At 40.0% G+C, this 116,373-nt stretch overlaps 1 protein-coding gene across 12 annotated transcripts; it reads left to right on the forward strand.

The window, feature by feature from the left end:
• Window positions 1–10,732: 10,732 nt before the first annotated feature.
• tns1a (tensin 1a) lies at window positions 10,733–107,592 on the forward strand. 12 transcript variants are annotated; one of them, XM_057818041.1, is made up of 36 exons: window positions 10,733–10,875; window positions 11,373–11,531; window positions 40,944–41,058; window positions 42,989–43,026; window positions 60,044–60,082; window positions 61,289–61,330; window positions 67,168–67,217; window positions 67,471–67,642; window positions 67,726–67,776; window positions 67,844–67,966; window positions 68,046–68,110; window positions 68,385–68,468; window positions 72,285–72,397; window positions 72,490–72,550; window positions 72,635–72,710; window positions 72,821–72,950; window positions 74,858–74,923; window positions 75,029–75,154; window positions 84,415–86,085; window positions 86,681–86,761; window positions 86,910–87,073; window positions 87,226–87,271; window positions 93,678–93,740; window positions 93,891–93,917; window positions 94,066–94,147; window positions 95,800–96,335; window positions 96,404–96,490; window positions 96,558–96,686; window positions 98,908–99,003; window positions 99,073–99,150; window positions 99,237–99,308; window positions 99,399–99,425; window positions 99,508–99,676; window positions 104,906–104,974; window positions 105,160–105,189; window positions 105,257–107,592. In XM_057818041.1, the coding sequence occupies exons 2-36, from the start codon at window positions 11,436–11,438 to the stop codon at window positions 105,384–105,386; spliced, it is 5,004 nt and encodes a 1,667-aa protein (XP_057674024.1). In that variant the 5' UTR covers window positions 10,733–10,875; window positions 11,373–11,435; the 3' UTR covers window positions 105,387–107,592. The 12 variants fall into 12 exon arrangements, with proteins under 12 accessions (XP_057674024.1, XP_057674023.1, XP_057674025.1 ...); XM_057818040.1 differs by having other exon boundaries at window positions 10,768–10,875; window positions 11,365–11,531; XM_057818042.1 differs by having other exon boundaries at window positions 10,834–10,959; window positions 11,365–11,531.
• Window positions 107,593–116,373: the final 8,781 nt, after the last annotated feature.

Below are 116,373 nucleotides of genomic sequence, written 5' to 3' on the forward strand. Positions count from 1 at the left end.
GAGAGGGCTCACCAGTGTCGTGCTGCAAACAGGCTACGTCCGTCACCACCGGTGAGTCAGAACCAGTCTTCTCATCTCTTCCCTGCTTCCTCACAGCCTACTATTGAGGAGGAGCCCATGCAGTTGGGAAGGGCCTGTTTGACTCCAGCGGAACGTGAACACTGAGACTACAGGGGCTCTGCATGTACTGTGCTAGCTCGGCGCACTCGGTTGACGCATGTCCAAGCCTGTCTTCCAGGTCTCCCTCGTCTCGAACCCCAAAAGACAAGGCTCACTCGGTCGGGGGTTCCGTGTGAGCCGCTTGTCTAACTCCCACTCCAGTAGAGCCAGGTTTCTCGTCACCCTCTCCTAGCAGGAGCGGACACTCTCCATTCCAGCGCTGATCGATTCTGGTGCCGATAGGACTTTTATTGAACGTTCTTATGCCCTAGAGGTTGGACTCCCTATCATGCCCCTGGAGGAGTCACTCTCAGCGTTCGCTTTGGATGGTCGTCCCATTACTCATCGGTGTGAGACTCTCACGCTCACTGTCTCAGGTAATCACGTGGAGAGAATCTGCCCCTATGTTATTGCCTCACCTGATGCGCCTTTCAATCTGATTCCTGGCTTTCATCCAGACCTTGGTTGGAACTCCATACACTGCATGTCTGTTGGAGTTCTGGCCGCAATCTGAGTTGGAGTATTTCTTGCCATGCCCGGTGCCTTCGGTCCGCTCAGACACCTTCCTTGGCCGAAAGGCCCAGCCCTGCTCCACCTGACCTCACCAAGGTTCCTTCTGAATACCATGACCTAGGTGAGGCCTTCAGTAAGGAGCGCGCTACTGACCCTACGACTGTGCCATCAAGCTCCGTCCTGGTGCTGAACTTCCCTCCAGTCGCCTCTACAACCTTTCTCCACCTGAGAAAGCAGCTATAAGCAGTTACATTAATGGGTGCCTGGCTGAAGGTCTCATACGCCCGTCAACATCTCCGGTGGCGGCCGGTTTCTTTTTCGTCAAGAAAAAGGGTGGGGATCTGAGGCCATGCATCGATTACAGACATCTCAACAACATCACTGTCAAGAACAAGTATCCACTTCCCCTCACGAGCTCAAATTTCGAACCCCTCGTCGGTGCTACCGTCTTTACCAAGTTGGACCTTCTGAATGCATACCACCTTGTCCTCATCCGGAAAGGTGATGAATGGAAGACGGCCTTCAAGATCCCCTGTGGGCACTATGAATACCTGGTTTTGCCCTTTGGCCTCACCAATGCCCCTGCTGTCTTCCAGGCACTTATGAATGACGTATTTGTGGTCCTTTACCTGGATGACATCCTGGTGTTTTCCCGGAGTCTTGAGGAGCATGTGCAACACGTCCGCTTGGTCATCCAGCGCCTTTTAGAGAACAGGCTTTTTATCAAGGCTGAAAAATGCGTTTTTCACGCTCCCTCCGTGGAATTCCTTGGACACATTGTGGAGGGTGGCTGCATCCGTCCTGACCCCCGCAAGATACAAGCAATCCTGAACTGGCCCTGACCAACAATCCGCAAGAAGCTCCAGGGGTTCCTAGGCTTTGCTAACTTTTATCGCCGTTTCATTCGGAACAACAGCCGCTTAGCCACCCCCCTCACTGGTCTCACCTCCACTCTATGCCCCTATATCTGGTCACCAGCAGCCGACGCCGCCTTTTCTGTTCTCGAGGAACGTTTCACTGCCGCCCCCGTCCTTGTCCATTCTGACCCTTCCAGGGCGTTCATAGTGGAGGTGGATGCTTCAGATGTGGGTATAGGGGCCGTCTTGTCCCAGCGTTCTGTGGAGGACCAGAAGCTGCACCCCTGTCCCTTCTCCCGCCGTTTGCAGCCGGCGGAGGTGAATTATGATATCGGGAATGGGGAGCTGTTTGCTGTAGTAGCTGCCTCCGAAGAGTGGTGCCACTGGCTAGAGGGCAGCGAGGAGCCCGTTGCTGTCTGGTCGGATCATAAGAACCTGACTTTCATCCGGGCTGTCAAATGCCTTAGCTTCCGCCAGGCATGGTGGCCACAATTCCTGGACCGCTTCAATTACACCCTTACTTACCGACCTGGTTCCAGCAACACCAAGGCTGATGCGTTGTCACGTCTCCATGCTCCCGAGGAGTCCTCTGCCGAACCTGTGTCCATCGTTCCTGCTTCTCGGATTGTAGGAGTAGTGACCCTGGACATTGAAGCCTAGGTTGAGCGGGCCCAACAGACTGAGCCTGGGCCCGGCAACGGTCCCCCCAACCGTCTCTTTGTACCTGACTCGATGCGTTCCCAGGTGCTTCTGTGGGCCCATACCAGCCAGTTTGCTTGCAATCCTGGGTACCAACGTACCATATCCTTCCTTAGCCGGCGGTTTTGGTGGCCGACCATGAGGGCGGACGTCCGGGAGTTCGTGGCTGCCTGTGACACTTGCTCCAGGACCAAGGCGTCTCACCGGGCACCAGCTGGGCTTCTATGTCCTCTTCCATTGCCCAATTGCCCTTGGTCTCATATTGCCGTTGACTTTGTGTCTGGTTTTCCATCTTCCCAGGGGAATACCGTTGTTCTCACGGTGGTGGACCGGTTTTCCAAGGCGGTGCATCTGGTGGCGTTGCCTACACTCCCTACCTCTTCTGAGACGACCAAACTCCTAACCCAGCATGTTTTCCGGCTCCATGGGTTTCCCTGTGACATCGTTTCGGACCGGGGGCCCCAATTCACATCTCAGGTCTGGCGTGCCTTCTGTAAAGGTATTGGCGCCACTGTTAGCCTTTCCTCTGGTTGTCAACCTCAGACCAACGGACAGGCTAAACGGACTAACCAGAGCCTAGAGTCCGCCCTCCGTTGCGTGTCTGCTCTCTACCCGACCTCCTGGATTAGGGATCTGCCTTGGGTGAAATATTCACTAAATGCCCTGTCCTGCTCCGCCACCGGCAGGTCCCCGTTCGAGGCCTCCCTGGGATACCAACCTCCCTTGTTTTCCCTCCAGGAGACCGAAGACTCGGTCCCCTCTGTCCAGGCCCATCAGCGCCATTGCTAACGGGTGTGGAAGGAGGTTCGCTTTGCCTAATTGCGTACCAACGTGCGCTCCTGCTGTGGGGCCAACCGTCGCCGTACTCCTGCCCCGGTATATCGGGCTGGGCAACGGGTCTACCTCTCCTCTGCCGACCTGCCGCTCCAAGTCTCATCCAAGAAGCTGGCTCCGCGGTATGTTGGCCCTTTCTCGATTGACAGCGTTCTGAGTCCCGCAGCTGTTCGTCTCAAGCTTCCTGCCTCCATGAAGCATGTGCATCTAGTTTTTCATGTCTCAAAGCCTGTCTCTGCGAGCCCTCTGATGCCCTCTGCCCCAGCTCTGCAGCCGCCACAGTTGGTTGAGGGACATCCCCAATGGAAGGTCCGGCGTCTGCTAAAGGTCCGGTGCCGCGGTCGGGTTTTCAATACCTGGCAGACTGGTAAGGTTACGGCCCGGAGGAACGTTGCTGGATCTCAAAGCGGCTCATCATGTGTCCCTCTCTCCTTCTGGATTTCTACAAGGCCAATCTTGATGCCCCTGGACGGCCGCCTGGGGCCGCCCCTCGGGGAAGGGGTACTGTTACAGCTCACTCACCTTCACCTCCTCACTGACTCTGCTGTGCACACCCGTCATCAATTTCCACACCTGCCTCCACTTCACAATCAACAGCCTGCCACTACAAAAGACCGTCTGCACGTCATTCAAAGCCAGAGCTTCACCTAACCTCACATTGTAAAGTACAGGCCACTCAATCGACCAAACTTTGACTCATTAATATCCTTTTTCTTCACAGCAACTCCAAGCCTTTCCAGCACTGCCAGAAAATCTACGGAGCCACAGCTTCTCACCGGTTTTTCCTCTTTTTTGTGTTCAATAAACACGCCCTCAGGCTGCTTCTGTTAACTGACTTCTCACTGCTGAGCTTTTGGGTCACATCCTCCAGCCAACGTAACAGCTTTTGTCTTTTCATGAAGTTGACTTGTCACCGTAACGTTGCTCAATTGCGGAGGCACCTTCAGGTAGCTCGCTGGTCTGCTGGGTGGTGAGTAAGACTAGGGTCTGTGGTGAAATTATGGCATCACAGGAAAAAGTGAAACGGGCAGAAGGCACACTAGAAAATTTTTTTCATTATTATTTAAAGACTTATTATGAACGGTTTTGTTCTTTTGTTTTATTGTTTTGTATATATATTTTTTTAATACTGCTATCAAATATTATTTGAATATTTTTTTTGACGCCTTTTTGGACACTGGTGCGCCCTTAGGCGGTTGCCTAAATCGCCTTATGGGAGCTGAAGGAGTTGACCGCTGAGCTAAAAGCCTGTACTGACAGCAAAGCTGACAGCATGATCTTTTGAAGACACTGGGAGTGAGATACTGTATTCCCAATTTGTTAGGTAACCGATTGCATTCTGTTAAATTTGTACAGATAAACTCAAGTTTTTGTTGTTGTCTTTTTTTTTTTAAGCCTTGTCTTTGGAGCCACGGATAGGACTTATTTTTCCAGTGTAGTTATGGTAAAAAAAATCTAGTAACCAGGGTTGCCTGATCAGAAAGACAAGTCTCCAGCACTAGCATATTGTAAAACCTGCCCAATTTAATCACTAAACAGCCCAAATTATCATTGACATTAAAAATAGAGCTGTATGAGGGGACGTTCCTATATATATTTTTGTATTATAACAAAATTTTTTAAAACGTCAACAGTGGGGGACACATTGAGTTCATCTCAAGTCTCTAATTTAAACGTTTCTTAAAACATTGAAGGCGACCCAGAGAGTGTTCTCACTTTGCCCTTCCATACCAAATTCTGAAGTGTATCCTGCGAAAAGTAAGCCCACATTTGATCAACATGCCTAATTCTCTCCCGCCCAGAGTCTTTGTGATGGCCCAGGTGGATGGGATCTCGTCCAATCTGGCAACACTGCTAGAAACAGATGAATCTAAAAATAATAATGCTGAGCAAATAATCACCAACATTTTTCTGAAACATTTGAACCAGAGAAGGATGAGTTAGCTTGGCAGAGACATTTGTTGTTACCTATTGCTTTCTGTATTTTTGTCAGCCTTCAGTTTTTTGCATTCTTTCTACTTATGGATGGGCAGTGTGACAGGCCAGTCAATCGAAGTCAGCAGTGATTATGCAAGTTGCTTTTGCTTAATGAGAATGATCAGCGCATTGCCAAGTGAGAGGTGCGTGCCATGGTAATTGTCTCTGAGGATATCCAGCAGTTGTATTTAGGGCCATATACTGGTATTCCGTTGGTTTGTATAAATTTAAGGACAATCATTCAGGTTACTTATTTATTCATATCCTTCATCATCCTTTGATTTTATGATCATTGTAACACACCACAAGGGCAAAAGTCCTTGTCCGAGCATTCTATTTACTGATTTTTCGAGCGAATGACTTATTTTACAACCCATACTATGACATTAAAGTAACATCCTGTGAAACACCACAGTAATTATAATGAATCAACTTGGAGAGTCCCTCAGAATTTTGGCACATGTAACTTTATTGGTGGATATTTTTACCTGAAACTTGTCAGACAGCCAGTGATGGGGTTCCCCAAATAGCAGATCAGACAAAAGGGTCGAAGAGGCATATTGGAAAAACAATGAAATCACACTTTTTTCTTTAATTTAAAGGCATCTGCCGGTAAGAGATTCTGACGGTATGATAACCATAAGCAAAAATATCACGGTTTCACGTTATCACGGTATTGCAATTGCAGCTCTAAAATGTGTTACTTTGAGATAACTGGGTTAAAAAAAACTTTTTTCTATTGAACATGATTTTTATTTTTCAAAAGATATTAGGAAATTGGATTGTATATAGTATAATGTTAAAATAAATAAATAAAATAAATTAAATATATATATATATTCTAACTAAAATTAAAATACCGTAAATGCAGTCCTTTTGGCGAGCGTAACCCCACAGCCACAGCTTAACATTATCATCAGAACAAAAATAATTTGGAATGGAATTATTTTCCATAAAAAGCACATGTGTATGACTTGTATCATATTTCCATTATACAAACACTTCTCAACACAGACAGTTGCCAGAGGGCAAAACACACGTTTTACCAACGCTAGACAGACTAAACACGCTGGAGCTAACTCTCGTAGCTGGTTGTGAACGTTCATGATAGTGTTTACCAACCTTTCATTTTGTATAAATGTGAAATCATATTGGAGGTATTGCTTCCTCAGCAACCACCCTCCGCAAACATGTTTTACATGTCGGTTGGCCCTCCTCCTCTAAGCTGTGGCCATCTGTAACTTTCTCTGTAGCCGAAATATTCCCATACCAGTGATTTTGTTTTTTTCGATGGGGGGAAAAGTTCAGGAGTTTCACCTCCTTCTGCCATCGTGTAGCACAACTGACTCACTGACACTGATCAACAACCAGTGGGGGACGGTTGAGCCTTGCAGCTACAAGCGAGGGATATCTGCCGGCATTTATGGTAGATATAAAATAGCTAACACCTTTGGGACAGTATGACGGAATTTTTTTACTGTTTTGAAACCGTGACGTTTTCATACCACGGTATACCTTGAAACCGGTTATCGGCACATGCCTAAAGGCAACATTGTTCGGGCTCCCTAATTGCAGAATGGATGTCAGACGATGGTCTGGCAACAGGTGTGAGTCATTGCAATCTTCTTAAGCCTACCTTTTGTTGCCATTCGTCGCCGGACTCACAGTTTCGGCTACCCTGTCAGTTGTATCCAGGATTCTTCTAGTATTTCGCTACTCTTGACACACCCGGCTAATCTGACCTTCTTGAGCTATCCCAGGATGCCTGAATCCTTGTCTGTACCATCGCCTGGTTGGTAGTCGTCACCCTGCCCTTGCCAGGGAAGACCCACCCTGCCTGCACGCCCGCTGCCGTTCCCACGCACGTTTCAATAAACCTTGTACATCAGGGTTCTTCATTTGATGCCACCTATCCTGTCGTGTTTTCCATGTCTTTGTCCCCTAACACACCTGAATCACGATTATGGGGCGGTTTACATGGTGACACTCCGAGAACACGACAAATTTCATGTTTGCATATACATTGTTCAGTCTTGGTTCTGTCTCCATTCAAACGATGTCGCAATTCCGTGTGAAAACGATGTAGTATTCATGCCAGGCCTTAGAGGGCAGTGCAGTTTTACAAGGCAACAGCCAATGATGCATTTCCTTGACAACAACCTCCTCAGCCCAGAAGACAACATACCGGCCCACTAGAAGGAATGGCATCCACGTGTTTTTTTTTCTTTTGCTGCAAAAGGCACAAAAACGCAAATATAAAATATGTTTGAATTAAATGATAAAAACAGTAAAAATAAAGCTGACATTCCACCATGTTTGATGTTTGGGATGTTTATCAGCAATGATTCCACATGCCCAAAGTGACGTGTGCGACTGTTGACGTCATCGGAGCGAGAGCATTCCATTCATATGGTTGCAGAACAATCCCCGCAATCGAATTGTTCCGCTTTGGAGGCCAGAATAAAAAGTTTGTGTCTTCGCCTTCAGTTTTTGCCATCACCGTGTAAAAGTGAGACCACTCCGCATTACAATCGTTGCGTCTTGGTGTCGCATATACGTCGCCCATACGTCATCAGCAAGATCTCCAGAAGCCTGATAATGACCCTGATTATTTGATTCAGGTGTGTTGGAGGAGGGAGACACGGAAAACACAACAGTAAAAGTGGCCTGAGGTCCGGATTTGGTGAACCATGTTGTATTCCCCTTATTGCCAGCTCTCGCTTGTCTGCTTTGGGATCCGTTCCCCAGCAGCTTCCTAACAAACATATCCCAAAAAGACATCAACTTCTCTGTGATCCATTTTAACAAAAATGTTGGTGCTTTGTACTCAGATTGAGGTGGCTATTTCAACTACACTACACATTTTCGACAGACTGCCACTGGGAAATCTTGTCAAAAATAAAAGAAAATTGCGTTCTGCAACACCAAATATGTCGAAGTAAAATATCTTCTTAAACTTTTCATTATTGTTAGTGAAAAGGCTCATCTCCAAACAGTTAAAACAATGAACACCCAAGCCCAGCACAACAATACAATACTATTTACACTTACAGATAGGCTTGCACAGAAATATCTTTACTAAGATGATTTGGGGAAAATATAGGTGCTTAAGATGTACAGTGGGGCAAGTATTTAGTCAACCACTAATTGTACAAGTTCTCCCACTTGAAAATATTAGAGACGCCTGTAATTGCCAACATGGGTAAACCTCAACCATGAGAGAAAGAATGTGGGAAAAAAAAAAAAAAAAAATCACATTGTTTGATTTTTAAAGAATTTATTTGCGGTGGAAAATATGTATTGGAAAATGAACTTTTGGTATTGACCAAATACTTATCTCAATACTTTGTTATGTACCCCTTTGTTGGCAATAACGGAGGCCAAACGTTTTCTGTAACTCTTCACAAGCTTTTCACACATTGTTGCTGGTATTTTGGCCCATTCTTCCATGCAGATCTCCTCTAGAGCAGTGATGTTTGGGGCTGTCATTGGGCAACACGGACTTTTAACTCCGTCCACAGATTTTCTATGGGGTTGCGATCTGGAGACTGGCTAGGCCACTCCAGGACCTTGAAATGCTTCTTACGAAGCCACTCCGTTGTTGCCCTGGCTGTGTGTTTGGGATCATTGTCATGCTGAAAGACCCAGCCACGTCTCATCTTCAATGCCCTTGCTGATGGAAGGAGATTTTCACTTAAAATCTCTCGATACATGGTCCCATTTATTCTTTCCTTTACATAGATTAGTCGTCCTGGTCCCTTTGCAGAAAAACAGCCCCAAAGCATGATGTTTCCACCCCCGTGCTTCACAGAGGGTATGGTGTTCTTTGGACGCAATTCAGTATTCTTTCTCCTCCAAACACGAGAACCTGTGTTTCTACCAAAAAGTTCTATTTTGGTTTCATCTGACCATAACGCATTCTCCCAGTCCTCTTCTGGATCATCGAAATGCTCTCTAGCGGACCGCAGACAGGCCTGGACGTGTACTTCCTTCAGCAGGGGGACGCGTCAGGCAGTGCAGAATTTGAGTCCCTGGCGGCGCATTGTGTTACTGATAGAAGCCTTTGTTACTGTGGTCCCAGCTCTCTGTAGGTCATTCACTAGGTCCCCTCGTTTGGTTCTGGGATTTTTGCTCACCGTTCTTGTTATCATTTTCACGCCACGGTGTGAGATCTTGCATGGAGCCCCAGATCGTGGGAGATTATCAGTGGTCTTGTATGTCTTCCATTTTCTAATAATTGCTCCCACAGTTGATTTCTTTACACCAAGCTTTACCTATTGCAGATTCAGTCTTCCCAGCCTGGTGCAGGTCTACAATTTTGTCTCTGGTGTCGTTCAACAGCTCTTTGGTCTTGGCCATAGTGGAGTTTGGAGTGTGACTGACTGAGATTGTGGACAGGTGTATTTTATACCGATAATGAGTTAAAACAGGTGCCATTAATACAGGTAAGGAGTGGAGCCTCGTTAGACCTCGTTAGAAGAAGCTCGACCTCTTTGACAGACGGAAATCTTGCTTGTTTGTAGGTGACCACATACTTATTTTCCACTCTAATTTGGAAATAAATTCTTTAAAAATCAAACAATGTGATTTTCTGTTTTTTTCCACATTCTGTCTCTCATGGATGAGGTTTACCCATGTTGACAATTACAGGCCTATCTAATCTTTTCAAGTAGGAGAACTTGCACAATTGGAGGTTGACTAAATACTTATTTGCCCACTGTACTTTTATTTGTATTGTCCATCTCTTGGAATAGTTTTGAATCGCAATATGCACGTTAGCTCAAGATGTCTTCCTAATGCCAGTGCAAAACATACGTAGTTTTATTTCCACATGTTTCCATATGGGCTACCATTTTGCCCCTAGTACCTAAGCCTCCTACACATTTCACACCTCCCTGCAGGCTAGTTGTGGTCCTCCATGCACTTTTGTATCTGCCTTGCTCACTGCTTTGATGTGTTGTGATTGCGTTGGTGTAGTGGTGACGCCGGCGGTGGTGCACTGGGTCGGGCTGGGAAAGGGGGAAGAGAAAAGCGTTCTGCAGTGAAAATGTGCTCCTACTGAAGCGTAGAGAGACTGCAGCGCCAGTCAAGAGCCTGTGCACCACCTGCAGTCCTATGCTCGTGTGTGTTAGTGTGCTACTGAATGTGTGTCTGTGAGTGTGTAAATGACAGAAGGGTGGATAATCAACCAAGACACAATGATTCAATAGCTCTCTCCTCGCTCCTTTCCATTCAGCCCAATTCTGCTCACACACCACTATCATCTCGCTGCGCTCGGAGTCTGTTTATGTGTGCACATTGCGCATACTGGCGTATGTGCGTTTTCATCGGTACTCTCCGCTCTCCAAGCACTCTCTTCCCGCCTGTATCTTGTTTTTGTCATTCCTCTTCCCTCTGGATGTCTCCCATACATCTTGACTCATCCCATCACTCTTTCTTTTCATTCCATCACTTCTTCACGTATAACCCGTTAATGTGCGTCATCGCTTCAGCTACACTCAAATACAAAGTATGTACTTTAAACACTTGCTTTGTTATTCCTGTGTTCTCATTTTCCAGCAATCTGTTTCCCTTTTCTACCAATGCTTCGTTTCCCAATGCACCCCCATTTTCCATACACACTTTTTTGCTCCAATCCACCCCCTCCCCTTGCTAGCTGAGTAAGTGCTGCAGCATCACTGCATGTGTGTGTCTGTGTGTGTGTTAGAGAGAGAGAGAGAGAGAGGGAGGAAAAGAGAGGGAGCAGCAACGTGTAACTGTGAGAGCGAAACGCACCGGGAATCCTGAGCCTAGAGGGGAGCCGTGCGATGAGAGGGAGGCTCTTCAGCCTGTGGATGTATGTGCCAGGACAGCATTTTTTTTACGTTATTTTTTTTTTCTTTTGCCCAAGGCGTGTGCGGTGTGTGTGAGGGAGAAGACAGTGAGTGTGGGGCATGCTTATATAGGTGTATAACAGTCCAGTCGATTAGTGGCGGACTATTTGCATTATGCAGCCGCCGATGCTTATGACATTTAGACTGATCTAGACTGGCTTGGGAGACAGAGAGGACCGTTGATGGATGGATAGACAGGAAGACAGTTTTTATGGCTTTAGGTTGTGCTTAATCAACAAACCAAGGGATCATGCCCATTTTGGGGATATTAGTGTCTCTACACAGACCCCGTGTTGTCTCCCATGCAGAATGGAATTTGCAGTCATACAACCATAGTCCAAATTTGCTGAAATGGAAAACCATTCAATAATTTCAGATATTAGGCCTGGCCTGGGAAATTATTGCTTGTGTGGGGTATTTTATTTATTTTGACTTTGTTCTTTTTCGCGGAGGGTTACAGGATCCTTCCTTGGAGTCGAGCCGGAAATAAGGGGCTCGCAGACAAGAAGGGACAAACGTAGGCATGGCTCGCCTCAACTGGTGCCTAGCTGCCGTCATCAGCTGGGGCAAGTTCCTCTTCGCATGCTTCTTTCCGCTGCGGGGGTTCAAGCAAGACAAGGTAAGACTCCTTCAAGGCTGAGGAGGGATTTAAGGGATTGGATGATTAGAAGACCCTTTCCTTTGCAAATCTTGATCATTGGCTTCCTCTCATCATCATTCCCCATTCATGTCCTCCCAAAAGCCAATAAACTGATTGCGCAGAAAACATGGAGATACGGCATTATCTTAATGAAACTAATGATTAAGTGCATATGGAAAAGCTTGACCAAAACATGTGAATGGTTTGAAAGCGTTTAGGGGGTGCAGGGTGGTCATGCAGGAACCTCAGTTTATGATGGCCCCTCTGAGTGCTGATTCAAGGTCAGTGTTACATTTGAACATAGTCTCCAGGCAGCTGCTCCACATAAAGATAGACTCAAATTTTGGATTCCCCACCTGGGTTCGCTATAGTCATTGTCGTCAAATGGACAATCTGGGTGAACAGGGTCACCTTTCAATCACAGATTGCAGTCCCATATCATCTGCATTGCCCGTCATGCTGATGGTAGAAGACATTTATCTGTTTGCCATGTTTTGCCATGGCACACATGCTTGAGCAATAAAGGCCAGAAGGAGTTGATGGAATGGTTTTGGCTCTCTGCACACTCTATTGGTAATCAAGAGATACACAACCTTTTTGGCTGTTTGTACGACATAGTGTAATGATGTGTCTTAGTCAGGTGGCCAAATACCCTTTTTGCCTTTCACGCACTCAAAGTCGCAGACTTATGTGAGAACTGCAAACACTTTGAGCTAATCCTCTAAAGGACTGCATCACAAAGAGAAATGTTTGTTTTCCTATGTGAGACTAAATGATTCTCATTGCCCCTCTTATTTCAGTCGTATGGCAAATTTTGCATATGGATTGTTATTAGTCAATCCAAACCTTTCCAACTTTAGTTAATAAGATGCTAAATATGAATATAGGGGGATGCTTTGTAGAGTGCAGTGCTGCAGCCGCCCATCACAACCAGCCCCAACACCCTCCTACTAGCACCAAAATCCAACCTCCCAATCCCCCACCCGTCCCCCCACACTCAATTGCCGCAGCTCCTTATCTCTACACCCGCGCTCAATCCCAGCGCGCTTGTGTGTGTGTATTTGAGTGTCTGTATAAACGTTTTGCATGAGGACGTCGCTGGCTTGTTGAGCAGCTCTTGTACAAGCTTGTTCGTTAAAATTGGTGGGAAGTTTTGCGATTTCATCAAACCTAAACATTGCTACACTTTTCAGATAATTTATGCGTTTGGGAGTGCAATAAAAATTGGGTGCAATGATGTAACACTCCTAGCCCCCTCCCTCTAGTCTAGTTTGATGGCTCCAGCTGCAGTGCCAGAGCTCATCATGTGACTGACTGGGAGGTGAAAGTGGAGAGGTAAGGCTCCGTGTCTTCCCCTCTGAGGACTACTGTGAGCTGTTCAGTTTCCATGGCAACCAAGCTCACACGGTCCCAGGCCTGGGTTATGGCAGGAGATGGCGTAACAGGGAGACGAGAGGGAGAGGTGGAGGACCGATGATGTGCAGAGATTTTTTTCGTTGCTATGGTGACGCCGTGGTAGCACATACATCTGGAGTGCTTTCTGTTCATTTTCCAATCATCTTTATCTTGTTTTCCTTCTCTAACATTCAGGTACTTGCTTTTCATTTGAAATTATAACCTTTTCTTTTATTGAGTTTTTTATGTTATCATTTACAGGTAGGTGAAGTATTCCTACAGTTTTAAAGCAACCAACATTAATTTGAAATGTAGACATTCAGTTTAAAAAAAAAAAAACTTTAGTAAAAATATGACATTGATCACAACTCAGGAATTGCAAAAATTTCATGTTGAATGTCACTTATCAGGGGATCTTCTAAGGTTGCGTGTTGGCCGGATACTATTCGAGTGCTTTACCAAGGACTTGTTGCAAGGCAATCGCAAATCCTTCTGAATGCAATAATATTTTTAGTTATATTATTTATTATTAAAATTTACCAAGGTGCTAAGAAACTTTCCTTCAAAAATTCTTGAGTTGCTTTCGCAGTTTGAGGCTGTTTGGGGCCAGTTTTGAAGCATCTAGCGTTACGTGTCATCTATTTGCAAAAAAAAAAAAAAGTTTTGTAAATTTTTGTAAATTATTGTATGTAATCAAGGGCGTAGGTTTACATAGGGACGGTAGGGATGTAACACTACCAACTTTTTAGGATGCTCAAGTTGTCCCCACCAACTTTTATGCAACATTATTTGCTTAATGACTTCAATTATATAGGTAATTTAGATTGCCTTCCCATGATGTAAGAATAGAATTAACGGAACAGTTATTAAGTGAATTAGAGTACTTTCAATATGTTCAGACTTATATTGACCCCTTTTCACTTGCTGAATGTCTTAGTCCATTCATCCCCCCTCAAACGCGTTTGATTGGCTGGTGACTTAACCCCTTCCCGACACACACACATTCACAGCCAGTGTTCTGTCAAAATTTTCACCCTGATAATATGTTGCTCCCAAAGCTTTTGTGGTGGTGAATAAGCACTCTCAATTTTATCCAAAGGTGCTAAACAAACAAATTAGATCATAAACATACACGTGCAACATGAATATGGCATAAATAAATGCTTAAAGACACTGCGAAGACGTTATCAGATAAGTTGTGTGCAGCCACATGGCAAGATGTGTCTGATGACAACTTTACTACATGTCCATCCATGATCAAACGTAATTAATATATTCCTTTCTTTAGCTAAAGTTTGTTGTGTTTACTTTGGAACAGCTGCATTCGGGCCATTCTTAACATTACGCGCATGCGCAGAACTGTTTGTTTTTAGCACATCTGGATAGTAAAGAGATGAATAAAAAGTTTGTGTTTCTTGTGTATGTTAATATAATTTGTGTTCAAATTAGGGCTGTCAAACGATTAAAATTTTTAATCGAGTTAATCACAGCTTAAAAATTGATTAATCGTACTTAATCGCAATTCAAACCATCTATAAAATATGACATATTTTTCTGTAAATTATTGTTGGAATGGAAAGATAAGACACAAGACGGATATATACATTCAACACATAAGTACTGTATTTGTTTACTATAACAATAAATCAACAAGATGGCATTAACATTAACATTCTGTCAAAGCGATCCATGGATAGAAAGACTTGTAGTTCTTAAAGGATAAATGTTAGTACAAGTTATAGAAATTTTGTATTGAAACCCCTCTTAATGTTTTCGTTTTAATAAAATTTGTAAAATTTTCAATCAAAAAAATAAACAAATAGCTCGCCATTGTTGATGTCAATAATTACACAATGCTCATTGTCCTTAAACCCATAAATTCAGTCGCACCAAAGCGCCAGCAGAGGGAGACAAAAAACACAAGTAACAAATGGACATGTCACTTTGCTGTCATTTTAATCTGTTTGAGCGGGGCATGTGCGTTAATTGTGTCAAATATTTTAACGTGATTAATTTAAAAAATTAATTACCGCCCGTTAACGTGATAATTTTGACAGCCCTAGTTCAAATACGGCAATTTAGATGTGCTAATGAAATTCAGACACTTATTCTGGAAGTTTTCAAAATGTTTCTTTAGTAGTTTTTGAAAACAAAGGTTTGAATCCAACGGTGTACCACCGAAACCAACACATATGCACTGCAAAACCCCACCACCTTAAAACTGTGAGAAAAAAAACCTCCCTTGTTTTCAGTGTAAATCTACTAGAAATAAGTGAAATTATCTGCCAGTGCTCCAAGTAAATTTTACTCACTTAGATTTCTTGCAACAAGAAAAATACAAACATTTTCATATTAAAAAAAACTTGTTTGTCAGAAATATTCTTAATTCAAGAATATTGTTGAAAACATTACTTGAAAGCATTTTTTTCTTGATCTAGATGAAAAATGACCGAGTTTTAGATGTATGGCCTTGATAAGAACAAATACTTTAGTAATTTTTACTCAAAATAAGTGGAAGAATCTGACACATTAATCTGTTAACTAGCCTCTAACACTCAAAACAAGATGGAGAAAATTATTCGACTAGATTTAAGAAAAAATATCAGATAAAGACATTATAAATTTGCAGTTTGAGAGTTCTTATAAGTCAATATGGATTTATTTTGCATTAATCATTTAGCCTATGAATTAATTAGGTTCATATTAGTGAGAAACGTAGCCCTGACCCCCCGTTCACCCAATCTGTTTGGTCTTATTAATGTCCCGTCCCCAGAAAAAAGTGTACATGCAGGTTATACTGTTATATCGTCTCTACCAATATTGAGACCAAACTTACACCCTTATAATATATACAGCTGTATGCAGGAGACTACCATTCTGCACGGACCCTCTGAGAGTTTGCTTGAGGCCACTAGAGGCTGCTAGCAAGCCAGAATGGAACGTTTATCCAAAAGAAAGTAATACTGTAGCTGTCAAGTATCACAAGTATGCTCCAATTCATTTCACAGCATAGTCATTAGCTTTCAAAAAGTTTCCTGTTAGTTGCTATCATGTTTGCTGTGTAAAGAATACAGTTCATATATAGGCACACACACATGCAGATGCACACGCACGCAGATACACACTCAGATTGTGTGTCAGGTTCACCTCTGGACCGAGGTAACTGTTATAGTGCAAATGATGAAGTGCAGCCGCGATCAATAGAGGGTGTTTTCTCAAAATGAATCGGCTCTCAGCCTTTTATGGATCTAACTGTTCTGTGATGATATGTGCCTATTGACACAATGTTGATTCATTACTTGCCTTTTTATTGACATTCAGAAAGCCGACCCCTCACACTAATGATATTTTTTAACTTCTACATAGTGCATGTACAAGTGTGAGTACATGCACTCAAGTTGTAGCTCATTTCAGATGTTGCAACTGAAAATGATCACCCTCCAAATGACAAAACATCGAAATATTTGTTCACAAGATTTGACCTGCAAAGATTGTATGCATTTATTTTCAGTTCAGTTGCAGAAAACTGTCATCTCTGTCACCTATATTTTCAGCTGTCTACACTGCTAGGGCGGGGAGGAGGGGGTAATGTGAACTTTTAAATGAAACATCTGTCTGCCACAGTAACTTGTGCCATTTTGGATTGTGAAGGAAACAAGGTACGGTGATTAAGGGAGTTGAGGAGGAGGGGAGTGGACCTTGAGACAGTCAAATAAGAACACATCTCCTGTCCCACTTTCCCCCCTTTTCCCTTCGCGGACTAAAATCGGACCAGTTGACAAAGCGGATGGCAGAAGCGGCGGAGGCAAGGAGAGTAAGAGAGCAAAGCATGGGAAGGATGGGGCTCCTGCGGTGTTAGACCGACTGATCATTCCAGTCTGCATTATTGGTGCTTCTCACATCTGCCATGGATCTGAATTGCCATCGGACCATAAAAAACACTGCTGGGAATATCTGGGAAGATTCTGGATTTGTTGTGTGAGCTGGAAAGCGCTCATTTTTTTGGGTCAAGATGCCCTCTGTTTCTTTGTCTCTGCCCTCTGCTCTGGCTGGACGGGCTAAGACATGGGTCTGTCTCTCCTGCATGCTTTGGGTAAGACATTTTGTTCAGTCTCAGGGTCTTTTATTGCTTAATGGATTGCTGATGGAAAGACTAATAATCTTTTCAATTTGTCATGGTGTGGGAGTAAGAGGATTTGCATTTGTTTTTTAAGGCACCCTGGATACTTAAATATTTATTCAGTATTTTATTTGATTTTTTGTCTGCCCTGATTGTCAATTCCAAAACTTGCATCTTCTGGCCAACGCTAATCCAGTTGCTGCTTGGTGGTGACTCTCACCGGTGTGTCCAGGCAGCCACTGCTCTGAAAGCTATTTCTGTTCTCTCCTGTATAATTTAATCTGCTTCGCTTTTCCTCCTATGTGGGACTGGCTGAGTATGATGGGAAGCAGGACATGCACCACAATGACTCTTCATGTTTGACAAGAACATAAAGATCTGCCCACAGTGATGTACCCATTTATACTTGGTAATTCTGAAACTGGTTCTGTTCAGCCCACATTACCCACCCTTTCAAACATCTTAATTTTGGCTTTCCATTATTTTTAATTGTGAGAATTTGAATACATATGTTGCTTTTTATCTTTAGGTGTGCACGCACGTTACATGACGAGGTGTCCAGCGAGACTTCTGCCCTACTTATGAGTCTTGCAGTAGATGAGAGAGCTATTTAGATGCGAGTGAAAAATCTCCCGTGCAGTGTGAATGTTAAGAGACTTTATTAAGGCAAAATCTAACATTAGTTGCCATTATACTCACAAGAAATAAAGATGAAAATTGAAGAAAAGACCTCAAGAGTTGAGAGGAGTAAAACACAGGAGTGACGTGCAAGAGGCTGGTTCTAAGAAAGCTCCCCAAATATATGCTATTAATGATTTATCAGGCCCATGCACAGGGAGTGAATATTAGATGTGACACGCTGACGGAAGCAGTGTTCCTACAGTAGCATGTGTGTGCTCATTGCTAGCTGGTGAAGTATATATATATATATATTTTTTTTAAATATCATCTAAAACCTTCCCATCATTGCTCCATCCTAATACACAGCTGGAGGCTCACCTGTATGCCAGATCTCTCATGTCTTCAGTTGTCTAACAGAGTCCCCTATTGACTCAGCCAAATCCCAGGAGAGCTGTGAAAATCAATCAGGCTTTGATTGGACTTTAACTGCTGAGCTACACCTTGAGTTTTGTTTGCTTACGTCTGTTTATGATGTGCACGTTTGTAGCCCATTGCACTCTGGAACGACTAATGTGCTGCTTATCAATCACCCATTGAGTGTTGCAGACAACAACTTATGCTTTCTATAGATCCAAAAAAAATCTAAAAAAATATATATAATGAATGATCGGTCATGCCTGGCAAAGAAAAACAAGATATATTTAAGTGAAAAGAAGTTGATAAAGAAAATATGCACACGTGAAATATGTGTTTTTTTTTTTTAGATTTTGATATTCTTACATTAGCTCACGTTTAAATTTTGTTTTCTGTGGAAGTTCTTTCTCCTGTCTTAGATCATTTATACAGTGGTACCTCGACACACGAACCTTGATAGCTGACCAACGTTGAAAAGATGTTGGATCAACATTCCGCTGTTGATCTTATATCGTTGAATCAGTGGTGTTACCAGGATGCCAGGTGTGGGCGGGCATTAGTCTTAACTTACCTTAAAAAAAAGCTACAATGCTCAAGTAGGTCGAAATCCAGCGTAGGGCTACTGCACCTTAAAACATGTTTTGTTTTCTCCTTGAGATAACTGTGTAAAGACACCACCGTGTAAAGACAAATTCCATAATACACTATGTGCGCCCCCTAGCAGTCATTCCTTGTCCCGCTGACGCATTGAGCCCTACTTTGACCCCCTCAGAATGCTTCAAAACTTACCAAACTCAACAACCAGGTGATCACTGGTGAAAACTTTGATAGAATGTAAACAACAACAAAAATAATAATAATAATAATCAAAAATGCATAAATGTGTGTAGCGCCCCCTTGGAACAAAACCAACATTTCTTATCTATTTATTTATTTATTTATTTATTTTTAGGTTAAAGAGGAAGTAACAACGCAAAGGTTAAAACTTAGAACACATCAGTACTATATGAATGCGATACCATACGCGGTGCCCAGACTGCCAATAGTACTATATCTAGTTTTCTTTGGGAGGGCACAGCATGTCCGTGGGTGGGCACTGCCCCCCCCCCTGCCCCCGGTAACGGCCCTGCATTGAATCAACGTTGACAACCGACGTTGATTTGTCATCACTTTTGCACCCTCAAATAATAGAGCTGGCTGAAGTGGCCGGGGAGAGGGAAGTCTAGGCTTCCCTGCTAAAGCCGCTGCCCCCGCGACACGACCCCGGACTAAGCGGAAGATGATGGATGGATGGATGGATGGATGGATGGATGGATGGATGGATGGATGGATGGATGGATGGATGGAATAATGGAATAATGTTGTTTCAACGTTGAAATCTTTACAAAACCCAAACGTCATTTCGATTATGAATAATACTGGAACAACGCTGAATCAATGTTATGCGTTCCTTCATTTTCAACCATGACGCTATTATTGCTTACAAATTTGACTTCATTTAGAGGTCCTGCTTTATTTATACAGACAGAAGAAACAGCTAGGCAGACCAATAAAAATCTATACTGAATAACTAATAAGAATTAAAACTTTTCTAGATTTAGAATTATTTTTAACACCACTCAGTAACCATTTCAAACTTAAGCCTCCTCTTCAATCTGACGAGCTTAGCTACGAACCCTGCCACCAACGCGGTCTGGGGCATAGCGTAGCCACTTATGCACAACAGCAGCGAATGCATATTTTGACAAATGCATTCCCATCTGCTACTTCCGTGAATCTAAAGAATAGAAACTAAACAGCATTCACAGTTAATTCATATCAAGGAATTCAAGCAGATATCATGGCTTAGTTTAACATACTTCAGTATTTTCTGATAAAGTGAGTTTCTCAACCAATCTCAAACCAAATTAGGGCTACATGTGGGAACGGACCTAGCTACAGTACGATGGAAAAATGCCCGCACTGTCTTGGTGTTTAATTAATCGATTTAGACAAGGCTTGATTGTGTAATATCAAGTGATTTTAGCACTTGAATTGGAAAAGGAATTTAAGTTTGCCTGGACTTCTACTTAGCTAATATCCATTCTAAGTAGGTCGCTGCTTGAATGCCAATCACATCAAATGCACAGTTTCTTATAATTTTGGCACTTTTGTCATATTTTGTCAGGCAAAGGGGTTTTATATACAAGTAATAATGACAAACACTGTTCTTTTTACCGTAAGACATAATTGCTGTTAAAGGCTCTGAAAAAGCGCAGAAGGCTTACCTTTAAATATGGCTATCCTTAAATGAAAATCCGCCCGTCGCTGATTGGTCCACTCCACTGTCTGTTTGCTGTGGCTTGCTCTGCCCTGGGAATTTGATCCAAGGAAAAGTCGTCAGACTCTATAACTGTAACAGTGGTGAGTCTGGAGTTCCAGGCTATCACAACACAGCTCACCGTATCCTCCTCTACCTACACACCTGCCGTCTCCTCCGACCTCCGTTTGTCAGCAAGTAAATTTCTTATTCATAATTTATTTGTTTTACATTTGCCTAATTTAATGCATTTGTTAAATTAGACAACACGGTTCAGTGTATCCTCTTCTACCTGCACACGTTCTGTCTCCTCCAACCTCTGTTCGCCAATAAAAACCTTTTCTTATTTCCTATTTATTTACAAGTGATTTGTTTTGCTTTGTGTAATTGCTATTTTTTAATTGTACCTGCAGTATTTGTTAAGGAACTGGCATAGGTTTTGGGGCTGTGGAACAAATTAATCGAATTATAATGTACAGTGGGGCAAATAAGTAATTAGTCAACCACCACTTGTGCAAGTTCTTCTTCTTGAAAATATTAGAGAGGCCTGTAATTGTCAACATGGGTAAACCTCAACCATGAGAGACAGAATGTGAAAAAAAAACAAACAGAAAATCACATTGTTTGATTTTTTAAAAAATTATTTCCAAATTAGTGTGGAAAATAAGTATTTGGTCACCTACAAACAAGCATGATTTCTGGCTTTCAAAGAGGTCTAACTTCTAACGAGGTCTAACGAGGGCTAATGAGGCTCCACTCGTTACCTGTATTAATGCCACCTGTTTTAAGTCATTATCGTTATAAAAGACATCTGCCCACAACTCCAGTCAGTCACACTCCAAACTCTACTATGGCCAAGACCAAAGAGCTGTCGAAGGACACCTGAGACAAAATTGTAGATCTGCACCAGGCTGGGAAGACTGAATCTGCAATAGGTAAAACACTTGGTGTAAAGAAATCAACTGTTGGAGCAATTATTAGAAAATGGAAGACATACAAGACCACTGATAATCTCCCTTGATCTGGGGCTCCATGCAAGATCTCACCCCGTGGCGTCAAAATGATGAAAAGAACGGTGATCAAAAATCCCAGAACTACACGGGGGGGGACATAGTGAATGACCTACAGAGAGCTGGGACCACAGTAACAAAGGCTACTATCAGTAACACAATGCGCCGCCAGGGACTCAAATCCTGCACTGCCTGACGTGTCCCCCTGCTGAAGAAAGTACACGTCCAGGCCCGTCTGCGGTTCGCTAAAGAGCATTTGGATGATCCAGAAGAGGACTGGGAGAATGTGTTATGGTCAGATGGAACCAAAATAGAACTTTTTGGTAGAAACACAGGTTCTCTTGTTTGGAGGAAAAAGAATACTGAATTGCATCATAACCACTGTGAAGCATGGGGGTGGAAACATCATGCTTTGGGGCTGTTTTTCTGCAAAGGGACCAGGACGACTGATCTGTGTAAACGAAAGAGTGAATGGCAACAGCAACAGTGTGTGAAAAGCTGTTGAAGAGTTACAGAAAACGTTTGGCCTCCGTTATTGCCAACAAAGGGTACATAACAAAGTATTGAGATGAACTTTTGGTATCGACCAAATACTTCTTTTCCACCATGATTTCCATGTTGACAATTACAGGCCTCTCTAATATTTTCAAGTGGGAGAACTTGCACAATTAGTGGTTGACTAAATACTTATTTGCCCCACTGTATTTTTTGGGGGAAATCCCTTTCGACATACGACCATTTTGACATGCAACCCAGGTCCTGGAACTAATTAAATTCATTTGTCGATGTAATGTACAATTCTCAAACAGGTTTGAGAATACGTTTTCCAGCTGTGCATTACGAAAGGAGGTGGTTTCATATTCTTTAGCAAATCAAAGTCATGAACTATAAGGGGAGGAAAAGAAGGATCTTTCTGCTAATTAAGACTGAAATAAACCAACACCTGCAAAATTCCTGAATAAATGTGATGTTTCAACCAAATCCCTTAAAAGAAAAGAGGTTTGTTCTGATAGAGGCATTTTAATGTTCTCTCAGGTCGTTTGAAGAGCGCAGTCGGAACTCTATCCGTTGGGACCATCCAAAGTAGAATAGCATCAGTGAAGAAAACAGTTTGAAAATTATTGTCTGTGCAGTATTTCTCAGTCCACTGCAAATGTTTCTCAATTTGAGAACTAAAATAGAAATGTGCGTGTTGCTGAAAGCCTTTAGAGACAACAGGTACTGCACTTGTAATTCCTGCTTTTTATGCTCATAAATCTTTGAGGCTATACAGCTATGGATATGGATGTTCTGAAGGTTTGGTTGACCGGAGCCATGTCCTAACAAGGCTGCAACATCAGCACGATGTGACATATTGATGGTTTGGCGTGGAATAATGGGGAGGGACATTGTAGGCCCTGTTTCAGTGTGAATAAACTCTAAATATACATAGACACCTTATTAAAATAATAGCCAAAGTATTTTTTTTTTCTCGAAACACAAGCTAAACCGTATAACTTTTTTTTAACATATGATAACAATTTTATTGTTTTATGTAAAAAATGACTTGGGTAATATTATTTAGGAAAGTTAGTATATACTGTACAGACTTTCTATCTGGCCCTTAGTATAAAATGAAGTTTATCTCCTGAAGTAAAATGATTCTTATGCATAACATCACACAATCTCGGCAAGCAAAAGCCGATAAGGTTTTGCTCCTGTATAAAATGACAAAAACTGGCCATCATCATCCCCTGACCTTAAACACTTTATAGCCGTGAAGCAACCTTCAAAACGAAGAGCTATGCATTTTGAGTAAAAATTTTGATCTTGCCATTGTTTGAAAAAATAAAAATACTTCTGTACTTGTAAAGGGTCCAAATTTTGTGCTGAGAATAATGACATTTTCAGTGTAAATCACATTTTAAAAAATCGGAAATGAAATCAATGCATCTGTCCATTTTCTATACTGCTATTCCTCATTAAGTCATGGGTGAGCTGGTGTCCATTTCATCTTAATTTGGACCAGAGGCAGATATACCCTGTACTGCTCGCAATGTATATACTAATTGGCACATTCTGTTTCCCACTTATGCTCAGACCTCTTCTGAAGACGGTACACAACAAAGCCCGCCCCTCTCATCAGACCATAGGACATGATTCCAGTCATCCATGTGCTTTGTTGTGTTTGTCTTTAGCAAACTGTTTGCGGGCTTTCTTGCTTACCAACTTCAGAAGAGGTCTGAGCATAAGAGGTTTCCTCCTGGGATGACAGCCATGAACACCAATTTCATGTAGAGTGCCTCGTATGGTCTGAGCACTAACAGGCTGACCCCCCACCTCTTCAACCTCTGCAGCAATGCTGACAGCACTCCTGTAACAAGTCACATGACATTTTGGAGGGAACATGACAAGCAGTACTCAATTTGGACATTTAGGGATGTACGTAGTTTCTAAGGGGTGAACTCACTTTTGTTGCCAGGGGTTTAGATATTAATGGCTATATTTCGAGTTATTTTGAGGGGAAAATAAATTAACACTATTATATAAGTTGCACACAGACTACTTTCATTGTGTCAAAGTGTAATTTTGTCAGTGTTGCCCCATGAAAAGATATACTTAAATATCTGCACAAATGACAGGGGTATACTAACTTATGTGATACACTGTATACATAAAAAATATGGACAACTGGACATTAACTCCATGTCTTGTTTTCTCCAATTGAGGTTGTGTCAGCTGGATTACTAGAGATAAATTCCCAATGTCAATAAAGATTATTTTGATTCTCATTTAGATGTTGAAAGAAGCCAAAGTGCCTGGAGTTAATCCATGCAATTACGGGGGAGAACATGCACTCTAAACACACGATGACCACAGCCCTGTATTTTAGAACTGCGAAGCAGACGTCCTAACCACTCTTTTATTGTGCTGTCAAAAACCATAGGCCTAATTATTTAGAACACATGAAGGTTCACGTCATGATAATTAAAGGCAAAATACTCTGTGTGCCCGCACCAGACATTATCAAAGTCAAAGTTGTGCCCTCTTGTAGTAAATTCTGTCTAGACATGAATAACTAATCATTTGAAGTGTATGTCACACATGGGTGTGAGGGTTCTTTTAAATATCGACCTAGTTCCACCGTTAGAAAGGGACTCCAAAATGTCAACTTTAAGAAAATTCATTTTAAAATCTAAAAATGGATAGTAACAAGATAAGATATTAGAAATGTAAAGTTAAAAGTTACAATCTAATTAAAAAGTTCAAATCAAAAATGTCCAAAATCGGCGAGACGCATCAGTGCGGCTTGTTGTTGCTTCCGTGGCAGCGTCTGTGCTGGCGTCCGTACTGCTTCAGGTGTGCCACTTACTTTTGTCCTCCTTTGTCTTCTCTTCCTTTCTTCTCCCTGCTTTTTCCCCTTTTTTGGGCAGTCCGTCCAACTTTAAAAAAAGGTCCCAGGCAATCATTGCCAAAGCGGTCAGAGGGGGCCTGCTGGGAAGGTGCACATTTGTTTGTATTTGCACCGCATACCTGGAAGCCAGCTAGTGTGAGGCACCTGTTATAGAATGTGCTGTTGCATCTCATAAAGTTGCGAGATGCAAACGTTGTACTCCACGGACGCTCCATACTATCTGCATTTCAAAGCAATGCGCCTTCTTGTCCTTCATTTTGTGTGCATGGGTGCATGGCGGTGTGTGTTTTTGTTTTTTCCATTGCATTCATTAGCAACCACCATATCCTCAGCACTGAATATAAGCATTCGCTCTAACGATCATAAGTGGCCATGACTTAATGATCACAGCTCATTGATCGGTGTGTTGGCTGCACCTGATATTGATCATGTGGCACCCTGATTCCAGTTTGTATGAGTTGATGGTATCATAGTAACACAAGCAGCACAAAGCTGTCACTACGCAGCATTTCACTGCACGATCAGCTACAATCTGGCCACGGGCCTAGAGAGTCAGTCCTCTGGGATTGACTGTATTCGCTGTCATTAATAAAACATCATGAACTCATATCTATGTTCTTGTACGCTGATCTATACTCCCATGATGCATCGCTGCAGAAAATGAAAAGAACATGGTTTTCATTCATTCATTAGTAAAGCCATATAAAGGAAACTGGATTGTCACATGCTCAGGTCCCACATTGTTGCTTGTTAAATCACTATGCAATGCAAATCATAGTATGGTCTAACTTGTGCCAGTCATTACCTTCAGTGTGAACATCTGTTGTGAGATTATCGTCATGGCCAGTTATTGAAGTGAAGTAGAAATGACTCGGACAACATTTATTCTTTTGACTAATGCCATCATAAGAAGGGGCAACGCAAGAGCAGGTGTGTTACAAAACGAACATCTGTGTGTTTAAAGAAATTATACCAAATTCTTTTTAGTTAATATTCTACTTTTTACCTTTTGAGAGAGAAACAATGCATCTACAGGCCTTGTCTGAAATGAGTGGAACATCCTACAGCCCCACATCAAATCATTTAGCTAACAATACTTTCAGAAGGCCAAAAATTGACCGAGGCGAATAAACGCCAATACAGCAAGCATTGTGGAAATTGAGATACCATATATAGTGGGGCAAATTAGTATTTAGTCAACCAATAATTGTGCAAGTTCTCCCACTTGAAAATATTAGAGAGGCATGTAATTGTCAACATGGGTAAACCTCAACCATGAGAGACAGAATGTGGAATTTATTTGCAAATCATGGTGGAGAATAAGTATTTGGTCTATACCAAAAGTTCTTCTCAATACTTTGTTATGTACCCTTTGTTGGCAATAACGGAGGCCAAACGTTTTCTGTTACTCTTCACAAGCTTTTCACACACTGTTGCTGGTATTTTGGCCCATTCCTCCATGCAGATCTCCTCTAGAGCAGTGATGTTTTGGGGCTGTCGTTGGGCAACACGGACTTTCAACTCCCTCCTCACCCCGTGGCGTCAAAATGATAACAAAAACGGGGAGCAAAAATCCCAGAACCACACGGGGGGACCTAGTGAATGACCTACAGAGAGTTGGGGCCACAGTAACAAAGGTTACTATCAGTAACACAATGCGCCGCCAGGGACTCAAATCCTGCGCTGCCAGACGTGTCCCCTTTCTGAAGAAAATACACGTACAGGCCCGTCTGCGGTTCGCTAGAGAGCATTTGGATGATCCAGAAGAGGACTAGGAGAATGTGTTATGGTCAGATGAAACCAAAATAGAACTTTTTGGTAGAAACACAGGTTCTCTTGTTTGGAGGAAAAAGAATACTGAATTGCACCATACCCACTGTGAAGCATGGGGGTGGAAACATCATGCTTTGGGGCTGTTTTTCTGCAAAGGGACCAGAACGACTGATCTGTATAAAAGAAAGAATGAATGGGGCCATGTATCGAGAGGTTTTGAGTGAAAATCTCCTTCCGTCAGCAAGGGCATTGAAGATGAGACGTGGCTGGGTCTTTCAGCATGACAATGATCCCAAACACACAGCCAGGGCAACAAAGGAGTGGCTTAGTAAAAAGCATTTAAAGGTCCTGGAGTGGCCTAGCCAGTCTCCAGGTCTCAACCCCATAGAATATCTGCGGAGGGAGTTGAAAGTCCGTGTTGCCCAACGACAGCCCCAAAACATCACTGCTCTAGAGGAGATCTGCATGGAGGAATGGGCCAAAATACCAGCAACAGTGTGTGAAAAGCTTGTGAAGAGAAAATGTTTGGTCTCCGTTATTGCCAACAAAGGGTACATAACAAAATATTGAGATGAACTTTTTCCACATTTTGTCTCTCATGGTTGAGGTTTAACCATGTTGACAATTACAGGCTTCTCTAATATTTTCAAGTGGGAGAACTTGCACAATTAGTGGTTGACTAAATACTTATTTGCCCCACTGGATAACATTGCATCCTTAAATCATGTGACAGGGATTAGACCAATATCAATGCTATGCAGTCACTTTTAAGAGTATCCAAGCTTTCTGTTAAATCGCTTTTTAACCAGATATTCTTTTTTCTTGACTTACCTTTTGTATTCATCAAGTTTGATTGACAGAGACAATGGTCAAGAATCATTCAAATAATACTGAGCAAAGCCTGGCACATCTCAAAATGCAGTTGGGTTAGAGCTGACCAGTAGCAGCCTACCTTCAGCCGTGGCCAGTTTGATTAGCCATTTGTGTGTGGAGATGGCCTGAGAATTTGTGTTTATGTATCCTCTTGATATCCATGATATTGGTTTAATTGTAATTGGAAAGAATTGCATGCTATTATTTGCATGCCTGCATGAATTGCAAACTGGCAGGTTTGCCCTTCTCATCGGCCCAGTCTCTGCCTCACAAAAGCGCCCTTTGTTCCAGGCAGAATTTCAATCTGGTGGAAAATGAAAGCAGGTGTGACTGCTTTCTCTTTTTTAATCTTGAAAGACATGCTGGACTTTTTATGCGCCAGGGTGTGTTTGTTTCAGTGTAGTCTGTTGCTCTTCATGATAGCTTGACTGTATTCTTTTGTCATGTCCAGCAGTGTTGAGAGTGTGTGTGTTTGGTGTTCTTTCAAACATTTTTTTAAGGACGACCCAGTTGTCCATCTGCTCCCCCCTCTATCATCCAGGTATCTCAAGACCAGAATGTTCCCTCCCATTACTCCCATTACAGACAGGTTTCCTAGGTACTTTACTTGCGCATTTCTGCTCGCGACTTCCGTTTTACACTTTCTCTAACCAAAACAACAGTGGAGCTGGAGTGGCATTACTCATCAAAATGCCTCAAAAAAGACAACTTGGAAATGCCGCATCCATCTGCAACATCACGACATGGGAGGACAACATGAAGAAATGACTAAGAGTCGCCACAACCAAAATAGTTTTCTATTTTATTCATTTAATGGCAGCGGATGGAAACGCAATCAGAGATGTGAAAAGCTCAGATGCATTCAGTTACATGTGTCCTAATACATTTTGTGTTCATGAAGGCAGATGTCGAACCAAGACAGTATCATAGACATCATCACTATTGACGTGTCACTTTGTCATTCTTTGTGCGACGCCTTATCAGAGGGGGTCGAGCTTCATTTAGTAATAGCCGAAGACGGCAAACGCTCATGTCGGATTTAAGCTTGGATTTACCAACGATTGGATTTAACTATGAAAGTTGTACCACATACGCATGCAGAAATTTTCTTCTTTGATTACACATGGAAGCAGATAATTTTCGTAACTGACTCGTCTCATAGTTTACTTTTAACCAAGAATCGAGACTGTTTTTACGCCCATATCTATGAAGAATTTCGGGATTTAAGCATTTATTCACAGGAATTTCTGCCAGAAAAGCTCCTTTTACGCCAGGCGGCCGCAAGCCTCATTCGCTAACATAGTAGCATGGTACTTTGTCAATATACGTAAAATAAACCCTAACTGTACGGTTTCTTTGCTTTTAACCAAGAATCGAGACTGTTTTCCGTCCATATCTATGAAGAATTCGGGGATTTAAGCATTTGTTCACAAGAATTTTCGCCAGAAAAGCTCCTTTTACGCCAGGCGGAATCTAGCCTCATTGGCTAACATAGTAGCATGGTACTTTGTAAATATACATAAAATAAACCCTAACTGTATGGTTTATTTGCGTTTAACCAAGAATCGAGACTGTTTTACGCCCATATCTATGAAGAATTTGGGGATTTAAGCATTTATTAACAAGAATTTTTGCCAGAAAAGCTCCTTTTACGCCAGGCGGCCGCTAGCCTCATTCGCTATCATAGTAGCATGGTACTTCATCAATATACGTAAAATAAACCCTAATTGTATGGTTTATTTGCTTTTAACCAAGGATAGAGACTGTTTTCCATCCATATCTATGAAGAATTTGGTGATTTAAGCATTTATTCACAAGAATTTTCGCCAGAAAAGCTCCTTTTATGCCAGGTGGCCGCTAGCCTCATTCACTAAAGGTGTATAATGTATCATGATAATAAAGGGAACTTCTATTCTATAATAAGTTGTGAGTGTATATAGGATTTATTAATTATAATTGATCCTGCATGTTTCCCTGAAGTATTAAGTTTCTGATGCTAAAGTGAGTGATTTTTTTAGCTGTTGAAGACTTGCAGTAAAAAAAAAAAAAAAAAAAGTTGCTATTTTGGTCAAAAACTTACATGATATGTTAAATATTGATATTGATCCTGAAAATATAGGTGATTATCTCTGCATTTGGTGATTTTTGTGCATCTAGTGTAAAATCTGAGACATTTATAACCATTTTAAGTTGTTTTATACTTATATAGAAAATAATTAATCGGGATTTTATAAGGGAACGACTTTGAATTTTTTTATTCCGCTGCTCATGGAGACTCATATATGGCTAAAGAAGGTGCCTGTTCTGGTTTTAGGTTGGTAGCAGCTTTGGTTTTGTAAATATTTGAATTTGAAGTTTTAGAAAATATGAATCGGTCCCATTTTCCGTGTCATTTCAATAGGTTATGAAGTCTATGACAGTGTACCCACAAAGCAATAACTGGTACAATTATGTTCAATTTGACTATAATTCTGTTGCATCACAGCTGAGACATTTTTTGCTTTGCATTGGATTTAACTATAAAGAAATGGAAAATAGACCCTCATCTACTACAAGTCATTAACAGGATTTTTACCCTAAATGCATAAATTCAAGTGTAAAATGTTTTTTTGTTTGTTTGTTTACAGGTGGAAAACGCTGTTAGGCAAGACAACTTATGTGTCTCACGGCAAGACAACTTATGTGTCTCACAACAACACTTACGTTGATGGACATATATCGAGACGACGTGCATTTTACTTTAATGATGGCTCGATTTATGCACCACCTTCGTTAATATTTTTTCTTATAATTTTATAAATTGCGATTTATTGACGTGTTTTGCACATGCACTACTCATTTTAAATAAAACAAGAAATGGAATCAGGTTGTCCAAAAGTTTTTGTTGCAATCAATGTCTGCAATAAAAAAATAATTACATATTACTTGTGTTTATATGTACGTGTGCGATGAGCTCATAATTCCATTGCTATAACCTAAACAGATGAAAATTGCCATGTAGTATTTCCTTGTAACAACAAAATCCGTGTCAGCCCTTCTGCATTCGGCAACTAATATTATTTGTAATTTCGTCTTATCTTGGTCACTCAGGTGGCCGGCGTATCAATCTACACCCCATGGTAACACAGGCTGCATGGATTGTTAGAATTTTGTACACAAACGATCAATGAAGTGATAAGAACAAACATGCAATCTTTTGAGTGGATCCTTTAGGATTAAAATTGCGAGCCAAATCAATAATTTGCTGCTGGTTTCGATTTAAGGCCTATGGCAAGGTAGAGCCACACTGGCGCTTAGAAGCTGGATGCTGTTCAAAACAATCCACTTCCAAGCATATATGGAGGCGCTTAAAGGTGTTGACACAACCACACACAGCATAGAATGTCCTGTAGCCTCATCTACGATGTGCTGACTCCATTTTTGGAGATTCTGTAGGTTCCTCTGGTTTGATTTGACTGTATAAAACTTTGTCTACTTCAATCGCACTTAACGGTGTTCTGTCTAAACCGGAAGTCCGTGGCAAAAAAATGTCAAAGATGGTGCCGCCCATGTTTTGCTCAGGAAACATGTCTATATTCCTGGAGATTTAAATTTTCAAAACAGGGCTAAGCCTATGAACTTCAACCAATAAACAGCACAGACACAATTAACAATCTCTTGTTCTTCTCATTTTTAACCTCTTGCTCGGCTATCGAGTGTGTCATCATTCCTAGGAGAATTTCCGTTTTTTTGTTGTTTTTTTGTTTGTTTATTTTTTGGGAGGAATGAACTGCAGGGAATTAGCATCTTCATTGAGACTCAAGCCAATGTCAGAATGTGAGGAGACTGAGAGTTTCTGTCCTGTATTTTACGCATTTCACACAATTTCGTTCTAAATATTAATAAAACCCTATTAAGCAGGGGTGCCCATTATGTCGATTGCGATCAACCAGTCGATTGCAACACTAGTATGGGTAGATCGTGGGAGGTTGTCTCCTTGAAAAGTAGTTCTGGGAGCAAAAAAGTATGAGCACACCTGCTATAAGAGATTCTGAAAATGTTTTGATGCATAGAAATGTTGTACTATAACTTTTTGCCATTAGATCTTGATTTCTCACTTTGTCAATTTTTAAAGTTTTACTTTTTCCGAGAACAAAACTTGTGGAACTGAGGGGCAGGGGTGGTTAAGTCACTCATTGAATAATGCTTGTTTAAATATACTGTTCAGGTATGCAGAAGGTGGGTGTTCTGAGTGGGAATCATACTGATCCGAATTTTTCAGCTGTCAGAGACCTGTGCTCGTTTGATTAAATTCATAGCTGTTTTTCTGCCATTCTTACATTACAACTCAAATTTGTATTCAGGGAGTGCCGAAGGACATAATGTTGCCTTTGGGTGTGTCGCCCCGCCTCACAGCCTCAGTCTCGCCTTCCTAGTGGTAGTGCATCTCGTCTCTAAGTGAGGTCGAGGTAGGGTAGCACTGCTTTTCATTAGCTAAGTGCACCTAAGGGAGAGGAGCACCGAAGCCTGATTTACTGTGCTAGTTGTTTATAAGCTTCAAAGAAACACCTACTCTCCTTGTCAGCCGTCCTAGGGTATTGGGCCATCCACTTTCTTTTTATGCCCCCTTTTTGTCTCCTCAGTCTATATCCATTTTCTGTCGCTAGTCAAATCAAATATCTGTTTTTCTGTCTCAGGCCTTTTTTTTTTTTTTCCCTTGTCGAAATTCGATAATTTTTGTTTATTTTGCCCAATATGGTCATACATTTTCGATATAGTGCAGTATAATAATAACAGTTCATATAAATGACGTGCTGGGGGGAAAAAAACATTGTTTAAAAAAAAAAAAAAAAAAAGTTCTGACATTGAAAGACGTTACTCATAAATTGAGTATTCCTTTTATTAAATGCTTTTTTAGTTGTACTTTAAATTGTAATTTTTTGGGGGGATGACTACTTTTGAAGTAATGCTACTGAGTAAAAACTTGAGTAAAGTCTACAAGTCAAGTACCCACCTCCGAATGTACGTCCACTGCTTACATCAATAGAGAGGGCAACATAACAGGCTGAAACCCATTCCTATGGCAATCAGCAGGTAAACAGATGTAAAATTGTTTTCATCCATGTGTTGCAATTTGATAGAGCTGACCCTTTCTCATTCAGACTCGACAAAAAGACAAAGAAAATGACTTTGCTGCAATGACTCATAAAAGGTTCGCCGAGAGAGAAGGGGTGATGTGCGAATGACAGCTCAGGAGATGAAAAACATTAGGAGTTTTTGCTCAGCTTCACTGTGATCAGAAAGACAAAAATGTCGTAGGGAAACACTGTGAGCACATACACATTTACAAACACATGGGCAAACTACTATTCTGAGAAAATTTTCGATGCTTGAAAAAAAAAAAAAGTTAAATAAAAGTACATATATTTGGAAACATCTGGATTTGCCACATTAGGTTCAGATTCTAATCTCTTATAGGTTATTTTTGCAAGTAGCTTTGAGCAGGTAATTAGTTTTAGGTAACACTTTCTAATAACTATCCGTTATAACTAGTTAATACATCATTACTAAACTGTTTTTTTTTTTAAATAATTCTTTTTATTGTTTTTCAGTCACAAGTTAAATTTAACATACATTTCTCAGCAATGGAGTCATACTTGCATACTATGTTACTTTGATGCATAAACATACTTGCAAAACAAAAACAAACAAAAAAACACACATATACACACAAACAGCACCTCGTCAGTCATAAAAAATACTGCATAATAGGGCAAAGTCTATTTGGTTCAGCAGCACCAAATAGCCCCACACAGCGCTCCCCAAAAATCCACATACAACAATGTATATATGAACTTTTGAGTCCGGTGGGAGTAGCTGCCCCATACCGTATGTCACTAATGGGAAAGTAAAACAAACAAGAAAATATCGTTATTCCGGAATATGAGGGTAATTCAATGCCCTATCATACGCCAGGAAAGGGGTCCACCTACCCCATACCGTGTGTCACTAATGGGAAAGACAAACAAACAATATACCGTATTGGCCCGAATATAAGACAGTGTTTTTTGTATCGAAATAAGACTGAAAAAGAGGGGGTCATCTTATATTTGCGGTATACAGATATCATTGAAGCAATGTTCTGTCATGACAGAGCTCAGCTATTCTCCCCATTCACGACGCTAGATGGCACCAGATATGATTGAAGCGATCTTCTGTCATGACAGATCTCAGCTACTCTCAAGTTTAACCAGTTTGCATTATTTTATTACAATGGTTTTCCTTATTCAGATTTTTTTTCAAGACTACAGTTACAGTTAGACTTCACTTTGATGCTTAATGCAGTTATTGCAATTTTGTTGTTTTATCACAATAGATTGGTTTATTTACATTTCAAAAACTAGAAGCCATTCATTTACGAATGTGATTGCACTTTAGTATACATATTTAAATGTTCAGATATTAAGATTTGAATGAGGCAAAATAACATGCTTTTTCTCTCAAATATATTGTTATAATCATTTGTTTCGGATGTACTGTAATTATTTTCTGTATAAAAATAAATTTGGTGTTCAAAAAGTCTTTTTTCAAACTTGAGTCTTGAAAAAGAGGGGGTCGTTTTATAATCAGGGCCGTCTTATATTTGGGCCAATACGGTAGTTATGCCGGAATCTGAGGGAAATCCAAGGCCCTAGCATACGCCAGGAAAGGGGTCCACCTCGCATGATATTGGTTTCTGCAGCCCCCAAGCGTACACCAGACCTTCTCTAAGTGGACACAATTTAAGATCGACCTTATCCAAAATGTGTGAGATGGGAGATTTCCATGCCAGTAGTATCAGTCACCTTGCCAAAAGGGTAACGAAGGCAATTCTATCTATCTGATCCATCTTGGATAATTCCAACACTGATGAGGATGTGCCAAACAGCGCTATGGTGGGTTCTGGACTTATTTGTTTGCGGCATATTTCTGAAACGATCTAAAATAACTCCAACCAAAAGTTGGTATGAGCAAGACCAGAACATGTGGGTATGACTAGCTGGTGAGTGGTTACATCATGCACAGGTAGGGGCAACATCTTTATAGATCTTAGACAACCTGTCCTTACTCCAGTGTGCTCTATGAATAATTTTACACTGAATAAGACCATGCCGTCCACAAATTAATGAGGAATGACCTCTTTTCAGTGCGGCCTCCCAAACTTCCTCCGAAATCATCCCACCCAGCTCCTGTTCCCACAGTGCTTTAATTGGTGCCAAAGAGACATTTGTAAGCTACAAGTTTGGCCATAAATAATCAATAGACTGCCCTTAATTGAAGGCAGAGGTTTTAGAAATGTATCCAAAGCAGTCTCCTCTGGTAAAATGGGAACGCAGGTGTTTAAGCTGCTAACAAAACTGCGTACTTGAGAAAACTTATAGAAATTATTCCGAGTAATATAACATTTTGTCACGATTTGTTCAAATGTTGCAAATGTGCTATCTATGTAAAGGTCCCAAAGCCTGCAAATACCTCTATTGGCCCAGGAAATGAAGGCACTATCGTACATGGACGGTTGAAAAGCTGGGTTAGCAGCTATTGGGGCAAAGAATGAGACCGCTTGAAGCCCAAAATGGTGTCTGAACTGGTTCCAAATCCTTAACGTCACTCGAACACATGTATTTCGTGTGAACAATACTAAACTGTTAATAATTTATTTATTGTTCACCAGGGAGGCACCCCGGAGGCATCCTGATCAGATGCCCAAGCCACCTCATCTGGCTCCTCTCGATGCGGAGGAGCAGTGACTATACCCTGAGCCCCTCCCGGATGACCAAGCTTCTCACCTTATCTCTAAGGGAGAGCCCGCACACCATACAGAGGAAACTCATTTCAGCCGCTTGTATCTGGGATCTTGTTCTTTCGGTCACGACCGACAGCTCATGACCATTGATGAGGGAAGGAACGTAGATCGACCAGTAAACAGAGAGCTTCGCCTTTCGGCCAAGCTCCCTCTTCACCACGATGGACTGATGCAGTCCGCATCACTGCAGATGCAGCACCGATCCGCCTGTCGATCTCCCATTCCATTTTTCCATCACTCATGAACAAAACCCCGAGATACTTGAACTTGTCCACTTGGGGAAGGACCTCATCCCTGAGCCGGAGAGGGCATACCACCTTTTCCCGACAGAGGACCATGGTCTCAGATTTGGAGGTGCTGATTCTCAGGCGCACCGCTTCACACATGGCTGCAAACCGTTTCAGTGAGAGTTGAAGGTCACGGCTTGATGAAGCCAACAACACTACATCATCTGCAAAAGCAGAGATGCAATACTGAGGCCATCAAACCAGACCCCCTCAACGGCTCGGCTGCGCCTAAATATTCTGTCCATAAAAGTTTTGAAAAGAACCGGTGACATAGGACACCCTTGGCGGAGTCCAGCCCTCACTGGAAACGGATCCGACTTACAACCGGCTACACGCACCAAACTCTGACACCGGTCCTACAGGTACCGGACCCCCTGTATAAGGAACTCCAATACCCCATACTCCCGGAGCACCCCCCACAGGACTCCCCGGGGGACACGGTCGGTTTTTATTATTTCAGTAGCCATGTAGGCATATACAGTAGTTATACTGTATATATATATATATATAATTTGTTATTGCCAGTTTGATATTATCAATGAAATAAAATTTTAAAAAATGAAATGTAGAAAAATTAAATAAAATGATTGAACTCACCAAAATGCCTGTATCCCAATGTATTATACAGCTTATTTGTGCATTTCCATTCATACCAGTCAATCCGCCCCAGAGTGCCATATTTTGGGATAAAAAGCCCAAGTTACGTTTACCTAAGAACAGTAATTTCACCTCGATCCTCTGTGTGGTTGAGCCGGAAAATAGTGTGCTTCGTGCGGCTACGAGAGAAGGGTGAAGCGCCTGGAGCAGGGGTGACAACCCAATTCCACAAAGGATCAAGAGAGTCTTGGATTTCGTTCCAACCAATACGGCGCCAACGGTTAAATCAATTAATTTTCTGCTGAATCAAGCAGAACCTAGCTGCAATCAACTGATTACACTTGCAGGAGATCAGATTAGTGAAAAGGTGTCCTCTTCATTGGTTTCCTTTTTGGAATTAGTTTGACACCAGTGATCACCAGCTTGAGGTTCATGGCTGTATGTTCTTCCAAACATGCTCGAAAATGACCATAATAGGTTGCGCCAAGCGGATTCACACTCGTCAAGCCACCTCAACATGCTCCATTTTGGCCATTAAAACCCAAAATTAAGTTTCGCCTGATAACCCAGGATTTCACACTGGCTTTCTGAGCCAGCTTTGGCGGCAATGAGAGTGCATGTGTTGACTTGAGGTCCAACCTACAGGGGGTGGGAAGGGCAATAATTAATCACGCATTCAAAAAAATTATTTTGGGATTTGCGTTAACGCCATTATTAAAGCATTTACCTGACAGCGTTAATATTACAATTTTTAATCTCAGTTAAAGCAACACTAGGTAACTTTTCAACTTTTATAAAATATTGTCATAACATTTGTGATAATATGTTGACTGACAACTAGTTGAATGACACCTGTTTTATATCTTTAGGGGGTCTGTATCGCTTTCACCAGCAAAAATTAACTTTGAGGAGGGTGGAGCCACATGGTTGCTAACTTGCATATGCTATTCTTTAGTCACAACTGGATTCATTACCTTATTACTTTTCATCCTTCACACAGCCACTGGAAACAGAAATGTTGTTTAATCCATCTGCAGGCGAACGGGAGATTGATTTTGATTCATTCGGGATTTTACAACACTTTGCGGGTGTGCGCTGGTCCTCATGGGTAACGCAGCGCTGGTCCTCACGGGAAAAGCAGTCATGACAAAACACTACCGCTTTTGTGCACCGGCGTCACTAAAATCAACCAAACTGAAAACTGATGCTTTAATCCCATTTTTGCATAGTTAATTCGTGGTTAACTCACTTTCTTTTGTAAAGAAAAAAATCATTGATTTCTGTCCCATTATTTAATCAAATTTTACTACTTGTGCTAATTAAAAGATCAATCACATGCAGTCCATAGTTAATTAATCGCATTTTTTTTCATTTTCTTCAATGCAAAAATGATTATAGATTTAAGTTTTAAATGTACGCCTATTAGCACAGGAGTTGACCGATGTGCTTAGCTTACATAATTCAAATTTAAGCTTCTTTAGAAGCAAGAGTTGGGCAACTTTACATTTGTAAATATGAATTTAACATCCATTTTCCTCCAAATAACTTCAAATAAATAAAAGCACGTCCGCTCACAGTTGTGAGATCAAATATTGAAAGCAGAGATCCTGCGTGGAGTTTCCACTTAATTTTTTTTTCATCCAATCTATTTTATATATCTTTAATTTAGATGCTTTACATTTCTATATACAGTACGGGCCAAATGTTTGGACAAACCAAATTCAATGCAACACAAATGATGGTCCCAACCCCATTGATAAAGCAATAAATTCCTCTAATTAACACTGAAAAGGCATACCTATGAAGTAAAAAAAACATTTTAGGCGACTCCCTCTTGAAGCACATCAAGAGAATGGCAAGAGTGTGCAAAAAATGTAATCAGAGCAAAGGGTGGCTACTTAGATGATACTAGAATATTACACGTTTTTAATTATTTCACCTTTTTTGCGTAGTACATTATTGCACACAAGTTCATTCATAGTCTTATTACCTTCAGTGAGAATTTACAATATAGTTAGTCATGAAAATAAAGAAAACACACAAATGAGAAAGTGTGTCCAAACTTTAGACCTGTATTGTACATGTATACCTGAATGAAATCTAACATTTGTTGTTATTGGTTTAATGTTATATATGAAATAAAATTCTCCAAAAAGTTGAAAAATTAGATAAAATAAATAAACTCACCAAAATGCTTCTCTTCCAGAGCATTTCTATACTTGATATCTGCATTTTAGGGGTATTTGCAGCAGTAAAATCACCTCAGAAAGCCATATTTTGGGTTAAAACACCAAAGTTTCGTTTTCCATAAGAATGTGGATTTCACCCCGATCCTCTGTGTCGTCATGCTCGAAAACGGAGAGCTTCGGGCGGCCGCGAGAGGAGCGTGAACCGCCCGAAGCCTCCATGCTGGGAGTTCTTGTGGTGCTCAAAAATGTCCACGTTCTTTCATTCCACACGTTCATTCACAGTTTATCTGTGCATCACAGCTCAATAAATGACAATAAATATCACAATCTGCCTCTAAGTGCCACATTTTGGGCTAAAACAGCCAAAGGTATGTTGCGTCTGACAAGGGGAATCCATCCCGATCCTCCATGTGCTTTTGCCCATATATACAGTGGTGTGTCTTGGGGAGCCCAAGAGCAGTGCCCAGTGCCGGGAGGTTAATCGCTGTATTTGCATCCACACAAGCTTGAAAACAACCATGGCAGGTTTAAACTCTTCACGCCGCCTCAACGTGCCGCATATTGGTCATTAAAATCCAAAATTAGGTTTCGTCTGAGAACCAGTATTTCCCTCTGACTGCCAATGGGGCATGCACATAGTCTTGAAGCTGGAACTGCGAAGGGCCATAATTAATCGCACGTTAAAAAAAATTGTATCAAATTGTATCGAACTGATACCGGAGGAGAAATGGAACAACATGTGGCGATCACATTTAACAACATCACAATCTCCTAAATGGAAGGAATTCAATTGGAAAAATTTAATTCGTTATTTCATCACACCTAAAATTCAAAGTAAACAAATGAATAGTCAACAATCTTGCTGGAGACGATGCAATGGCATGAATCCAGACCATACACATATATTTTGGACGTGCATCAATATTCAATCATTCAGGGAGAAGGTTCACTCAGCTCTCTGTGATATGTTGGGATACACGATTCCCAAATCCTGCCAGGTACTATATCTGGGACTTTTCGAGGATGTCATACACAAAACGGACCTGTACATTGTGAAAATTCTCCTTGTGGCTGCGAAAAAGGCCATAACAAAGAACTGGTTAAGAACTCAATCTCCAACACATGGTCAATGGCTGCTAATATTGGACGAAATACTTGACATGAAACGGCTAACATATAGGTCAGGGGTGTCCAAACTTTTTGCAAAGGGGGCCAGATTTGGTGTGGTAAAAATGTGGGGGGCCGACCTTGGCTGACGTCCTTTACGTAGAACAATATATTTAAGCAAATTTTAGCAAGCCATTCTGTGTGTCACATTTGCTTTATTATTATTTTTTAATTAATAATTTCAACAATCTCGCAACTGGCCTTTGTGGCGTTCTCTTTTGACTCTCGGGCTCTTGCGAAATACTGCTGCTGGGAAATTAAACTAGCTTCATGTTGCTTCAATTTCTCTCTGCGTATCTTCCCTATAATCTTGTCGTACATGTCAGCGTGTCTTGTTTGGTATTATCGCCTCACATTGAACTTTTTAAAAACAGCTACTGTCTTTCCAAATGAGGCAGACCGAGTTGTTGCGTATTTTAGTGAAGAAATACTCCAATTTCCACCTATCCTTGAAGTGTCGGCCGTCGCAGTCAACTTTCTTTTTTTTTGTTGATTGTCGGCATTTTAGAAAATTGGAAGTAAAGGGTCACACAAGGTAATGTTGGTTAGAGTGCTGCTGCCTTTTAGTGGGTAAATGAGGAGCAGCATTTATTGTGCAAGCTACTTCATATGGTGGTAGCAGCACTGCTGACCAATTTATTAAGTCTGTGTGCGGGCCAGACGTAATTGATTTTATGACAGAGGCTGGGGGCCGGACGAAGTTTGACAGCGGGCCGCATTTGGCCTGTCTGACATGTCTGATATAGGTTAAAGATAAAGGAATATTTGTTTTGGAAAAACTGGGGGAAGTGGCTGACTTACAGGGAAAAAAAAAAGGGTATAATGTGGAACTTTGACTCATCATGATAGTGGGGAAGACAGGCTCGTTTGGTGCTCACTAGTTATATTTATCTTTTATGTTTGGTGTTGGTGTTTGCATTGTTGTGGGGAGTGTCGTGTCAATGTTGTGTAAAAAAAAAAAAAAAAAAAAAATTTTTAAATTGTATCAAAGGGGGTTTTTGCGTAAATGCAGTTATTAACTGACAGCACCGATATTTATTTTTTTTTATATAATTTTCAGTCCAACCAGAAAATTGCCAAGCTGCATTATCTCTTCACTGTTAGAAGTATTGAAAAAGAATCGGTTTTCTGCAACGACAATCTGAGCCGAGGAGGATGTTGTCACAGCAGCTTGTGTATTGGCTGTCGCGTTTTAAAACTGAACTACCTACTGCATGCCAGGAATACCACATCGTATTCTCATGGACTTGCGGCATCATTCGAATGGAGATTTAAATCGATCTGTAATCTGTAATGGGGCATTTTCTTTTGATTCAGTCAGAGCGTCTTCATGTAAATTTCCCCTAACACGACTATGCTGTTAAGATGACAATGGACGAATGTGAAGGTGACCACAATGAGTGTTAATGATCTTCTCTGCTTCTTCTTAGCCTGACGAGCTGGAAGGGGTCCATACACATTCCTTCAAGCTGAAGCCATTTAAGAAGGCCAAGAGCTGTGATATATGCAAGCAGGCCATCACAAAGGAGGGTCTCATCTGCAAAGGTGAGTTCCATTCAAAACAGCGTGGCTGATCATAAATGGTGTTACCAGGATGCCAGGTGTGGGTGGGCATTAGTCTTACCTGGTGGGGCAAAAAAAAAAAAAAAAAAAAGCTACAATGCTCAAGTAAGTCGAAATCCAGCGTAGGGCTACTGCACCATGTTTTGTTTTCTCCTTGAGATAACTGTTGTTATGATTTGGTCTAAACAAATAAAAGTTGATTTTATTTTATTTGACTTAGAACACATCCATTACTGAAGTGTATGGACATGCAGGTGACAATGTGTTTTTTTAGGTAACCTATTGTGGTTCCTTGGTTTTATAATAATTATTATTATAGTTATGCTTTGTTCCGCAGCCCTTTTGAGCTCAATTTGACCCCCTTAGAATGCTTGAAAATACACCAAAATCGGCAGGCAGGTCAAGACAGGTGCAGTCTTTGATACCGTGTAAAGACAAATTCCAAATACATTATGTAGCGCCTCCTAGCAGTCATTCTTTGTCCCGCCGACAATTTGAGCCCTACTTTGACCCCCTCAGAATGCAAAACTCACCAAACTCAACAGCCAGGTGAACACTGGTGAAAACTTTGATAAAATAAAAAAAAAAATAAATAAAATAAAATAAATCGAAATATGCGTAAATGTGTGTAGCGTCCCCTAGGAACAAAACCACTTATTTATTTATTTATTTATTTTTTATTAAGGTGAAAGAGGAGGTAACAACACAAAGGATAAACTTAGAACACATCAGTGCTATATGAATGGGATACCATAAGTGGTGCCCAGACTACAATTAGTACTACATCCAGTTTTCTTTGGGTCACCCCTGGTGACGCCCCTGCTGATCATCGACGTGGTTGTTATATTATTGCTCTGGTTATGGAATATTATTCTGACCGTTCTTCCAGCTTCCCACATAATCAATTGATGATGTATCTGGTGGCAACTTTTCCTTTGCCTCTTTTGTCACACTGGAAATGGCTGCTGCAGCTGACGACCTACTTTGTCCGTTTAGTTCAGCAAATTGCCATCACGCCTGCCAGAAACATTACCATGCCTCACTGAACTTAGGCTGATGATGTTCAGGAAATTCTGGCCCATCCCTGTGTATGTCAAGTAGTGATCCTATGTACTCTACTGTGTGTGTGTTATTTTATTTTATTTTATTTTTTCAGGGTTGTGCAAAACATACGTCGTCGTTCTTTTGTGGTAAAAGTGCAAATTTATGTGCTAACTGAAGGCAAAGCCGAGCTGACAAACGCTAAGCCCCAGCAGTAGGAGATCAGGGTGGTTTGGGGCTTTGGCTAAGGATTTGCTGTTAAAATTAGCACGGCTACTGCAGCTGCTGCTGAATTAGCCTAGATAAGAGGGAAAGTGGGGTGGTAGATAGAGGAGGAACAGTGAGAGAAAATGGGGAAATGTGAAAGAGAGCGCATGAGTTGCTTCCATCCCTCTTTTGTTCTTCCATACACTGCGTTGTGGTTAGAGCAAGTGTTACTTGCACAAAGATGATTAACACACTTGTCCAATTGTTATTGGTTGCTACCATATAGCATATACATACAGTATCTGAAAAGAATTGATTTGTCATCATTGTTTACATTTCCTAACATCTTTCAATTTCTTCGGTGTGCTTTACTTGAAAGAAAAAGTTTGGACACCCCCCTGAAATAAACAAACCTTGTATATACTAAATCACCCAATTGCTTTCTAATGTGTTGCACATGGTGGGAGTTTGCAAATTTGCCACTTAGGGGCAGCACCACACTTCAGCATGTGCTATACTAGAATGCAAACTGACTGCAGTTTTCCTTCCAGTGTAATGGTTTAGCATCATGCTTGACCAAAAAAATATATGGCAGGGTCTGTATGTAGGGTATGTTTTAGTTTGCGGTTATATAACAAATAATATTTGTCTTTCTTCCTTACAGCTTGTCAGCTTTCCTGTCATAAAAAATGTGAAGTGAAGGTAAGACAGTTTTTTTTATTTTTTTATTTTTTTTATGAATCACATACTGGTTGTGGGATTTTTTATTTTTACTCCTCCATCACTGCCTCATCTCCCGATTAGTACTTAGTGCTTTGGAAGGAAAGAAGGTGCCTCAATAAGACATAGTAAGGGAGACAACTAATTCTGGAAGTCGTAGATTTGCTGAACTTTACTTAATTTGGCATGCGTTTTGCCCTTGCTGAGACAGAAATTTGAAGATGTTTTGCAGACGTGGACAAGGTTGTTGTGAGACGTCCAAACTGAAATCTGATTTGTTTTCATGAATGTCTATTGAAGGATTGACGTCAGGCAGGGTGGGAGACAGACTCTATGGGCTCTGACATTGGTTCATCCACTAAAGCTTGATTGGTTTACCCATTTGTCAATCTCATCAAAAGACAAATCCAAAAGTACGGAAAAGCTTGATAAGCAGACGTATTTTCCCAAACGAAGACGCGATCGACTGATACACTGTTTGAGACTGACCAGTCGATCGTGATCGATGTACAGTGACCCCTTGTTTTTCGCGGTTAATGTGGACCAGAACCCGCCGTTATAAGTGTAAAACCGCGAAGTAGCGTGGTTTTCAAGCACTTTAAATGTAATAATTATGATACGTTTTAAACATGTTACTGTCCGGCAGAATTATTTTTAAACAAGAAAAAAGTAGACACCCAATCCATTTAAAAAAAGTAAAAAATGCTTGTCTTTATTTAATGCTTTATTAATGGAGTCCACTCAGCTGCTCACTTACACACAATGAGTTGCCACAACACTGTTTGACAGGTTAAACGATGATTGACGCATGCGGCGCTTTGGCGGTTGAGTCTCTGGCAAAAGCAAAGCTTAACCGTCTGGTAATCATTGTTTACTTTAATAAGCAACTCCAGTTCACTCTCTGAGGAACAAAGAGCAGGGGCAGGGAGGGAGGGAGGGAGAGTGAGACTACGTGATCGGCTCAGGACAGGTCATCTGTATTTATTTATTTTGTTTTTAATTGAAAAAAAATGTGCGATGGACTGAGGGCACGAAGTTTGAAGCGCGAAGTACCGAGGGATCACTGTACCTTAGCAGTATAGCATGGCACGATACAATAAGAGCGTACACTTAATACATACGTCATAAAAAGACTACTGTATGTCTTAGAGAGACACTTTCCTGTGGCCGTGGAAGATTCGAGAACGATTCCATCCAAATTCCGATTATCGAAATATACGAGGTAAAGCAGAACTAAAACGCAGTCAGCGCGGTCTTCAGGACGCAACGAGGAACGGACCGGGAGTAAATATGTATCATGTTCAACTCATGCCGCTAGATAAAAAAACAATAATACCTGACTGCGGCCGACAGCTGCTTCAAACAATGCCCAGTTGCTAGTTCCTACAAACATACGGCCACATACGGCTACGGTAGATATCACATATATGTAGAACTAGATGCAAAATGACTGACGACGGCGGCGGTCGAGCATGTAAGGAAACCAGATGCGAAATGACAGACTTGCCATTTAGTAGTTGCCACGTTAGTAAACAGCCGCCATCTTAAAGCAGTAGAATTCTCTAGAAGGCTCTGTTGTAGCGAACCTAATTAACTTTTTATCTAAAATACTCCTAAATTGGCAAAATCTTGGCTTGAATCTATCGTTAATGATGAAACAGTTTTAAAACTTTGACATGTCAAAAGCAGACAGAAGGGAAATTATGGAATAACAGGAGCAATTTTAACAACTAACGGTTGATCACATTATTAAATTAATTGAATGTAGTTTAAAGCTGCTGATACAGAATGGGGGACTTGAATATTTTACTGTTTTTAACTGTTAACTTGATACTGAAATTTGGATGTTTGTACGATTTTGGAACTAATGTACAACACATTAAAAGGGCGGGGTGTTAACATCTATAATCGATTTAAAATCGAATCGGAGCCTCTGAATCGTAATCGAATCGTTAGGTGCCCAATGATTCCCACCTCTAATAATTAACACTATAAAGTAGCTGGTGACATAAACAACACACAAAAAGAGTTAACCTATAGATTGACAGTACTTCTGACTTTTATATTCAAACCCCAGCGTGAATTTTACTTTACACGCTGTCATATGCGTGCAAGAGAAATACAGTGATGTGAAGTGATGTGTACAAAATTCACTTCTCATAATGGATGGCATATAGCTCACATTTCCTCCAGGAGGCCCACTAGGGTCTATCTGTTTTTCTTGCTCCAACTCTTTAATGTCACCACATGATCCCAGAGCGCAGTGGAAAACAGAACAAATGACTGAGGAAGGACAGAGTGATGGCTAGACAGCTTGAGCTGAAAAAGGCTACGTTTAGTGGTTTATGTTGGTTGGAAGCATGGTTTAAAAATTGTTGTCACCCTAATCTCTCCGCAGATTCTCAACTAAAACATTCTTATTCCCTGCCCTTTGGCTCAAATATGTCTGCAGGAGTGTAATAATAAAACAACAACAAAAACCCACCTCAAACCAGGAAAAGTCATTATGACTGATGTTGAACGGGAGATCTTTTAATGCAGCACATTATTTAATTCCTTATGTGTGGAAACTATGGTTTTATGTTCAGGTGCTGACCTTGTAATAGTAAATGTGTCACCAGTGGAAATCATTATATATATTTTTGATGTTTATTAGTTGCTTTAGCATCTCATTCTTTACATCGTTAACCACACGAGTATTTTCTTGAATGCTTTAATGCTGCTGTTCTCACATTTTATGCTGTTTATAGTGTTTTAATGGGGCCCATAATGATTTGAATGAGGTTGTCAAGAAGGTTTGATGTTGCCAACGTTTGGCATCTATATAATTAATATATTCCACTCAGCAAGATGAGTCAGTCTTGTGTCAACTCTTTATCACTGATGATGCAAAGGAGTCTATCGTTACGTTTTTTGTTTGTTTGTTTTTTTCGCCCTGGTTTGTACTTGTGTGTTAGATTGCTGTCGCAGTGGTTTTTGGTGACTTGGATTCAAAGAAGGAGTTTGGCCTTGTAGGTTTCAAAGGAGGTTGGGAGGGGAATGGGTGTTTGAATATTCCTAAACAACATAGATAAAGTGCATAACTGCACTACTGAGTCTTTGTTTCCAAAAATATCACTTGCATGTTTTCGCAAAAGAATGCCATATGTGTTCTCCCACAATTACAGTACACTTCATTCTGAAGTCATATTGGTTTAGAAAGTCTTAAATACTTTTTATAGAGAGATGCGGACATGGGTTTGGTTCCAGCTATGTATGAGAATAAAAGTGGGAACGATTGCAGCTCGTATACAGTAGAGTTTGTTAAATGAGAATGGTATGTAGTGTTTTGTGTATACGTACATCTTTTTACATGTTTTGTATCACAGTGATCCCTCGTTTTTCGCAGTTAATGGGGACCAAACCCCACCGCGAAAATCTAAAGGCAGAGCTTATTTACATCAAAAAAATCTATATATAGTGTGTTCATTGTATTTATACATATAAGACATTCCCCCCCCCAAAAAAACACACACCCATTATACAGTATGTTTACATTGATTTATATGTGTATGCATGCATATATCTTAACATTTTAAAAAAAATACTGTAATTTTTTTTTTTTACTGAAAAAAATCTGCGATGGACTGAGGGCGCGAAGTTTGAAGCACACTATAACAGGATCACTTCATATTCATTTGAATTATACTGTCATGTTGTTTTCATACAGTGGGTGCTGTGATGTTGATGTTAAATCATTGTAGTATACTGCAGCTACAAGTGCATTCTCCCATTTATAATTATAATAATAATAAAAATAAAAGACTTTCTCACAACTCGTTTTTTCCCCAATTAAATTTTTGGCAGCTAACTTCTTTTTAATCATTTGTAGTCTAAAAGTGGCACGCAAGCAAGAAATGTTTACTCCTGGGAGAAGTTTTTAGGTTTGAATCCTTTTCTGCACATAGGTGGACTTTAGACAACTGGCTGAGGCCTTTAATTAGTGCAAAAAAAAAATTCCAGAACTCAAGTTGTATTATTTTTCAATAATTAATTTGTAATTTACTGGGGTTCATGACTATTTGTACCCCTGAGAATCAGCAATAATGATGACACTGAAAGAGTTGTCAGTCTACCTTAAAAAAAAGTCCACCTTTACCCCATGAGTAATGACCCACCCAAAACCCGTTTGAGCTCTTTATTGTCAGCTGTGCACCCCACAGTCATTCATAATCCAACTGGTACCACGGGCAAGACCAGAGAGCTTTCAAAAGACACCAGGGTATTTTTGGAGTTGGACAATATTGGGATATAGGTTATCAATTTAAAAAATTATTACCGAACAACTCCACAAAAATACATCTTGATTCAGTTTTGTCAACACAGACAAACTGGAGTCCGGTGAAATCAAATCAAAATCAAATTTATTTATATAGCCCTTTACAAAACCTGAAAGGCCCTCAAAGTGCTTTACAACAAAACATGGCTCAAGATAGATAAAAGGCAGGAAAATATTATACAATGACATTAAGAAAAAAAAAATGAAACAAAGACAGCGCATCGTGATAAAAGTCCAGCAAATAAAACAATAAAACCGATAAAATCCAAAAACATTAAAAACCCTTAAGCAAATAAAACCAGGCTATCTTAATCTGTGTAAACGGCGAATCTGAAAAGGTGTGTTTTAACCAAGACTTAAAAAGACCTAGATCCGTAGTGGTGCGGATTTCAGGGGGAAGGCTATTCCACAGCCTGGAGGCAGCAACCGCAAAAGACCGGTCTCCCTACTGTTTAAGTTTCGACCTCGGAACGTGTACAAGCTGGCCGGTCGAGCGAAGAGTCCTGCCAGAGTTACAGAAGGTTAAAATTTCCGATAAATAAGATGGAGCCTGGCCATTAATGGAATTAAAAACAAACAGTAAAAGTTTTAAATCAATTCTAAAATGGACTGGAAGCCAGCGGAGTAATGATAGCACGGGGGTAATATGTTCACGTCTAGGTGTACCTGTTAAAAATCGAGCAGCAGAATTTTGAACATGTTGCAGACGAGAAATCGAGGACTTGCGGAGGCCAACATAAAGTGCATTGCAGTAGTCCAGCCTTGAGCTTATAAAAGCATGAATTGCTTTTTCAAGGTTGTGGCGACTAAGAAAAGGCTGACATATAGCTGACAGCAATCGACATCCCACCCAAGAACTCAAGAACTCAATATACCTAAAGATAAGATTAGCCCATGTATACATATATGGGAAACATACCCAGTAAGTAAAAACTCATTAACACAAAGTTATACGAAAGTAAAAGCTTCCGAACACAACAAATCACACAAAACTGTTTACTGGCCTGACTAACACATTGTCACACATGGCATCAGGAATGTTTGCCTTCACTGGTCGGCCAGCCTCTTCTGGCGAACAAGTTTCAGTGGACGACAACAGCTCTTGTCATTCCCCCTGCGGTGGCCTCGGCAAGCAGTCTCGCCACACCCAAGCAAGTATTGGCGAACGTCTAGTAGTCTCCTGCTGCACTCCAGCTTCCGAGACGAAAATGGCCCACTTGCGGTGGGCATGGGAGAAGTAATGGTCATGTCGGGGGACGATGCGAGCCCGAACCGAAAATAGCTCACTGTAGACGGACACGCGCGAAACGATGGGGACGGTGCAAGCCCAAGCTGATAATGGAGCACTTTGAACGGACACACTAGCCCAGGGGTCCCCCACCTTTTTTGCACCACCGACCGGTGTTATCTGGGTCTTTTTGTCACGGGCCGGTGTTCTGACAAATTTCGCAACCCATCAAAAATTGCAACGATGAGGTTCTGCGCATGCGCGTAACGTTAATCATGGCCGCAAATGCACCGAATCCAGAGTAAACACTACATATTTTCTTTAAAGAAAGGAAGATTAACTTACATTTGATCATGGAAGGACATGTAGAAAAGTTCTCCTCAGATACACCCTGCCATGTTAGCTGCACACAACTCCATACCGCTCTCTCACCATTAACGACTTTGCCTTGTCATTAAGCATTAATTAAGAAGCCCGCTTCACAAAGATACGATGTTGGAAATTGTAGCAAGGTTTTCAATGCTCTCGTAGCGATGTCAGGATATTCCGGAATGACTTTAATCCAGAACCTCGGTTGAGTTGTTGTTTCAAATGTACGTTTAAGGTCGCCGTCATTTGTGATCTCTACAAGCTGAACCTCCTGTTGCACAGACATGCTTGAATCACTCGCTTTATTCACAAACGGGTCACGAATCCACTCCTTCGCAGTTTGTGGGTCTTCGAGGTTGTAGGCTCATCTTCTGGCTCGTCAGGTGCCCTTTTCGCCGTAAAAAAATATCTCCAAAGACGTCTGTTTTCCAGTTATCTTCGCTCGTGTGGGGGCTAATTATTTCCGGGAACAAATGTGCTGCGCCCGCGGCCTTGTAATACGTTATTATCGAGGACAAGCGCCTATAGATATATACACAAAACAAGATGTACTGCTAGCAGTCCAATCAATGGATTTCCATGACGACATTGTAATTTATCCTGTAGTATTATATCTAGAGTAGACAGGGATATCGGTGTGTAAAACAGAGGCACAGGGTTAATTCGGCCATAATGCGATCATTAATAAATTATTATTTCTGTGCGGCCCGGTACCGGTCCGCGGCCCGGCAGATGGGGACCCCTGCAGTAGCCGGAGTCTAATGGCTTGTCGCACGCAATGGACGCCGGCCAACGGAGGCAAGCACTCCCGCTGTGCTGCCTTCTCTGGCAGTGAGCATGTTTACCCACAAAATGCAAGCCACCTCCTTAATAAAACTTCTTACCTGATTCCAGTATTTGACATTAAACACTTCGCTTACTCGTTGGACTTGTTTTTCTGCGGTGAACAGGATCTTTTTGGGAACCGAAAAAGGCTCACACCACTCTTAACGATGTTGGAAAAAAGGCTGCAATGCATGATTTCAGCATAGCACGAAAAATAAATTAATCCTCAAAATCAGCTGAATCTGCAGTCCTTCTCTATGCAATACGGCTGTATAGTGAAGTTGTTTTCAGCCAACGATGTATCTTCCGCCTTTTTCCTCAATCTGAGACGCTAAAGGAAAGTTACTCAATTTCATGGCACAGGCTTCAAAAGTTGAATAAAATATATTGGTCACATCCGCACACACCCAAGTGGTCCATTTCATTCAGGAGCATAAGATACAGCATGTATTATGAAATAAACATGCTTTTTCACGTCTTGATCACTTTAAGGCCAACCCTAATGACTGAGGAAAGCACTGTACAGGGTGACCCAAAAAAAAGTTTACACTGCCATAATACAACTTAAATGCCATGTTTATTCATCTTAGAATTAGAATTTAATCACAAATTATACATTATTGTAAAGAACATGTACAGTACACTCTATTTTTCAATGTGTCCTCCCTTAAGTGTCACAACAGCCTCCAGGCGCCTGCGGAACGCTTGACAGGTCTTCTTTATGTAGGATGCTGTCATCTTTTCCCAAGATCTAACAATGGACCTCTCCAAGGCTGCCACAGAAGTATGTGGCTTCTTAGAGGCACTGTCCTCCACAGTTGTCCATATGCTGTAATCCAGGGGATTGAGATCTGGACTCTGGGTGGCCACATATCACCTTGTCAATCAACTTTTTGTTCCCCACAGATCGGGCACTTCCAGACCCAGGTTTTCGTGAGGCTGTTCCAGTATCTTTCAGCTTCTTTTTAACTTTGTAGACTGCACATCTGGATATTCTCAGATTTGCTGCAATCTCAGTAGGTGCCAGACCGGCACGCAGCAATTCAGGTACAGCTAAAGTTTTCTTCATTTTCAGCAGAAGCACAGGAATTGTAGAGACGAGAGATTACCAGCTGCATTGAGTGACCTTAATGAATCACTTAAGCATGACAACCTATTTAGATATGTTTCAATGGCTTTTAAAGAAGCAGTCAACTGAGTGTAAACTTTTTTTTGGGTCACCCTGTAGAAAACAGATGGTTTCTTATACAGGCTACAGGTTTGGTCCCATTGTGTTAGTTATCTTATGTTGTGGCTGGAGAGTGTATTTTGATTCTGTTTTCCCCGAGTATAATGATGTATCAGGATGTTGTTGTTGCAATGATAGGTATTCTCTTTCAGCAGCTGCTTTGAAGAAAGTGAGGACAGAAGGAGAGCGGACAGGGGAATTAGACAGTGCTCTGAGAGAAAAAGATTAACATACAGTTAACGTCTTGCTTTGGGCACCAAGCATCCACAAGCTGCTGTCTTGGCCTTATATAGTGTGTTCGGATTCTACTTGGCAGTGGATAGAGGAGCCTTAGCCAGCAGCACAAAGACTGCCTCCTGGTTCAGTCCAGTGGCTGAACACAGTTAACTTCAGTAGCTCTCTGGCACGTGTCTGGGATTACGGCTGGTGTTTTGACTGAGAGGGGGCGGGAGGCTGTAGCCAAGGAGGTGGTTGAAAGTGTCTGTATTTGGTACTCCTGTGGTTGCCTATGTCCTCTCAGGAGGGGTTCATGCTGGTGTGTGTTGTGGAGCCTGTAGAAATGCAGAGTTAAAAACCAGGCAGAGCAGGAAAGTGGTACAGCATACAGGTAAGAGTTGTTTTAGGCTTTCAAGGAATTGCATGCTTAAAGAACTCGATGGAAATCAGTATTGCTGGCTTTTAAGCTGGTGTTAAAAGACAGTTTCACTGATATTTGTAGTTTTTTAAATTTTAAAGTAGCTCATCAGATGGCTCCCTCGATTACTCAAACATTTACCGTGAGCCTCCTTAAAATCATATGTACACTAGATACAACAACTCCTAATTTGTGTGTGTGTATACTGTATATATATAACTAAATGGTTCCTTTTACCTTTTCCCACTTTGCCCGTCTCCAATTTTGAGAAAACTAAGGTTGGCAGTCACTCTTCTCTGACCTTCAGCCAGCAAAACATGATAGATCAATAGGTCACTGAAGTTCTATGTCCCACTTGACTGGTGAGGAAAAATATTAGGAATGCATTTTCATTACAATGCCGTTGGGTACGACACAAACTGAAAATGTTCATAATTTCCCTCTGAACATCTAAAGACAACATTCCACCTTTTTTGTCTCACCTTGCCCATAACAAGAGCCTCAGTCATGTCTCCCTTGAGCGTCGTGAGGTGAAAACTGATGTTAATAGAACAGCTGTTTGTCTCTTCTTATAGAACACGGTCCCCCTCTGGGAAGGTTACATGTTCACCCATTAGAGAACAACCCCAAGGGAAATGTGTGAGAAAGATTTCAACTAGTATATCCCAATAGTTTTTCTCTCTAAATGTTAAAAAAGCATGACTCATGAAATAGTGTCTTACCTGTTAATTCGAACATCTTGTTACATGCTTGAAAAAAAAAAAGCTCCTCACTGTAAACATTTTTGGAGTTTAGCTACAAAGAATCCTTACAGTCTTATGTGCCATAATGGTACATTTCTTTACCCTGAATTTAATGTACTTTTATTCGGTTCATTGTCCAACGTGCATAGCAATTGCACATCTAATCTTCATCACTTTCCTTATTTTAAAGCATATGTATTATGAGCATTAGTGATTGGACCTCTCACCGTTGACCTGATAGCTATCCAACAGCTACTTTCTTTCTCATCCATGGTTCTCACGCTCTTGCTCTTGATGGTGCTCAAGCTCTTCATAAAATTCCTTTTGGACAAAAATGCCGTTCTACAACTGCGACGGGTGCGATCTGAACACTTGCCTGCTTCTGGACGGAAAATCAAGTTCATCCTAAATATCAGTACGTTGTGGTCTAAAGCAGCCAATATTTTCTATCTTGATGAAACTACAAGCGGTTTCAAGAGTAAAAAGTATATTTCGTTTCATTATTTCTGAAACGAGAAGGAAATAATGTAATAAAATCCATGGCAACTGCACATTCAGAGCAAGGAAGTCATAGCGCAGACGTCAACTGAAACTTTATTGCTTTTGAGGTGTTTAAACTAACTGCTTGTCTTGTCCACAATGTTTCCATCTAGGAAAAAAAAATACTTGTATGTATGTATGTATGTATGTATGTACAGTGGGGCAAATAAGTATTTAGTCAACCACTAATTGTGCAAGTTCTCCCAATTGAAAATATTAGAGAGGCCTGTAATTGTCAACATGGGTAAACCTCAACTATGAGAGATAGAATGTGGGAAAAAAAAACAGAAAATCACATTGTTTGATTTTTAAAGAGTTTATTTGCAAATCATGGTGGAAAATAAGTATTTGGTCAATACCAAAAGTTCATCTCAATACTTTGTTATGTACCCTTTGTTGGCAATAACGGAGGCCAAACGTTTTCTGTTACTCTTCACAAGCTTTTCACACACTATTGCTGGTATTTTGGCCCATTCCTCCATGCAGATCTCCTCTAGAGTGGTGATGTTTTGGGGCTGTCGTTGGGCAACACGGACTTTCAACTCCCTCCACAGATTTTCTATGGGGTTGAGATCTGGAGATTGGCTAGGCCACTCCAGGACCTTGAAGTGCTTCTTACAAAGCAACTCCTTTGTTTCCCTGGCTGTGTGTTTGGGATCATTGTCATGCTGAAAGACCCAGCCACGTCCCATCTTCAATGCCCTTGCTGATGGAAGATTTTCACTCAAAATCTCTCGATACATGGCCCCATTCATTCTTTCCTTTACACAAATCAGTCATCCTGGTCCCTTTGCAGAAAAACAGCCCCAAAGCACGATGTTTCCACCCCCATGCTTCACAGTGGGTATGGTGTTCTTCAGATGCAATTCAGTATTCTTTCTCCTCCAAACACGAGAAACTGTGTTTCTACCAAAAAGTTCTGTTTTGGTTTCATCTGACCATAACACATTCTCCTAGTCCTCTTCTGGATCATCCAAATGCTCTCTAGCGAACCGCAGACGGGCCTGGACGTGTACTGGCTTCAGCAGGGGGACACGTCTGGCAGTGCAGGATTTGAGTCCCTGGCGGCGCATTGTGTTACTGATACTAGCCTTTGTTACTGTGGTCCCAGCTCTCTGTAGGTCATTCACCAGGTCTACCCGTGTGGTTCTGGGATTTTTGCTCACCGTTCTTGTTATCATTTTGACGCCACGGGGTGAGATCTTGCATGGATCCCCAGATCGAAGGAGATTATCAGTGGTCTTGTATGTCTTCCATTTTTTTAATAATTGCTCCAACAGTTGATTTCATTACACCAAGCATTTTATCTATTGCAGATTCAGTCTTCCCAGCCTGGTGCAGGTCTACAATTTTGTCTCAGGTGTCCTTCGACAGCTCTTTGGTCTTGGCTAAGACCAAAGATTGTGGACAGGTGTCTTTTATACTGATAATGAGTTAAAACAGGTGCCATTAATACAGGTAACGAGTGGAGCCTCGTTCGACCTCGTTAGAAGACGTTAGACCTCTTTGACAGTCAGAAATCTTGCTTGTTTGTAGGTGATACTTATTTTCCACGCTAATTTGGAAATAAATTCTTTAAAAATCAAACAATGTATTTTCATTTTTTTCCCCACATTCTGTCTCTCATGGATGAGGTTTACCCATGTTGACAATTACAGGCCTCTCTAATCTTTTCAAGTAGGAGAACTTGCACAGTTGGTGGTTGACTAAATACTTATTTGCCCCACTGTATGTATGTATGTATATATGTATGTATGTATGTATGTACTGTACAGTTGTGGTCACAAGTTTACATACACTTGTGAAGAACATAATGTCATGGCTCTCTTGAGTTTCCAGTTATTTCCACAACTCTGATTTTTCTCCGATAGAGTGATTGGAACAGATACTTCGTCACAAAAAACATTCATGAAGTTTGGTTCTTTTATGACTTTATTATGGGTTAACACAGTGCTTCTCAATTATTTTCTGTCACGCCCCCCAAGGAAGACGTAAATGTTTCGCGCCCCCCCAAACTCTCTGCCGCCACTGTAAATAGTGTCATTTGTCTATAAAATTACTATTATAAATACGCATCTGCCTAACATTGTGTCCTTTTTTTCTAATAAAGAAAAAAAGTAACATAGATCAACTTATAATAAAGTATAACTTTATTAACATTGTTTTGTTTGTAACAGAGAAGACTTGACGTGCATCAATTTGCCTGAATTTAAAAAAAAAAAAATTCACATCCAAACTAAAAAATGCACTCAAGGTACATTTTTGACCATTTGATACAGAAAAATAAAATGTAATAAAATCAGTAAATAATACCAAATTAAAATTGATTAGAAACATTCACTCATGAGGACAATGTGCCAAAAAATTTGACCGAAAAAACAAATCTGAATAAAAGGGGGAAAAAAGTGTCCTTGGACAGGAGAGTTTTTATTTTTGCTGCTCACAGTATTTACCTCCTTTGCAATGGTGTGGAGTTATTTTGCAGTTAGCATGCTAACAATGCTCACTGGCTTACTGATATAACACTGACAAAGCAGGACGATTGTTGGCAATATTCGGCACGTTTTCACTGAAAAAATCAAGCGGCTTAACAATGAGATTGGGGTCTAATGTCTTTAAGTGGCGTCTTAATTGATTTGGCTTCTTGCTGTCTGCTATAATTATTTTTAGACACAGTAAACAGTGGTCTTTCATCATCACCCACTGTATTAAAAGTCAAAGCTAAAAGGCAAACGGCACGAAAAAAGCGCATTCACGGCGGCCGAGATAGAACCGTAGGTGAGGGCAGTCGTCGTGACGATCCCAAGCCGAAAATGGCACTTCTCGGGCGGCGACGTGAGAACCGGACAAGACAGTGGGTCGCTGTGTGAGTGAGTCTGGTCGGAAAACGGCTTTCAAAACGGCGGCGGCGCACTGCTCTTCATATCTGTTTTCTGTGTGCTGAGTACTCTTCCTTAGTTCAAAAATACTGCACGCACTCTGAAAATGAGAGCGCCACTGCCACCCACTGAGTGGATGTGCAAGTACACTTTATTCCAGTACGGCAAAAAAAAAAACATGTTCCCCGAGGTCACATGCGCCCCCCCGGCATTGCTCTGCGCCCCCCCATGGGGGCGCGCCCCACTATTTGAGAAGTACTGGGTTAACAGAAAAAGTGATCAAATCTGCTGGGTCAAAAATATACATACATGGATCTGAAAAAGCAAATCATTGACTTGAACAAGTCAGGAATGTCACTTGGAGCCATTTCAAAGCAGCTGCAGGTCCCAAGAGCAACAGTGCAAACAATTTTTGTAAGTATAAAGTGCATGACTCTGTTTAGTCACTGTCACGATCAGGAAGAAAACGCAAGCTATCACCTGCTGCTGAGAGAAAATTGGTCAGGGTGGTGAAGATTCAACCGAGAATCACCAAACAGCAGATCTGCCAAGAATTAGAAGCTGCTGGAACACAGGTGTCAGTGTTCACAGTCAAGCGTGTTTTGCATCTCCATGGACTGAGAGGCTGCCGTGCTAGAAGGAAGCCCTTGCTCCAAAAGCGGCACCTTAAGGCTCGACTGAAGTTTGCTGCTGATCACACGGACAAAGATAAGACCTTCTGGAGGAAAGTTCTGTGGTCAGACGAAACAAAAATCGAGCTGTTTGGCCACAATGCCCAGCAATTTGTTTGGAGGAGAAAAGGTGAGGCCTTTAACCCCAAGTACACCATGCCTACCGTCAAGCACGGTGGTGGTAGTATTGCAGGGTGACCCAAAAAAAAGTTTACACTCAGTTGACTGCTTGTTTAAAAGCCATTGAAACATATCTAAATAGGTTTTCATGCTTAAGTGATTCATTAAGGTCACTCAATGCAGCTGGTAATCTCTCGTCTCTACAATTCCTGTGCTTCTGCTGAAAATGAAGAAAACTTTAGCTGTACCTGAATTGCTGCGTGCCGGTCTGACACCTACTGAGATTGCAGCAAATCTGAGAATATCCAGATGTGCAGTCTACAAAGTTAAAAAGAACCTGAAAGATACTGGAACAGCCTCACGAAAACCTGGGTCTGGAAAACCCGATCTGTGCGGACCAAAAAGTTGATTGACAAGGTGATATGTGGCCACCCCAGAGTCCAGATCTCAATCCCCTGGATTATAGCATATGGGCAACTGTGGAGGACAGTGCCTGTAAGAAGCCACAAACTTCTGTGGCAGCCTTGGAGAGGTCCATTGTTAGATCTTGGGAAAAGATGACAGCATCCTACATAAAGAAGACCTGTCAAGCGTTCCGCAGGCGCCTGGAGGCTGTTGTGACACTTAAGGGAGGACACATTGAAAAATGGGGTGTACTGTACATGTTCTTTACAATAATGTATAATTTGTGATTAAATTCTAATTCTAAGATGAATAAACATGGCATTTAAGTTGTTTAATGGCAGTGTAAACGTTTTTTTTGGGTCACCCTGTATGCTGTGGGGCTGTTTTGCTGCCAATGGAACTGGTGCTTTACGGAGAGTAAATGGGATAATGAAGAAGGAGGATTATCTTCAAATTCTTCAAGATAACCTAACGTCATCATCCGAAGATTGGGTCTTGGGCGCAGTTGGGTGTTCCAACAGGACAATGACCCCAAAAACACATCAAAAGTGGTAATGGAATGGCTAAATCCGGCTCGAATTAAGGTTTTCCAATGGCCTTCCCAAAGTCCTGACTTAAACCCCATTGAGAACTTGTGGACAATGCTGAAGAAACAAGTCCATGTCAGAAAGCCATCAAATTTAACTAAACTGCACCAATTCTGTCAAGAGGAGTGGTCAAAGATTCAACCAGAAGCTTGCCAGAAGCTTGTGGATGGTTACCAAAAGCGCCTAATTGAAGTGAAAATGGCCAAGGGACATGTTACCAAATATTAGCGCTGCTGTATGTATATTTTTGACCCAGCAGATTTGATCACTTTTTTCTGTTCACCCATAATAAAGTCATAAAAGAACCAAACTTCATGAATGTTTTTTGTGACAAAGAAGTATCTGTTCCAATCATTCTATCAGAGAAAAATCAGAGTTGTAGAAATAACTGGAAACTCAAGAGAGCCATGACATTATGTTCTTCACAAGTGTATGTAAACTTTTGACCACACCTGTATGTATGTATGTATGTATGTATGTATGTTTAATACAACCCTTTGAGTTGTCACATTTGATGACATGCGTTACAATATGCTGCATCATTCCACTCTAATGGCAAAATATCAAACTACTGATAAACAAGCTCTCCACTGTTATAGCACTTTCCAAGGAAAACATAGAGCCAGAATGTTTATATCAATCCAAAGAGGCCTTTTGAGCTTCTGTCCTTATTTGGCTGTTGCTTGGTGAACGTACATTTAATTTTCTCAGGCAAGCTGCCATTGATCTGGCACTCGCTCCATAGGATTGCTAAGGGAATTGCAAGTTTGGTCCAATTACACTGGATGATATACACTATGTCAATTGAGTACAAATATACTTTATCGACATACGTCAGTGGGGCTTGTCATTCTTATGTAGCAATCCCAATGCCTTTTGAGGACTTTCACAAATGACCTGACAGTTGTGATGCATGGCAGAGCTTTTCTGATATTTCTCTGCTTTTATGTGTCGAAGCAGGCAAAATCACATGAAGGTCTTACTAGCTTCTCACATCGGTCGCCTTATAAGGATGTAGTCAGTGTGGACACAGTTAGGAATGTTAACAGTGAAGGTCTGTCATCAGGCCTCTCTCGAGTCTCATTACCATGATCTCTGACTCCTTTTGACCATTGGATCAACAAACTTGTAAATCAGTGATTCAGTGATTGCCAGGTCCTGGAACTGTTCAACATTAGTTTGGAGAGCAGTTGGAAAATACAATTGTAATTTAACTTTTGTTTTAGGTGGGAATCTAGAATTAAAATTAAATTAAAAATAAATGAATACATAAGTAAAAACAAAAACGTTGACATACCTTCACTGACATGAAACATATTTCATATACAGAATACTCTTAAACAGATTTAAATAATTTAAACTTGACTACGAGCTTCTGAATTTTTGGGGGTTTTCAATATGGAAATTGAATCATCCTAATCTATGCGTACAATTTGTTATTCAGTATGGTAAATGAGTTTCTTAAAGGGCTGACAAAAAAAATCTTCATTCATTGATTTTCCATGCCGCTTTTTATTTGATATTCAAAATTTTTGCTATTCTGTCGTTTTTCATTTTGTGCACCTATATTTAGTTAAGCTGTGATATTCGATTGTGTTTCATTGACTGATATTTGTCTGTTGAATATGAATATAATTTAAATTCCATATTAGTTATTCCTAGTTCCCTGATAATGTGTTCTGCATTGCACTTTACAAATATGATTATTTTTGGTTAGTTTCAAAGGCAATTTTAATAAAATACACTCACATGGTTTGACTTCAATACAAGTAGCACACAATTTAATGACTGTGGGAAAATGTTAGTCCTGGGGTAATCCAAATAGAGAACCCCTGCTGTATAATAGAGTGCTGCTGTAAATGAAGTGGCAAGCTCGAATGATATGGCTACTGTGTGCCAAGACCGTTATGCTAATGTCAGTTGGGGCCGCAGGAAATGAAGCAAAATGTTGACATGAAAGCAAAATGGTGACTTTCATCAATGACCAGTTTTATCATCACGTGGCATATCAACAATACTGCTCTACCTGCTGTATTCTGATTCTCCGTGATAACCTTGCAAATGCCAACCGGCTTTTGTTTTCACTGTGCAAACTAATTATGGTGGCTTCCTTCCCACCGGAGCCTGCTGGCCACTGATAGTGTGCGCCAATCTCACTGCGCACAAACATGCTGCAGATCGTGTTTAGTCGTAAAGCTCTTTCGTTTGCTCGATCCTAATCAGTGATGTGTAGCTGCGAGATGGTCATGCAGACTATTAGGAGCCACTTGTCATGGATACTTGGAGCACGCGGTGATGGCCTTCCTATTTAAAGATGCAACATCAGAAAATGTAATGAAAGCCGCTCTAATTCTGAAGCAATGTTGTGATGAGGGGACAAGCATCCCCTTGCTTGTTTTTATCACATAAAACAAAAACAAAGTCCTTAAAACCTTGTCCCCTTCTTTCACAGGTCACCACGGCATGTCAAACGAGCACCAACTATGAGCTTGTGAGTAAGACACGCTGTTCATTATTGTACCAAAAAAAGACATCACTGACCCAATTCACCCCCTTTCCCATTTAATAATCCTCACTGGAATTGTAGGAAATGCTGCTGCAAAATGTCAAAGGTTTTAAAGCTGGAGTGTCAAACATATATTTGTAGCTTTGCAGGCCACAAAGTAGTTATGATTTCCCTCAGAGGGCCGTTATGAATGTGAAAAATATGAATACATCACCCTATTATCACTACATACAGCAACATCATTGTCACATGGCCAAAATCATGATCAAACATCACATGGAGTTAGAATTATACATTATATTGATAGCATATGAAATCCGGCACCAACATCAAAACGACACCACTTCAAAATCATGTATATCCCAATTTTTTTGCATAGATTACCATCATTAGTCATACTCATCAGAATCTGGGGTTATGAGGATCCCCGAAGAACTCGAAAGTTTCATATTTACAAAATTCTTTACAAATTACTTTAAAAAGTCCTCATATATATATATATATTTAAAAAACATGAATAAGCAATACAGACCATTGAATGAATGAAATAAATAAACTGATATTTTTTTTCCCAAAAATATAACTGTATGCAAAAACCAAAAGCATCCATATGTAGAGAAATACAATGAAAATGATACCATTTCAACCTTTTTTCTGCACTAATTTTATAAATCATATAAACATAATTTAGAAGCATTATTTGCTTTGCTGAATCTGACATCTCAGGCTATGAACTGGCCCTTAGGGCTTGAGTTTCACACCTGTGCTCTAAGCTTAAGCTTTTTCTCTCAGAGTTAACTTGTTCATTTTCCATATGTCACATACAGAAGTATGACATTGAGGACCCCCTCAAGAATTTGATGCTGGTTGCTGGATGCTTTGTCATATTTATAGAACTGAACAAATAAGGAACATTCCAAGCAGTCACTTCTTTGCACGTATTTGGGAGTTGGTCCTTTGGAATGACCAAAGCAGCTTGTTCAAGTCTGAAGTCTTGTTTATAGAGCTTAGCTAAGCACACTGCACTTAACCTAAATATGTGGATCTTTGGCTTTCTTTATTAATATGTTTTGTGTGTACAGTATGTGTGTGGACAGCACACTTAATTTTTCTTTGATTACATTTTCTATTTTCTGTATGAATAATGGCATTTCATGACTTACCAGTCTTCTCTCTGGATTCTTTCTACAGCCTCCTACTCCTCAGCTGCCATTAAAGCATGTAGATACTCCGGTAAGTAGCTTGTCTTTTTGCTCTATATTAGGCATGTGCCGGTACAAGATTTTGACGGTATGATAACCTTATGCAAAAATACCGCGGTTTTACAGTATTGCAATTAAGGCTCTAAAATGTGTTATGTTGAGATGTATGGGTTAAAAAAAAAAAAATTCTCCATTGAAAAGGATTTTTTTTCACAACCTGGAACATCAACATGAATGCAAAATAACAAAAAAATGAATAACTGAAATATTTTAAATAAGATTAAAATAAATAGAATTTATAGACTAAACCCACAGGCACAGCTCAAGTTGCTCAAGATTAGAACTAAAACAAAAATAATTATTTTCCATTAAAAAAGTAAAACCACTTCTAAATTTAAAAAAAATCTATCTATCTATCTATCTATCTATCTATCTATCTATCTATCTATCTATCTATCTATCTATCTATCTATCTATCTATCTATCTATCTATCTATCTATCTATCTATCTATCTATCTATCTATCTATCTATCTATCTATCTATCTATCTATCTATCTATCTATCTATCTATTTATACATATATAACTTTACAGGCACTTCACTTTAAAGCTCCATTTCAACATTTTTAAAGACTTGCTCATTTTCTACATATTTCTCTCTCAGTCCAAGTTATGATGCAGGAATGTGAGCATGTTCACCTTTTCTGGGTTAAGTTTGGAGCGGTGAGGTGAGAGGAAACTAGTTAGCCGTCTTGGCATGCTAACCAGCCACATTACTTGCTTCATCAACAAGCTTACGTCATAATATTTGTTTTAAACTAAACTCTAAAGTAAACTCTCATAGGTTGTAGGAAACTATCATGACAGCGTTTACTTACCTTAAATTTTGTGTAAAGTGACGGATGGTGGTCACATAATTGTGAAATCATGTTTGAGGTGCCCCCCCCCCCCCCCCCCACACACACACACACAACCACCCTCCGCAAGCATGTCTTGCACGTCGGCTGTCCTTCCTCCTCCAAGCCGTGGCCGTCTATTTCTTTTCAGTAGCCGAAGTACTCCCATACTAGCAACTTAGTGTTTTTTTTTTTTTAGGGGGGAAAAGCTCAAGTGACGTTTCGCCACCTTTAGCCATTGTGTAAACTCTAGTCTCAAAACTAAAAAAAAGTAGCATTGAAAATGCCAATTTCCACTTTTTTACCCGGGCAATGCAGGGCTATAAATCCATCCAGTGTACATTTAAAAAAAAAAATCACGTGGAAACCCTGATTTTGAGGTTTCTTATGTGTCAATTTAACAAACCTTAGCCCTGACAACTCAGCACAAATATTATGCCAGGCAACCACGTGCCATACTGCTAGTAAACATTTGTGTATTTACACTAGGTCCAGTATATGGAACAGTTGCTGTATGTTTACTGTTGTGTTCTGACAAATAGTTGAGCATAAAATTATAAGTTAAAAAAAGAAGAACAAGACAATAGGTTCTTTTTTCCCATATACTTTTGTTTAGATTTAAATGATTAGTAATTAATTTTAGCAATTACTCCTCAGTAAGTGAATATGAATATAAGGGTTTGTAAAAAACCAAGCAGTTGCCGTATTTTTCCTTACAACATCAAAGTATGAACTGAAAAATCTTATTTTTTCTTGCTTCCAAGTGCTAATGAAAAATGCTACGCATCTGTGTTTCATTAAGTGTGTCTCAGGTGTGTGAACTGGTATTTTAGTATGAGACAATCGGACTGACATAAATCAGCTAAAGACGAGGCCTGTTTCCCACAGTAGCACGATGGCTAACTGTTATACGTATATGGGAACTTTATGTTATCATTCCAAACGCCAAACCAGCATGTCTCTGGTGCAGGGTTTTAACTCTATGTAAAGACGGGGAAAATGACACATTAAACGAGCAGCACGATACTTAAGAATCTATACATACAGTGGGGCAAATAAGTATTTAGCCAACCACACATTGTGCAAGTTCTCCCACTTGAAAATATTAGAGAGGCCTGACATTGTCAACACGGTTGAACCTCAACCATGAGAGACAGAATGTGGAAAAAAAAAATACAGAAAATCACATTGTTTGATTTTTCAATAATTTATTTGCAAATCATGGTGGAAAATAAGTATTTGGTCAATACCAAAAGTTCATCTCAATACTTTGTTATGTACCCTTTGTTGCCAATAACGGAGGCCAACGGTTTTCTGTAACTCTTCACAAGCTTTCACACACTGTTGCTGGTATTTTGGCCCATTCCTCCATGCAGATCTCCTCTAGAGCAGTAATGTTTTGGGGCTGTCGTTGGGCAACACAGACTTTCAACTCCCTCCACAGATTTTCTATGGGGTAGAGATCTGGAGACTGGTTAGGCCACTCCAGGACACTGAAATGCTTCTTACGAAGCCACTCCTTTGTTGCCCTGGCTGTGTGTTTGGGATCATTTTCATGCTGAAAGACCCTACCACGTCTCATCTTAAATGCCCTTGCTGATGGAAGGAGATTTTCACTCAAAATCTCTCGATATATGGCCCCATTCATTCTTTCCCTTACACGGATCAGTCGTCCTGGTTGTTTCAATCTAAAAAAATATATTTTCAATCCAAAAAAACAAAAAAAAAAATCATTTGAAAAATAAAATTGCCCTTTCCTATTTTTTTTTTTTTTTTTAATTATATGCAAAGCAAATAACCGTCTAAGGTGCTAGTCACATGATCTGTTCGAAAAATCATTTTGACCCATTATAAAAGTATATTTTTTTTGTTCATTTCATTCATTTTTGTAGCAGTTTTATTGCTTCACAACTAGTGTTGCACCGATACCATTTTTTGGCCCCGATACCAATACCGATACCATACCGATACCACCCCGATTATATATATATATATATATATATTTTTTTTTTTTTCTTAATTTTTTTTTTTTTTTCCAAAGAGCTACATAATTGTGAAATCATTCCTATCAAGGCTTTGTCAGGCTGTTGCTTACCTTTGCAAAATAGGAAAAAGTACACTAAACCCTAGTAGACAATAGATGAATAAACCTTCCGCTCTCAAAGGCCAAAATAGTGCTAAATTTTTTAAATTAATAAAACGTGTATAATACTAGCCCAACAGTAAGTAAGTAAAAATAAATTCATAATAATAAACTCTGAATGAACTGAATAAACTTTTTTAAACCTCTCAAAGTCCAAACAGTGCAACTTTCATGAAATTATTGTCACATTCTGCTGCTGGTTAGATTGTGTTTTGTTGCTGGGCGAGGGGGCGTGGCACTTGAATCCAATGCAGGCTCATCAACGCAGCATTTAAGCACGGGTGATCTCAGAGAAGGCTGCCGAGATATTTGCCTTGCTGATCGCTATTTGACATCTGGCACAATAATCTCGCTACATTTGCTTGTTATGCCCCTGCATTGGGTTTTTCTGTTAGTGTGCTGCTCTCGTTTGGAACCCCTGCCTATCGTCTTAGTTTGTCCGTCGACCTGCTGTCACGGACTCCTTTTGTTATTTCTACTGTCCCGCGATCGCCTGTTATTTTTTGTTTGCAATCATTAAACCCTTTTATGTATCCCCCACTTGTTGTCTGCTTCGAGGTTCAACCTTGTTTCCGCATTTGCGGACGCTAACAATTATAAGTAATAATAATTGACCACAGCATCCCTTCTCTCCTTTTTTTTGGGAGGTGAGAGTCCCTTATTTCTATTTCTGAAAGGTGGCAACAATACTTTGGAAACACTTCCCAAATTACTGCGGCATTTCTTTCAGTAAAAGACAACAAAAGTAAAGTAGACGAAGTGAACTGACCAGAGATTGTTGCTCCGGTCCAGCGGCCTTCTTCCTCTGGATAGCAGTCCTGCTCTTGCAGGCGCAAACTCGTTGTGTTCGTTCACGTTTTGTCTTCAAATGTTTTATCAAGTTCGAGGTATTGAAACTGGCCGATTTAACTCCACATCTCCAAACTTTCAGGCCGCAAATCTTGCATGCAGCCATTGATTTTAATCGACGGGATTTCTATTTGGAAATATTTCCCGACCGCCGCGGCGCCGCCATATTTCCTGGTTTGTTTTTCGTCCATATGAAAAAGCCCCCTTTTGATTGGTCAGGAGTGGCTATTGGCCCGCTCTCATTGGTCTGGAGCAGGCCAATAGCGATAGCTGCTTGGTGTTCACGTGTCATCACACAACACAGAGACAGAGTGTAGTGAGCGCCAGGAGGAGAAAAAGGCTGTGGTCAAATGTTATAATAATGGACCGGTAAATGGTATCGGCGCCGTCTTTGTTGGTACTCGCCGATACCGATACCACCATTTCGGGCCGGATCGTCGCCCCCTGACGATACTAGTATCGGTATCGGTGCATCTTTATTCACAACTTTCATATATATAGGAAAGTCAATTACATGCAATGACACACTTTTCGCCCCCCCCTGCCCCCCCTAGAATCCGCTCATGCATAATAATACACTAATAATAATTACTCCGCCACCTTTATTGACCTGTAAGAGTCAGAGCAGAGTGATAGACGATTTGCCACCCTTAAAATCACCACTACCAAGTACCTTGCAATTGTAGCCATCTTTTTCCTTGTTGTTCTACTCTATTGAAATACACGGAAACAACAACAATAATAATGATAATAAGGAATAGATATTCAGTCTTTGTTAGCTGTTGCCCCCCCCCCCCCCCCCCCCCCCGTTCTTAAAACGTAGTGACACCCCTGCTACTTACCATAAATCAGCGGTATGGACAAAGAAACAGTTTTAGTTTCTGTTCAGACACAGCTGCAGCAACACCAGACCGAGGCAAGTTGGTTGTAACTATTCTGAGCTTAGAAACACCGTTCTGAAGGGTAATTACAGTCCACAGTGGCTGTTTACAGTGTGAAGGAAGTGCACATCAACACTCGGCTTGGGAAAATGGGAGAAACTGTGGTGGAGGAGATGGGAATAATGATAGATAATGAGACAGAAGGAGGAGTAGCTGCAAAGGAAAGAGCATATGTTGAGTAGGAGGAAAACATTGGGGAAAGCATCTTTTTCCATCATGGGAACAAGCACGGAGTGAAATGCAGCCTCACCGGCCGTGGATATATTACACCAAATCTTGTTTTAACATTAAAAACAGCAGCCACCAGCCTGCTCAGCTATGGCGTTCAGTGGCTCTTTTTGGAGATATTTGACCTCCCTGCGTATAATATGGAGGTGGAGCACAGGTCACCTGGTCAACAAGGTATTCCCTGCCCACACTGGAGGGCATGCTTTGCTTCTTTTCGACATCTCTTTAGAACTCTGTACAACGTTTTCTGACATCCAGCCAATATGTCCTACAATTTATTTCTGAAGAAAATCTAAAATTACCTACATTTTTCATGGTATATTTTACAGTGCAACCCCTCACACAAGAGGTTTTTGTCATCTAATTTAGTTCAGGTCAGCTGTGGTTTACAGTCTTTATGAAAATCTTTCATGATATTTTCATGAGAGCATTTAAGCTCCAAGCTTCACTGTTATGTTGACTTGAGTTTTGGGATAGAATCATTTGCAGCTTCTACAAATGTTGAAAGACAACAAAAAGGAAGCTGTTGAGATGGGACTGCAGAGCCCCTTCTTTAGAAGTCTCCAATGACTGCCTTACATCTGGGTTCAATCAAAGCAAAAATAGATTTGTCACACCTACTGCCTGTAGGTGTAACGTCAAGCTTGATCATGCTAGCATCATTGACCAACTCTACTTGTCCTGCACAAGGATCTTGAACACATTCCATTCTTTCTCTCTTTAGTCTTTAACACCTTTCACTAAATGCAATTAAAAGTGATTGTGTACCATAATTATTGACATGCTTTTGCTTATGATTCATCACTTTAGGGGTCAGCCAGGTCCTGCAAGAGTGCGGAAATCAAGAGAAAACAGTCACGGTAGGACCGTTTTTACTTGCAGCATGTGTGTTCCCATTTCTTACTTTCACATCAAAGAGTTTTGATCTCATCGCTGTAAGGTCATATTAACAGTCCTTGGAGCATTGGAGAAAAAAAATGGTAGTGTACGCTCCAGCTCACCTTGAAATAAGCTTTTAAATTCACTGTTATAGTAATTAAAAATCTCTGCTCCTGCAGCACAATCAAAATAAGAAAAAATGACTGTAATCTGCTGGGTGCCTGCCCTCACTAGGAGTCAAAGTATGGTTCACGGCATGGAGGAAAGCTATGAAGTGGACCTGGTCTACATCACAGAGAGGATCATATCCTTCTCTTTCCCCGCCACTGCCGAGGAGCGCAACTACATCTCTCATCTCAAGGAGGTGGCAGCCATGCTACGCTCAAAACACGGGGACCACTACCTGGTGAGGAGGAATGCTCCTTTTAACTAATCTAACAGTCCTCCTGAGAGTTTTAATGCAGTTACCTTTGTCTCTCATGAATTTAGGTGCTCAACCTGAGTGAACTGAGGAGTGACCTAACAACATTAAACCCGAAGGTAAAAACACAACCGAAGTGGTAAAACAGGGTGTTTCGGAAGAATCTCACTCACTTGACCTCTGCAGGTGCTGGAATTTGGCTGGCCAGACCACCATGCACCGCCACTAGACAAGATCTGCAGCATGTGCAAGGCCATTGACACGTGGCTCAATGGTGACCCGCACAACGTTGTGGTGCTTCACAACAAAGTAAACTTATATAAAACACATATAAATCAGTATTTATAACTTTCACAAGTATCATGATATGACCTCTTCGATATTACAGGGTAACCGAGGCCGGACAGGGGTGGTGGTGGCTGCCTACATGCATTACAGCAACATATCTGCAAGGTAACAAACACCTCAATGGAATTCTCTATATCATGATTTTTGTAGTTGAATTTTTCTCTATTTAAAGGTGTGTGTGAGACTGCAGTGTGATTAATGCGGCAAAACAAGTCATCCCGGCTGGTTTATTGTTCTGGTTCTCTGAAAGCAAACAGCTCAGGGAGTCATCATTCTTTAATGTAGCCAGATGTTGTTAGAACTTTAGAGATACTTTGAAACTTTGTAGGGTTGTTCTTCAAAAGATTTCCATAAAGCCAATGTTCATCTGCATTTACAGTGCTGACCAGGCACTGGACAGGTTTGCTATGAGGCGTTTCTATGAGGACAAAGCACTTCCTGTGGGTCAACCTTCACAGAGAAGGTTAGTTGTTACCTCACTTGTTAGCAAAGCATGCACTTTTTCCCTCAAAACCACCAAATTATCCAATGACTGGTCCATCTCTTTGCAAAGGAAAAGTTTTTCTCCCCTTCAATTTAGTTTGAATTAGGATAATTGTGTGAGAATGTCGTGGCCGCCACTGTTTGTATGTAAGATTCCACTCATGCCAAGAGAGCTCCCAAGAGATTGAAGTTGTTTTGCAACTTGTTTTGTGATTGGCCTGAAATAATGTCATCAAGCATGTTGTGGAATCAAAGAACATTACAGGATGGAGATAAGAACGAGGTGACAAATAATAAACAAAGAAATAACTTCCAAGTCTGATGACTCATCCTCGACCCAGCTGCCATTTCCCCTTTCGGACATACTGTACTGTAATTATTTTTGGCCTCAAACATCACCACCTAAAAACATTGAATGAACTTAAAACAACCGAAGTCATCTGTCATCAACAGTGTTGGGAGTAACGCCGTTATAAATAACGCCGTTACGTAACGGCGTTATTTTTTCAGTAACAGGGTAATCTAACTAATTACTTTTTCCGCCGTTACAACGCCATTACCGTTACTGACGGTCAAAAGCGGTGCGTTACTTACGCTGAATAAATTGAAGAAACTACCAGCCGTGTCGAGTCGACTCTCTGCTGAGTCTGCTCTGTTGATTTGTCATCCAAGACTTGGGGTGCGTTCAGGTTCGAGAATAGCGCACGTACTTCTGACTCCAAGCTGTTTGTCCCTGCTCATTCAATTAGACAATGCTTTCCAAAGTTTGGTAACGTTTCTGTGTTTGCTACGCCGGATGCTAGCCTCGTTCCCAGCTCCCACTGTCAGCCAGCAATAATTATGCTTCCATCTTGAGGACGGCAGACGCTTTGAAGGTGACGTGAATTGTCAGAAAACGAGCCTACTTGAATGCAGCCCCTCGAGAGATGCGATGGAAGTGATTGTGATTGGCTGAGGGTTAGAGTCATGTGTCGTTGTAAGCCAATTAGAGCCGGTGTTTTCACAAGCAAACCGGAACAGCGCGTGCGGCAAACACACACACGCAAAACAGATGCACAGGGTCGGGATGGCAAAGCATTCAGAAGAAAAATTGTCCTTTAAGAGGTGGAGATATAGACACTCTTTCAAGTTTGTCGAAATAAAAGGAAAGAACCTGCATGTAATGTGTAATTTATGTCCTGGGGCAAAGCTTTTGTCGACATCTTTGGTAAGCAATTCAAATCTGCTGAAGCACCTAACAAGTTAACTACCTGTCTGTTCTTCTCCATTCCACTGACTCGAATACTGCTGAATACTGAAAATTTCAAATTCTTTGACATACAACAAGTTCTTTTTAAAGTAACGGAAATAGTTACTTTTCCTGGTAACTAGTTACTTTTACTATAGAGTAATTCAGTTACTAACTCAGTTACTTTTTGGAAGAAGTAGTGAGTAATGTAACTAATTACTTTTTTAAAGTAACGTGCCCAACACTGGTCATCACTGCAGCTTTAGGTCACATAAATACTGTTATATTGCAACTTGAAATTTTCAATTCAATGTTAGTAATTAAAAAGTTAGTAATAATGTTAGAAAGGTGCCTTTATTGCTGAATGTGAATAAACCAGGTTTTTCCTTCGTGTAAACAATTTTTCAATGTGGGGGTGTACTACAGTTTTTACATTTTTACACTTAATAAATTATTTAAATGATTTAAAAGCAATAATATCAGATGTGAAAGTTAACTTCATTTTTCAATCCATCCAATGTTCATTTGTGTGTGTGTGGGTGTGATTTATTACAGTTTTTTGAACGCGAGGCATGAAACCTGAAATGACCTTAGTTGTATACTACACTTTGGATCACATACACAGAATATTTCCTTCCTTCCTTCCTACCTCTTTCTTTCTTTCTTTGTTGCTTTTTGGCTTTCATTCTTTCTTGCTTTCTTCATACTATGGAATCCCATCTTATTAAACCATCTGGCTTCTATCAGCAAAACAATGTGTTCAGCTTTCTACTGGTCAAGGTCAAGTCAGGTGCTCTCCTCTCTTCACAAAGATGTTGAGCAAACAAGCTGCGTTAAATCACCAGACGCCTGATTGGCCTTTATACACAGCAATTCATTCAAAGTTTTCCACCCTGGTATGGGTATTATCAGAATTTCTTTTTCCCCCCCGAAATACAACTATTAGTTACGATTTGAAGCAAGTAGATTTGGCAGCACAGTCGAAAGAGTCCGGGGCTTCAATCTCAACTCCTACCTTCCTTTGTTGAGTTTGGAACTTCTCTTCATGCTTGTGTTGGTTTGTTCTGGGTAGTCTGACCATAAGCGGAGTTTAAGGGGGGGCAAGGCCGAAAAGTGTTATTGCATGTAATTGACTTTCCTATTTACAGTATATACAGTGGGGAGAACAGGTATTTGATACACTGCCAATGGGTTTTCCCATTGGCAGTGTATCAAATACTTGTTCTCCCCACTGTATGTATATATATATATATATATATATATATATATATATATATATATATATATATATATATATATATATATATATATATATATATATATATATATATATAGCGTGTAAAGCATTGAAGCAAACAATAAAAATGAATGAAATGAACGGGAAAAAAATATTTTTATAATGGGTCAAAATTATTTTTCAAACAGATCATGTTACTAGCACCTTAGACGGTCATTTGCTTTTCCATATTATTTACAACAACAACAACAACAAAAATAAGGGAGGGCAATTTTATTTTTCAAATGATTTTTTTCTTTGTTGGAAAATATATATTTTTTTTTTTTGATTGAAGCAACTTTTTTGGGGATTGAATGATTTAAACACAAATGTCATACCCATAATATGGCCCAAACACAAAAAAGATTGCTAAAATCCAACTTTGTAAATTAAAAATTAAGTGTTCAAAGGCAAATATTTGAGTCCCAAATATTTTTTTGCATTCAAAAACTTTTTTTCTATGATTGAATTTTTTTTTTTTTTTTGATTGAAGTGATTTTTCATTTGAAAATATGTATTTTTATGTTTGAAGCAACTTTTTTTTGATTGAATAATAAAGACACAAATGCCCTAGCCAAAATGTGGCCCAAATGCAAAAAAAAACATTACTTCAATCAAAAAAGTTGCTTCATTAAAAAAAGCTAAATAGCTAAAATAGCTTTCAAATGCATTTTTTTGAGTTTCAAATTTATTTTTGCATTCAACCACAACATTTTTATTGATCGAATAATGAAGTCACAAATCTACCTCCATCTGGCTCCGCCCAGGGGATACAATTTTTGACTGGGGTAACTACATTGGCACGACACCGGCGTGTGTACCATATTCAATGGATGACGATATTGGCGAGTATAGCTGTCCTCAGCAGCCGATTTAGAATTCCCTTCAAGAATTATGGGAAACAAAAAATGCTCGTTTTCAACTTATTATAAATATTCATGTTTTCAACGTATTATTATAAATATTCTTGTAAGTTAATTTGCTGACACCGCGTTTTGGGGTCATCAACATGTTGTGCACCCCCTGGCCCAAAGGTCAAACTCCGCCTATGAGTCTGACTCCCTACTAAAATACAAAACCATGCATATTAGATTGGTTGATTAGATTGGATTAGATTAATGCTTCCAAATTATCCATTGGTGTGAGTGTGAATTTCCTATACCATACGTGCTCTCTGATTGGCCAGCAACCAGTCCATGGTCTCGCTCAGTCCCTTGGGATGGTAGTCCGGTCATCTCAATTGGCTTGCTTCTGTGTCCGCTCTTATCTCACCTGCTTTTTATGCTCCGTAGGTACGTGCGATATTTTAACGGCCTTTTGTCTGGCCATATAAAAATCAACAACAAGCCTCTGTTCCTTCACCATGTGATCATGCATGGAATTCCCAACTTTGAGTCCAAAGGAGGTGCGGATCTCCATTTCAAATATTTTGAGGTGGTTTTGGACGCTGAAATATGAAATGAGATAAAATGTTGACTCCTCATTTGGTCTGCCCAGGATGCCGTCCATTCCTGAAGATTTACCAGGCCATGCAGCCAGTCTATACATCAGGAATATAGTACGAAATCATTACCTTTCATTTAAGCATATCTTTAAATGTGTTGTTTTTATGAGATGTTGTTTTTTTGTTGTTGTTACACAGTAATGTGCAAGGCGACAGCAACACCAGCATTTGTATCACCATTGAGCCCGGCCTCCTGCTAAAAGGCGACATTTTGGTAGGCTATTGCTCCAAATTTGACTGGTTCATGTTTGATCTTTGTTTTACCTTTAAGCCGCGCACTAACACACACACACACACAATACGCTCTACATTCACCTGCCACAGCTCAAGTGTTACCACAAGCGCTTCCGAAACCCCACCAGGGATGTCGTCTTCAGGGTGCAGTTCCATACATGCGCCATTCATGATCTTGGAGTAGTGTTTGGAAAGAGCGAGTTGGATGAGACATTCAAAGGTAATAAAATTAATGTTATTGTAGTTATTTGCGTGGAGATCAATTGCATTGTATACATTTAAAGTGGAGTTGATAATTAGTACTGTTCAGGGGCGGACTGGTAATCTGTGAGTTCTGGAGGATCACAGAACGGCTGGTGCCCTGGACGGCCGGCGGCCGCCATTCATTATACATCACTGTTTTTATCCCCCCTATCCTCTGATTATCAACAGTTTGCATCCAATCCAACAGGTGGCAGCAATGCGCCTGGCTGTTCACCGCCAATCTGATAGACTAAGAAAGAAAAAAGCAGAGTTGCCTTCATTGGTTCCTTCCTTGTGGAAGCAAAATAGCGACGAGTGATAATGCACAATATGGATGGTGGTGGCAAAAAACATAAAAGAGCAGGGTGGCGCGGAGAAGGTTAGAGAGAAAAAAATTAAAGAAACTGGAGAGTGAAGCATTAAAATGTCATAAATCGACAAATATTTTCGCAAGCAGCAGTCTGGCTGCAACGGCCACGTCGGGTAACAACAGCCCAGCTCCCGGCGATAGTGAGAGGGAGCGGCAGCCGCTCTGACGTGCAGCCGGTGCAGGGAGAGAGAAAAGAAGAGGGAGGGGGAAACGATAAGCTGGTGGAAGTTCCCCAGACAAGCGCAGGGCAAGTAAATTGGGATGAAGAGGGTTACTTGCTCGGTATACTGGCAATTGTTATCCACCAGGTAGCTACATTTTAAATGAAATAAATGACAATGAAAGGGTTAGTGCCAGCTAGCCGATGTACCCGTTTGCAATCGTGTCAAGTTACAGTATGCTAGTCCTACTATCCCTCTCCTAAGAAAAAATATTTTAGCCCTAAAACAATGTATGCACACGCAGCATAGCAATATTAATTCTGAAGAAATATAACAAAATATTAATAAAATGAATGGTTTTACTTTAAAGTTTAGGTAGTTAAACTGATATGATATATATTTTTAATCATTTATATATATCGTTTTGTTTTCTGGTGAATACTTTCCAATGAAGGTTATGTATACAGCATTTGTCTTGAAATGTTTATTGTATTTTCATTGAAATTTATTATTTGTATGGTAAGATTAATTATGGCAGGGGTCTCCAAACTGGTCCTCAAGGGCCGCTGTGGGGCCTGGTTTTTGTTTTAACCGATCGAGTACCGACAGTTTAACCAATGAAGTTTCTGCTAAAACAAGCAGCACCTGACTGCAATCAACTGATTACACTTGTAAGACACCAGGTTGGTGCAGAGGTGTTGTCTTGTTTTGTTGGAATGAAATCCTGCGCCCTATGTGGAATAGTTTGGAGACCACTGAATTATGGCATAAACAATGAATTCATTTTATAGACAGAGATATATTATAATCAATTGGATACGTAAAACTTGCTTTGAAAAATAAATTCTTTCATTTGTTTATTCAGGTTGATCATACTGTAGAGCGAGTACAGAAAATGAATCCAACTCCAGTTCAGCCTTGCAGTACTTTGAGCGCCCCAAGTCAGACAGTCACAGTCTAGACACATTTTCTTCATTTTTCTCTAAAGTGCACGAAATTGATGCATTTTACATTAAAATGTAAAAAAAAAAAAAAAAAAAAAAAAAAATTCTCCCCGGGGGGGCATGCTCCCGAACCCCCATAGGGGGTCTGTGTTTCCCTTCGTATAGCGATTCTTGTGGGCTGGGCTGAGTCAATGTCCAGGGCTGCTTTTTAGTCCCAGTCCGCCCCTGGTACTGTTCATTTTTTGAAGCAGTTATTCTCTACTACTGTGCAATGACAAGGGAGCCATCTCCAGTATAAAAATATTGCATTAGCTCCATCTGGTGGCATCCTGGTTCCAAGCAAATATGGTGATCTGTAATGTATTTAGGAGAAAACTGTCCAGTCTTTTAAAGTACTTTGTTTTTACAGATGACAGATTCCCTGAGTATGGAAAGGTGGAATTTGTGTTTTCATATGGTCCACAGAAAATTAAAGGTAGCGTGTTTGTATCAGACTGCTGATAGTTTTTTTTTTTTTTTTTTTTTTGCAATTGTTACTTAATTTATGGACCACATCCCCATCATGAATTGTGTTCTTCAGGCCTAAGCCATCTGGAGAATGGGCCTAGCGTCTGTGTGGATTACAACACTCAAGATCCTTTGATCCGTTGGGACTCGTATGAAAATTTCATCCATCGCTGTGAGGGAGCTGCGGATGACCAGCATGGTATGCACAAGCATGTGCATGTATCAGTATTGTAGTCATCTCACTTACAGCAGCCAGAGGATTGCCGCATTCACTTTGCTATGTCGCAAAGTCCCATTTTAGTTTTATGGACTTCCTCAGACGGACATTGTGGGGTAGCACTTTACAATAAGGGTCCCTTAATTAACATTAGTTAATGCATTTTTTTGCATGTTTAAGTAACATTACAGTAATTAATGTAATTGCTTATCTAACATTTGTTAATATATTTACCAACATGAGTCAAAGCATTATTTAATGCATTAGGTAATGCATAACCAGACATTAACTAATGCTTTGGTAAAATTAAAAATATATATTGGCCTATATAGGGTTAGGGTTTAGGGATAGGGATTGTTAACTTAAGCATTTATAATTTCTTAGTTAAGGGACACATGTGCTACACTTTACAATAAGGATCTAAAAAACATTCAGTAATGGTTAATTACAGTTAAGTAATACTTATGAGGTACGTTCAAGTGAAATAATACCACACTTAAGGTTACATGAGCAGCACTCAAGGACTCACAGAGCACTGTTTCTCATTTTAAAATAATATAATCACTTACTAGTACCAGTATACACTCATAACTATTTATTAATGCACTAATGTATATGTGAATTAATTTTAACTAGTAATGTATTATATAAAGTATGTATTATAACTTAATCTTAGGTATGCTATTATTTCACGTGAACGTACCTCATAAGTATTACTTAACCTTAATTAACCATTACTGAATGTTTTTTGGACCCTTATTGTAAAGTGTAGCATGTGCGTTCCTTAACTAAGAAACTATAAATGCTTAAGTCCCCCCTCCCTTAACCTTTATTAATCATTACTAAATGCTTTTTGGAACCTTATTGTAAAGTGTAGCACATGTGTCCCTTAACTAAGAAATTATAAATGCTTAGGTTTACAAACCCTAAACTCTAACTCTATATAGGCCTATATATATATATATTTAATTTTACCAAACTATTAGTAACTGTCTGGTTATGCATTAACTGATGCATGAACTAATATTAATCAATATATTACTACTGTAAATGTTAAATAAGGGATTATATGAATTATTATAATGTTACTTAAACATTATTTATTGTCTTAAAATGCATTAACTAATGCATTAACTTAATGTATTAACTCATGTTAATTAATATATTAATAAATGTTACATAATGGATTAAATGAATTATTGTCATGTTACTTAAACATGAGTTATTGTCTAAAAATGCATTAACTAATGTTAATAAAGGGACCCTTATTGTAAAGTGTTACCCAATGTGGTAATTGCAGTAGTTCATGAAGGTTAGTCTGAATCACCCAAACTTAAACTTAGATTCTATTTAAACAGGCACACTGGAGGAAGCCTGTTCTCTGGTAATTTGTGCAATGTAAGTTCAAGGAAAGTGGAAAAAAAAATCTTTGCCTTCTGAAATGCTCATAAAAAAATAAATATAGATGTGCTTCTTTGTGATAAAAGTGACCCAACTTAAGTTCCCCCATTATCCCGATAGATATTTATTAGAGCTGGCAAAATTATCGTGTTATCGGGCGTTAATTATTTTTTGAATTAATCACGTTAAAATATTTGACGCAATTAACGCATGCACTGAATGACCCGCTCACGCATTGCCTCAAACAGATTTCAATGACGTTTATGGACATTAAGAGTGAAGAGAATGCCACCGGCCGCTTGGGGGCAGCGCCGTTCCATACTAATGTTAGTCCTTCTATTAGTGGGAGAATTGAATTAGTAGTTGTGAGACGTTTATGCTGTTAAATTGTGCAATTTGAGCTCCACGCATATTTCTGTCAGTTTTCTTTCTTTTAGTGGCAATTATGTGTCTCTCTTGTTGTATTTTGGGTAAGATATGTACAGAGATATATATGTTATAAAGGCGAGTGGACACAGGCGTTCTTTGGACCGCGCCGTTTACTTGCATAAGCTTCGGCAACTCCTTCACAACAAACATAAGTATCATTTAGTGAAAGCACAACAAAAATAATATTCCTATCTCTCAAAAAAAATAACGCTCACAAAAAGAAAAGCACTTCAGTCTGTAGTAATGAGGCCCTATTCTCACACAGTTAAACAACAATGCAAAGTGAACTTGCATGAACTGGCAAATTACTCAGACTTTGGTCACTCTATTCTTATTATTGTTATTTTTATTCTTCTTATTATTATTATATTAACTCTACTTTTGATTGAAAGTTTTACAAATTTTATTAAAACGAAAACATGAAGAGGTGTTTTAATATAAAATTACTATAACTTGTAAGTATAACATTTATCTTTTAAGAACTACAAGTCTTTCTATCCGTGGATCACTTTACCAGAAAGAATGTTAATAAGGCCATGTGTGGATTTATTGTTATAATAAACAAATACAGTACTTACAGTATGTACAGTATGTTGTATGTATATATCCGTCTTGTGTCTTATCTTTCAATAATTTACAGAAAAATATGGCATATTTTAGAGATGGTTTGAATTGCGATTAATCACAATTAATTGCTTTTTAAGCTGTGATTAACTCGATTGAAAATGTTAATCGTTTGACAGCCCTAGTATTTATATGTTGTTAATATCAGTAGTCATGGCATTAGAATAATGGCGGAAAAACAAGATTCAACTTGTCTCAGCACAGTCGATGCCGATCACTCATTAGGGATTATTTGCAAAAATCACACTTGTTCATTTGTACATTGTTCAGGTGTTGATGTCTGAACGCATGTCGCTCTACTCTCCTGGCGCCATTTTTAACCCTGACCTTGGACACAAAGTTGAAAGAGCTCAGCAAAAGAATGTTGTCTTTCAAAGAGTACAGGATTAGAATGCATGTTGCTTTCATTGTAACTCACAAGCTCCCTGGCACTACAGTATATTGTTAGTGCGCCTTGTTAGCGTCCACTAGTGCGTGTCTGTGCATACGTGATGTCATTAGCATGTTGAGTACTTTGCAGTTTTTACATCGGAATGCAGATGTGTGTGTGTCAGCGTGACTTTGCTCCGCTAATAACCCTGTTCCCCAGCAGCTGTCAAACTCGCTGGACTGAGTGGGCTCCAGTTGGGTCAAAACATGTAACAGTAACTTTAAAAGTGTCACGTGATGTTGTTTGAACAACATTAACTTGCCTGGTTTAAATGCAAACTTTGTCAAGCAAGCTATCTAATAGACAAACTGTAGATAGCAAACCTGAAGAGATAAATTTATATACAGTATTGGTATTTGTGTGGGAGTTCATAAGGCAGGAAAGCTGTCCTCTTTGTTTACCACCCCTCCCCTATTTGGTCGGGCTGAGCCGTGAAACATATCTGGAATAGCTGGACAGTGACAGAAAGGGACACAGGCAGGTGCAAGGTAAAGCAGACGCCGCCAGTTTTATGTGTGAAGCAGCTCCAGTCATATTGTTGTGCATCTGAGAGGACTGATTGAGGGAAGAAAAAGCTATAACATGATGTTTCGCTTTTCTTGGTAAGTTATTATTGTTTAAAAAAATAATAATAATACAGAGTTAACAGTCAAATAACTCTTTTACTTGGCACTCTGGAGGAAGCCTACAGTAACCCGTACCTGTACATAACTGACTAAACCAACTAAATATATTGGAACGAGTCAATGGAGAGCATTGAAGTATTTTAAATGTATGCTTGTGTGTCACACGAGAACAAAATGCTGTGAGCTGGACGTGCTGCTGACAGCAAAGTGAGCTGCAACAGCAGGTTCATGTCCCAGCAGCCCTGGAAACCCTGCTGCGACTGTCCTCAACTCTTAATGCCTCATTTCTCCTCTGAATGGCTATTTTGGAGTCAAACTGCTGCTGATCGCATATCGCCAGCATGAAGATAAATTTGAATTAGACGTGAGGTGTAATGTGATGTCTTGCACATGACATCACCCTGACAGTCGTCTTGGTGGTTGACGCCAACACGATCACATAATGTTACTTCTAAAGACTGACTGATGGATGGAGCGGAAGGCGGATATTTCTCAAATAAAATCAGACGCTGTCAGTCACAGGTGCTCGAATCGTGACACATAGTGATGTGTCACGTCATATTTCACTCTGCAAATGTCCACTATTCAAAGAAATATGACGCAAACATACTGAAAGCATACTGTACGTCAGCTTTCAGTCAAACCAAGTCACCTTTGGCTGGCATGCAAGCTGGCTGTCGTCACGATAGCAAAGCTGAATATTAGATCCATTGTGAGATGACATCACTGCATGTCCTCACATTCCTGTCCTGACCTGTCACTGTGTATAATTGTAAGTGTGGATTAAGACGTCATGCTGAAAGAAAATATCTACCTCCATCCTTTGCACTCGGGGGGACTTCATCATCCATCTTTACGTTTACTACAGATGTCTTTGTTTCCCCACTCATCTAGCATCCATATCATAGTGCACTGGCCTTTATCTCATTAATTATTCTGGAAATTTCCCCTTTCGGACACACTGTAATTATTTCTGGCCTCAAACATCACCACTGAAAAACATGAAACATTGAACGAACTTAAAACAACTGAAGTAATCTGTCATCACTGCAGCTTTAAGTCACATAAATACTGTTATACTGCAACTTTAAATTTTTAATTCAATGTAAGTAATTTCTTAAGGAAAGCGAACCAATTATTTAAAGTGGTCCTTAAATAAAAATAAGGTGCCTTTATTGCTGAATGTGAATAAACCAGGTTTTTCCTTCGTGTAAACAATTTTTTAATATGGGGACGTACAAAAGTTTTTACATTTTTACACTTAATAAATTTATTAAAATGATTTAAAAGCAATAATATCAGATGTGAAAGTTAACTTCATTTTTCAGTCCATCCAATGTTCATTCGTTTGTGTGTGGGTGTGTGTTAATACAGTTTCTTGAATGCGAGGCATGAAACCTGCAATGACCTTAGTTGTATGCTACACTTTGCATCACATACACAGAATCTTTCCTTTCTTTCTGTCTTTCTGTTTTTCTGTCTTTCTTTCTGTCTTTCTGTCTTTCTTTCTTTATACTATGGAATCCCAGCTTATTAAACCATCTGGCTTCCGTCAAGTTTCTCGGGTCACCTTTTGCTGGCATGCAGGCTGGCTGTCGTCACGATAGCAAAGCTAAATATTAGACCCATTGTGAGATGACATCACTGCGTGTCCTCACAATCCTGTCATGACCTGTCACTGTGTATAAATATAAGTGTGGATTAAGACGTTGTCATGCTGAAAGAAAATATCTACCTCCATCCTTTGCACTCGGGGGACTTCATCGTCCATCTTTACGTTTATTACAGATGTCTTTGTTTCCCCACGCATCTAGCATCCATGTTATAGTCGACTGGCCTTTTTTATCTCATTAATTATTCTGGAAATTTTGTTTTGAGATGCAAGATCTCAATGGTCGTTTTCGCGTTTGTCGCGTCTCGATGTCACTAATGTTCTCTGAGATTTACCGCATAAGCCACTTTGTCATCTCAATTGTTTTGTACAGCTAAAAGTCCACTTCAATCAAAATGTTTTATTAATTATTATAATATTTATACAACTATAAAGGCAATATAGCGAGAATGCACACTCATTGGCCAAATACTTCTGGATCTGACTGCATGTAGACACTAGTACGGACTCTGCTTCCTAGCAGGGCTATTGACACAGCAGTGGCATGCGGTGCTCAACTGCTTCTATTTATAATAAACCATTAGCCACATTTATGAAAATGGCTTTTTAATGGCTGCCAAGTCAGTGAAGTGCCAATGAGACACCCAAGCTAGCACTCGCTGTTTGCGAGTATGTGCGTAGGCCAGAACTGGCGGGATTCAGTTAAAAGAAAAAAAAAGGTTAAATATATATATATATCAATACACAAGGTGAACTGGCATGTGCATCAACATTTGGTGTACAAAGCACTGTGCCCGAGTGACTCACCTGATTTAATTTGAGGTCTGACGCTGTTATTTCATGGCACCCGGAGAGGGCGGTTTGTTAAAAACTGTGGTCGCCACTGTTAATACCCAACTGGAACTTGGCCACAGTGATGTGACGTGCTCAGACATTAATGTGAGTGATAAGTGCATGTTAGGTGCCTCTCTGCGCCATTTGATATTTTTGTGGTCACAGTTGGATCCAAAGCGTGCGTTCATATTTCACAAGGACTTCTCAGAGCCATAAACATTGCTGCTGTGAACCTTTTACTTTAAGCTACATGACTGACATTGTTCTGTCATCCATCCATTTTATATACTGCTTTATTCTGTTCAGGGTCACAGTGAAGCTGGAGCTGATCCCAGCTGACTTAAAATGAGAGAGCGCATACAGTGTCTTAAATTGATCAACAGTCAATCAATGGATGAGTAAATTGCAAAAGAAAACCATTCATGCTTAAGTTCTGAACTATGGCACTTTGGTGTTTTCATTGAAAGCGCTATGTGCGATAAGTCCTTGACCACCATTGGATTTGTTCAGAACTTATTAAAAATACTAATTCATGATGTGAAACATAGATAAATATATAACATAATATAGACCTTCTTTAAGATGACATGAAAAATTGATTTTGAAAACTGCTGATGCACCGAATGGATGACAAGCCGATATGTAGTGCCGTTTAAGATGTAGGAGGGGGTGGCAGGACAATTGATGAGATCATGACTCGAGGGGGAAATAAATTCCTTTATATGTATCCACCTTTAACCACATTGTCACTGTACTGCAAGAGATTATCTCAGGTTTTTATTTTTTTGGATAGTTTGCATAACCCTGCTGATTATAATTTGAAGTCTACTATTACTGTGAATATTGTCATTTAAAAAGTCAAGTGGTTTTTGCCATAGGCAGACTTTGACTTTTGGGGCAGGGGGGGCACAACATGCTGACGACCCCAAAGCGCAGTGTCAGCAATGAAATTAACTTACAATAATATTTATAATTATAAGTTGACAATGAGCATTTTTTGTTTCCCATCATTCTTGAGGGGAATTCTAAATCAGGCTGCTTAGGCAATACTTTTCGCCAAGATTGTCATCCATTGATTATGGTACGCCCACCGTTGTTGTGCCAATGTAGTTACCCCAGTCAAAAATAGTATCCCCTGGGCGGAGCCATATGGAGATTTGTGTCTTTATTATTCAATCAAAAAAAGTTGCGTCAGTTAAAAAAAAAAGTTGCTTCAATCAAAATATATATTTTCAATAAAAGAAAAAGTCCCTTCAATAAAAAAAAAAAAAATGTGTTCAAATGCAAAAATAAATTTGGAACTCAAAAAAATGCATGTGAAAGCTATTTTTCTTTGATTTTTTTTTTTTTTTTTTTTTGATTGAAGCAACTTTTTTGATTGAAGTAATGTTCATTTGTTTTGGTCCACATTTTGGCTAGGACGTTTTTGTCTTTATTATTCAATCAAAAAATAAGTTGCTTAAAATATATATATATATATATATATATATATATATATATATATATATATATATATATTTTTTTTTTTTTTTTTTTTTTTTTTTTTTAAGAAAAATCACTTCAATCAAAAAACAAAAAATTCAATCATAGTAGACATTTTTGAATGCGAAAAAATATTTGAGATTGAAAATTTTTCTTTGATTGAAGCAATCCTTTTTGTGTTTGGGGCATATTATGGGTAAGACATTGGTGTCTAAATCATTCAATCCCCAAAAAAAGTTTCAATCAAAAAAATATTTTCAATCAAAGAAAAAAATCAGTTGAAAAATCAAATTGCCCTCTGCTGTTTTTTTTTTTTTTGTTTGTTTGTTTTTTTGTTGAAAATTATATGCAAAGCAAATGACTGTCTAAGGTGCTCGTCACATGATCTGTTCGAAAAAAAAATTGACCCATTATAAAATATATTTTTTTTTGTTCATTTCATTCATTTTTGTTGCAGTTTTATTGCTTTACAACTTTTATATACAGATAAAACATAAAATCTGCTTATGATTTTTTTCACAGTATTTTGGAGAAGTTCATAACACCAACATCATCGTCTAGTGAGTTTTTGTTGTCTCACGCTACTATATTTTCTATTAATAATGGTGTATTTTTTCCAATCACTGTTGAGGCTTGCTCTTTCTGGATGGCGAGTGACTTTGTATGACTACTTGAACTTCAGTTAATTTTTCTTTTTTAATTTCCACCATGCAATGTTCTGCTCCAGGAGCAGCATAAAACTTTAAACCATGGACATTCAAATTGACTTTGAGTGAAAGGATCCCCCCTACTCAGACCAATGGCATCAGAAAACTGACAGATGGTAGTTCTGTGGAGCCACTCCCCTTTTGCTGGGAAGAGTCAAGTGGTGGGGCAGCCCAGCCTCACTCGCTTCAAACACAATTTCTGTGATGGGAGGACATAGTGATTGGAACAACAGGAGAAGGCTCAAGCTTTACTTTTGTGGAATTAAATGATTTCATTTTGGTTTTGATTGGAGGATGGAGGGAAATCACCTCAACAGGTAAAGGAGATTTTTATAGCCATTTTTCGAGACATTTAGTATGAGCTTGTGACCCCTTTCTTGCCATTAGAGGGAAGCAAACAAGCAAGACAACAAGTACAAACTGCAATTTTAGCAAGTGTTCTCCCATCCTGTTGACATGACATTTAAATTATTGCAGTTAAAGTGATCTACCATCTGTCCCATGAGGTCACACCAAACATACGTCAGCTGTTGCTGGTGCATTTGTCATGTCTTTCCTTTACTTCGTGTTACCTTTAGATCATCTGTTTGACTGTTTTTAGTCTTATTACCTCAACTATTTGAACTTCCTGCAGTGTATCATTGTACACTATCTTAATTATCAGCTGTTTGTCGAAACTATATGCCACCACCTTGAATTTGCAGGGCCTTTTTGCCAGAAGTTCAACTGGTAATTTCTTGACAGCCAAAGGATTGGTATCTTCAGTTTTTCAGTTCAGCTAAAATGTGATTTCAAAGTTCTGCATGCTAGTGAGGAGCCACCCTGATTCACATCAGACAGAGTAGGTCATCAGTGGCGCATTGGTGGCAGGGCCTTTTGCCCTGTAAACTGTCTATTAATAGTGCATTGAGCCAGTGTTGCTGGTTGCTGGGCTAATAACTCAAGGTTTAAAAAAAGACTTCCAGAGCTTCTTTGTGCTTGTTTGGGATGGTTATTTGGTCCTCTGCAAGTTGGTTTTTGATTCTTTTAAAGCACAGAACTTCACAGAAAGAACTGTACAATAATAATGTTTGATCTGTTTTTTATCTGTCTTTCAGATGTTGTTCACAGTCAAGGTCCACTTGATGGAAGTCTGTATGCACAGGTCCGAAAGAAAGACTCCTTGGAGGGAGTGGTCACCATCAACGGCATCCCTATTCATGGAGACCCCTTGACTGCAACTGAGAACCAACTGCAACACCCAAACCACCCCCTTCAGCCAACAGAACATACCCTACCTGTTACTGGCCATGCTTCTCTTCCTGCAGTCGACCACACGCTGTCTGTGAGCAGTGACTCTGGAAACTCCACCGCTTCTATAAAGACTGATCGTACAGAGGAACACAGTCAGTCTCTGCATGGGGGCTCAAGTCACGGCAACCCTGTAGCAAGCCACCTGACCCTCAGCCCCCAAGAGAAGAGAGAACTTGATCAGCTTCTGAGTGGACTTGAGGCACCTGCTCATCAACGACAAGTCTATTTGTCTACGTCAACCAGTCCGGGAGGGGGTGTCCGGCACCTTGTCCCTGCACAGGTGCATGTCAACGGGGGCCAGCCCCGGCTAAGTGGTGCCCCTTCCGCAGGGGAACGTGAGACAGATATTCTTGATGACGAGCTTCCCAATAGCCAAGAGGGCAACAGTGTGGATAGTTTGGGCACACTTTCATCCTTAGAGGGCCAGGCCACACCAGCTAACCTCTACTATCAGTCCCAAGCCACTGTCAGCAGTCAAAACGACGGCCCCTACCTTGAAAGAGGTCTTCTCAGCGACAACTTAAGTGAAATGCCCGTTCACGGATTGCAAACAGTCACTGCAATGCAGGAACGCAGTCCCTCTGCGTCACCATCAGGGGGATATAACAACTTCCAGAATGGAAGTGGAATGTATCGCTCACAGTCTTTTGGTAACCCGCCTACCAGCAGTCTCGAATCCAACCCTAAACTAATGCCCAGGGCACCTGAGAGGAGTACAAGTAGTCGAGAGGCTGTTCAACGGGGTCTCAATACGTGGCACCAGCACAGCCTCCCAGATGATCCTTTTGGCCCACCCCTTCAATCCACTCACAGCTTGCCACATTTTCCTTCCTCAGCTTCTCAAAGGGACATTGAGCAGTCCATTGAAGCCCTCAACATGCTCATGCTCGACCTGGACCCGATCAACTCCCACATGTCCAAGTCACACAGTGCTCCCCCTGGGGAAAATACCCTCAATTCCTCGCCGGTGCCCTTCTCCCAGACACTCACAAGGCCATCGTACCAAGCCGACTCGGCCATCCGTGGCAAGAGCACTTCCGGGTCATTCAACAGCACCATCAGTCAACCACCACGAGTGACTGGGAGAACTTTTCCCAACCAGAGCCCTCTTTTGGAGTCTCCGGGACACTGTCCTCAAAAAACTAGCTCTAATTTGCAACACCAAAACACCACCCCAACGCACACACCTGAGCCCTATATACACACACGTCAAGCACTGCACCAGTTCTCATCGGACCCCTCTTCAAACGTCCAAACACCGTTGAAACCTGTGAACTCATACATGGTCAGCACAGCTTCCCACTCTCCGGATCGTCAGGGCTCGTCTCCCTACCCAGGGTGCAGTGAGTCCTCCTCTCCACTTCCTTCCCTCACACCTCAACCTAAGGACACTTCCTCTTCCTCTTTGGCCCGAGAGCAGGATGCTGAGGAGGCAGCATTGAACCTAGAGGGCTTGGTGGCTCACCGCATTGCTGGTAAGGCTGTGCTAAACTGCATTGAAACCGCGTAATTAATGTGTTTGACAAGGCTGAGTGCATTAACCGCCTCACTGGAGGCAGGAGTTTAATCTGTAAAGTTTCAACTCAAGCTCTCCATCTGTGCCACTGAACAGCACGTGGTTAGGCATATTATAGCAGTTCCTGTTACACATTCACCAAAGGAATGAGCAGTGCGCATATAATTAGCTCTGCAGCCAAAATGAAAATAAAAGTCAAGCCTCGGAGTACAGGGTAATAATAGCAGGAAGGTATTGAAATCCCAGCCTCCATGAGTTCACATTTAGATACACTTAGCAGCAGCTCACTGCTGCCTCCCAATGGATTAAAATTGGACATACAGCACTGCTTTTGTGTGTGTGTTTTTAACACCCTCCTTCATTAGTTTCATTATATATAGTTTCATATCCTTTTATTTTTGCTTGTTTTTATTCTCTTTTTCCGTTCTGTCAATCGCTGATCGGACAACCCCTTCCCACCATTGCTCCTTGCTCTGCACGTCTTCACACCTTCTTCCTCCTCTACCTTCTTCCTGTCCACTACCCACCACCCTGATCTCCTGCCCCGGCATCAGAGTACAACGCTCGAATCCGGGGTATCAGTGAAAGCATAACACCGCAACAATCTGACCGCCATCGCTCCTATTCCTTCTCTGGTTTGTCCACCGCCACTCACTTTTAGTTGCTTCCTTTTAAATTTCTTACACATCATTTGTGAAACATTCATGGCATTCCTTTCCCATAGTTTTTATCATGAGTAGTTCTCATAGCCGGCATAATATGTTGTGTGTGGTGGGGGTTCAGGTGTACGCTCCAGAGGGATGACCCCGGACGTGAGCAAGGAGATGGGTCGGCGTCGGACCACCAGTGAGGGTCACTACCAGAGCACTCATGACAACAGGCCGGCTGCTTCTTCACCAGATTTCAGCAACAGTCTGCCCAACAACCCCAGCGGAAGACCCAGAGAGGTTTTGTTTTGTTTTTGTTTGTAAAACAAGTTTCCCTGATAGCGCCCAAGAGTTTAGCAGGGAAAAAAAAAAAAAAAACGAATGACTATTGATTATGTAGTAGTGTTGTTGTTGGTTTTACTAATTCTTTTTGCCTGACACTTTTCTGGCAGGGTATCGTTCACACCTACCGGGAAGCATTTGAGGACAATGACATTGGTAGGTTTGCAAGGCTATGGTGAATATTATTCATTCAGATATTGAAAGTTCTCCTATTGCTCAAGAATTGATCTACTTTACCAACCTTGAAATGGAGAATATCAGAAAGCACTCTCTTGACAAGATCTACGAATATGGTGACCGCTGAGTGGTGTAAGCTCACAGAATTCCGGCCTAAACTTCTGATACTTTGACAGCAAGAGAAAATTTCGAAGAATTGGGATTAGAGCTGTCCTGACTAGTCGACATAGTCGACGTCATCGATGACGTAAATCCGTTGACGAGCACAACATCCCGTCGACGGTTAATGAAGGGTTAAAAAAATATATGCGTGGAAAGTTCAGAATGTCGTACGCTCTGTATGCAAGCGGGGAGAGCAGCACAAAGCCAAAAAAGCGCACCAGAGTGTCCAAAACATTGACTTATTTCAAAGAAACAAAGGAGGGTACACTCTTGTGTCCTGTCTCTTCAATGCCAAGCTTGGCTGCACGTCGGCCGTGAATTAACCCCTCAAGCGCCGTCACCCAATTTGTAAGTCCATCTGACTAACTAACGACATATTTTATTGAAGTTGCTAAGCCTGTCGCGATATGCAATGAGTCCATTTATCGCACGGCAAATAAAAATGTGGTAACTTTCACGGCTGCCTTTTATCGCTGCATGCATCGGTGCGTGCGTGCTGATGGCATATGAGACTCCAGTTCCTTTCTCTTATCAACACGCTGTAGAATTAAAGTTCAGACATACAAAATAAGAAAACACATCTATATTAAACACTAACGTTAGCACTGCTTCACTGAGGTGAACGGATGAAAAAGGCAACCTACTTTAGCCTGCTATAAAACATTGGCAGTCGTCTCGTGAAAGCAAACTTGCGGTTAAAAGGTGACACTTCAAACATGAAAAATCGCTGGTTAACAGCATTTGCAAACGAAAAAAATGACATAAAAAAACTATTACTGACACTACATGCAATGACAAAAAGTGCTTTTTTTGCGGAGTGTAAAACTGAAGTTAGCGGTTTAGCGAACGTACTTCCGGTGAACATGTCAAAATAAAAGCATGTCATGTTCGTCATAAAAATAGTAATTTCTGGAGTTAATCCCACATACTTCAGAATTCAGAGGCTACACTAAAAATACCTTTAAAATGACCCCCCCCCCCCCCCTTATGAAAAATCTGATTGGCAATGAATAATTATTATAATAATTATAATACTATTATACATAGTACTATACTATAATAATAATGCTAGGTGTTTTTTTTAGGAATTGTTTTGAATCATGTTGGAAAGGCGAAGTCAGTGTTCTGAATCTGTTTACATTCCATTCTTTTGCACTAGTTAATTCTATCAGCATTTGAACTCATTGTTTATTTGTGATTTATTATTGTTATTTACGTGTTTATTTGTACTTTAATAAATAATTTAAATGTTCCAATATGTTTTTGTGAATTGATAAGTGTCAACAAAAATTAAATTGCTAAATTAGTAAAAAAAAAATAATAATAATTTTTAAAAAATTATTACATTAGTCGACTAATCGTAAAAATTAGTCGTTTGGGACAGCCCTAATTGGGATATCCCTTTAAAAGTGTGAGGACTTATGTAATTATTAGAGATGGGAATCTAGAATTGTTTTCTATATAGAATCTTCTAGAAAATTCTAGAGAATTTCTATAGAGAATCCAAATCTTCAGTCAGGTAAGTTTGCCACTTCTTGCTTTTCTTCGCCTTGAAAAACAACGAGTGCTGTTCTAGAATCGGTTTCTATAGAGAATCGGTTCTGTGCGCTTCAATTCCATGGAAATTCCATGGAAACAACGAGTGCTGCTCTAGAATTGGTTTCTATAGAGAATCGGTTCTGTGCGCATCAATTCCATGGAAATGTTTGGCAGTTAATCTAACAATTCTCTTATTGATTCCAACCAGCACGAACTACATCATGTAGTAGACTACTGTATGTTATTGTTCAAAGAGGGACCATTCATTTAGTATAATCTAGAAAGTCATCGCTGAGTGACTTTGCATTGATTTTCACAGGCTAAGTGATTATTCATGAAACTACTTAAAGAAATGGTGATTTTTCCCAAAGAAAGTCTATTAATGGGTCTATCGTATTACTCGAAGAATACTCTATAAGAAAAACATTACATATATGCATCTAAAATAATTCTAAACAATTTCATTAGCAATCTTAATATCCACCAATCAGTGTTTTTTTCCAGAATAATTTGAATTTGGTGGGTCGTAGGGCCAATCTGACTACTGATTTCACACAAAAGTATATACCTCCGCATCCAATGGCGGTATTCTTGTGTTGCTACGACTAACGGAAGTGGATGTTCCAAATTACTTGCCATAATGCACCTGACGACTATAGCCAATAGGCGTATTTTCGTCCGTAATTCGAGATAAGATGGTCCCATTGGTCCCAAACAACTTTTATTCTACTCAGTATCAAAAGGTCTTTCCATAGAGTACCCCAACTATGTCTGGGAAGTTAACAAATCCAAGTTAACGGAGTACTGTGCTAAAATCCCTCTTATATTGTATGAGATCCAGCTGTCCTTATGTAATTACTAGGGCTGTCAAACAATTAAAATTTTTAATCGAGTTAATCACAGATTTAAAATTAATTAATAGTAATTAATCGCAATTCAAACCATTTCTAAAATATACCATATTTTTATGTAAATTATTGTTGGACTAGAAAGATAACACACAAGACGGATTTATACATTCAACATAATGTACATAAGTACTGTATTTGTTTATTATAACAATAAATCAACAAGATGGCATTAACATTATTAATATTCTGTTAATGCGATCCATGGAGGGAAAGACTTGTAGTTCTTAAAAGATAAATGTTGGTAGAAGTTATAGAAATTTTATATTACCCCTTTTAATGTTTTCGTTTTAAAAAAATTTGCAAAATTTTCAAACAAAAAAATAAACTATTAGCTCGCCATTGTTGATGACAATAATTACACAATGCTCATGGTGCTGAAACCCATAAAATCAGCCGCACCCAAGCGCCAGCAGAGGGCGACAAAACACCAAAAAACAAGTAACAAGTGGACATGACACTGTGCTGTCATTTTAATCTGTTTGAGCGGGGCATGTGCGTTACATGCGTCAAATATTTTAACGTGATTAATTCAAAAATTAATTACCGCCCGTTAACGCGATAATTTTGACAGCCCTAGTAATTACACCACCCTAATTATAAACTTGTTAATATTTGGGACAACCAAAGAGATACTCTGCCCCTGCTGTCTTGACTAGCTGAACACTTTCTTTGTGTGCAGGCTTTCTCAAACCCATCTGAGAGGGTGTTCTCCACTGCTGGAGACACCATAAGTCCAGAAAGATCACGTATACTACCTGAAAAAGCAGACAGGCTTATTTTTCTGCAAAAGAATTGTTAATTTTGCACATTTGCACTACGCACTGTTCTGTTGTATTTGACAGTATTTATCTTTTTTTTATTATTATTTTTGAGAGCTATCAGCTCATATGTCCTTTTAAAAAGAAGGGTTTTTATTTCTATTAGAAAAATGTTTCAATAAAATGTTCCACATTCTGGTCTATTTGCCAGTTACATATTAGCACAGTTAACATCGAGGCTTTCGGCCTCTTTTGACTTTGTTATGAGTTTGTAAGGTTGTGACTTCTGCTTAAACAAACTAGATGCCAATCAAAATGTTTGTTCTTCTTTTTCCCCAAATTAGAATCGATAAGAGAATCAATTAAGAACTGAATCGTTAAGCAATATCGATAATTGAATCGTAAAATTAATTCCCATCCCTAGCAATTATTGTATTGTATTATAATCGTTGCTGTGTGTCGTTGGCTCAAAAATAGAGCGGGATGTGAGGGTGGAAGACCTCAAGATATATTATATGTTGTGTGAATATGCACGTGTGCTGCCTGATACATGTCAATAATGTTGTATCCGCACCCAGTCTCCTTTTAAGCGTTACTGACATACAGTGCCCTCCATAACTATTGGCACCCCTGGTTAAGATGTGTTTTTTAGCTTCTAATATTTCTTTTTTTATTCAAATAATATGGAACCTTAATGGAAAAAAAGAGAAAAATCCAACCTTCAATACAAGTGCAGTTATTCAGTGGGGAAAAAATCCCACATAAAGAAATAATTATTTGACATCAAATAATGTGTGTCACAATTATTAGCACTCCTGGTGTTAATACTTTGTACAACCCCCTTTTGCCAACAAAACAAGGTCTGGGGACTGAGATGGAGCTTGATTTTGTGTCTGGTGAACCATTTCTGTGTAGATTTGGCCATATGATTAGGGTCATTGTCTTGCTGAAAGACCCAGTGACGACCCATTTTCAGCTTTCGGGCAGAGGGCAACAGATTTTGATTTAAAATGTCCTGGTATTTCAAAGCATTCATGATGCCATGCACCCTAACAAGGTTCCCAGGGCCTTTGGAAGCAAAAGAGCCTCACAGCATCACTGACCCACCCCCATACTTCACAGTGGCTATGAGGTGCTTTTCAGCATGTGCATCTTTCGTGGCACGCCAGACCCACTTAGAGTGTTTGTTGCCAAAAAGCTCAATCTTGGTCTCATCTGACCAAAGCACACGGTCCCAGGCTTCAACTGGGACCGTACAAAGTATTAACACCAGGGGTGCTAATAATTGTGACACAAATCATTTGATGTCAAATAATTATTTCTTTATGTGGGATTTTTTTCCCCCACTGAATAAATGCACTTGTATTGAAGGTTGTTTTTTTTTCTCTTTTTTTCCATTGAGGTCCCATAGTATTTGAATTAAAAAATGTATTTGAAGCTAATAAACACATCTTAACCAGGGGTGCCAATAATTATGAGGGCACTGTAACAGTAGCACACGCAAAGCATGGAAACTCATTCGTTTGTTGTAACATGACGAAACGACACAAAACAATGAATAACCACGTCCTAGCGGCCTGAAATTATTACTGTATAGTCTCTTTTTAATGCTGAAATGGCTCATTGTTTAAAATTTTCTCTCGTGGTCTAATTACTGGCAGTTTAGCCCGGAAGTCTGTGAGCTGAGACGAGTAAGCTTTCGCTATGTTCCTGGCAATTTCTATTTTATACCTCTTTATTTATTTGATTCATGTGTTTCTAATTTGTTGAAAACCGACAAAAGCAGCAAAGACTGTGTAACTGTTATTATTTAAGCTATTTAATTAAAAGATGACAAGACATAATTTAAATATCAAGACACAATGACAGGAAATATCATAAAATGGATTTTATCATTTAAAAAGTTAAAAAAAAAAAGTTAAAGGTAAGTAATTGAATTAAGAACTAATAATTTCAATAGCAAACAAAATAAAGTCTCTCCTCACAGTCGTAAGCGTCCCACATTAATTCTTTCCAAATATCAACTTTCCCCAAAAGATCACCAACTAGTGTGTTATTTGTTCCTGGAAAGCCATTGGTATCTGTACCATTTGGCATCCATCCCATGATCTTTAAGGCTCCACACCTGTGCCTTGTTGCCGGACACGAAGGCCTCTCATGACCAACCCAGGCCTCGTATGTCAAGTACTCCCTGTTCACCCAGCGCCAGCCCACTGGGAAGAAACGCAAACCCAGCCAGATGTGTTTAGTATAGAGGTTTTTGTCCAACTCTTTGCGGATCAACAGCATCTCTGTCTGTGATGTCACACTGGCCAAGTCGCTGCGTCTCTCCCTGCAGTGCTCCAAAGCTTCCTCCCAGTTTGCATGCTCTCTCACAACAATGGCATTGAAGCAAAAGAAGGATTTCTTAAAGTGTCGCTGTGCATTGTGAATTGTATAGTTGATCATAATGCCAACGTCTTCCAAATGATGATTATCTGGCTGATGTGTTCCCCAGAGATTTGTGAATGCCTCACCACCCCCTGACCATCTCCATTTTGCAATGTCAGTTTCATTTCTCACTAGTCCGATCCAGAATGTGCTCACGTGGCCACTGATGTCCCGAAGTTTCCAGAGTTCCTCTTCGTTAACAACTGGAGCCAGATCTGTGTAAAACTCACGGCAGTATTTCTGAGCGTCATTCCAGTTCATATTCTCCTTGACGTAGACGTATTTTCCCAAAGTGGCAGACATGCCTTGTAGGAGAAGGAGGCATGCACATGCTACCACCTTTGCAGTCATCTTACCAGTTCTACATCACACACTTTGAATAGCTTTTTAAGAGGCTGTGCAGTTTGAGTTGCCCTTACAGGATTTGCATAGGCTGGGTTTGAGATTATGTAAAAGGATAAATGGATGACCTCACAACAAATAACAAACAGCAGCTGTGTGCAAATGTATGTTTAAAATTCATAAAATGAGAAAAAGCTAGAGTAAAAGCACATGTACCTTTACTCTTTAATTATCTGTCTGCAGCTCGCTCACCGCCAGGTTGGATGCCAGCAGTGGAAATGAAGCCGAATCAAAAGTTTGCATCAGGTAGGTGAAGTTGTCAGGTGCGTTTTCCACTCATCCTACATCCCTGCTGCCCTCTGTTGCTTTAAACAATCAATCCTAACCCCAAGCTAACAAACTTTAATTTGTTGCTTTTTTTGCATTCCCTCTGCTCTTTCTGTCTCTCCTGATCAGACTCTGTTTCTAATCATGGAGAACAAGGTAATGCAGTCTAAATACTGGATGAAAGTTTCTGATTTTCTGTCCTAGCTTTGTTTCTTAAAATCTCTTTTTAATCTATACTACATAAGCATCACATAGCTCCTAACCCAAATGGATTTATTAATGTGTTGATTTTTGTCTTACGCAGAAAATCGTGGGTTTGTGGAATATAGAGCACAACAGTTCAGTGGTCCTCTCACCTCCAGCAGCCCTGTACACAGTCCAGAAGGGTGTGTATCTGTGCACCACTGCCACTTACTGTATGCTTAGATATCCAGAAAAAATAGATGCAAAGGTCAAAGTTTTATCCACAGTTTTATCCAATAGACAGTAAAAGAAGATTAAAAAGGCCTATCAAATCCTTTGCATTTATTGAATTAAGAGTTTCCACCATTAATGTGTGGCTTAAGACATACAGTAAGATACTACTATGCAAACAGAAATAAAAAGTACATTCAGCTTTCAGTTAATTAAGCTTATCAACAATAAACAACAAAAATGATTAGGTATAGATGAATGGGGATGACTTATATCATATATTTCTATTCACTATAATATGTGAAAGTAATTCTTTGAGTCTCTAGAGCAGGGGTCCCCAAACTACGGCCCGCGGGCCGGATGTGGCCAGCCTCCACATCTGGTCCGGCCCCCTGAACAATACCAGAGAGCATTTTGAATTTTTTTTTTTTGTCCAATAGTGTTATTTATTTCCTGGCATCTTTCTGTGAAGAACCCAGAGAGGGTTATTTGGTTATTATCTATTTAATTAATACTGTTATTATTATTTAGGGGTGTCAAACGATTAAAATTTTTAATCGAGTTAATTACGGCTTAAAAATTAATTAATCGTAATTAATCGCAATTAATCGCAATTCAAACCATCTATAAAATATGTAATATATAATATAATATATTTTTCTGTAAATTATTGTTGGAATGTAAAGATAAGACACAAGATGGATATATACATTCAACATACGGTACATAAGTACTGTATTTCTTTATTATAACAATAAATCAACAACAAGATGGCATTACCATTATTAACATTCTGTTAAAGCGATCCATGGATAGAAAGACTTGTAGTTCTTAAAAGACAAGTTATAGAAATTTTATATCAAAACCCCTCTTCATGTTTTCGTTTGAATAAAATTTGTAAAATTTTCAATCAAAAAATAAACTAGTAGCCCGCCATTGTTGATGTCAATAATTGCTTACACAATGCTCATGGGTGCTGAAGCCTATAAAATCAGTTGTACCCAAGCACCAGCAGAGGGCGGCAAAACTCCGAAAAACACAACAAGTACACCTTTCACTGTTCTCTCATTTTAATCTGTTTGAGCGGGGCATTTGTGCGTTAATTGCATCAAATATTTTAACGGGATTAATTTAAAAAACTAATTATCGCTCGTTAACGTGATAATTTTGACAGCCCTAGTATTATTATTATATTATATTATATTATATTATATTATATTATATTATATCATATTATTATTTTTATTTTATTTAGTTTTGTTCCATGAAGAATCCAGAAAGGGTTATTTGATCGTGGCTCTCTGAAAAACAATGCATTTTTACATTTAGGCACTCCTGATATCGTCACAATTTTTCTGTTACAAAATGACCTCGGCCCCTCATCAGAGAAGGGAAAAGTTATGTGGCCCTCGCAGGAAAAAGTTTGGGGACCCCTGCTCTAGAGTCATTTAAATTGATTTTATGGCTTTAAAACTGGACAGACACACAGATTCATGTGAATTATAGTGTGGATGAATTTACTGGCCCCTTGATACAAGACAAATTCCTTCTTAGGGAGACAAAAACTAACCCTTAATGAAGATAAAAAATGACTGTATTTTTCTCAAAATTTCTTTTTCGAAAGGAGGCATGGGTCTTTGGATCACAGCCCAGGACCCATTTACCCGCACACGCACACCTCCCCAGACGGCTCCCAAGTGAACATCATGGGTGTCCACACTGTCCCTGGTAGCCCCAACACCCTCCACCGCACAGTGGCCACCAATACACCCCCAAGCCCTGCCCTCCAAAGGCGCCTGGGTCAATCCAGTCCCTCACCAGTCAGACGCACACCTCCAGCGGGCAGCAGGGACAGCATGCCCTCCAGCCCCTTGATTGGCCGAAATCCCAAAACCAGCGGTGTAAATGTGCCACCTGCCAGTCCCTTGATGGGACGGCAAGTTGTAGCGGGGGGCCACAGTACTCCCGATGAGCTGGGGGCCACATCTCGTCAGGCACAGCCGCCTTCCACACCTGCTTTCCCCGTCTCCCCCCAGCTGCCAGTTAAGAGACACGCGAGTGGTGGGGACGCAGAGCGGCTGGATGGCAAGAACCTGGCAGCTGAGGCTGGAAGCTCAAACTTGACAGGGAATTACCCGGACACCTCCAAGTCCATCTATGGTGAGACACTTAAAGATAAGCTGTGAGTGTTTGCACACACACATATAATTACATTGTGTCATCAACAGATGGTTACCCAGACATTAAAATGAATGTCAAGTTTGTCCAAGACACTTCCAAGTTCTGGTACAAGCCCGACATCTCCCGAGAGCAAGGTGACATCGCATGTTCTTCACGCTCTCCAGTAAGCGTCATGTTGCAATCTCTTATATTTCCTTTCAGCCATTAACGTGTTGAAGGACAGGGAGCCCGGGGCCTTCGTCATCAGGGACAGCCACTCCTTCCGTGGGGCTTATGGTCTTGCCTTGAAAGTGGCATGCCCACCTCCAACGGTACAACAAAACAAAAAAGGTAAGATTTGGGTACTCTATATGTGCTATATAACGTTAATTTGTATGAACTATATACTATAAAGAACTACATGTTTACAAATGAAACATAATATAGTCCTTAAGACCTTAAGACAAACAGCCACCAGAGCAAAGTAAAGAAAAGAGGAGCGGGCCAGTTAAATATGCAGCATACTGACATTTTTTCATCCATCCATCCATAAAGGACTGAAATCTATATCAACCCAATTTAATTACAAATGTACAGAATTGGGAGGACAGTTTGTTTGGCTTTGGTTTGGCTAATGAAGATACTTTTTGATCAGATATTTCTGAGTAACAATACTCTATGTAACTACCCCATAATAAGTAGAGTTTGGCATCATTTGAATTTGAACGATTCCGATTCCGGTTTCAAACGATTCTCCAATTATGTTTAATTGCTTTAATAATTTTAAAGAAATCCAATAAAGACATCGGAATTTTGATGTCATTTGTATTTTGAAGATTAAAAAAAAAACAACAACAAAGTAGAATGTGCATAACATGCCCCTTATCTGGGCAATAAACATAGTGCAGCAAAACGCAGTCTGCATTTATAAAAAGTAAAACGGCACCCTTTTGAAAAGGTAAATTATATAATCGGGGTTCACGTACCTGCATAAAAGCAATGGGTGTTCAATATCGATCACATCACACGACTTAATTTGCTTATTGGTAAAGTTGCCTGCAATTTTTATGGCCCTTTCCTTCACTGTCTTCGTGCGAGAGGCATGTATTTGATTTTCTGTATCATCTCGGTTTTGTTTTTGAAGTCTGCAAATAGGTGTTCTGATATGTTGATGAATGCCTCCTTCATTTACCAGTCACCATCTGTGAGTGGTTTTCCACGCTTTATTTATCTCGGGTTGCATCAAAACTTGAAACAGTAGTGGAGTTTGGAGATGCAATCCACTTTTTAAATCTATTTTTGCACTCCTATAATTTCTCCAGAAGTAATGCAATCGCACTTACTGGGTACTCGGCTGCAAACGTAGTATGCCTTCCCTGTAAATGTCTCTCCAGATTACTCCTTTTGTGATTCGACAACTTCTCGCTACAGAGCAAACATTTAGAAAATCTTTCATCATTGGCAATGAATGCAATTGATTCTAAGAAACGTTGAATCCTGTATTCTCCTGTGGTTTTTTTTTCTCTTTTCCTCTTTGGAATCCATGTTCCATCATATAGTCGCCGGTTTGGTTTAATACAGCAGCCCTAATGATTGAAACGTGCGTCGCAGGCTATGACGCAAATCTTCGTTGACAGAAATGTTGAAATGTAATATTTATTGTACACATTTTTACAGCATTGGAAAACGCTAAGATTGTTTGTGTAATATTTGTCCTCCTACAGAAATCATGTTCAAACAAAAAAATATTGTTTTCTCCCCCATCTGTTTTCCATTTTCAAACAGTTTTGATTTTTGAAACGTTTCAGAGAGCCACTTGTGCAGCGCTAAAGAGCCGCATGCGGCTGTCAAAACCCCCAGGCTAGCTGTTAATCCTGACAGGATCAACTTTTGTAGATAAGAAAAAAATGTTTTAAATAAACTGTGATTATAAACAACAGGGTTGCATAATGTTGAGTGAGACATTCAATCAACACTTTATAAAAGATATAAAAAAAAGAAGCCAGGACATAAAGTTGCACTTGCCAATCTTTTAGAAAACTGTCTGCATGTCAAATCCAGCAAATAATGTGGGAAAGGTTAGGGTAACATGGCTTGCGTGCTTGTTGTGGGACACATTCCTGAATGATAATTTATATCTGAAATGTGTTGTTTATTAAAACTAATATTCCCACAGTTACAAGAAGAAAATAATACCAATAATTGAAATTTAAATTTCATTCTAACTGTTTTGAGATTCAGTTTGGTCATTGATGTGGTCGGACAAAACCAAAAACATTTTAAGGGTAACTTCAAACTTATTCGGCATTAGAAAAAAAAATATTCTGAAGCATTCTTTGCTCCTAACGATTTTTTTGTTTGTTTGTTTAGATTTGGTCACAGGAAAAGTAAAATTGCTCAGAAACTAATACATTTATAAAGATTTGAAGAAAAACTCAAATGAAGAGCTTAAATAATAAATGGATCGTTTCCCACAGCACTTATGAAGGTCTCTTACAGCGGCTATAACCACTGTACTACAAACAGCTAGTATAAATTACATTGCTTTAAAATTCTGTTATAATGCGCCTAGTTGCTGATCTGACCAACGAGCTGGTAAGACACTTCCTGATTGAAACAAGCCCCAAAGGTGTCCGCCTGAAGGGTTGTCCCAACGAACCCTACTTTGGTGAGTGCATCTGACTCTACTTTCTATCTGGGCATGGACTGGTCTCTCACACAAACAATATCATAACAGGTTGTCTCTCGGCACTGGTTTACCAGCACTCCATGACACCTCTGGCACTACCCTGCAAGCTCATGATCCCCACCAAAGGTAAAATGGCATGCAGCCTGAGCCAGGAGCATCTAATAATTCAAAAGCTGTGTGTGAGATGCATCAGCTGCGCTTACTTTATGTAGACCCAAATGAAGAGGCTCTGGAGCTGGCCACACCCACTGACCCAGTTGTGGAACTTCTGAAGCAAGGAACAGGTACCCGGCGTCTTGCTGTTGTATGAGCGTGCAAGATTGTGGTTTGTACAGGATTATTGTCCAACTTGCCAAACTTTATCCCCTCTACAGTTCAGAAGGTTCCAGAGGAGTCTCACGGTAAATCCTGGACAGACTTATATTTGTGCGTTTATTGCATGCACCATTTTCCTGACAATGTGTTCTTTCTTTTTGCATCCAGCGTCCAACGTGCTGTACATTAACTCTGTGGACATGGAGTCCTTGACTGGCCCACAAGCCATCGCTAAGGCCATCAGTCAGACACTGGCGACCAATCCTCTACCCACCGCCACTGTGGTGCACTGTCAGGTGTCACCGCACGGCATCATGCTAACAGACAGTCACCGGAAGTAAGCGCTTCAAGTCATTATTTAGAAAACAAAAAACAAAACAAAAGGCGCCAGTGTACTTCTGAGTGGCTGGCACAAGGGATTACTGCTGAAAAAAGGACAACTATTTGTTGTGTCTTATGTTGTGTTATTACTTTACCTGGGGAGAAAATTTAATGGTGTAGATCAGGGGTGCTCAAGTCCAGTCCTCGAGAGCCCCTATCCAGCTCGTTATCCATTTCTCCCTCCTCCAACACACCTGACTCAAATAATTAGGATCATTATCAGGCTCCTGCAGAGCTTGCTGATGAGCTGATCATTTGATTCAGGTGTGTTCAAGGAGGGAGAAATGGAAAACAAGCTGGATAGGGGCTCTCGAGGGCCGGACTTAGGCACCCCTGGTGTGGATAGATCTCCAAGTGTCCTAAATACTTGTATCTGATCTCAAAACTGTCTTATGACATAATAGCTACTTTTGAGCATTAGACTAGAAACCAAAACTCCATCATCCAGTTTATTGACAATATCTCACAGGAATGTATAAAATTTAGTAAAAATAATTCAGCAAAAGTAGCACAGCTGAAAAGTAACTCAGCAAATTACAGAATTATGAAGGATTTTAGACTTTTTTACAAGCTCAGAAAACAACATCTTTTTCACTAAGACATCTATATATTCAATGTACAGTACAGTGGTAACTCAACATACGATCGCATCGACATACGATTCTTTCGACATCTGACGTAAAATTTGACAGCGTCGCAATTTCATTGTTTTCCCTCAAGACTGATGCACGGCGGATTTTCTTATGAGGGAAATCAGCCTAGGTCCCAAGAAGGTTAGTGCAGGTTTTGAAAAAAAGGGAAAAGGCGACATTGAAATTAAGATGGAAATGATTGAAAAATATGAGTATGTTGTGCACGCCAGTGAACTGGCTCCACAATACGGCCAGAATATGTCTGTGATCTCGACAATCCTCCTTCTACCTCCATTCGTCAATCTTTATAAGATAAGGTGACGATTATTATTATCGTAAGATCGGCAAAGAAATCGCCAGCTTCGTCAGGTTTTTAACCATTTATTTCAGAACTTGTGCAACACAACACTGCTACTGTCCGCCATAGCCGACGCCAACAACAACATGAAAAGAGAAAGTAAAAACTCTACCGCACCTTTCTGATTCTGTCGTCAGTCACACGGTGCATTCAGGAACAGCATGCAAAACACAACCGCCACATAATAACCTGATTCGTTACATTATTATTAATATTATGATTTGGTATTTATAATTTGTTTTGCTATGTGTAATTGGAATTTGGAATTGTTCCAGCGGTATTTATTAAGGATTTAGCGTAGGTTTTTAGGCTGTGAAACGAATTCATCGAATTATAATTTACAGGTTCTCCCAAGTTAACGAACGAGTTCCGTTCCTGTGCTAGCGATATAACCTGGATTTCCGCATAAATCGGAGTTAACCCTTGAAATATCTAAAAACACCCTCTAAAAAAACAACTATTCAATAACATGTATTATACGTCATTGTACTGTCCTCGCCAAGACGTTGGAGCGAAGTCCTCGCTAGACTGTGAGCTCAACTCTGAAAGGATTATGTCAGACGTCCGTGTGGTTTGCCGACTTTATTAAGTTGCTCATGACATCAATGCTTGCAGAATGAAACTAAAATAAAATGAAATTAAATCAGTCTCATCTTTAACAACAGCAATTGAAATTTGTGTTTACAAGCAGCTGCTGATACAGCAATACCAATCTAATAGCATAGCCCCTGATAGCCCCCCCATTTTCACCACATATATTTAAACACTCACACTGAAAAAGCACATTATCTCTTTGTAATTTATTATATAAAAAAAGACAACAACGAACATGTGCAGAAATTAAAAGAAAAAGCTCTAATAACAATTCAAAAGCACCAATAAAAAACACTTTAAAAACAAATGAATAAAATAAATTACAATTGTTATTGCAATATGATTGACAGCCACCCACACAAACGATATAAAGTAGGGCTGTCAAACGATTAAAATTTTTAATCGAGTTAATTACAGCTTAAAAATTAATTAATCGTAATTAATCGCAATTCTAACCATTTATAAAATATGCCATATTTTTCTGTAAATTATATATATATTCTGTAAAATAAATTGTTGGAATGGAAAGATAAGACACAAGATTGATATATACATTCAACATACGTTACATAAGGACTGTAGTGGGCATTTCACTCTACTGTCATTTAAATCTGTCTATGCTGTCCTCACTCCGAAGCGTCTACTTTTTCCAAAGCTAGACAGCTAGTGAACGACGCCATAATAATCAGACTTCTTTCTTTTTCATCTGATTTTTTAATAAAATGGCCTCAAACCATTGTCCTCTTTAGACCGTCGTAAAAAAAAAAGTACACAAGCATTGCATTAGCAGCAACGTTATCTTAGCACGCTATACAGGTTCACAAAACATAAACAAAAGGGTCTCATACAAAAAATATAACATTTCGCTTACTAACATAATATGTGCATTATTTACAACAACCATACTTACGGACAAATCTTGTCCAAGGATCATATAAGCACATAATTACAACGTAGGCGTCAGCCTGAGACATCCTGCAGCCATATTGAACTGGCAAGACAACAATAAACCATGTCGCAAAGCGACCACAAGAGTTCGCTGTTACACAGCACAAAAAGCCTTGCTGTAAAACTTACCAAAAGGCAGAATACTGTCTGAGCGGGACATGTGCATTAATTGCGTCAAATATTTTAACGTGATTAAATTTAAAAAATAATTACCGCGCGTTAAAACGATAATTTTGACAGCCCTAATATAAAGACACACAGAACCTTTTAAAATGCAACTTTTTTTTCACCTTGACCTATAACCTTACTCACCTTGTCTTCATTGATGCAAAAGCATCTATTGCACTTTCTTATGACGGTTGTTTTGGAAGATGCATTCCTTACTGGACTCGGTGCTAATGTGGATAAGTTCACTGTAAAAGATGGCCCAGGATGTACATAGGTAGAAGGAAAATATTTCAGAAGAGCATCTACAAAGAGAAGAAAGTGGAATGTTACATTATATTAGTCAAATAGCTGTTGATCGTGAAACCAACATGACATAACCATAATACCGCCTAAATTCTTGCAGCCTACTGTACCCGTCTATTGGATCTGGCTACTATCTTTGATGGGCGTATTTAATAGAAAATAAATTCTTGAAGCACTGCAACTACACAGGACTATCCAATAGTAATGAATTAAATAATATATGATAGCAAAAATTAATAAATTGAATATTTTTCTACATGTATGTGATCGCCATTTTAATGAATCAATGACACATTTAATAACAAATGTTTGCATTTAGATCTGTGGCACTTTGTCCCCCATACCACAGAACTTTGAAATTATTAATTGCATATTTGATGGTGTATTTATTTAATTAACCTTGGCACTTTTAGGTAAGGCAAATTTATTTGAAAAGCACAATTTAACACAAGGTAAAAGTGGTTCACATCACATGAAAATAAGCATGACAATTTTAGTCCTCCATACACTTTGTCCAAATTTCTCTAAAATGGGAGAGGGGAGTAAATTTAACTGAAACTAATCCACAACTGACTGAATACTGAAAATATTTCTAAAACAACAGCCTGGCTAATGATACAGTATAATTTTGCTTTAGCAGGATGTCATATAAACTCTATGTAAATAACCACTAGCTTGCAGTTGCACTAAGTAGCCTATACGTGCTTATGCTGCTGAAAAAATCATCACAACAAACCTGTTTTTCTTCACGTTTACGCTCTCTTCTTTCTTTTTCTTCTAACCCGGAGGGCTTTTGTCTTTTCATGAAGTTGACTTGTCACAGTAACGTCGCTCAATTGCGGAGGCTAAAAACAGCACCTTCAGGTTAGCCTGGTACACCAGACTCACCGCTCTTCCAGCTATTGCGTCTGGCCACCATTCAGCGGATACAATTTCCAGGGCGGAGCAAACCACAGCAAACAGACAGCGGAGTGGACCAATCAGCGACGGGCGGACGTGACATTAGTAAAGCGACGAGGGACTTGCGCGCCGAAGTAAACATACGAGGAGAGCGGAGTTTATTCAACATGGCTAGCGCGAGCCAGACTGTTGTCAATGACTTGTGTCGATGTGTTTTTGGTAATTTAAAACTGATTTTACCCTGGATTGGAACATATTCTCGGCTCTCCGGTTCGCCATCTATGTTGTTGTGGAGACGACTCCCGACGCGGAAGAGTAATGTTGCTCGTTAAGAACACGTCACGCAAATAAACGAATCTGATTGGACGGTTGATTTTGTCCGTGCTCGAGAGGCTGTTAATGGGCTGGGTCCCAGACTATACTCAGTGTTTGAAAAATACAGGGAGAACAGTCTGGCCGTGCAACCTTCAGGTAGCTCGCTGGTCTGCTGGGTGGTGAGACTAGGGTCTGTGGTGAAATTATCGCATCACAGGAAAAAGTAAAACGGGCAGAAGGCACACTAGAAAAATGATTTTATTATTATTTAAAGACTTACTATGAACGTTTTGTTGTTCATGTGTTTTATTGTTTTGTATAATTTTTTGAATACTGCTATCATCAAATATTATTTGAATATTTTTCTTGACGCTCTTTTGGATGCTGCTGCGCCCTTAGGCATTTGTCAAGCTCGCCTTTTGGGCGGCACGGGTTTGTATCCAGCCGTAGCTTCTGGATACTTCACACGCAACAAATGTGCGCACAGGTTGTTACCACTTCACTCAGCTGCTTCCTCATGTGTACGTGTACCGTCACTTCCTTGTGTGGGTGGGCAGGTGTGTAAATGCTCTCGCGTGCGGAAGTACAACCTGCTCTCTGTTTCCTGCGCCAAAATAAAAGCATGCATCACAAAACAAAAGTCAACATTAAAAAAAAAAAAAAACGACGAGATGCAGGCGCCGTAAAGATGAAATCACGTAAGTCGGGTCCGTCGTAACTCGGGCACTACCTGAATTATGGGAAAGTCCCGCTTTACTTACGACCATTTCTACTTGCAAACCAGGTCCTGGAATGAATAAAACTCAAATGTAGCTGTACCACTATATAGAGAAGAAAAATCAAAATTCACACAATTCTCGTAAAATTTGCATACATAGACATACAGTATGAATAAGTACCTCATATTGTAGGACTAGTAGTAGTAGGAGGAAACTCATTTTGATTATAACTGTCATGGTTTTTGCAGGATTTTCTTCAGGCGGCATTATCCACTAAGCACCATAACCTACTGTGACACTGATCCCCAGGATAGAAGGTATGAGTCAAAAACAAGCAAAATGTAAGATGAGGAAAACCAAAAATTATACAAATTAACCTTACATAGTTGCAAAAAAACAGTAAAAGGAATATTCTGGAAAAAAAACACATTTTAAACAAAAGTTAAAAAACTAAAACTGCTGAAATAAAAGATTAGATTAATTGGATTGTTTATTTGCACAGGTGGGGCCAAGAGAGTGGTGGCTCCCTTAGGTAAGTATTCCCCTAAATGTCTTGTGTAGCAACAAAAAAATACAATCACTCATTTGCATTCTTTTAGGCTTTTTGGCTTTGTGGCAAGAAAACAAGGAAGCACAACAGACAATGTCAGCCACCTGTTTGCTGAGCTGGACCCTGACCAGCCGGCCTCGACCATAGTCAGCTTTGTCTCCAAAATGATGAGGCGGTGAAAGCGCCATGGCGACTATTTCTTAATCCATCTTTTGGTGTCTTTTTCTCTCTGGGATTCGACGAGCTCTATTTTTTTTTTTTTTTAAGATTTAATTTATATATTTTTCTGCCTTGCTGGTTTGGCGTGTTGCAAGTATCTTCTTGCGAAAGGTGTGAACCTGCCAGAGGATGTGCCAACGTGGGCTTGAGAATGTGACACACAAGGAGGTTTCTGGACTGAAACTTGAAAACGAGAATGGATCGAAGTATGGGAAGTTCAGTGTGAGAGGACATGCGAGGCTCGGATGTTTCAGGGTGTTTTCATGTTTTTCTTGATTGATTTACCAAAGGTCGATGCAATACAAGTGCAAGATTGATGTTGCGATTAAGCCATTCTTATAATTTCCACCTTTAAAAGATGTACCTATAAACACAAAAGAAAAGTACTTTCTTCTTGACAGTGTCTTCAGGAAAAAAAAAGTTAGCCTTGATGGCTTTTGGCAAAACATTGTCTGAAGACTTTTTGCATGTTAGCTTGATCTTTAAGCTAAGTTCTACCTTCCACTAGTCCTTGTGAAGCCCTGAATGTGGGCTTTTCTGGTTCTGCTGTGTGTTAGAAAGGGCTCTGCAGTGACACGACGACTGATCTAAACTGCACATTGCAGACCAGACTCGGAAAAAAACAACAACAAAAAAAGAATCACACACACACAAACACCAAGCTTTGTGCACACGTGCATTTCCATCACCTACCTTCTACCGTCCCCTCAAGACACTGTACTGCAAGCAACTGGTGACTTTTGACAGATTGTCTACAGGGTAGAGCCACCCAGTTAGGCTGGCACCAGGGCGCGCTTGTCACGGAATGACACTGGAAAGCACCTCCAGGAAGCTAATCCTGGGCCTATGCACTGTTCTTTCTGCATGCTGTTCCTTCCTTCATAGCAGCATTCACTGAAAACATTCTATGCTGTGTGCCCTTCGTAGACACTGAGGCCGTTTGACTTGTCTAAAAGACCGCATGAAGTAGATTTTTTTACGCTCCTCAGAGTCTTCAAGATGTAGACAACCCATTTTTGAAGTAGTCAAATGATGGTGATACGCGATATTTTTTATTTTAATTGTTGGTGTGGCGGACTCACCTTTGAATGTCTGTCTCCACTGTTTCCACTGTGTTGTCACAAAACACATTTAGATACTTTTAGCAAAGAAAATACAACATAGTATTCACACTGTGCACAATTGCACCCATGCAGGTTTCTGCAACAAGAGGATAGCTATATATGTACATAGATGAACTACTTTGAAAGGTGACTTAGCGAAAAGTATTTATTTTTGTTGCTTCGGTCCCTCATGAGTACTCATTATGCATATATTGTACAGTCTAGATAAAGAAATGGGTTCAGAAAAAAATCTATACTTATTTTGGCTAATGATTTCAAAGTCTGAAGATTTTGAAATATGTTTGAATATATGGTGTACATTATTTTGTACATGTACATGTTTTGGCTCGTCTTGTTTGTCATCTTGGCAAAAGCAGTGTAGCAGAGTTGCATGGACAAAGAGATGTGCGTGAACAAGGGATCGTTGGCGGGAAATACTTAGAACAGATTGTAGTTGATAGAACTTTGCAGATTCCAAAAAAAAAAAAGAAAAAGAAAAACAAACAAGGGGAAAAGAGGCCAAGCTCAAATGCAATACAAAAACAGTGTGTGCCCATGAGTTATGATTTTTGCCAAAGAATCACACAAGCTGCTTTTTATGTCTCGCTTCCGTTTTACATGCAAAGATGTTACACAAGGTTTACATTTATGCACTGAGACATTATTGACATATTTTTAAATGTTTGCCCGGAGAAAAAAGATGTCTGCTCTACATGAAGCACTTAACTTGACAGAGCAGCAAAGAAGCGACAGGAATTCCACATTCAAACGCTCCTTCAAGGCTTCTTCATCAGAACTCTTGGACACCAATGATTTACTCATTTTTTATCTGTCAAAAGACATCTTGTTCCATTGTGTTATATGGAAGCAGAGCAGTGCAGCATGCTTCTGTCCAACAAAGTGTTTTTATAAAAGAATTAGAAAGTGTCCATAAGTCGTCTGAACTGTATTAATGTGAAGAAAAAAAAAGACACTTGGATTGTGTTTGTGCTTATCATCTTCATTTTATCATTATGGCTTACCTAAGGAGAGAAAAAAACATTAAAGCAATACAAGTCTGTTACATTTGTCTGTCTGCATATGCATGTGTCATTATTTGTCCTTATTACAGTACTGTACTGCAGTAGGTTGCAGCTGATGTTTTAAACCTAGTTTTTCTTGATACTTTTGACTGCAATAAAAGAAAAAATAGAATTTATATCAGTTCTTAAGAATAAATATAAGCAACCTGTCAAAGACTGCCAACAGGAAAGGACATCTTTTTGTTCCCTTTGTCTGAAACACTGATTACGGATTTATCACCCATTTATTAATGTCAGACAGCTTATGAATGAATGATTACAATAGAATATTATTATTGCCCATGGTCATATTTTGACCCAGAACAAACTACGTACGTGTGCATGGAAAATGAAAATGAAATCAAATACAATATATCAGCACATCAGTTTTAGTGCTTTTGACCTGTTTTGTTGCCATCGTTTTCTTCAAAACTACCGTATTTTTTGGACTATGAGTCGCAGTTTTTTTCATAGTTTGGCTGGGGGTGCGACTTATACTCAGGAGCGACTTATGTGTGAAATTATTAACACGTGATATCATTTCACATGCTATTTTGGTGTTTTGGAGTGACACTGATGGTTTGGTAAACTTGTTAGCATGTTCTTTATGCTATAGTTATCTGAATAATTTAATAGCTATGGCCACGTTCGTGTTCTGCATTTGGCAATATGTGTTCAATTGTATTATTGACTTTATATTGAAATGCATGCTTTTAGTTTGTGGCGCTTTCATGTCCACGTGGGGGCGCACTTGCTCTTGTTTACGTGAAGAAAAGCGCTCACACGCCAGAAGAAGACCGACAGCTACGCAGCTCTGAGTGAGTGGGCAAGTTAGCGAGAAACACGGCAGGAACCTACGTTCATTGTTTATGCTTGTAAAATATCTCTACAGAGGCAACGCCTGTGTGTATCATCTTTTCTGTTGTTATTGTGTGTTTTCCACCCGCGATCGGACACTTAGAGCCAGTTGTGTGGTTGTTTGAACGATGCGCTAATGCTAGCAAACGCGTGCTAACCGTTTGTGTCATGTCATTGCTGTAAAAGCACCTAATTATCATTTATTTACGTCGATGCGAACCTGTTTGGTATCGGTGATGAAATTGATTCAGCAAATTATACGGACGTCCAGCATCGTCATTTGGGAGTTTAGCCCGCTGAATTGACAGGACCGAGCCGTAGCGTCCTGGTGAGGACGGTATATTCGCATTTGGTTGTTCATGCACGGTACACTGTACACTTATTCAGCATGTTGTTCTCTATTGTATTTTTATTGGGGCTGTCAAACGACTAAAATTTTTAATCGAGTTAATTACAGCCTAAAAATTAATTAATCGTAATTAATCGCAATTCAAACCATCTATAAAATATGCCATATTTTTCTGTAAATTATTGTTGGAATGGAAAGATAAGACACAAGCTGGATATATACATTCAATATACGGTACGTAAGTGCTGTATTTATTTATTATAACAATAAATCAACAAGATGGCATTACCATTATTAACATTCTGTTAAAGCGATCCATGGATAGAAAGACTTGTAGTTCTTAAAAGATAAATGTCAGTACAAGTTATAGAAATTTTATATTAAAACCCCTCTTAATGTTTTTGTTTTAATAAAATTTGTAAAATTTTCTATCAAAAAATAAACTAGTAGCCCGCCATTGTTGATGTCATTAATTACGCAATGCTCATGGGTGCTTAAGCCCATAAAATCAGTCGCACCCAATCGCCAGCAGAGGGTGACAAAACACCAAAAAACACAAGTAACAAATGGACACTAGGCCTGCAAGCAGGACTGAACGGGCCCTCGCAATCTAGCGCAACTCGGACGTCACGCAACTCGGAAAGTGAGCAGGTCAGGGTGGTGGCAGATCGTCCTCTCTAATCATCTCATTAGAACCTAACATGCTTGAACGTTGCTTCTTTACATTCACACACCTAAGAGATAAAAACCCCTATTGGACAGAGTACTACAAAAAAGGAGCGAATAAAGGGTCGTCACGGCAACAGACAGAGACATGTGGACATGGGCCGTAAAATAAATATTTCAAAAGGTCTTGAAACTATAATGACCAACCTGAAAAGAACTGGACATATATTAGAAAAATGAGTGACTTTCTATTGCCACTAGTTGGCGCTGTAGGGTTGATGCAAATGACCCCTACAGGACCCTTCAGAGTATGACTCAACAAGCACGAGATGTTTGGCACAGATATGTTGTAGAAGTTATGACTGTTCAAAACTTGTGGTGAGACGAAATGGCTTCAGTCATTTTCACTTCTCCTGTTGGACTCTTCTGCTTCAACCAAACCTCAGTATTTTTCATCAGGCAACTGAACACATGTCTTATGGCTCCCCTGATGCAGGTTTCAGGTGAATATATTTTTTTTCCTTGGAGGAGGAGCCTGTTTAGTAAAAAAAGGCATTTCCTGTTCCCAATAGAGGGCGCTTAGCCTAATGGGTAATTTTTCAATGCACTCGTGTTAAGAGTGGGATCCCGCACATACATGCCAGATATGAAAAAGATTGAACGTTGTGTCAAGGAGCTATTAGTCTTTTACTGAATTTGTCATTTTGCCGAAAAAATGGCCGACTTAGGTCAACGCCCAGGTCAGACATGTCAATAAAAACGCACCATTTTGACAATTTTAGATCTCTTATGTCTCCTGAATAGTCTCACCAATTTTGAAGATGATCCAACTAACTCCCTCTGTTACAAGGTCTCAAATGTGCACCCTGTTAATTGATAAAACTTCACATTCGATCAAAATACCCAATTTCCTGTTGGGTTTGGAATATGGGTTGGATTTGAATTTATTGTCATTGTCATCATCATCATCATCATCATCAACATTAAAATCAACGTCACAAGAAAGAAAGGAGAGAAAAAAGAGGGAAATCATTGCGTATGTTTGTTTATCCAAAGAAGATGAGAACAGACATGACAAAGGAGACGGAAAAAGCAGAAGCTTATCGGGACCCGTCCCCCTGCCACCAAGGTCGCACAAGCAGCATGCTCTGGATCAGTCCAATGACAGTCTAACACATTTCGTTCAAAAGTCATTAATTGCCATGGAGATTTCACATATAGTAATTTAAGTATATTGAATCAGTTCGTGTCCAAGTAGGTGAAGGGTGAAGGCCTGGGGTACTTTGGAGGCTCTCATGTATTGTATCCACCGTAGAAGATTTCTAGTCAGCGTCCCTTGCCCGGTTTAGGAAATTAGTCATCATCATCTCTGGCCCGGTTTGCCCGAGCGAGTCTCTCATGATCTCGCAGCTCCGCTTCAATTTTTGTGGCCAGTCGTGCGGCGGCGTCACTTAGCATTGCCTGCTCCTTCATTATCAGTGCCAACTCGTCGCCGTTGCGTCGAACAACCTCCAGTGTGTCATGGAGTTGGTTTTTCATCCTGATCGAGAAGCGACGAACCCAGAGAGCAGCAAGTAGCAGCAGGAAGACCAGAGCCAGCAGCGTGCCGAAGATGTACAGATCCTCAGCGTCCTCTATCAGGAGGGACGTTAGGCATAGCGGCCTCCATTTACCCCAGGCGTCCTCCACATAGCCAGATGTAAAGGTGGTCACTGGGCAAGGACGTTGCCCCGAGTTAGGCCGCATCGTAGAGAATATTCCGTCCATCGAACTCAGAGCCCAGTTTACCAGTTCCATAATTGCCTCAGGAGGAAATTCAGCGTGTACGTGTCAATGGCAGAATCAGTAATGTGATTTCATTGAGGGGCATGTCCCAGAAATGTTATGTCTTATCCAGTTGGCCCTGACATTTAAGCGTGCATTGCTGTGAGGACAGTCTTATCTGTGTTGTGTGTGCATTTACAGTTGAGTCTGGGCAACGTACTGGCTTATTATGTTACGTTTATACATTTTTTTGAAGTAGCTTAATGAATTTATATTCGTTAGCGCTGCATCACATGTATTCCACAGGCGAGCCCCAGTGTTTACAATGGAAAAAGATTTCATTTTAGTCCTAATGGTCTGGTAGGAAAACGTTCGGCATACTCTCAGTTTGTAGGAGGATTCTTTAATATGGAATAAAGCTTGCAAATTAGCTGGAAGACTGTTTGTGTTGGCCTTATACATCATTTGAGCTATTTTGTAGTTAACCAGATCATGAAATTTCAGTAGTTTGGACTTGATAAAGAGCTCATTGGTATGTGCTCTGTAGGAAGCTCCATGAACAATTCTGATGGCTTTCTTTTGGAGGACGAAGAGTGGGTTGAGGTGCGTTTCATAAGTGCGTCCCCAAATCTCTAGGCAGTAACTGAAGTGCGGCAGAACGAGTGCGCAGTATAAGGTTTGGAGAGCCCGCGTATCTAACATGTTTTGTACTCTATAGAGAATTGAGATGCTCCTGGCAATTTTGTTCCTCAGTTTCTCTATATGTGGCTTCCAGTTTAGGCGTTGATCAATAATTATGCCTAACACTTTGTGCTGTTGTACCCTTTGTATCTCCACATTATTTATTTGTATTTTTAGGTTCATATCCAAAGCTTTTCTTCCAAATACAATGTATTTAGTTTTCTCGAGGTTAAGAGATCATTTGTTTGCATCGAACCATTTTTGCAGTTTAGCTAATTCCACATTTATTTATTTAAATAGACTGTAGGGGTCTTTTCCGGAACAAAAGATTTTAGTGTCATCCGCAAAAAGCACCATTTTTAGATTAGAAGCTAAATGCAGGTCATTTATGTATAGGATGAATAGTTTCGGTCCCAGGACGGAGCCTTGGGGCACGCCACATGTAATTAGACGAGTTGATGATCTGCACCCTTCATATGAAACATATTGCGAGCGCCTTTCCAAATAGCTTCTTATCCAGTTTAGAACGTTACCTCTCATACCCAGTCTCTGTAGTTTGTCCAGTAGAATGTTGTGGTTGACTGTATCAAAGGCTTTTTTCAAGTCCAGGAAAATTCCCACAGAGTATTTTTTTTGGTCAAGAGCATCCGTGATCAGTTCCATAGACTCAGCTAGGGCCTGCACAGTGGAGTGGTTTTTCCTAAACCCATATTGGCTGTCGTATAATAAATGATGTTTTATTATGTATTTGTCAAGTCGGTTATTAAAGAGCTTTTCAAGTATTTTTGAAAGTTGGGGCAGGATGGAGATAGGTCTGTAGTTGTTGAACTCATGTGGGTTCCCACCTTTGAATATTGGAATAACTTTAGCTATTTTCATTTCATCAGGGAAGATTCCAGACTCAAAAGATTTATTGAAAATATGAGTTATTGGGAGCAGAATTTCAAGTTCAAGAGACTTTTTGGAGTAGTTTTGCACAAGGTATCGACTCCCCAAATTTCATTTCTCTACGTTAAAAAAACCTAATAGGAAACGCCTTTTTGAAAAATTGAAGGGGGCGCCACTGAGCCCTTTTGTTACATTTTTTTGTAATGTCGCAAGATTATCGAAATACACGCAAAGCCGCATGTATGTGCAAAATTTGGTGAGTTTTCGTGCATGTTCAGGCCTCCAAATGTAAACTGTACTACAAATGGATAAAAAATTCACATTCGATCCAAAATACCAGATTTTCTGTTGGATTTGGAAAATGGGTGCAAGAGACTTTTTGGAACAGTTTTGCATAAGGTATGGACTCCCCAAATTTCATTGCTCTACGTTGAAAAAACCCAATAGCAAAAGCCTTTTTTAAAACTCCTTTCTGTCGCCACTAGTTGGCACTGTAGAGTTGATGCAAATGACCCCTACAAGACCCTTCAGGGTATGACTCTCAACAAGCACGGGAAGTTTGGCGCAGATATATTATATATCTGCTGAGTTATGACTGTTCAAAGTTTTTTGCGTGACAAATTGTTGACGGTCATTTTCACTTTCCTGTTTGGACCCCTCCGCCTCAACGAAACCTCAATATTTTTCATCAGGCACCTGAACACAGGTCTTAAGGCTCCCCTGATGCAGGTTTGAGGACAACAGATTTTTTCCCTTGGAGGACGAACCTGTCTCGTAAAAAAAAGGCATTTCCTGTTCTCACTAGGGGGCGCTAGGCCTAATGGGTAATATTTCAATGCAGTCATGTTCAGGCTGGGATACCGCATATACATGGCAGATATGAAAAAGATTGAAAGTTGTGTCAAGGAATTATTAGTCATTTACTGAATTCGGTGTTTTGCCGAAAAAATGGCTGACTTTGGCACCACGCCCAGGTCAGACCTGTGAATGAAAACGCACCATTTTAGAAACTTAAGATCTCATATGTCTCCTGAACAGTGTCACCAATTTTGAAGATGATCCAATTTACTCCCTCGGCGAAAAGGTCTCAAATGTGCACCCTGTAAATCGATAAATATTTCATATTCGATCCAAAATAACAGATTTCCTGTTGGGTTTGAAATATGGGTGCCAATGCTTTTTTGGAGCGGTTTTAGACAAGGTAGACTCCCCAAATGTCATTGCTCTACGCTGACAGACCCTAATGTTATAGGCCAATTTTAAAATTTCAAGGGGGCGCCACTGAGCCATTTTGTTACATTTTTTTGCAACGTTGCAAAATTATCGAAATTTACAATTTTCCGCACGTATGTGCAAATTTTGGTAACTTTTCGTGCATGTTCAGGCCTCCAAATTGGCCGTTTACATTTGCCCTGAAAAAAATAAATAAATAAATAAATAAATAAAAAATAATCCTTTGCAAAACAATAGGGCCTCTGCACGCTTAGTGCTCGGGCCCTAATGACACTGTGCTGTCATTTTAATCTGTTTGAGCAAGGCATACGTGTTAATTGCGTCAAATATTTTAACGTGATTAATATAAAAAATTAATTATCGCCCATTAACGCGATAATTTTGACAGCCCTAATTTTTATATTAAATTGCCTTTCAAGATGACATGTCTGTTCTATGTGTTGGATTTTATCAAGTAAATTTCCCCCAAAAATGCGACTTATACTCCGGTGCGACTTGTATATGTTTTTTTTCTCTCCGTTGGGCATTTAATGGCTGGTGCGACTTATACTCAAGTGCGACTTGTAGTCCGAAAAATACGGTACTTGATGCGAGTTGGACCTACCTAAGCGTTTTATCACACGTTTGATGTGTCGAGCAACCATTTGAATCCGAAGAGCCTTTTGCGCGTCCGGTAGCCCTCCCAGTTCAAATGGATTGGATGTCTATAAACATCGATGCAACTAATGCATTAAGAAATGAACAGTTCACATACAAGCATGATACAGATGGACTCTCGCCTCGCCTTGTGTTCTGCGTCCGAACAGATTGGACTTTTGTTTTCCCTAGCATACAAATACAAAGTCTTCAGGGTAAAATGCTCAAAAGGTGATTATGTCGAATCAGGGGCGTTAACGGGGGGGGGGGGGGGGGGGGCGGTTTAGTGCCCATTCACGGACATGCTCTGCCCACCCAAAGAAAACTGGATGTAGTACTCATGGCAGTTTAGGCACCGCGTATGGTATCCCATTCATATAGTACTGATGTGTTCTAAGTTTTAACCTTTGCATTGTTCATTGTTACCTCCTCTTTCACCTTATAGAAAAAAGAAAACAAATGGAAATGAAATGTTGGTTTTGTTCCTAGGGGGCGCTACACACATTTACACATATTTTTTGATTTTTTTTTTTTTTTACATTTTCTCAAAGTTTTCACCGGTGTTCTCCTGGCTGTTGAGTTTAGTGAGTTTTGAAGCATTCTGAGGGGTCTATGTAGGGCTCAAAACTCCCCGATGTGAAGGTCGCCACGGAGCCAGAAATTTTATTTATTAATTTATTTATTTATTTCATTTGTGGGGGGGGGGGGGGGGGGGGCAAACCTCTTAAACTACTGAAATGCAAAGGAAACTGTTTTAGCACAGTTACTTCTATAACGCATACAAAAACTGATTTTCATTCAAAATTGTATTTTTTCAATGATTTCCAAAATAAAAGTTAACAAAAACAGCAATAACCCCAACCTCCATCTCCTAATTTTTATTTTCCCTCATATCTTCACATACTGAATGCCAAATCTCAATTTTAACTACTTAAGAACATAGAATGTATATTAAAATTGAACTTAATGTGAACATTTACTTTTTGTTTTTTTAATAACAAAGATATAAGTAACATAAGTACAAATGACTGATATAATGCAGAGGGAAATGGAATATATTTTGAAGATCGCGCAAAAATTGACAAAAAAAATTTAAATCATAAGGAAATAAATAAGTAGCCTGGCATAAATGAACAAATATAAGTCCAAAGTGTACATTGACAGCTAAGATGTTCTGAACCTCCCATCAGTGCAAATAAAACTAAATATGATAAATAAGCCTCTTCAACTCTTTCGTTGCTCTTAAAGATTTGATCCATTTTATGTTGCATTGCCCTTTTTTGGTCAAATCAATTCAACCTTTTTTTTTTTTTTTTTTTGCTGTTCCAGAAAACAGCCACATTTGAACCAATCAGAGCTAACTATCTCTGCTGATCACATGTCAGTATGTCAGCCAATTGAACGGATAAATGTGTCCAGGCGTTTTGCTTTGCTGCGTGCATTCGTACATTGACGTGACTCATCATCATCAGACTCAGATAACTGCAGCAGCTGGGGAAACCTCCATGCCGTCCGTGGAATAAATTAATTATAAATATTGGTGAAAACGGATTATGCTACACAAGCACTTTATTATGCTTTTTGTTAACACTTTTGTATGTACGTAAATCTGATGTTGGTAGATTGCTTTCTTCTTGGAGATGAAATACATGTGTGGCGGCTTAGGATTTTTTTTTTTACATAGCATTTTGACAGTTATATTTTCGGA

Source organism: Corythoichthys intestinalis, chromosome 2 (assembly GCF_030265065.1).
Source record: "Corythoichthys intestinalis isolate RoL2023-P3 chromosome 2, ASM3026506v1, whole genome shotgun sequence".
In the NCBI taxonomy this organism is placed as follows: Eukaryota; Metazoa; Chordata; class Actinopteri; order Syngnathiformes; family Syngnathidae; genus Corythoichthys; species Corythoichthys intestinalis.

Excerpts from the sequence above, each read along its gene's own strand:
- tns1a (XM_057818041.1), top strand. The coding sequence starts at position 11,436 with ATGGCTCGCCTCAACTGGTGCCTAGCTGCCGTCATCAGCTGGGGCAAG. Across the intron at positions 86,086-86,680 it reads GGTGGCTCACCGCATTGCTG|AGTACAACGCTCGAATCCGG; the intron begins GTAAGGCTGTGC and ends CCCCGGCATCAG. Across the intron at positions 99,677-104,905 it reads CTAACAGACAGTCACCGGAA|GATTTTCTTCAGGCGGCATT; the intron begins GTAAGCGCTTCA and ends TGGTTTTTGCAG.